Raw genomic sequence first — 125,097 nt, forward strand, 5'->3', positions numbered from 1 at the left:
CCGGTCCATGCGGACGACCTATAATTCCATGTTGGTTGTTTGTCATCTTCATTTTTTAAAATCAATATGTCTCTCGTCCTGTTCTTTGAATTACAGCTCTTGTAGGTGGTGGGATAAATGGTCTCCTAGGCATTTTCTTTGTGCTGTTACTGTCATTTTCTACGACGTGGTCTCCTTTCTTTCTCATTCGGATAATGTTCTGTGTGTACAGAAAGGCAAGCAATTTTTGTCCGTCAGTGATGTTTGTACCCTGCTCTTGAGCTGAGTTTCCTGAGTTCTGTTCTGTTTTGTTTTTTTTTCTCTTGGGGGACAGTCGCCTTCAGCATTTTCTGTGCAGAGATTCGGGTCAATTGGAGTCTTTCCTCTGCTGTTGGATAATTCTTGTTTCTTCCTTCCATGCCGGTATTATGGCAAAGCCTTCCTGTGCATGGGTGAATGAATGTAGCCAGCATACCAGTGTTAGAGGTAGGTGTATGCAATAACTGGCTGTCTCCTCCTTCCTCAACTCCTTCTCTCTGAGTCATCCAGGAGGGGGAAGACTAAGCCATGGTCTCATGGCCTCAGGTTGGTGAGCTGTACATCTATTCGTTATGTGCTGGCAAATACAGTGCACCAGATGGGTGGTTTGGGGCCAGGCTTTGGTACATGACCAAGACCAGGCTCTGGGATCTCACCCTGTGGGGTCAGGATTCATCCCCAGCCTGCTCACCTTTGATCTTCCTTGGTGTGGTTCAGCTCCTGTAGCTGACTTGTGGGGAAGCTTAGCATGATGCTCCAGATCATATGAAGTTGTGCTGAGGTCTCTTTGTAGCCCAGGATTTGGCCGTGTAGACCCCTGGACCCTAGTTACAGAGAACCCTCCATGGCCACATTTTCTGGAGCCAGCACTGTCCCTTGTGGGCAGTGGGGGTGGGGTGCGGGTTGTCGTGAGTTGGCCTAACACTCAGAGAGAGGTATTGGGTGTCCCCATCCGTGAGCTCCTTGCCGATATGAAACATGGGGCTCTCCCATGACAGTGCCCAGCAGAAGGGCCTGACAAGACCAGAAGCTTCAGTGCCTCACCCGGCCATTATCATCTCTTCTTCTGCCCACTCAACCTTCTGATCCAGGTCACGTACAGAACTAGGTCAGTTCACATATCCACCTGGGACCAAAGAGAACCACCTGGAATTTTTGGCATAAACCTCATGTTGAACTTGCTGCCTGGGCTTGCTCCATCCGATCAGCCATGTTGAGACATGGCTGTGGATGTTTCAGGCCCATTGGGCTTCTAACTCCTCATGAGCCTGCCCATTCTGCAGGCAGACCCACCCCATAGGACAGGAACACAACCCCCAATATCACTCCACACAGCAAGGCAAGGAAAGATTGTTACCAGTGTGACATCAGGTTGGGGGACTGGCCTGGGGCTCCCAGGCTTGTCCTCGATTTCTACCCAGAAAGTGGCTCAAGGCAACTCACATGAGACCTGACCCACATCAACAGCCCTGGAGGCTCACCCTGATTATGACGTTTCCGGAGGCCAGAGCCCCTGCACATGAGGACATTGCAGAGCCATGTTACAGCCACATGAGCTGGGAAGTGGGCTCCTCGAGGATGTTTAGGCTTCGTTACCCAGGTTCCAGTTTCTGTTGGGCTCTATTGTCAGGGAAGTTAGTTCAACTCCGGTGGTCCCTGGCCCAAAACAGTGACAAACATGATATGGGAAGAGCCATGGCGCCAGCACTGTGGACACAGCTGCTTTCAGAACCAGCTGCTCTCCTGCTTGTCATCAGGGATGTGGCCCTGTGCAAAGCATGGGCCTCTCCTCCCGAATCTCCCATCTGCAAAGTAGCGCTCATTCTGGCATTGAGTTCCTACTGAAGGGGATAGGCTGATAGGCCTAGAATCACCTACAGTGCCTGTCAAACCTGTAGGCTGGTATCACATGGAGCACAGGTGCACACGGAACCAAGGAAGGAGTGTTTCAGGTCCTAGTGCCGCACAGAATCCAGGTGAAACATGCTTGGGACTGCTCTGGGATCTGTGGAGTGTTATTCGTCCTCTGGAATACATCAACGTCCTGCTGATCGAGGGCTGAACAACAAGAAAATACAGACATCGACCACTCTAGCATACAACCTTTCATTACCTCCTGTAGCATGTAGATTCATGTCCACATGTGTCCTCTTAGTGGTGAGGTGCCTATGCATTGGCTCCCAGCAGTCTTGCCTCCAGGTCACATATCCTGGTAGATATCCCCAACCCTCCAGAATGAATGGACATTGTGATTTGGTCCTCCCCTACATATAGACTTGGGAAATATCTGTGACTTCTATGCAATTCACTCCTGAAATCTGGTGGTTTATGAGTGTCTGGGCAAGTGAGTGCACCCATATTTGTATCTGTATGTATGATATATTATATGTATGTATTGTATAGGTTTTAAGTAGAAAAATTTATGATACATAATATATATATTATATATATTGTCCTTAATATATATATTATATATCATAAACTTATTCTATATAATAAATTCTGGATATAGAATATGCTTTTCTATATAATCCAGGTATATTATGTATAGAATACCTACAGGTGCACATACATACACACACACACACTGTTAGTGTTCAGTTTCAGTTAGGGTTTTTGTGTCTCGAAGGCTTGCATTTTGCGACTTCTCTGACTGCTCTCCAGATGTTCCCCCTCGACTGTTTCATTGTTTGGAAATCTATGTTTTCTAATGTACGCTCCACTCCCTTTTCATTGTGTGGACGCTTTGCCATTGCCTTCGAAATCCCTTTTCAGTCAAATGGAGCCCCAGCTGTCTTTATTGTGCTTCTGTTTCCCTTGCCTGAGAAAACCGATGCACTGACATGTTTCTAAGGCTGAGGTCCAAGAATGTACTGCCTATGGTTTCTTCTAGACCTAGCCTAACTTCAGATTTGACACTGCGGTAGTCGATTTGGTGTGAGGTTCTTGTTTTTGGTGGTACGAGAAAGAAATCCAGTGTGATTCTTACACAAGGCGTGGTCTAGTTTCCTCAGGACAATGCATTTCACAGGCTATGTTGTCTCCATTGGACTTTCTCACCTCCTTTGACCACACAAGGTTGGCTTTCTTTTGGGGCTTTCCATTCTCTTCCTTGCATCTATGTGGATGTTGTATATGCCAGTACCATGCTGTCTTGATGATGGTTGGTTTGTAGTCTATTTGGAGATTGGGCAGCTTGTGGGTCTGAAATCTTCACTTCTTGCTGAAGAGTGTATGCACACTCTCGAGGGTCTTTGTGTTCCAGGCACATTTGGCAATTCTTGGTTGTACTCATCTGAGGCAAACCATAGTATTTTGACAGGAATGGGATTGACTCTCTGGATTTCCTCAAGAGTGTAGAATCATTTGCACAAGACGGACTCTTCCGGTCCATGAGCACTACCTATCATTCCATGATGGGTGTGGGTTTTCTACATTTTCTTTCATCAATGTGTCTCGTCTTGGTTTCTCAGTTACGTGTCTTGTAGGTCGTTGGTTAGATGGTCTCCTAGGCATTTTCTTTTTGTTGTTATCATCATTGCCCACTGGACTGTCTCTTTCCTTTCTCATTTGGATAGTGTTTTGTGTGTAGTGAAGGGCAAGTAATTTCTGTAGCATCAATGAAGTTTGTACCCTGCTATCAAACTGAGTTTCCTGAATTCTGTACTGTTTTGTTTTGTTTTCTCTCGGGAGAGTGTAGCCTTCATGATTTTCTGTACAGAGAATCGGGTCAATTGGAGTCTTTCCTTTGCTGTCAGATAATTCTTCTTTCTTATTTCCAGGCCGTTATTATGGCAAAGGCTTCCTCTGCCTGGGTGAATGATTGTAGCCAGAGTACCAGTGTTAGAGGTAGGTGTATTCAATAACTGGCTGTCTCCTCCTTGCTACCTCTCCATCTCTCTGAGTCATCCAGGAAGGGGAGGGCTAGGCCATGACCCCATGGGCCTCAGCTGGGTGAGCTGTACTTCTGTTTGTCTGCCCCTCCCTCCTGGGCGTAATTTGCTCTACCATCTGCGAACCTTCTGTGGCTGGGGTTGGGGGGGTTCCATCAGACCTTTCCCTCCTGTCAGACCAATCCTCTGGTCATCATGTGTTGGCAAATTGCAGTCCACCAGATGGATGGTCTGAGGCCAGTCTTTGTTATGTGCTCAAGTCCAGGGTCTGGGAGCTCACCCTGTGGGGTCCGGATTCATCCCTTGCCTGCTCACCTTTGTGCTCTTCCTGGTGTGATCCAGGTCCTGTAGATGACTCCTGGGGTAGCTTTGCATGATACTCCAGGTCAGATCTGCCTGTGCTGAGTTCTCTTCATAGCCCAGGATTCGGCCACATAGACCCTGGGCACTGGTTACTGAGAACCCTCCAGGGCCACAGTTTATGGAGCCTATGCTGGCCCATGTGGGCCATGGGGGTAGGGTGCGGGTGGCATGACTCGGCCCAACACTCTGGGAGAGGCATTGGGTGTCCACATTGGTGAGCTCCTCGCCAATCTCCAACATGGGGCTCTACCATGACAGTGAAGAGCCTAAAGGCCTGACAAGACAGGAGGAATTAGGATCCCATCTGGGCATTATCATTGCTTCTCCTACCCACTCGACCTTCTGCTCTGAGCTCAGGTGCAGACCTAGGTCAGATCACATATCCACCCGGGATGAAAGAGACACCTAAAGTTTTTGGCATAAACCTCAGGTAAAAGGCACTGCCTGGGCTCACTCCATGCTGTTCAACCAGCTTGGGACATGGCTGTGGATGTGTCCGGCCCACTGGTCTTCTCACCCCTCATGAGCCTGCCCATTCTGGAGGCAGACCACCCCACAGGACAGGAACACACACCCCCAATATCATTCCACAGAACAAGGAAAGGACAGATTTCCACCAGGGTGGTATCAGGTTGGTGGACTTGTCTGATGCTCCAATGCATGTCTTTGTGTTCCTCCCAGAAAATGGCCCAAGGCAACTGATGTGAGAACTGACCAAATGTCAACAGTCCTGGAGGCTTACCCTGATTGTGACTTTTGCTGAGGTCACAGCCCCAGGACACGGGGACACAGCAGAGCCATGTTTACATCCACATGAGCTGGGGAGTGCGCTCCTCTAGGATGCTGATGCCTCATTCCCCAGGTTCCAGTTTCTATTTGGCTCTGTTGCCAGGGAAGTTAGGTCCTTCCTGGTATCCCAGGCCCTGAACAGTGACAAAAACACAATATGGGAAGAGCCATGATCATGGCTCTGTGGACACAGCTGCTTTCAGAACCAGCTGCTCTCTTCCATGTCATCAGGGATGTGGCCCTGTACAAACCATGAAGCCTCTCCTCCAGAATCTCTCCATCTGCAAATTGGCGCTCACGCTGGCATTGACTTCCTAGCGAAAGTATTAGGCAGATAGACCTAGAAGCACCTACAGTTCCTGTGAAACCTGTAGGCTGGTATCACACGGAAGGCTGGTATAACATGGAGCACAGGTGCACACTGAACCAAGGAAGGATTGTCTCAGGGGTGGGCCTAGCACAGAATCCAGCTGAAACAGCTTGGGAATGCTCTGGGATATGGGGAGTGTCACACGTCCTCCGGCCTACATCCCAGTCCTGCCAAGCGAGGGCTGAACGTCAAGAAAATAGAGACATTGACCCCTCTTGCATACAACCTTCCAAGTACTCCTGTTTCAGGTAGATTCATGACCACATGTCTCCTCTTTGTCTCTGGGTTGGTTGGCCCACGCATTCCCTCCCAGCAGGCTTGGCTCCAGGACACATATCGTTGTGGATACCTCATCCCTCTAGAATGAATGGACATTGTGATTTGGTCCTCACCTACAGACGAACTTGGGAAAAGTCTCTGACTTCCACTCAAATTTCTCCTGTGATCTTGTGGTTTATGTGTGTGTGTGTGTGCGTGAGTGCATGTGTACTTGTATCTCTACGTATGATTCGTTATATGAATGTACTATATGGGTATTATGTACAAAAATTTATGATATATATACATATATATATATAGCCCTTAATATATATATTATGTACCCTAAACTTATTGTATACAATAAGTTATTGATATAGAATGTTTATTATGTATAATCTTGGTATATTATGTATAGAATTCATACAGGGGCACATACACACACACACACACACACATTGTTAAAGTTCAGCTTCAGTTTGGGTTTTTGTGTCTCGAGGGCTTGTGTTTGCGACTTCTCGGTCTGCTCACCAGATGATCCCCCTCGTCAGTTTCATCATTTGTAAATCAATGTTTTCTCACGTTCGCTCTGCTGCCTTTTCATCCTATGGAGGCTTTGCCTTTGAGGTCGAAATCACTTTTCAGTTGCCTGGAGCGCCAACTGCCTTATTGTGCTTCAGTTTCCCTTGCAAGAGGAGACCAATTCACAGACATACTTCCAAGGCTGAGGTCCAGGAATGTACTTTCTATGGGATTCTTCTAGGCCTGAACTGCCTTCAGATATGACATTGTGGTAGTCGATTTGGAGTGAGGTTCTTGTTGGTGGTGGCATGAGAATTGAATCCAGTGTCATGCTTATGCAAGGAGCGGTCAGGTTTCCCCAGGACCATTCATTGCACAGGCTATCTTGTCCCCATCGGACATTCTCACCTCCTTTGACTACTTGGCTTTCTTTCGGGGGTCTCTGTTCTCTTCGTTGCATCTATGTGGATATCTTGTGTGCCAATCCCTTGCTGTCTTGATGATGGTAGGTTTTCAGTCGATTTAGAAATCAGACAACTTGGGATGTCTGAAATCTGCACGTCGTGCTGAAGTGTGCATGGACACTCTTGAGGATATTTTGTGTTTCCAGAGACATTTGGGCATTCTTGCTTATACTTGTCTGACACAATCTGTGGTATTTTGAGCAGAATGGCATCGACTCTCTGGTTTTCCTATAGAGTATGGAATCATTTGCGCAAGACAGACCCTTCTAGTCCATGAGCTATACCTATCATTCCATGTTGGGTGTGTGTCTTCTTCATTTTCTGTCATCGATATGTGTGTCATGCTGATTTCTGAGTTACATGAATTGTAGTACATGGGTTAGATGGTCTCCTAGGCATTTTCTTTGTGTTGATAACATCACTGACTGCAGGGTTTCTCCTTCCTTTCTCATTCAGATAGTGTGTGTGTACAGAAAGGCAACCAATTTCTTAAGTGTCAGTGAAGTTTCTAACCTGCTATCGAACTGAGTTTCCTGAGTTCTGTTCGTTTTGTTTTTTTTTTTCCTTCGGGGAGGGTCGCCTTCAGCATTTTCTGTACAGAGAATCGGGTCAATTGGAGTATTTCTTCTGCTGTTGAATAATTCTTCTTTCTTCTTTCTATGCCATTATTATGGCAAAGAATTCCTCTTCCTGGGTGAATGAATGTAGCCAGCGTACCAGTGTTAGTGGTAGGTGTATGCAATCACTGGACGTCTGCTCCTTCCTCCCTCCCCATCTCTCTGAGTCATCCAGGAGGGGGAGGACTAGGCCACAGCCCCATGGGCCTCAGCTCGGTGAGCTGTACCTCTGTTCGTATGCCCCTCCCTCCAGGGCATAATTTGCTCTACCATCTGTGAACATTCTGTGGCTGAGTCTGGGAGGTTGGGGGTTATATCAGATTCTCCCTGCAGTGCAAGCAATCCACTGATCATTATATGTTGGCAAATTGCAGTCCATTTGAGCCCAGCTTTTCGTACCAGCCCGAGACCAGGCTCTGGGAGCTCACCCTGTGTGCCTGAGGATCCAAACCCTGCCTGCTCACCTCTTTGCTCTGTCTTGGTGTGCTCTGGGTCCTGTTACTAACTCGGGGCACAGCTTAGCATGATGCTCCCAGTTGGATCCGGCTGTGCTGACGTCTTTGTAGCTCTGGATTGAGCCCCAAAGACCCCCAATCCCTGGTTACAGAGAACCGTCCATGGCCACACTTTCTGGAGCTGGCACAGTCCCTTGTGGGGAGTGGGGGTGGGGTTTGGAGTAGGGTGACTCAGCCCAACACTCAGGGATATGCATTGGGTGTCCACATCGGTGAGCTCCTCACTGATCTCCAATGTGGGGCTCTATGATGACAGTGACAAGAAGAAAGGCCCAGCAAGACTGCAGGGATAAGGGACCCACCCGGCCATTATCATTGCTTCTTCTGCCCACCCGACCTTCTTCTCCTACATCAGGCACAGACCCAGGTCAGATCACATATCCACACGGGACCAAAGAGAGCCACCTAGAGTTTTTGGCATAAACCTGGGGTTAAAGCCTCTGCCTGAGCTTGCTCCATCCTGACCAGCCAGCTTGGGATATGGCCTGGATGTGTCTGGCCCACCGAGCTTCTCACCCCTAATGAGCCTGACCATTCGGGATTCAGAGCCACCCCACAGGACAGGAAATTCCACGCTCTATATCACTACACACACCCAGGCATGGGACAAATTGCTACCTGGGTGGGATCAGGGCAGTGGACTGGCCTGGGGCTTCCAGGCTTGTCTTTTTGTTCCTCCCAGACAATGGCCAAAGGCACCCACGTGAGACCTGACCCAACGTCAAGAGCCCTGGAGACTCACCCTGATTGTGTCATTTCCTGAGACCACAGCACCAGCACATGGGGACACAGCAGAGCCAAGTATACAGCCACATGATCTGGGGAGTGGGCTTGGCAAGGATATCAATGTCTTGTTCCCCAGGTTCCAGTTTCTGTTGGGCTCTATTGACAGGGAAGTTAGGTCATCTCCTGAGGTCACTGACACTGAACAGTGACCCAAACATAACATGGGAAAAGCCATGGTCCCGGCTCTGTGGACATAGCAACTTTCTGAACCGGGTGCTCTCCTTCATGGCATCAGGGATGTGGCCTTGTAAAAACCATGGTCCTCTCCTCCCGAGTCTCTCCATCTGATAAATGGCGCTCATTCTGGAATTGACTTCAAAGGAAGGTATTAGACGGATAAACCTAGAATCACCTACAGTGCCTGTCAAAACTGTAGGCTGGTATCACATGGAGGGCTGGTATCACATGGAGCACAGGTGCACACTGAACCAAGGAAGGATTGTCTTAGGGGCTGGCCTAGCACAGAATATAGCTGAAACTGGCTTGGGACTCCTCTGGGATCTGGAGAGTGTCACTCGTCATCTGGCCTACATCCCCATCCTGCCGAGCGAGGGCTGAATGTCAAGAAACTTCAGACATCGACCACTCAGGTATACAACCTTCCAAGTCTTCCTGTTGCAGGTAGATTCATGTCCACATCTGTCCTCTTGGTCTCCACGGTGGGTTGCCCATGCTTTGGCTCCCAGCAGTCTTGCCTCTAGGTCACACATCCTTGTGGATTCCACACCTCTCCAGAATGAATGGACATTGTGATTTGGTCCTCGCCTACAGAATGACTTGGGAAAAGTCTGTGACTTCTACTCAATTCTCTCCTGTGATCTTGTGGTTTATGCATGTGTATACATGTGAGCACACATGTATTTGTATCTCTGTGTATGATTCATTATATTATATAGCTATTAAGTAGAAAAACTTATGATACGAAATATATATATTATACATATTGCCTTTAATATATATATTATTTGTCCTAAACTTATTTATATAATAAATTCTTGATATAGAGTATGTTTATTATATGTAATCTAGATATATTATGTATAGAATACCTAAAGGTGCACATAAATACACACACACACACACTGTTAGGTTTCAGCTTCGGTTAGGGTTTTTGTGTCTAGAAGGCTTGCATTTTGCGACTTCTCCGTCTGCTCTTCAGTTGATCCCCCTCGTCTGTTACATCGTTTGCAAATCAACGGTTTCTCATGTTCACTATGCTGCCTTTTTGTCGTGGGGACGCTTTGCCTTTGCTGTCAAAATCCCTTTTCAGTCAACTGGAGCCCCAAGTGCCTTTATTATGCTTTTGTTTACCTTGCCTGAGGAGGCCAATCCACAGACATGCTTCTTAGGCCGAGGTCCAGGAATGTACTGCCTATCCATTTCTTCTAGGCCTGGTCTGACTTCAGATTTGACACTCTGTTAGTCGATTTGGTGTGAGGTCCTTATTGTTGGCACAAGAAAGGAATCCAGTGTTTTTCTTCTGCATGGAGAGGTCCAGTTTCCCAGAACAATGCATTGCAAAAGCTATCTTGTCCCCATTGGACTTTCTCACCTCCTTTGACCGCACAAGCTTGGCTTTCTTTTGGGGCTCCCCTTGCTCTTCCTTGCATCTATGTGCATGTCTTGTGTGCCAACACCATGCTGTGTTGATGATGGTAAAGCGCTTCTAAGGCTGAGGTTCAAGAATGTACTGCCTATAGGTTTCTTCTAGGCCTGGACTGACTTCAGATTTGACATTGCCTTAGTCGATTTGTTGTGAGCTTCCTGTTGGTGGTGGCATGACAAAGGAACCCAGTGTAATTGTTTTGCATGGAGCCGTCCACTTTCCCAGGACCATTCATTGCACAGGATATTATGTCCCTATCGGACTCTCTCACTTCTTTTGACTGCACACGCTTGGCATTCCTTCGGGGCTCTCCGTTTTCTTCCTTGCGTCTACGTGGATGTCTTGTGTGCCAACACCATGCTGTGTTGATGATGCTAGGTTTGCTGTATAGTTTGAGAGAAGGCAGCTTGGGTGTCTGCAATCTGCACTTCTTGCTGAAGAGCATATGGACACTCTTTATGGTCTTTAGCATTTATAGACACATGTGGGAATTCTGGGTTGTACTTGTCTGAGACAATCCGTGGGTATATTGAGAGAAATGGCATTGACTAGCTGGATTTCCTCAAGAGTGTGGAATCATTTGCACAAGACAGACTCTTCCAGTCCACGAACACTACCTATTATTCCATGTTGTGTGTATCGTCTTCATTTTCTTTCATCAGTGTGTCTCTCCTCCCGTTTTCTGAGTTACATGTCTTGCAGGTAGTGGGTTAGATGGTCTCCTTGGTATTTTCTTTCTGTTGTTACTGTCATTGTCCACAGGGTGGTCGCCTTCCTTTCTCATTTGGATAGTGTTGTGTGTGTGCAGAAATTCAAGCAATTTCTGTAGCGTCAGTGAAGTTTGTGCCCTGGTATCGAACTGAGTTTCCTGATTTCTGTTCTGTTTTATTTTGATTTCTCTTGGGAGATGGTCGCCTTCAACATTTTCTGTGCAGAGATTCAGAACAATTGGAGTCTTTCCTCTGCTGTCGGATAATTCTTCTTTCTTCTTTCCATGCGTTTATTATGGAGAAGGCTTCCTCCGCCTGGGTGAATGAATGTAGCCAGCGTACCAGTGTTAGAGGTGGGTGTATGCAATTACTGACCATCTCCTCCTTTCTCCTTCTCCATCTCTCTGAGTTATCCAGCAAGTGGAGGACAAGGCCATGGTGTAATGGGCCTCAGCTCAGTGAGCTGTATCTCTGTTCTTCTGTTCCTCCCTCATGGGCTTAATTTGCTCTACCATCTGTGAAACATGTGTGGCTGTGGTTGTGGGTGTGGGGTGAGGGTTCCATCAGACCTTTCCCTCCATTGAGACCAATCCTCTGTTCGTTATGTGTTGGCAAATTGCAGTCCAACAGATGGGTGGTCTGAGGCAGCTCTTGGTACGTGTCCAATTCAAGGCTCTGGGAGCTCACCCTGTGTGGTCAGGACTCATACCCGTCCTGCTCACCTTTTGGCTCTTCCTTGGTGTGCTCTGGGTCCTGTAGCTGACTCATGGGGAAGATTAACATGATGCTCCAGGTCAGATCCGGCTGTGTTGAGGTATATTTGTAGCCGAGGATTGGGCCCCATAGACCCCGGGCCCATGGTTAAAGAGAACTCTCCATGGCCAGAAGTTCCATAGCCACCGCTCCCCCTTGTGGGCTGTGGGGGTGTGGTGTGGTGTGGCATGACTCGGAGAAACATTCTGGAGGAGGCATTGCATGTCCACATCGGTGAGCTCCTCATAGATATCTAACGTTTGGCTCTACCATGACCATGACCAGCAGAAGGGCCCACCCAGACCAGAAGGATGTGGGATGCACCCTGCAATTATCATAGCTCTTCTGCCCTTTGGACCTTCTGCTCCCAGGTCAGGCACAGACCTATTTCGGATCACATATCCACCGGTGTCCAAAGAGAACCACCTAGAGTTTTGGAATAAACCTCAGGTTAAGGTCTCTGCTTGGGCTCACTCCATGCAGACCAGCCAGCTTGGGACATGGTTGTGGATGTGTCCAGTCCATTGGGCTTCTCTCCCCTCATAAACCCGCCCATTCTGGAGGCAGACCCTCTCCACAGGACAGGAACACCCACCCCCAATATCACTCCACAAATCCAGGCAAGGGACAAATTTCTACCTTGGTGGCATCAGGGTGGTAGACTGGTTTGGGGCTCTCAGGCTTGTCCTTGGGGTCCTCCTGGACAAGGTAACACACGTAAGACATGATCCAACGTAAACATCCCTGGAGGCTCACCATGATTGTGATGATTCCTGAGGAGGCAGCCCCTGCACATTGGGACACAGCAGATCTATGTATACAGCCATGGGACCTGGGAAGTGGGCTCCTCTAGGATGTCCATGCCTCGTTCCCCTGCTTCCAGTTTCTGTTGGGCTCTATTGCCAGGGAAGGTAGGTCAACTCCTGGGGTCCCTGGCCCAGAAAAGTGACACAAACATGACATGGGAAGAGCCATGACCCTGGCTTGTGGACACAGCTGCTTTCAGAACTGGTTGCTGTCCTCCATGTCATCAGGGATACGGCACACTCCAAACCATGGGCTTCTCTTCCAGAATTTAAACATCTGTAAATTGGCACTCATTCTGGCATTGACATCCTAGGGATGGCATTAGGCTGACAGGCCTAGAAGCACCTACATTTCCTGAGAAACCAGTAGGCTGGTATCAAATGGAGGGCTGGTATGACATGGAACACAGGTGCACACAACAATGGAAGGACTGTCTCAGGAGCTGGCCTAGTACAGAATCCAGGTGAAACTGGCTTGGGACTGCTCTGGTATCTCGGGAGTGTCACTCGTCCTCTGGCTTACATCCCCGTTGTGCCAGGCGATGGCTGAACATCAAGAAACTACAGATATAGACACCTCTGGCATACAACTTTCCATGTTCTCCTGCATGTTCTCTGGGTGGGTTGCCCATGCATTGGCTCCCAGCAGTCTTGCCTCCAGGTCACATATCCTTGTCGATATTCCCACCCCTCCAGTCTGAATGGACATTGTGACTTGTTGCTAACCTACAGACAGACTTATGAAAACTCTGTGACTTCTGTTCAGTTCTGTCCTGTGATCTTGTGGTTTATGCATGTATTTTCAGATTAGCAAACACGAATTTGTATCTCTATGTATGATTCATTATATGTATTTATTATATAAGTATTAAGTAGAAAAATTTATGATATGTAATATGTATATTATTACATATGTATAATATGTAATACATACTGCCCTTCATATATATATTATGTATCCTAAATTTATTCTATATAATAAATTCTTTATATAGAATATGTTTATTACATATAATCTAGGTATATCATGTATAGAATAACTACAGGTACACATACATACACACACACACATTGTTGGGTTCAGCATACTTTAGGCTTTTTGTTTCTCAAAGGCTTGAGTTTTCCAACTTCTAGGTCTGCTCTCCAGATGAGCCACCTCTTCAGTTTCATTGTTTGCAAAGCAATGTTTTCTCACGTTCGATCCAGTGTCTCTTCTTTGTGTAGATGCATTTCCTTTGCCATCGAAATCCCGTTTCAGTCGACTGGAGCCCCAACTGCCTTTATTGTGCTTCTGTTTCTCTTTCGTGAGGAGATGGATTAACAGACATACTTCTAAGGCTGAGGTTCAAGAATGTACTGCCTACGGGTTTCTTCTAGGCCTGGCCTGACTTCAGATTTGACATTGTGGTAGTCGATTTAGTGTGAAGTTCTTGTTGTTGGTTTACACGAGAAAGGAATCCAGTGTGATGCTTATGCATGGAGTGGTCCAGTTTTTCCAGGACCATGATTGGAACAGGCTATATTGTCCCCATCAGACTTTCTCACCTCCTTTGATCGCACAAGTTTGGCTTTCCTTCGGAGCTCTCCATTCTCTTCCTTGCATCTATGTGGATAACTTGTGTGTCAATACCATGCTGTACTGTTGATGGTAGGTTTGCAGTCTAGTTGGAAATCAGGGAGCTTAGGCATATGAAATCGGCACTTCTTGCTGAAGAGTGTATGGACACTCTCAAGGGTCTTTTGTATTTCCAGACACATTTGGGAATTCTTGGTTGTACTTGTCTGAGACAATCCACAGGTATTTTGAGAGGAATGGCTTCAACTCTTGGATTTCCTCGAGAGTGTGGAATCATTTGCACAGGACGTACTCTTCTGGTCCGTGAGCAGTACCTATCATTCCATTTTGGGTGTGTGTTGTCTTCATTGTCTTTCATCAATATGTCTCTCATCCCGTTTTCTGAGTTACGAGTCTTGTAGGTCACGGGTTAGATGGTCTCCTAGGCATTTTCTTTGTGTTGTTACCGTCATTGTCCACTGGGTTGTTTCCTTCATTTCTCATTCGGATAGTGTTGTGTGTATACAGAAAGGCAAGCAATTTATTTAGCATCAATGAAGTTTTACGATTATACCAAACTGAGTTTCCTGAGTTCTGTTCTGTTTTATTTTGATTTCTCTTGGGAGATTGTCGCCTTCAACATTTTCTGTACAGAGATTCGGGACAATTGGAGTCTTTCCTCTGCTGTTGGATAATTCTTTTTTCTTCTTTCCATGATGTTATAATGGCAAAGCCTTCCTCTGCCTGGATGAATGAATATAGACAGCGTACCAGTGTTAGAGGTAAGTGTATGCAATAACTGGCTGTTTCCTCCTTCCTCCCTCTCCATCTCTCTGAGTCATCCAGGAAGGGGAGGCATAGTACATGGTCCCCAGTTCTGTGAGCTGTACTGCTGTTAGTCTGCCCCACCCTCCTGGGGGAAATTTGCTCTACCATCTGTCAACTTTCTGTGGCTGGGGTTTGGGGGGATGCTTCCTTCAGAACTTACCATCCATTTATAGCAATCCTCTGTTCATTATGTGTTTGCAAATAGCAGTCCACCAAGTGGGTGGTCAGAGGCCACCCTTTAGTATGTGCCCAAGACCAGGCTCTGGGAACTCATCCTGGGGGGTCAGGATTCATCCCCGGCCTGCTCACCTTTGTGCTCTTCCTTGGTGTGGTCTGGGTACAGTAGACGATTCGGGAGGAAACTTAGCATGATGTTCCAGGTCAGATCCGGCTGTGCTGAGCTCTCTTCGTAGCCCAGGTTTGGGCATCGTAGAACCTTGGGACCTGTTATAGAGAATCCTCTGTCGTCACACCTTCTGGATCCGGCCCTGACCCTTGTGGACAGTGGGGGTGGGGTGGGGTGTGGCGTGACTTGGTCCAGCACTCGGGAGGAGGCATTGGGTATCCACATCATTGAGCTCCTCTCCGATTTCCAACGTGGGGCTCTATCATAACCGTGACCAGCATAAGGGCCCACCAAGCCCAGAGGGATCAGGGACCCATGCTGCAATTATCATAGCTTTTTCTACCCACTCGATCTTCCACTCCCAGGTCAGGCACAGACCTATGTCTGATCACATATCCATCTGGGACCAAAGAGAACATCCTAGAGTTTTTGGCATAAAGCTCACTTTAAAGGTGCTGCCTGGGCATGTTCCATGTGGACCAGCCAGCTTGGGACATTGCTGTGAATGTGTCCGACCCACCAGGCTTCTCACCCCACATGAGCCGGCCCGTTTTGTTTGGAGACCCACACCACAGGACAGGAACATGCACCTGCAATATCAGTCCACACACCCAGGCAAGGGACAGATTGCTAACAGGGTGGCATCAGAGTGGTAGACTGGTTTGGGTCTCCAAGGCTTGTCTTTGGATTCCTCCTGGACAATGGCCCAAGACAACGTATCTGAGGCCTGATCTAATGTCACCAGCCCTGTAGGCTCACCACGATTGTGACGTTTCCTGAGGCTACAACCCCTGCACATGGGGACACAGCAGATCCATGTTTACTGCCACGTGACCTGGGGAGTGGGCTCCACTAGGATGTCCATGCCTCATTACCCAGATTCCAGTTCCTGTTTGTATCAATTGCCAGGGAATTTAGGTCACCTCCTGCAGTCCCTGGCCCAGAACAATGACACAAACCAGACATGGGAAGAGCTATGGCCCTGATTTTGTGAACAGAGCTGGTTTCAGATATGGCTGCACTCCTCCATGTCATCAGGGATGTGTCCCTGTACAAACCATAGGCCTCTCCTCCCGAATCTCCACATAGGCAAATTGGTTCAGTGTCCACCTGTGCACCATGTGATACCAGCCGTCCCTGTGATACCAGCCTACAGATTTGAGAGGTATTGTAGCTGCTTTTAGGCCTATCCCCCTAAAGCCTTCCCTAGGAAGTTGGTGCCAGAAAGAGCACCATTTGGAAGATGGGGAGACTCGGGGGGAGAGGTCCATGGTTTGTACAGGGCCACATCCCTGTTGACATAGAGGAGAGCAGTCAGTGCTGAAAGCAGCTGTGTCAACTGAGCTGGGGACATAGATCTTCCCATGGGGTGTTTCTGTCACTCTTCTTGGTCAGGGACCCCAGGAGGTGACCTAACTGCCCTGGCAATAGAGCCCAACGGAAATGGAACTTTGAGAAAGAGGTTTCAACATCATAGTGGAGCCCACTCCCCAGCTATTTTTGTTTGTTTTGTTTGTTTGTTTGTTTTGCTGTACGCGGGCCTCTCACTGTTGTGGCCTCTCCCGTTGCGGAACACAGGCTCCGGACGCGCAGGCTCAGCGGCCATGGCTCACAGGCCCAGCCGCTCCGCGGCATGTGGGATCTTCCCGGGGGCACGAACCCATGTCCCCTGCATCAGCAGGTGGACTCTCAACCACTGCGCCACCAGGGAAGCCCCCAGCTATTTTTAATATCTGTGCTGTGTCCACATGTGCAGGGGCCGTGTCCTCAGTAATCGTCACCATCAGGATGAGCCTCCAGGGCTGTTGACATTAGCTGAGGTCTCAGGTGAGTTGCCTTGGGCCATTGTCCGGGAGGAACACAAAGACAAGCCTGGGAGCCACAGGGCCATCCACCAATCTGATGCCAACCTGGTAGAAATCAGTCCATTTCCTGGGTGTGTGGAGTGATATTGGGGGTGGGTGGTCCTGTCATTGGGGTGGGTCTGCCTCCACAAAGGGCAGCCTCATCAGGGGTGAGTAGCCCGGTGGGCCACCCACATCCACTTCCATGTGCAAAGATGACTGGTCCACATGGAGCTGGTCCAGGCAGCAATTTTGACCCGAGGTATACGCTAAAATCACTAGGTGGTTCTCTTTGGTGTCGGGTGGCTATGTGACCGAACTAGGTCTGTGCCTGAGCTGGGAGCAAAGGCCAAGTGGGCAGAAGAAGGATGGATAACGCCCGGTTGGGCCCTGATCCTTCCGTTCTTGGCGGACGTGTCTGCTGGTCATTCTTATGTTAGAGGCCCACTTTGGAGTTTGATGAGGAGCTCAGCGATGTGGACACACAATGCCTCTCCCCAAGGGTTGGGCTGAGTCACACCACCTGGCACCAAACACCAACTACCCACAAGGGCCACAACCGTCTCTGGAAAGTGTGGCCAGGAAGGGATCTCTTTCAGCAGGGCCAAGGGTCTATGGGGCCGAATCATGGGCTACGAAGAGAACTCAACACAGGTGGATCTGACCTGGAGCATCATGCTGAGCTTGCCCCTGAGTCAGCTACAGGAGCCAGAGCACACCAAGGAAGAGCACAACTGTGAGCAGGACAGGGATGTATCCTGACTTCACAGGGTGAGCTCCCAGAGCCTGGTCTTGGGCACGTGGCAAAGGAGGGCCTCAGACCACCCATCTGGTGGACTGAAATTTGACAACACATAACAAACAGAGTATTCGTCTCAATAGAGGGAAATGTCTAATGGCACCCCAAAACCCTCAACGCCAGCCAAAGGAGGTTCACAGATGCTAAAGCCAATTAGGCCCAGGAAGTAGAGGCGGACGCACAGATGTACAGCACACCGAGCTGAGGTCCATGGGGCCATGGCCTAGTCCTCCCTTTCCTGGATGACTCAGAGAGATAGAAAGAGAGGAAGGAGGTGACAGTCAATTATTGCATACACCTACCTTTAACACTGGTGTGCTAGATACATTCATTCACTCAGTCCGAGGAAGGCTTCGCCATAATAACGGCATGGAAGGGCCGTGACACTACTCCTAATTCAGGCCCTGACACTGTCCCTAACTAAGGCCTTACACCATCCCTCAGGGCCTTACACCATCCCTAACTAAGGCCATGACACTTGTCTTAACTCAGGGTCTGACACAGATCCTAACTAAGGCCCTGACAGTACTCTTAACTCAGGCACGGAAACTATCCCTAAATAAGGCCTTGACACTACTCCTAACTAAAGCAATGACACTGTCCCTTACTCAGGCACTGACACTACTCCCAACACAGGAAATGACACCATCTGTAACTAAAGCCCTGAGACGACTCCTAACTCAGGCCCTGACACTGCTCCCAACTCAGGCACTGACACTGTTCCTAATTAAGGTCCTGAGTCTACCCCTGAGTCAGGAACTGACAGTGTCCCTGGACTGGGAACCACAGGTGACCTGAGCCAGGCCCTAAGGAAATCCTTCCTTGGTTCAGTGTCCACCTGTGCACCATGTGATACCAGCCGTCCCTGTGATACCAGCCTACGGATTTGACAGGTATTGTAGCTGCTTTTAGGCCTATCCCCCTAAAGCCTTCCCTAGGAAGTTGGTGCCAGAAAGAGCACCATTTGGAAGATGGGGAGACTCGGGGGGAGAGGTCCATGGTTTGTACAGGGCCACATCCCTGTTGACATAGAGGAGAGCAGTCAGTGCTGAAAGCAGCTGTGTCAACTGAGCTGGGGACATAGATCTTCCCATGGGGTGTTTCTGTCACTCTTCTTGGTCAGGAACCCCAGGAGGTGACCTAACTGCCCTGGCAATAGAGCCCAATGGAAATGGAACTTTGAGAAAGAGGTTTCGACATCATAGTGGAGCCCACTCCCCAGCTATTTTTAATATCTGTGCTGTGTCCATGTGTGCAGGGGCCGTGTCCTCAGTAATCGCAACCATCAGGATGAGCCTCCAGGGCTGTTGACATTAGCTGAGGTCTCAGATGAGTTGCCTTGGGCCACTGTCCTGGAGGAACACAAAGACAAGCCTGGGAGCCACAGGGCCATCCACCAACCTGATGCCAACCTGGTAGAAATCTGTCAATTTCCTTGGTGTGTAGAGTGATATTGGGGGTGGGTGGTCCTGTCATTGGGGTGGTCTGCCTCCACAAAGGGCAGCCTCATCAGGGGTGAGTAGTCCGTTGGACCACCCACATCCACTTCCATGCGCAAAGATGACTGGTCCGCATGGAGCTGGTCCAGGCAGCGATTTTGACCCGAGGTACATGCCAAAATCTCTAGGTGGTTTTCTTTGGTGTCAGGTGGCTATGTGACCAAACTAGGTCTGTGCCTGACCTGGAAGCAGAGGCCGAGTGGGCAGAAGAAGGATGGATAACGCCCGGTTGGGCCCTGATCCTTCCGTTCTTGGCGGACGTGTCTGCTGGTCACTCATGTTAGAGGCCCACTTTGGAGTTTGATGAGGAGCTCAGCGATGTGGACACACAATGCCTCTCCCCAAGGGTTGGGCTGAGTCACGCCACCTCGCACCAAACACCCACTACCCACAAGGGCCACAACCGTCTCTGGAAAGTGTGGCCAGGAAGGGATCTCTTTCAGCAGGGCCAAGGGTCTATGGGGCCGAATCATGGGCTATGAAGAGAACTCAACACAGGTGGATCTGACCTGGAGCATCATGCTGAGCTTGCCCCTGAGTCAGCTACAGGAGCCAGAGCACACCAAGGAAGAGCACAACTGTGAGCAGGACAGGGATGTATCCTGACTTCACAGGGTGAGCTCCCAGAGCCTGGTCTTGGGCACGTAGCAAAGGAGGGCCTCAGACCACCCATCTGGTGGACTGAAATTTGACAACACATAACAAACAGAGCATTCGTCTCAGTAGAGGGAAATGTCTAATGGCGCCCCAAAACCCCCAACGCCAGCCAAAGGAGGTTCACAGATGCTAGAGCCAATTAGGCCCAGGAAGGAGAGGCAGACACACAGATGTACAGCACACCGAGCTGAGGTCCATGGGGCCATGGCCTAGTCCTCCCCTTCCTGGATGACTCAAAGAGATAGAAAGAGAGGAAGGAGGCGACAGTCAATTATTGCATACACCTACCTTTAACACTGGTGTGCTAGGTACATTCATTCACTCAGTCCGAGGAAGGCTTCGCCATAATAACAGCATGGAAGGGCCATGACACTACTCCTAATTCAGGCCCTGACACTGTCCCTAACTAAGGTCCTGTCACATCTCTTAAGTCAAGGACTCACACAGATCCTAACTAAGGCCCTGACATTACTCCCAATGCAGGAACTGACACTGTCCGTAACGAAGGCCCTGAAACTACTCTTAACTAAAGCAATGACACTGTCCCTAACTAAGACCCTGAAACTACTCCCAACTCAGGCACTGACACTATCTCTATCTAAAGCCCTGACACTACGCCTAACTCAGGCACTGACAGTGTCCCTAAATAAGGCCCTGAGTCTACCCCTGAGTCAGGCAATGACAGTGTCCCTAACTAAGGCCCTCACACTACTCCTAACTCAGGCCCTTACACTGCTCCCACCTCAGGCACTGACACTGTCCTAACTAAGGCCCTGAGTCTACCCCTAACTCAGGACCTGACACTACTCCTAATTCAGGCACTGACAATGTCCCTAACTAAGGCCATGACACTACTCCTATCTCAGGCCCTTAAACTGTCCCTAACTAAGGCCCTGACAGTATTCCTATCTCAGGTAATGACACTGTCCCTAACTAAGACCCGCAGACTACTCCTAACTCAGGCCCTAAAACTACTCCTAACTCAGGCCCTGACACTACTCCCAACTCAGGCACTGACACTGTCCCTAACTAAGGCCCTGACTGTTCCCCTAACTCAGGCACTGACACTGTCCCTAACTAAGGCCCTGACAGTACTCCTAACTCAGGCACTGAAATTATCCCTAACTAAGGCCTTGACACTACTCCTAACTAAAGCAATGACACTGTCCCTTACTCAGGCCCTGACACTACTCCCAACACAGGAAATGACACCATCTGTAACTAAAGCCCTGACACTACTCCTAACTCAGGCACTGACAGTGTCCCTAAATAAGACCCTGGGAAGACTCCTAACAAAGGCCCCGACATTACTCCCAATGCAGACACTGACACTGTCCCTAACTAATGCCCTGAAACTACTCCTAACTAAAGCAATGACACTGTCCCTAACTAAGACCCTGACACTACTCCCAACTCAGGCACTGACACTGACACCCTCACCCTCACCCTCACCCTAAACCCTAACCCCTAACCCCAAACCGTAAACCCTAAACCCTAACCCTAACCCCAACCCCAACCCCAACCGTAAACCCTAGCCCTAACCCTAACCTTAACCCTAACTGCAAAAAAAATGATATAGAGTGAGGAAAATGGGAATTTTACTTATGGAAAAATGCATATACAGCTACTTCGAGAGATACTCTGTCAATTTTTTCCAAAGCTAAACAAGGCTCACATAAGGGTACAACATCATGCCTCTAGTATGTAGACACCTGCTTTGAAAAACAGCATCCAAACAAAAACTAGCATGCAGTCATGCACTGCAGCTCTACTCATAATGGCTAAAAAGTTTTAAATATCAGGATGTCCTTCAGTAGATGAATGCATAAGCAACTTAGGATATATCCATGTGAAAGGGAGAAAATGATACCCCACAATATACCTCTCTGTAATGAGGATTATTTTGAGCTGATTATTTTCTTAAAAAAAAAAGAAGACATGAGAATCTATGAAACCAAGTCAAGATTGCCCTTCATTGGGCTTCCCTGGTGGCGCAGTGGTTGAGAGTTCGCCTGCCGATGCAGGGGACGTGGGTTTGTGCCCTGGTCCGGGAGGATCCCACATGCCACAGAGCGGCTGGGCCTGTGAGCCATGGCCGCTGGGCCTGCGTGTCCGGAGCCTGTGCTCCGCAACGGGAGAGGCCACAGCGGTGAGAAGCCCGCGTACTGAAAAAAAAAAAAAAAAAAAAAAAAAAAAAAGATTGCCCTTCATTGAGGCAAATTTACATTTATAGAGGAAATTTCCATTTGAAAGGGAGTCTCTCTCTGTACCAGAAATAGAAGAATAACTAAATCTCAGGAAACTCTTAATCAATAGCGAAGTCTAAGACTTAAATCTGCACAGCTACCATACCCTTCATTTCTTTTGTTTTTACATAAAGATGGTATTGAACGGGATGTCTTGGGCCATTTCACGGTGTTACTCAATTTCCTGGGTATCTCCCAGACCCACAGAATGTACATGTTATACAACTGTTTGCACAACAGTGTGAAGGTAGTTCGTACCACAAAACTATATACTTAGTGACTTCCCTGATGATCCAGTGGTAAAGAATCCGCCTTACAAAGCAGGGGACTCGGTTTCAATCCCTGGTCATGGAACTAAGAGTCCACATGCCATGAGGCAACTAAGCCTGCACGCCACAACTACTGAGCTCACACACCTCAACTAGAGCCCATGTGCCACAAACTACAGAGCCCACGTGCCCTGGAGCCTGCACACCACAACTACAGTAGAGAAAATCCACATGCCACAAGTAGAGAGAAGCCCGCGCACTGCAACAAAAGATCCCGCATGCCTCAACAAATCTCCCACGTGCCACAACTAAAACCCAACGCAGCCAAAAATAAATAAAAATAAATAAATAATAAATAAAATTTTAAAACTATATAGTTAAAATTATTTAAACGGTAAATGTTGTGTTATGTATTTGTAATTACAATGGGGAAAAAATGTAGTACTGATATATGTTGCAATATGAGTGAACATTAAAAACCATCCTTAGTGAACAAATCCATTCAGAAAAGGCCACCCAGATCCCATACTCATCTTCTCTGTTTTAAATCCATCAAGGTTGTCAAAATGAGGGAAAGTCTCGGTAACAGATCCATAAAAAGAAAACTGGATCAAGATGGAAAAAGACATTTTCATACAGTTGGGATTGCTGGTGAATGTGGAAGTGTGCCTCTGAATTATTATATACCGTGGAAACCATGTGATTTCCTCATTTGGGAGTTATGTGCTGGTTCTGTTAGGGGAAACACTGACTGAAACCGCCCACCCTGGCCAGGAAAAGACAGTAACAGTTTGCATGAGTTATTTTACTACGGGAGATCCTGGTAAGGAACAGGGAACTAACAAGCCACCACCAACCAGAAGAATATGGGAAAGGTCAAAAGGAAAGCGGAGACGCCAGTCCACATGTCCTAACAACCTCCCAGAATCCTCCTCGCTGGAGTCCATCTTGGCTGAGCGTTGCATGTGCCACCAGAAAGCACCCTGAGTCAGAATGATCAGCCAGAGACAACCCAGAAACTACTCCCATCACCATAAAACCCAACTCTTCAAGCCACGTGTCAGAGCAGTCCTCCTAGGTTCCCTGACCCTCCTGCTCTCCGCCCAGGCACCCCATCCCAGTAAAGTCTCTTGCTCTGTCAGCACGTGTGTCTCTGTGGACAATTCATCTCCAAGTGTTAGACAAGAGCCCACTCTTCAGCCCTGGAAGGGGTCCCCCTTCCTGAAACAGTTCCTCAGGAGAGTGTCCCTTTTTTATATAAAACACACTGGAGTATTTTGTGTGACGTTGCAAATGTGAGTGCTTTTTACCATTACTGAAAGTTTTCTGTATGTTTGAAATTACTGGAAAGTAAATCACTTTTCTAAACAACCATATCAATACCATGCCACAAAAGCAGATAAGACTGACAACAAACTTTGTAACAGAGGCCAAAACTTACCCAGACAAAGTCAACTGAAGTTGTGATGCTAATTCCCCTTGTAGGAGTCCACATGGTATTAAGAAGCACTGTGGGAAGAGTATATTAGTAGCCACCATGTCTGGGGTCCTCTGGATGACCTGGTGCAGGAGAAACAGTGAGATTTTAGAAATACAATTTTCCATATCACTTCACAAAAAGTTGTTAGAATAAATAAATTCACTAAAGTTGAAGAATATGAAATCAGTATGCAAACATCAGTTGTGTTTCTATACATTAATAATGAACCATCAGAAAGAAAAATTAAGAAAACAATTCCATTTACAATTGCATCAAAAAGAATAAAATACATAAGAACAAATTTAAGCAAGCACAGGAAAGACCGTACTCAGAAAACTATAAAGCACTGATAAAGAAATTCAAGAAAACACAAACAGAAAAATATTCTATGCTCATGCATTGGAACAATGACTTATTAAAATGTCCATTCCAACCAAAACCATCAACAAATTCACTGCAATCAGGATATAATACCCAATGGAATTTTTCATAGAAATAATTATCCTAATATTAGTATGCACGTGGGAAAAAAGTAACTTCACTATGGAAAACCTGACAATCATGACCTCAACCAGGTGACCAAACTTAAGACTGAAAGTGATAAGTTGCCTGAGACCATGTTCCCTTGATATACAGTGATGAGGAAGCACTTTACCTATGTAATCTGCATCTTCAAAACCCATAACCCCAGCCTAATCATAAGAAAAACACCAACAGGGACTTCCCTGGTGGCGCAGTGGTTAAGAATCCGCCTGCCAATGCAGGGGACACGGGTTGGATCCCTGGTCCGGGAACATCCCACATGCTGCGGAGCAACTAAGCTCGTGTGCTACAACTACTGAGCCTGTGCTCCAGAGCCCCCAAGCCACAACTAATGAGTCCACGTGCCACAACTACTGAAGCCCACGAGCCTAGAGCCCATGCTCTGCAACAAGAGAAGCCACCGCAATAAGAAGCCCGCACACTGCAACAAAGAGTAGCCCCTGCTCACAAGCCCACATGGAGCAACGAAGACCCAATGCAGCCAAAAATAAATAAATAAATTTTAAAAAAGGAAAGCACCAACAAATTCCAGTGCAGGGCAGTCTACAAAATACCTGACCAGTCCTCCTACACTGTCAAGGTCATAGAAACAAAGAGACTCTAAGAAACTGTCAAAGCCCAGAAAAACCTAAACGGACATGATACTACGTGTCATTTAGGATCCTGGAACAAGAAACGGTGTAACAAAGGGAACCTGCATGAAATACAGACTTCAGTTAATAAAGTATCAATGTTTTTTACTTTTGACAATTGTGTAGAAAATGAGAAAGAAGAAAAATTGAAAGTCAAATAAGAGAAACCTACTGTACCAAACGGAAATCTAGAGAAAATGGGCTATTTCCTTCTAAAAATGCATTATGAAAATGGACCCTCAATTAAGGAAAATTAAAAAGACCAATTAACCATGAGTGACCTCCTCCTCCTGCTAGTTATCTTCTCACTGCCATGGGCTTTCCCTCTCCCAGGAGGGGGAATGAACAGGCACAGAGCTGTTCAGATCTCTCTAAGATCTGACCCCACCCAGTGTTTTCATCTCCCCCAGCCACGCATCACCAGTGAGGACACCTCAGGAAGAATCATGGATTATTGATTCAGATGTGTCAACTAGGACTTTTTTATTCCCAGGGGCTGGACACAATTACTTAAGTAAAATAAATTAACATTTATTTTAATGGTAGAACTAAATTAATATTTGCAAGTTTAAGAATGGGTTTGGACCTGGCAGTTTCAGGGGCTCACACTCTCTCAGTGTGACATTACTCCTCTCCAAGCCTTTGTCCTGCTAAGTGACTTTGGGTGACCCCATTCACAGACACAGTCTCTCTCTATATCTGGGGTCTCCAGCAACTCTAGGCTGACAACCACTCACCATCCATTTTCCTAGAAAGGGAAAATGGTTTTCAGAAAGGAGAAAGGTTTTTCCTTTCCTGGTTCCCAAGAAAAGTCACAGATTTAAATGTCTTTGCCCTTGCTTGGGTTACATTTTCATCCTTGAACCCATCACAGGAATCAGAAGATGGAAAATGAGATTGGCTAGACATGGATCATAAACCCATCTTCAAGCCAGGTGGAACATGGGATCAGCCCTCTGGAACTGTTTGGACTGGAAACGGGAGATGTAGTTCCCAAACAAAAGCTGAGATGCTGGACTTGGGGATGAGAACAGACGCTGATTTGTAAAAAGCAGCATATTCCATATCAATGACACCTCATTGCACAGTACAGAATATGACATAAAAGGATGAAAGCGGTTCACTTAGGGCCAGGGACCAAGGCCACACTTCCAGTGCTCTTACTGCCCTCTCATAACAGCAAAAAATTCTTCCTTCCACTTGCTGAAAAACCAGAGTAGGTATCGGTGGTAAACTCAAGTCTCCTGCCTTGGGCATCAGGTCCTCACATCTCAGAGGTAGGCCCGCAATAGCCCATGTGCCCTGAGAAGACACACATACCTTACTCCTGCCCCTGAGAGGTGGGAGCCCTTGAGTCATGCCAGCCCCCTGGCCATATTAATTTACCCATCTCTGAAGAATAATATTGCTCATTTTCTAGTTTCTTCTCTCTCCTTTAATAAGGGAAGAAACCAAATACTAGGGCAGTAAGGAAACTCTTGCTCAATGAAGTAGTAGGAGGCTCAAGAATTATTCCATACCATAGGATCCATGATTGGCAGGCTTTCCAGAGGCCACATGGATGCAAACGGCTCTCCAACACCATGCAGCCTCAGTGTGAACCTCCCATTGGAAGGCCCAGTTGCTTCCATATCTTTGATTCTTAAGGAGTATGAATGTCAAAAGTTTCTTACCACTGGAAGGCCAAAGGATTGCAGGGCCATGGTCTGCTGTAGGGTTGTTGTTTCAGGGACACACTCGAATGCTTACAGGGTTATTACCTCTCTTGGCAAGCTATGAGGCTGCCAAGGGGAGGCCTTTTTCTCAGCCACATGGATGTTGGTAACTGAAACATCTCAAAGGAATGTCTACACTGCCCAGGTAGCTGTTCAGTTGCTCAGCAACATGGTCAGCTCACTAATTGTGCATGGGAGCTTGACAGTTCCCAGGTTGGACTGACCTAGAGGACCACAGATGACTGCCTGGATGGTCAGAGGTCAAGGGCTGTCCTGTCTGAGACTTGATTGTCTGTTGATGCCCACTCAGATGGGACAAAGGATCCATCCAGTCCCAGGAGGGCCCAACCAGCCCTCAAGAAGGCAGTACCTAGGGGCTGGCAGGTCACTCCACCCAGTCCTGTACAAATCTACACACCTCTACTGAGTACTTCCCTATGCTGGAACCTGGGGCTACTGAGGCAGAGTGGGGCCAGCATCACCCTTGCCAGGTGGGACGGCAGAAGGAAACCATGCATGACTTCTGACACCTTCCCCAAAGCTTGACTGAGGATGAGTTGGATTTGAAACAGTCAGAGACAAGAACAGACATTTCATTCTTCTCTCAGAGCCCAGGCCGCGGGGTGGGGGTGGGGGTGGGGGTGGGGGTGCGGTAGAAAAACAGTGGTCCAGCTCAACTCCCTGACTCATGTGTGACCCTGGGCAAACCCTGTCCATCCTGAAGGCCTCAGAGAGAAGGAAAGGGGAGGGCAATGAGGGCCAGTTGTGCTTAAACCTAACTCTAACCCTAACCCCAAGAGCCCTAACCTCTAACCTTAACAGCCTAACAACTCTAATCCCAGACCCCTAGACCCTTAACGCTGACCCCCAAACTCTAATCCCTGACCCTGACCCTTTAACCATAACCCTCTACCCTGACTCTCAAACCCTGCCCCACAACCCTAAACTCTGACCCTAAACCCTCACACTGACTTCAAACCCCAGGCCTAAACCCTGGCCTAGTGGATACCGAGGGATGACTGTATGAACTCTCCAAGAAACCAACGAATTAAATCTTCATGACCTTCAATTTAACAATGGTTTCTTAGATTTAACAGTAAAGCATAAGCAATGAAAGAAAAAAAATAGATAAATTTCAGATTTCTACTTTTCCACATCATACCACCAAAAACATGCTAAAACTAAAAATGAATTCAGTAAAACTGCAGGAAAAAAAATCAATACAAAAAAATCATTTGTGATTCTATACACTAATAATGAACCATCAGAAAGAGAATTTTTTTTAAATCCCATTTACAACTGCATCCAAGAAAATAACTACGAGTAAATTTAACCAAGGACCTGAAAGACCTGCACACTGAAAACTGTAAGACACCAATGAAAGAAACTGAACAGACACAAGTAAATGGAATAATATCCCGTGCTAATGGGTGAAAACAATATTGTTAAAATATGCATTCTGGGCTTCCCTGGTGGTACAGTGGTTAAGAATCCATCTGCCAGTTCAGGGGACACGGGTTCAAGCCCTGGTCTGGGAAGATCCCACATGCCGCGGAGCAACTAAGCCCGTGCGCCACAACTACTGAGCCTGCGTTCTAGAGCCCGCAAGCCACAACTACTGAGCCCACGTGCCACAACTACTGAAGCCCGGGCGCCTAGAGCCTGTGCTTCACAACAACAGAAGCCACTGCAATGAGAAGCCTGCGCACTGCAACAATGAGTAGCCCCCGCTTGCCACAACTAGAGAAACCCGCACACAGCAACGAAGACCCAACGCAGCCAACAATAAATTAAATAAATAAATTTTTTTAAATAAAATATTTTAAATATGCATTCTACCCAATATATGTACACATTCAATGTAATCCCTACCAAAATTCCAATGACGTTTCTCACAGAAACAGAACTATCTTAAGATTTCTGTGAAACTACAAAGGACCCAAAATAGTCAAAGTGACCCTGAGAAAGCAGAACTGGATGGAGGCATCTCGCTCCCTGACTTGACACTACATTACAAAGCTAGTGTGGAATTGACACAAAAACAGGCACACAGACCAGAGGACCAGAATAGACAGCCCAGAAAAATCTTATGGGTGTGTGGTCAGTTAATCCACAAGAAAGGAGCCAAGAACATACACCAGGGAAAGGACAGTCCCCTCGATAAACGGTGCTGGGAAAACTGGACGCCGCAGGCCAAAGAACAACGCTGCGATCTGTCTACACCACACACACAAACTAACTAAAAACCGAGCTTTCCTCAGTTCCTCTGAAGACAGACACCCTCATTGGTCATCCACGCACAGGAACCTTCTCCCCACTTTTCCTCACTTTTCCTCACCTTTTCCTTCAGCGGCACCCCCTCCCGACAGGTCCTGAGGAGATCGGGCTCCTGTCAGAGAGAACGGGACCCCACAATGTCCCAAAGCTGAAGCCTCAGGGGGTCCTGAGGAGACAGGGGCCCCTGTCAGCTGACCGCGGAGCCAAGGCCGCTGGCAAAACGCGAGTTGCCGCGCAGGGTCAGGGAGGCGGGCTCGCGTTCCCTGCCAGCCAGTGGGAACGGAGCAGACCAAGCCGCCCTTACAGTTCAGTGAAGGCCCCGCCCGCTGAGGGCAATTCTGCTGATCCATTACACTGTGGAAATTCAAACTGAAATAGAGCCAAATATCCCATGACTTCTCCAAAATAGTTAAGGAATACTTAACTGGAAACTGTATGAAATGAAATGATGACTGTAGACACAAACTTTAAAACTTACACGAAATTCACTCAAACTTATTAACAGACATTTATTATAAAATGCAAAACTATCAAAATTACAGAGACAAACACAGAAGAAAATCTACATAACCTTGCGTTTGGTCTGTAGACCATGAGCTTGAGTTTTAACACACAACACAATAAGCCAATCCACAAAAGAAAGTCATATTATGGACTTTATAAAATTAAAGATTTGTACTCTAAAAGACCTTATTCAGAAACTGAAAAGCCACAAACTGGGAGAAAAATCTTTGCAAACCACATAACCAATAAAGGATTTGGACTCAAAATAGGCAAAGGCCTCTAAAGCAACCCCATAATAAATGGGGGGCTTCCCTGGTGGCGCAATGGTTGAGAGTCCACCTGCCGATGCAGGGGACACGGGTTCGTGCCCCAGTCCAGGAAGATCCCACATGCCGCGGAGCGGCTGGGCCCGTGAGCCATGGCCACTGAGCCTGCACGTCTGGAGCCTGTGCTGTACAACGGGAGAGGCCACAACGGTGAGAGGCCCGCGTACCGCAAAAAAAAAAAAAAAAAAAAAAAAATGGGTAAGGATTAGAGCACACACCTCACCAAAAAAGATATACAGGTAGTGAAAATCATACAAAAATATGTTCAACATCATGTACCTTTAGGGAATTACAAATTAAAGTCATGAGGTATCACAGTACACCTATTAGGACTGTTAAACTCCAAAAGTATGACAATACCAACTGCTATAGGGTGAGGAACAACAGGAACTCTCCCATTTGCTGGTGGGATGCACATACAGCCACTTTGAAAGACAGTTTGGCAGTTTTTCCCAAAGCTGAACAAGTCTCACCTTGAGATCCAACAATCGTGCTTCCAGTATTTATGCAACTGCTTTGAAAATCTATGTCTAGATATGTGTATATGTACGGCTGAGTCATTTTGCTGTGCACCTGAAACTATCACAATTGTTAATCGACTATACGCCAATATAAAATAAAATTTTTTAAAAAAACAAAGAAAAGGGACTTCCCTGGTGGTGCAGTGGTTAAGAATCCACCTGCCAATGCAGGGGACACAGGTTCGATGCCTGGTCTGAGAAGATCCCACATGCCACGGAGCAACTAAGCCAGTGCACCACAACTACTGAGCCTGCGCTCCAGAGCCCTCAAGCCACAACTACTGAAGCCCACGCCCCTAGAGCCCATACTCCGCAGCAAGAGAAGCCACTGCAATGAGAAGCCCGTGCACCGCAACAGAGTAGCCCCCTCTCACCGCAACTAGAGAAAGCCCATGCACAGCAAGAAGACCCAATGCAGCCAAAAATAAATAAATGAATAAACAAACAAATAAAGAAATAATAAAGAAATCTATAGCCGAATGCAAACAAAGATGCAATTATGCACAGCACCACTACTCATAATGGTTAAGAACTTGAAGAAATCAGGATATCCTTCAGTAGAGGAATGCATAAGGAAAGTGGGGTACATCCAGGTCAAGCAAAGTAGAATATGCCATCCCAAAATATGCCCCTCTGGCATAAGGATTATTTCAGTCTGGTTCAAAAAAAGGAAAAAAAAAAAAAAGAGTCTCAGAAAACTGAGCAGAGGTTGCTCTTTTGTGAAGGATATTTACAATAGAAATCTTCATTTGTAAGGTTGTGTCCCTCTTTGCACAAGAAATAGGATGATTAAATCTCAACTAACTCTTATCAACGTACAAGTCCTGACTTAAATCTGCATACAACCATACCCTTGTTTACTGTGCTTTGCATGATAACCTGCCATAACTGGTTTCACCCCTTCCCCAAGGTCTTTCTTTTGTTTTTATCTGAAGATGGTATTTAAGATGATGGTTTTGGCCATTTCAGGCAGTGACTCAGTTTTTCTGGATAGCTCCCCTGTATACAGGAGATATACATATTATTACGCTTCTGGTTTTCTCCTAGTAATCTGTCTTTTTGTTTTTTTAAGTGGGGGGGGGGGTTCTCAACCAAGAACCTAGAAGGGTAGAGGGAAAATGGTTTTTCCTCCCATACACATGCAATGGAATACCACTCAGCAATAGAAAGGAACGAACCATTAAGCAACTATACTCCAATAAACATTTTTTTAAAAAAGGAGGACCTGAAAGATACTATTCTGAAGAATAACAACACTGTATTTCTAGCAAGTAAAACTTTAAATGAAATAATAAGTATGATGCCGTCAAAAAAAAAAAAGGCATGAACCATCAACCCATGAAAAGACAAGAATAAATCTTATGTATATATTGTTAAGTGGAAGAATCCAGTCTGAGGAGGATGTACAGAGTATGACCCCATTTATAACATTTTGGAAAAGGCAAAACAGTACAGATAAGCAGATCACGGGGTGGGGGTTGAAGTATTCCACACGATACTGTAGGATGGATACCTGTCACTATGCATACATCTAAGCCCATAGATTTGTAGAGTCCAAGGAGTCAATCATAATCTATTCAAATTTATTTAGAGTGTAGGAGTGTCACAGGATGGAATACACTACGCGACAGAATGTAACTGTATAAGAAATGTATGAAAAACCTCACTGTAGGCAGTGGGGCAAAAGGCGCTGACCTAAGTTAACCTTGGAAATCATTGGAATCTGTAGACTAAAGGCTAAATGGACCATACAAAAACAGTGGACCTTATTTTATAAAGTTCTTTCCAGGGTGTAGTAGCTAACAATTCTGAAACCACTGTACATGGAATCTGGAAAAGAGAAATGAATTGATAAATGGCAGATGGTGGGAGCCAGGCTCCTCAGGGTGGGAGTGGGAAGTTACAGATAAGCAAAGGGAGAGCCTCTGCCCTCCTAATCCTGGATCTGAGCTTCCTGGGAGGATGGTGTGGGGAACTGACTGGCCAGTGGAATGCATAGATCTTTACACTGAGAAGGCTCTGCAGATGTATGTACCTCACACCCCACCTTTCCACCCATATCAGCTAGAAACACTCAGACCTCCAAAATCAGCCAATTGCAGCTTTTAAGACATTCTTGCCCCCAAGCAGATAAAAGAGCATGAGGGCCTTGCATTACCCCTAAACTGTCCCAGAATCCAGGCCCTAGGGGTTGGAGCCAGGATGGGGGTGCCTGGGCCTCTGACCAACAGCTGGCTGGAAGAAAGGAGACCAGTCCTGAGGGCAGGGATTCCCTAAAGTCTGTGAGCCCCAGTATCCTGATGGGATTCATCCCCAGTGAGGACATGGGTGGGGCCTGCAGTGGTTCTGTTTTCCACCCAGGCCCCTTTGATGAACCCATGGCAGCACTGGGCTCAGAAGTCTCCTGGTGGTGTTTCAAACTCTACCACAGTGGTTTTACAAAGGAACAAGAGAAAGAAGCTGAGCTCCTGACGGCCACTCCTTCTGGCTCTGAGTTGCTTCCAACAGGACCACAGTCACCTGTAGGTAGCCTGCTGTACCAGCCTGCCCCCACCCGGCCTTTCCTCCTCCTCCCTGCAATAATTCCAGCATGGACCCCTCTCCCAGGACACAGGCATCTGTGCAGCCACTGCATCCCCATCTCACCTTGGGGGCTAACAGGCCCCTCGGAGGACTGGGATCCTACCGCTCCCCACACCCCAGGACGCAGCCCAGACACCCAGGGCCTCCCAGGCTCCCACTCTCCTTCTGCCCCAGTGACTGCCAGCTCCTCCTCCAGAGCCTATAGCCAGTCCCCACACTAATTCTCCTCTACAGCTACAGCCCTGGCCCAGGCTTGATCTTGTGCCTGGTTCTGTAGGCCATGACATAGCTCCCTGCCTCCATGGTGCATCTCACATCCCACCCCAATGTGCTCTTCCTGAAGCATAAATGAGACCTCCTGTAATCCCCCAAAGGTTTCCCCACTTTTGCTGGGGTGTGTGGTGGGAGAAGTGTTTGCCAAGGCCCTGAGAGCCCCCGGCATCCCCACTACGCTGCTGGCTCCTGGGTTCCCTGTCACTGAGCACCTCAGCAGGCCAGGAAACAGACATAGCACAAAACCCCAGAACCGCTCACCTCAGGAGGGGGCTGTCACTGTTGCTGTCTGATCAAAGAGAGCAGAGAAGGGTTCCCCAGCTGGGACACAAACACTGCACAAGTGGCCTCTCCCTCACCCATCACATCACCCCAGTGGGACTTGAGGGAAGGAAGGACTGAGGCACATGTTAGTTCCTAAGCAGGATGGTGTGGGCTCAGTCGTGTCCCCTCAAATTCACATGCTGAATCCCTAACCCCCAGGACCCCAGGATGTGGCTATATTTGGAGATGGAGTTTTTAAAGAGGAGATGAACAATGGAACAGGATAGCAAGCCCAGAGATAAATCCATGCACCTAAGGTTATCTAATCTTTGACAAAGGAGGCAAGAATATACAATGGAGAAAAGACAGTCTCTTCAATAAGTGATGCTAGGAAACCTGGACAGCTACAAGTAAAACAATGAAACTAGAACACTACCTAACACCGTATACAAAAATGGATTAAAGACCTAAATGTAAGGCTGCACGCTATAAAGCTCTTAGAGGAAAACATAGACAGAACACTCTACGACATAAATCGCAGCAAGATCTTTTTTGACCCACCTCCTAGAGTAATGAAAATAAAAACAAAACTAAACCAGTGGTACCTAATGAAACTTAAAAGCTTTTGCACAGCAAAGGAAACCATAACCAAGACAAAAAGACAACCCTCAGAATGGGAGAAAATATTTACAAATGAAGCAACTGGCAAGGCATTAATCTCCAAAATATACAAACAGCTCATGCAGCTCAATATCAAAAGAACAAACAACCCAATCGAAAAATGGGCAGAAGACCTAAATAGACATTTCTCCAAAGAAGACATACAGATGGCCAACAAACACATGAAAAGATGCCCAACATCACTAATCATTAGAGAAATGCAAATCAAAACTACAGTGAGGTATCACCTTGCACTAGTCAGAATGGCCATGATCAAAAAATCTACAAATAAACGCCGGAGAGGCTGTGGGGAAAAGGGAGCCGTCTTGCACTGTTGGTGGGAATGTAAATTGATACAGCCACTATGGAGAACAGTATGGAGGTTCCTTAAAAAACTAAAAATAGAACTACCATATGATCTAACAATCCCACTCCTGGGCATATACCCTGAGAAAACCATAATTCAAAAAGATACATGCACCCCAATGTTCACTGCAGCACTATTTACAATAGCCAGGACATGGAAGCAACCTAAATGTCCATCAACAGAGGAATGGACAAAGATGATGTGGTACATATATACAATGGATTACTACACAGTCATAAAAAAGAATGAAACTGTGCCATTTGCAGACACATGGATAGACCCAGACACTGCCATACAGAGTGAAGTAAGTCAGAAAAAGAAAAACAAATACTGTATATTAACGCATATATGTGGAATTTAGAAAAATTGTATAGATGAACTTATTTACAAAGCAGAAATAGATACACAGACGTAGAGAACAAACATATGGATACCAAGGGGGGAAGGGAAGGGTGGGATGGATTGGAAGATTAGGATTGACATATATATACTACTATGTATAAAATAGATAACTAATGAAAACAAAGTGTATAGCACAGGGAATTCTACTGAATGCTCTGTGGTGACCTAAATGGGAAGGAAATCCAAGGAAGAGGGGAATATATGGATATGTGTGGTTGATTCACTTTGCTGTACAGCAGAAAATAACACAACATGGTAAAGCAACTATACTCCAATTTAAAAAGAAAAAATAGGGCTTCCCTGGTGGTGCAGCAGGGGACAAGGGTTCAAGCCCTGTTCCAGGAAGACCCCACATGCCGCGGAGCAACTAAGCCCGTGCACCACAACTACTGAGCCTGCGCTCTACAGCCCGCGAGCCACAACTACTGAAGCCTGTGCACCACAACTACTGAGCCCATGTGCCACAACTACTGAGCCTGCACTCTACAGCCCATGCTCTGCAACAAGAGAAGCCACCGCAATGAGAAGCCCATGCACCACAACGAAGAGTAGCCTCCACTCATGGCAACTACAGAAAGCCCGCATGCAGCAATGAACACCTAACACAGCCAAAAATAAATAAATAGAATAAATTTATTTTAAAAAATAGAGGTGATCAAGGTAAAAATGAGGTCACTAGGGTAGATCTTAATCCAATAGGATTGATGTCCTACAAGAAGAGATTAGGACACAGATAGGCACAGGGGAAGACTATGTGAGGACAGGGGGAAAAGATGGCTGTCTACATGCCAAGGAGAGAAGCCTCAGGAAACACCAATCTGCAGACACCTTGATCTCAGACAGCATCCAGGACTGGGAGATGTCTGTTGTTTAAACTGTCTGTTCTGTGGTATTTGTTATGGCAGCCCCTGAACAGACTCACACAATTATGGACAATTATACTTAAACCTAACTCTAACCCTGACGGTTCTCACCACTTTCATCCCACATGGTCTAAGAAGTCCTAGCCATAGTAATTAGATTTAAAAAAGAAATAAAAGGAATCTCATGACAGAGGAAAAACTGTCACTGTTTGTGGATGACATGATACTCTATACAGAAAATCTTGAAGACCACACCCAAAACCAAATAGAACTCATCAGAAGGTTCAGTTAAGCTGCAGGATACAAAATTAATTTACAGAAATCGGTTACATTTCTATACAGTCACAACAAACTGTCAGAATGAGAAATTAAGAAATCTCAATGACATAAGAAATCTCTTTGTTAATGACAATGACATTAACAAAGATAAAATACCTAGGAATACATCTAACCCAGAAGGTAAAAGACCTATACTCAGAAAACTGGAAGACATTGATGAAAGAAATGAAGATGACACAAACAAATGGAAATATACACCGTGCTCCTGGATTAGAAGAATTCATATTGTTAAAATGATTCCACACCCCAAGGCAATTTAGAGATTCAATGCCATTTCTGTCAAAATACCAATGGAATTTTTCGGAGAACTAGAACCAAGAGTTCTAAAATGTGTATAGAAACACAAAAGAACCTGAATTGTCAATACAGTCTTAAGAAAGAAGCACAAACCTAGACATATCATGCTCCCTGATCTCAAACTATACTACAAATCTAAAATCATCAAGACAATATGGTATTGGAACAAAAGAAATACACACATGCCCATGGGACAGAATTGACAGCCAAGAAATAAACCCATGCTTACATGGTCAATTCATCTATGACAAAGGAGGTGACAACATACAATGGGGAAAATATAACCTCTTCGATAAATGGTGTTGAGAAAACTGGACAGCTACATGCACAAGAATCAAACTGGAATCCTTTCTTATACCATCTAAAAAACTAACCTCAAAATGAATCAAACACTTCAGTATAAGACCTGAAGCCATAAAACTCCTAGAAGAAAACATAGGCAGTACAATGACATAAGTTTTAGCAATATTTGTTGGATCTGTCTCCTCAAGCAAGGGAAATAAAAGCAAAATAAACCAATGGGACTCCATCCAACTGAAAAGCTTTTCAACTGCAAAAAAAACCATCCACAAAACAAAAGGGCAGCCTATTGAATGTGAGAAATATTTGCAAGCAATATAGCTGGAAATGGTTCATACACAAATAGACCAAGAACTCACTCACACAACTCAACCTCCAGAAAAACAAAAATCCAAATAAAAAATTGGCAGAAGACTGAACATGTTTCCAAATAATATATAAAGATGGCCAAAAGACACATGAAAACATGGTCAGCATCACTCATCATCATGGAAATGCACATCCAAACCACAATGAGATTATCACCTCACACCTGAAAGAATGGCTATCATCCAAAAGATAACAAATAAAAAGTATTGCTGAGGATGTGGAGAAAAGGGAATCCTCATTCCCTTTTGCTGGGAATGCTCATTGGTAAAGCCACTATGGAAAACAGTATGGAGGTTCCTCAAGAAATTAAAAATAGACATAGCATATGATGCAGGTATTACACTTGGGGGTATCTTTCTGAAGGAAACCAAAAAACGAATTCAAAAAGATATACACACCCTTATGTTCATGGCAGCTTTATTGGCAATAGTCAAGATATGGAAGCCAGCACAGTATCCATTGATAGAAAAACAAAGAAAGTTTCATATATATAGTTTCTCTCTCTCTCTCTCTCTCTCTCTCTCTCTCTCTCTCTCTCTCTCTCTCTATATATATATATATATATATATATATATATAAAAGAAAAAAGAACGTAAAAAAGAACAAAAAAAAAGAAATCTTACGAGAACATGAATGGATCTAGAGGGCATTATGCTAAGTGAAATATGGCAGACAGAGAAAGAGAATTACCTTATGATGTCACTTATATATAGAATCTACAAAACAAAACAAATGAAAACAAAACAAAATGAAACAAATGAACAAACACAACAAAGCAGAAAGGGATTCATAGATCCCAAGAACATGCTGATGGTTAGCAGATGGGAGGGGTGGTGGAGGGATGAGTGCAATAGGTGAGAAAGATTGAGAGGTTCCAAACTCCTGTTATAAAACAAATGTCATGGGGTGTGAAGTACAGCACAGGGAATAGAGTCCATAATACTGTAATGACATTGTATGGTGACAAATAGTAACTAGACTTATCTTGCTGATCATTTTGTAGTGTATAAAAATATCAAGTCACTATGTCATATACCAGAAAACTAATATGTAATATTGCCCGTCAAGTATACATCAATTTTAAAAAAGAAGAAAAAATACTATCTTAAAAAAAAAGAGTGTAGGGGAATTCCCTCGCAGTCCAGTGGTTAGGACTCCATGCTTTCAGTGCTGAGGGTGCGGGTTCGATCCCTGGTTGGAGAACTAAGATCCTGCAAGCCTCACAGCGCAGCCAGAAACATTTTTTTAATTAAAAATTAAAAAACAAAAGTGTAGTGAGATAAAGAGTAGATGTAGAAGAAACTTTGAAAGGATGAGGGTTGAAAGGTCAAGTGTCCGCTGAAGTTTGACTTTCAAGTGGCCCAGACAGATTGAGGATTTGAAGAGGAACAGCCATGTGATGCTAATGGAACATTATTTGTTTCTTTGCTTAAATAAGGTTTATCATTTTTTTAAAGAAGTTTTGAGTTCACAGCAAAATTGGGCAGAGTACAGAGAGGTACTATATGCCCCCTGCTCTGCTGTTACTGCTCTCCCCACCTACCCCCTCCCCACCCACACAGGTGCTCAGAGTTTCCCTCTCCCCAACTATCCTATCAACATTCTGTGTGTTGGTCACTATCGATGAATCTACATGGACACATCATGATCACCAGAATCCAGAGTTTACACTCCTTGTGTTGCACAGTCTATGGGTTTTGACAAATGTGTCTCGCCATGAATGTATCACACTGAATAGTTTCACTGCCTTAAAAATCCTCAGTGCTCAACCTGTTTATCATGCCCCACCCCTCAACCCTGCCACAAACCCTTGGCAACCCACCCTTTCTTTGGTTTGCCTTTTCCTGAATGTCACATGTGGTTGGTACCCTAAGCTATGCCACCTTTCCAGATTGGCTTATTTTGGTGAGTGATATGCACTTAGGGTGCCCCTCCCGTCTCCCCATGGCTCCATATCTCTCTCATATCTTTTCAGTGCCAAAGAACATTCTGTTGCATGGATGGAGACCAGTCTGTGTGTCCATTCACCTCCTGAAGGACATCTTGGTTGCTTCCAAGTTTTGGCAGTTATGAATAAAGCTGCCATAAATGTCCCATACAGGTTTCTGTAGAGATATAAGCATTTGACTCATTTAGGTCCATCAATACCAAGGAATTCAAGAGCTGTATCTTAGGGTACAAATGTGTTTCATTTTGAAACACACAGCCCATGTTCACAGAGCTTCTAAAGATGGTAGCTGAGAGCATATCAGCATGCTGAGGAATCAAGCCAAGGAAGGAGGTAGAATTCAAAGATGCCAACAAGGAAGATGTGGCCAAGACAGAACCTGACCTCCACCCTCTTAGAGCTGAAGGCTGGTCCTGAGAATTAAACAGACACAAGACAGATTCACAGAAGGGAACCATACACATTTATTTCCCACAAGTTTTACCTGACCCAGGGCGCCCTCCTAAGGAAATGAAGAAAGACCCAGAGAAGTGGCAAAACCTAAATTCTTTTCTGTTAGGTTGAACAAAGAGAGGTAATGTGGAAAAGGAACTACACTAAGTGAAGAAGCTAAGGAAGATGAGAATTAGGTTGAACACGGTCTGTTTGTACAGAATTCTCTCATTCTCCACTCTCTGCCCTTGACGATCACAATGTCACTCTCCTTCCAGGAGAGGGAAGATGTCTTCTTGGTGGGGCGGCGGGGGTGGGGGGTGGGGGGGCATGACATGTTATCTGTTGCTTCCAGGAAAAAGAAGGGGAAGGCTCAGCATACCCTTCTGCACCTGGTGTACTGGGTGGGGGGGAATGTTGTTTTTGCTTTGTTTTTTGAAGTGTCTGTAGCTCAAGACAATATTCTGGTTTCCTTTACATCTAAGTCCTTTACCTGGCGTCTGGCTTCTGGCAGGAGGAGGGGCACATTTTTCTAACATGATGGACTGGACAGGCAGAGGAGGATAAGATGCGTGCGGGCCCGTGCCTGTTCTCGTCTCATGTGTTGGGAAGATGATCCTGCTTTTGCCAGATGGGATCTGTCCATGAACAATCTAGCAAGATATCAGCTGAAAAGAGGAAAAGCAAAGGTCAGAAGAACGTGGAGAAGATGGATGATAGATGCTGGGGTTTCCTGAGCAATGATTTCATCAGAGGCACATGCACATCCCTGGTCTCTGGACCACCATGTTTAAGGGTGATTTGGTGTGTAGGTCATTTTCAATGTATGGTGGTACCATCAGGCCATTTCGGGGTACTGTCTCTGGCTCATCTAAGTGGTGCCGTCAAGCCCATGTAAGACGGGGCTCACCCAGGGATGCCATGGTGCCAGAGAAAGGGAGACAGAGGTATGTCATTGAGCTTAAGGTATTTCTAAGAGAGTGACTTCTCTGAAGTGGCTGAGGTAGGAAAGCAAATGAATAACTGTCTCCTTGTTTGTTGGGTATGGGAATGGGGGCATTGTTTATCTTCTGGACGAGGTGAAAAAACTCTTAAAGTGAAGGTGTTTCTACAAGGGGTCTGTCAGGATGAGAGGGTGCAGATCAGTCCATATGCCAAGAAATCCAGAGAATCTATAATGGCTCAGACTCAGGCCTTTTCTCAGAAATAGCCAGAGAGAGGAGTTGGCTTTGGTCATCACAAAGCTAACTGGCACCTCAGTAGTCTCGACAGAAAGTCCCCAAAATGAATTGATTTGCAGGGGCCAGCACGCCTGCAGCCCTCTGCCCTCACGTCTCAGCCCCCAGGTGGGGTACCTTTCACAGGAGAGATTTATTTCTTCCTAAAAAGAGGTAAAAAGTGTCTCTCTTGCATGGCTCTTTTCTTAAGTAACATTAATTCAAAACAATCAATATGTCACTAAGGCATATTTTGAGGGAAATGCCCTCAAATGCCCCCACTCCCCTGATTACAGGGGAGACTTCAGGGTCCTCTTAGGTGGGAAGCACGAGGACCAACCATCTGCATCCAGGATCCCATCTGTAAGACCACATAGATGTGAAATCAACATAAATGTAAACAAATCTGCTTGTGTGTGAGAGACAGAGACAGAGATAGAGACAGATAGACCCTGAGAGAGATGCACCAAACCATTCAAGATGGTCACCTCTGGGGGTGGGATTGGCAAACCTCTTTTCTTTAGGTAATATTTCAATTTTTTATAACATGTATTACTTTAATAATTATAAAAAGATTACAATCATATGTCAAGTGTGATCCATTTATCACTCATCTATGGAGTAATTAAAGTACAATATTTTATTTTTAAAATAAAAATGATTTATTAAAAGATTTATTACAAGGACAATAAACATTTATAACAGTAAAGTAATGAATTCTAAAGGAATTAAGAATCAAGTAAATAACAAAAGTTTTTGGTGACTCAGTACCAGGCCAGCTAGGTGGCAGTACATGGCAGGGTCGGGGCAAGTTTCTCTAGGAGGTTGTGTGTGTTCTGAATCAGCCTCCAATAGAGGTGAGGAAAAAGGTGTACAAGAATTGTACACTGAAAACATGCAGATTAGAAAAGACAGTCTAGTTATTTATTTTATTTATTTATTTACTTATTTTTCTATTTATTTATGGTTGCGTTGGGCCTTCGTTGCTGCACACAGGCTTTCTCTAGTTGCGGAAAGCGGGGGCCACTCTTCATTGCCGTGCGCAGGCTTCTCATTGCGGTGGCTTCTCTTGTTGCGGAGCATGGGCTCTAGATGCACGGGCTTCAGTAGTTGCAGCATGCGGGCTCAGTAGTTGTGGCTCACGGGCTTAGTTGCCCCGCGGCATGTGAGATCTTCCTGGACCAGGGATCGAACCCGCGTCCCGTGCATTGGCAGGTGGATTCTTAACCACTGCACCACAAGGGAAGTCCCCAATGGAATATTACTCAGCCATAAAAAGAAACGAAATTGAGCTATTTGTAATGAGGTGGATAGACCTAGAGTCTGTCATACAGAGTGAAGTAAGTCAGAAAGAGAAAGACAAATACCATATGCTAACACATATATATGGAATTTAAGGGGAAAAAAAGATCATGAAGAACCTAGGGGTAAAACAGGAATAAAGACACAGACCTACTTGAGAATGGACTTGAGGATATGGGGAGGGGGAAGGGTAAGCTGTGACAAAGCGAGAGAGAGGCATGGACATATATACACTACCAAACGTAAGGCAGATAGATAGTGGGAAGCAGCCGCAGAGCACAGGGAGATCAGCTCGGTGCTTTGTGACCGCCTGGAGGGGTGGGATAGGGAGGGTGGGAGGGAGGGAGATGCAAGAGGGAAGGGATATGGGAACAGATGTATATGTATAACTGATTCACTTTGTTATAAAGCAGAAACTAATAAAAAAAAAAACACAAGGGAAGTCCCGTCTTGGGTGTTCTGGATGACCTGGATGTGGTAGAAACAGTGGGATTTCTAATTCCAGTTTTCCACATCAACCCACCAAAAATCTATTAGAGAAATTAAGAAAACAACCCCATTTACCGTAACATCAGAAGAACAAAATACCTAGGAATAAACTTACCCAAAGATGTGAAAGACCAGCACACTGAAAATCTTATGACATTGATGAAGAAATTGAAGACGTAAATAAATGGAAAGATATCCTGTGCTCATGGATAGAAAGAATTTGTAGTGCTAAAATGTTCATTCTACCCAAATATACACATTCAATGCAATTCCTACAAAAATGCCAAAGGCATTTTTCACAGAAACTGAACAAACAGTCCTGACATTTGTATGGAACCACAAAGGACCCTGAACAGCCAAGGGGATCCTGAGAAAGAAGAACAGCAGCTGGAGGAAACTCACTCCCTGACTTCAAACCATATTACGAAGCTACAGTAACCAAACAGTGTAGAAATGACACAAAAAGAGACAAAGGGGCTGTAAGAATGGAATAGAGAGCCCAAGAATAAGCCCACACACATGTACTCAGTTAATTTATGCCAAAGCTGCCAAGGACATACACCAGGGAAAGGACAGTCCCCTCAATAAACTGCCTGGAAAATGGAACATCACAAGCCAAAGGAGGACACCGGACACTGCACCACACACAAAACTCACTAAAACCCACAATTTTCCACATCAAGCTCCTCCTCTGCTGGGTCCTCTGAAAACAGACACCACCCCCAGGCAGTCGGCCAGGCAGTCAGCACAGCAAGCTTCTCCCCACTTTTTCCTCACCTTTTTCTCCCATGGAGGCACCTCCCAGCCAGTCCTGAGGAAACCGAGCTCGTCTCAATGTGGATGCAGCCCTGCATTGTCCCGAAGCCAAATCCTTGTAGGTTCCTGAGGAGGCCAGGCTCCTGTCAGCTGTGCACAGGGCCAGCCCTGTGTGCAGAAAAGGCAGGTGCGCACTGGTAAGAGGGGCGGGCTTGTCACCCTATACTGGCAAAGTGGGAAATGCAGGCTGCACCCACTCCCAGTTCAGAGGAGACCGAGTTCCCTGCTGGCTGTCCTGCTGAATCCACTAATGTTTGGAAATTCAAACATATGGCAGCAAATATGCCATGGCTTCTTGAAAAATAGGTATAGAACAATCAGAAACCATATGCAATGAAATGAATGTAGATACAGACTTTGCAACTTACACCAAAAGTCATTCCAAAGTGTCCACAGACAAATTTAAAATATAAAACTATAAAAACTATAAAAGAAAACACAGAAGAAAATCTACATGACCATGGGTTTGGTCACATAGATCATGAGGTTTGACTTTTAACACACAACACAAAAAGCCAATGCACAAAAGGAAAAAAGTTAAAAACATGTTCTTTGTAAATTTATATTTTTTATTGAAGTATAGTTGATTTACAATGCTGTGTTAATTTCTGCTGTACAGCAAAGTGACTCAGTTATGATACACATATATACATTCTTTTCCATTATGGTTTATCCCAGTAACGTGTTCTTTATAAAATTAAAAATTTCTACTCGGTGAAATGCCTTTTTCAGAAAACTGAAAAACAAGCAACAAACTGGGAGAAAAATATTTGCAAAACACATATCTGATAAAGAATTTGTACTCAAATTATACAAAGAACTATAAAACAAAAAACTGCATTAAAAATGGGTAAAGGGGCTTCCCTGGTGGCGCAGTGGTTCAGAGTCCGCCTGCCGATGCAGGGGACACAGGTTCGTGCCCCGGTCCGGGAAGATCCCATATGCCGCGGAGCAGCTGGGCCAGTGAGTCATGGCCGCTGAGCCTGCGCGTCCGGAGCCTGTGCTCCGCAACGGGAGAGGCCACAACAGTGAGAGGGTAAAGATCTGAATAGATGTCTGGCCAAAGAAGATAAACAGACAAAAACATGATCAACATCATATACCATTAGGGAATCACAAAGTAAATCAAGACAGCGATACGGACCTATTAGAACCACTAACCTCCTCCCACAATGACGACCCTGATCACTGGAGGGTGGGGAACAACAGCAGCTCTCCTTCATCGCTGATGGAACGCGTAGACGGCCTTGAGATACAGTTTGGCAGGATTTTCCAAAGCCAAACAAGTCTCACACCTTGAGATCCATCAATCACACCTTCAATATTTACACAACTGCTTTGTAAAACTCTATCCAAACAAAAACAAGGATGCTATTGTACACGGAAGCTCTACTCATAATGTCTAAACCTAAATGGAATCAGGATGTCTTCAGTAGATGAATGCATAAGCAAACTGGGGTATATCCATGTGAAGGGGAGCAAAATGTGAAACACCAAAAGATGGAATTTCTAGAGACCCTAAAGAGCTAAAACAATTTTTCTAAAGAAATTCAAAGTTGCAGGGTCATACTGCCCAATTTCAAATGTTAGTACACAGCAACGGTAAATACAATACTCCCCTCTCCTGAAGTGTGGGTGCCACACAGTGACTTCATCCTAAAGAAGACACACAGTACAGACTTAGGGAAAAAGTAACTTCACAGTGGGGAAAATCTGACAAACACTACCTGAGCCAGAAGGGCAAAGCTAACATGAACAGTGATAAGTTGCCTTGATGTATGTTCCCATGATATAAAGTCATAAGAAAGCACTTTACCCTTGTGATCTGCTTCCTCAAAACTCATGACCCCATTTTAATCACAAGAAAAACACCAAGTAAATCTCAATGCGGGACAGTCTACGAAATACCTGACTAGTCCACCTCAACACTGCTGAGGTCATAGAGTGAAGGACAGTGTGAGAAAATGTCAAAGACAAAACATACTAAAGTGACATTATGACTCAATGCCATGGGATACCCTGGATGGGATCCTAGGACAGAAAATGGGAGAATGAAGGGAACCCAAATAAAATATGGATTTTAGTTAACAATAAGGTACCCATATTTGTTTGTTAATTTTGACAATTCTGTTGAAAACTAGAGAAAGAGGAAAAATTAAAACTCAAATAAGAGAAACCTATTGCTTTAAACTGGAAATCCACAGGAAATTGGTGATTTCCTAGCAAAAACACACAATAACAAAATGCATGCTAAAATAAGGAAAATACAAACAAACCAACTCGCCTCCCAGGGACTTCCTTCCCCTGTTGGTTGTCCTCTCATTATTCTGGATTCTCACTCCTGGACAGGAAAGGAAAAGGAACAGAGATGTTCAGCAGCCCCTGTAAGGTCTGACTCCCACCCAGCATCTGCATCTCCCCCAGCCACGCCCAGCTGAATAAGGACACACTCTCAGAGGGATTCCCAGGGATCACTGATTCTGTGTCACCTAGGAGTTTTGTTTGTTTGTTTGTTTCTGGAGTATAGTTGCTTTACAACGTTGTGTTAGTTTCTGCTGTACAGCAAAGTGAATCAGCCTTACGTACACATACATCCCCTCCCTCCTGGATGTCCTTCCCAGCCAGGTCACCACAGAACACCAAGTAGAGTTCCCTGTGCTATACAGTAGGTTCTCACTAGTTACCTATTTTATACATAAACCTAGAACATCATAGTTTTAATTCACAGAAACGTCAAAGTCTATTTAGGGAGGCCTATGTGTCTAGGAGTCAAGGGTGGCCTCTGGCTAGTGGCTAGCAGGAAGCCAGGGCCTCAGTCCTACTGCTGCAAGGAAATGAATTCTGTCAACAACCTGAGTGAGGGTGGAACTGGATCCTTCCCAGTCGAGACTCCAGATGCGAACACAGCCCTAGCCAATACCTCGAATGCAACCCTACAGAGGACCCACCAAGCTATGCCCAGGCTCCTCACCCACAGACGCTGAGATCATAAATCATAAAACTTAGTTTTAAGTTACGAAGTTTGTGGTATTTGTTATGAAGAGCTATAAATCTAATACAGACTGTATTTATTTGCTAGGGCTGCCATAATAAAGTACCACAGATTGTGTGGTTTAAGCAACAGAAATTTACTTTCTGACAGTTCCAAAGGCCAGAAGTCCAAGATCAAAGTGTTGGCAGTGCTTGTTTCTCCTCAGGCCTTTCTCCTTGGCTCCTAGATGGCCACCTTCTCACCATGTGTGCACATGGTTTTCCCTCTGTGCCTGTGTGTCCCAATCTCTTTTCTAAGGACACCAGTCACATTGGATTAGAGCCCACCCAAATGACCTCATTTTAACTTAATTATATCTTTAAAAGCACTGTCTCCAAATAAAATCACATTATGACCTACTGAGGGTTAGGCCTTCAATATATGAATTTTGGGGAGGACCCAATTCAGCCCATAACAAGAACCACTGGAAGGGAGAAGATGTTTTTTGTTTTTCTGAGGTGTTAGCAAAGTGTGGAGATCCAAAGCTCAGGCTCAGAGTCAGACCGATAGCTCTGAATCTTGGCTCTGTGGCTGTTTAGTTGTGTTACTTTGGATATGCTACTTTACATTCTGACATTTCTTTGTCCGCAATAAAAAATAATAAGACTACCTACTTCAAAGGGTTGTTGTGTTAACCAAATAAAATAATCCATTTAAAGGGCTTGATCTAGTGCCTGGCAGGTGATAAACTAGATAAACCTCAGCTATCATTAAATGGTTACTATTAACATTCATGGTTAGTGTGTACTGGTGAGAAGGTGGTAGAAGCTTAGACTGTCGTCGTCAGAACTTGGGAAAACTGACTCGTTATAGACTCATCACATTTAAGGCTCGGAGACACACCGTGGAGTCTGCCTTGGGCCTGGTCTCCTTAAAGGAGAGCCTTAGAAAGGAGGTCGGGTGCATAAGCCTTAACAAGGGAAGGCTCTGGGGAGGAGGATGTGAAGAAAGCAGGAGAAAGCAGCAGGGATGTGGTCTTTGCTTAAGACTACCTTCAACTTCATTCCAGAGGAGCTCGGAGCACGAATAGCACGAGTCAACTCTCTTGGAGGCAAAGGAGCTGGGCCTTTATACTGCAGCCCCAGTCAGTCATGAGCTCCAGGTGTTTGGGGAGTGATAACTTCCAGGGCGCAGCAGTCCCCATCAGCCAAGGACAATCAACTATTCAGAGAAGGGGGTGGCTGTGAGCTGTTGGCCCCCAGCACACCCAGAAGCCGGAGATGGAGGCACCAGGCAGTAAAGGGGTCTGGATGCGGCCCCAAGAAAGTCCCGGGGTCCAATCCCACACATGGACACCCAGACCCAGGAAGTCTGCTTGCCTTCTGGAGGTCATTTAGCGAGGTAACGGCAGCCCAACTCGAAGTCATGGTCGGAGACGGCGTCCTCTGCACAGACCTGCCCAAAACACACGAGGGCTCTCAGGGCGATGGCACCTGACTCAGCAGGCTGCTGAGGAGCAAACGCGGCAAAATGTGTGACAGCTCCTGGCAGGAGGCACGGCATACATCATAGACTCCATAAACCCGAGACAGCCGGAGGGGCTGAGACCTTAACAAGGTGATGGCGGTGCCTGGCGGGCAGACGCCCCAGAAGTACACGAGGGGCCCGTGAGCTCAGGGCCACCCCGCCCCGGAAGCGCCCGGACCCTGGCGCGTATTTCCGGCGCGACGGCAGACGCGGGGACGCCGGGCACCTGTCTGGACCTCCCGTTCGCGCTTGCTCGGAGGCAGCTCCCTGGAGGCGGAAACCGCTGCTTTTGGGCGAGACGTGACTTGGAGTCCGGGAGCCCGGATCCCGGCCCGGCGGGTGGGCACGATGCGGCTGGGCTCCGGGACCTTCGCCGCCTGCTGCGTAGTGATCGAGGTGCTCGGGGTCGCGCTTTTCCTCCGGGGATTCTTCCCAGCTCCCGTTTGTTCCTTTTCCGGGACGGAGCAGCAAACAGAGTCCCCAGCGCCCGAACCCTCGGCTGGTATGGACCGCTCCCCGGGCGTCTCTGCTCCCCGGGCCCCACTTTTCCCGGAGGACCCTCCTTATGAGCCTCGCCTCTTGGACTTCTTCCCGCGGCTCCCGGGTGGTCTCTTCCATTCTGGTCCCCACGCCCTAGGGTCCCCTTCTTACCGTTCCAGCCTCCTTTTATGTATCCTACAAGTTTGTGGCAAGCACCACTACCAGCCCTACTAAGATCCTCCTCCCTGGTCACCGCAAAGTAAGGTCTCCATACCCGTAAAGAGTAAGCGTCTCCCCAGCTCTACTCATCCCGTGACACCCCAACCCCCTTCCCTGAGCAGATGTTTGGGTCACTCCCTGTTCCAGGCACCCTTTTTGCTCAGGAAGACACAACAGATAAGATTGCTGCCGACCTCTCGTGTTTTCTTCTATGGCATTCCTCCAAGACCCCGTTTTTTCCAGTAGTTAAGACCTCCCTGCGTAGGCCACTTCCTAGCCCTCACCTACCCAACAGTATATCTTAGGTAAAGGAACTCACGTTTTGGATCAAATCCACACAATACCAGCTACTAACCATGGAAAGACAGTTTGTAAATGCTCGCCCATCCCTTACCTGCAACACTGTGTTTTAGGTCAGTCTCCCTAATGTCCCATTCCAGGATACTCACGAAGGGACTCCCCTGTGCCAGTACTCCCCATCATGCTAAGGATAATTCACTACATAATATTAGGGCTCCCTGAGCTTACTTGTTACCCACCCCCTGACCCCAGCGTTGTTTCCCAAGAACAGGCCTTTTTCTTTGGCTCAGGATATGTAGGTGTGACAGAGTATGTGCTGGAGAAGTAACCAGAAACTAGATTATAAGGTGCTTGAATGCTAAATAAAGGTTAAATTCAATTTTCTTTTTCTTTTTCAAACACTCTTAGGAGCCATTTCCAACTGGACCAAGCTCCCACCACCTCTCTTCAGTAAAGTTGTTATAATGCTGATAGACGCCTTGAGAGATGACTTTGTGTTTGGGTCAAAGGGTGTGAAATTTATGCCCTACACAACGTATCTTGTGGAAAAAGGATCATCTCACAGTTTTGTGGCTGAAGCAAAGCCACCTACAGTTACTATGCCTCGAATCAAGGTAAACAGTTTGACTTAATGTATTATAGATCATGGTTTGGCTCTTTCAGAGGTTTACAGGGGCTCTCTGTAGTCTGTTACTTGGAGTCCCAATTTTAACTAAGTGGAAATTAGTTTGGTGCTGTCAACCTGGCTGGGGCAATAGAATGCTGAAAAAGCCTCCCAGATAGGATGGAACTAAGACCCATGATTTATGCCCTCTGTTAAGGTAGCCAAAAGCTCATGCTTCATGGGAAGCATAACAGATTTAGAGCCAGATCATCTAGGCCAATCTAATCCAAGAGAAACCATGCTCCTTGCTAACCTGTTATCTTCTTTAATCATCAGTGGGTCAGTTAGAATTCTGGGAGGAGCCTCTAGGGTTATCTAGTTCAATCACTTGACTTTATGGATGAGGAAGCAAATTCAGATAAGTTAAATAACTTGTACAAAATTTTAGTATACACAGTGACCAAACCAACATGATCTGGCCTCACAGATACCTGTTTTTACTCTATAAACCGCCTTCAGGTGTTCAGCCTAGTGGGAGTGCCTTTGAAGTACATATGCTTTACTTAAGAACTGTGGGGAAAGAAAAGAGTAAAGGTTTATTGATTTGCTCAAAAACAAGGTTTTTTTTGAAAATAACATCTCTGCCTTCATGGAACTTTCAGTCTCTAATGAGAGACATAGCCATTAAACAAATGAACATACAAGTAAATGTGCAGTTACAAAGTGTGATTAATGCATAATGAAAAAGAACAGAGCGTGATGTTCAGTGCTGGTTGGGGGCTTAATTTAGACTGGGGTGGTTCAGAAAAGCCTGTCTGAGGAAATTGCATTCAAGCTCAGACCCGAAGGTTGAGTAAAGAAGTGGGATCAGAAAAGGACAGAGGAGCTTAAAAGTTTGTGAATATACTGCAGGCCGGTACGGTGTAGAAGTCTCTGGCTGAACCTTACATCTGTGGATGATCGTGGGACACCTTATTAGTTGGTGAGAAGGTGTCACTTGTGGATTTAAAGCTTGGGGGCGGCATTAGTAGTTACTCAACAAATGTTTACTAGATGAGTAAAGCAGTCTGGGATTGAAGGGGTTCATGCCGCATCTTTTACTGATTTTTTTTCTTGAGCTTCCCATTCTCTCTGCCACTTTTGGATGTGGTTTGTCCTTCACTCAATATTTATTGAGCATCTATATGTACTGTGTGCTGTTCTAGATAAGAGGGATTCAGTGAAAAAACAAGACAGCAACTGTCCTGTCCTCATGAAGCTTACTTTCTAATTGAGGGGACAGAAAATATGTAAGTATACAAATAGATAATCAAAATTGTTTCAGGAGGTGATAAATGCTATGGAAGAAATTGAGGAGGAGAATGTGATAGAGAGTGATGGGGAGTGGGGGAGGCCACCTGTAGTCAGGATGCTTAGGAACAGCCTTTTGGGGTGCAGTCATTCTGCTGAAAGTCCTGTGGAAGCTGGAAGAAAGGCATCCAGGCTTCTGACCATGAGGATCACTGCTTTCTTTATCTGTCCTGTCAGAAGTGTGGAAGGAACTCATTCCTTCTTTGTTCTGATAAGAAAAGAGTTATTAGGAATCTGGGCAGATTTGTAAGAAAAAATATAAGTGGGCGTGATGGCTCCAGGTTCTGTTCAGTCTTGCACATTGGCCGCTGTGGTCCTCCCTTCTCCAATTTGTTTCATTTTACCAAACCAGTGTTTTGTTTTGGGTCCTTTGCAGGTTCTTGCTCCTCATTCTCTGTCAGGGAGGAGCTAGTATACAGGAAGTCCATCCTGGAGTTAGGGTTACATTGCTCTGGAATTTGATAGGATCAGGTAGTGTTGGCTAAGGAGTGTGTCCCCTGCCCTGCCTCCACCTAGAAAGGGACTTAGTTCATCTGGAGGTGCTGATACAATTGCCACGAGACACCAGTTTTAAAATTTCAAGACTAATGTCTCTAGTAGCATGTTCACATGTTAAGATGCTGCAGTAACTTCCTTCTAAAAGGTTGTAACTGATTTTTGAATGCCTTTCCTTTTCCTGGGAATTTATAGTTGTAATAGCGGCAGTTACCACTGGCTGTGGTGCACCCATGGTGCAGGCACTGTCTTGTACACTCTTACCACAGCCCCGTGGAAGCCCCATGATGTTGGTGCCACTCTCTTCTCCATTTCCCAGGTGAGAAAACAGACTTGAAGTGTGAAATCTCACAGCTGGCATCAGAAACCGAGCATAACCTTATGTTTGCCTAGTTCCAGAGCCTCGGTTGGTCACACTGTGTTATACAGCAACACTGTGTTATACAGAATAAGGTGACCAGGTCAAATTCTCTTTCAATAGTCTCTGCAGAGCCCTCCTTAATTCTCAGAAGTCAGGAAACTACTGTTCCCAAGACCGCAGCAACCCCAGGAAAACCTCCAAGGAGATGACAGGCAAGCACCCACTTAAAATTCCTGGGCTCTCAGCTGCAACTTTTTTGCTGCCTACATGTTTCCTGGGGTGAAGGGGATACCAGATAGTCCCTGCCCTTCTTAAAAATGTCCATGTGAACCCAAACTAGTGTGAAGAGGAGGGAAGTGCCTTATAAAAACCCAGAGGAAAGGGTGGACAGATTCAACCCAAAGTGGTGGAAGACATTATAAACAAAGTCAACTGACACACAGTAAATGGAAAAATTATTTACAGTTAACACAACAAACAAGATGTGAACCCCATGATATGTAAAGAGGATCCGATCAAGGGCAACAATCCAGTAGCAGCTGGACAAAGGATATAAAGAAATCCACATAGAAAGAAATTGAAATATGCCAGTAAGCATAGGAAAAGATTCTTAACTGTACTAGTAATCAGATTAAAGGCAACTAAAGAGTCTATCATATTGTAAAAATTGAAAGGTTGATGATAACACTCCTCACAAGAAACGAGGTGAACAGATCTCTGTATACTGTTTATGTGACTAACTGGACTCAGCCAGCACCTCCACTACCCCCACTGTAGTCCAGTCTGCTATGGTGTGAACCTGGACTGTAAAACTCTCCCAGCACTTCTCACCCAGAACCTGTCCAAACAGATCACGTTGCTCTGCTCTAGTCCCAACAGTCCTCCAGTGGCTTACACTCTGCCTCCTAACCCAGGCCTCAGGGTGCATGGTCTTCCCCCGTTTACCTCTTCACCCTCATCTGAGCCGATTTCCCTCTTCCTGTGTGTTTTATCCACACAGATCACACCTAGCTCCGTTCCTCATGTGTGCTGCCCCCTTTCACCTTGGGGTTTTTGCAGTTTGCTGTGTTTTGCTCTGGAAAGCCTCACCTCACCTCACCTAGACAACACTCCACCTTCACACCTCAGCTCAAATGGCACTTCCACTGGAGGCTTTTTAAAAGCAATTGCCATTACATTTTTTACAGAACTAGAACAAAAAATTGCACAATTTGTATAGAATCACAAAAGACTCCGAATAGCCACAGCAATCTTGAGAAAGAAAAACGGAGCTGGAGGAATCAGGCTCCCAGACTTAAGACTATACTACAAAGCTACAGTAATCAAGACAGTATGGTACTGCCACAAAAACAGAAATGTAGATTAATGGAACAGGATAGAAAGCCCAGAGGTAAACCCATGCACATGAGGCCACCTTATCTTTGATAAAGGAGGCAAGAGTATACAATGGAGAAAAGACAGCCTCTTCAATAAGTGGTGCTGGGGGAAATGGACAGCTACATGTAAAAGAATGAAGTTAGAACACTTTCTAACACCATATACAAAAATAAACTCAAAATGGATTAGAGATCTAAATGTAAGGCCAGACACTATAAAACTCTTAGAGGAAAACATAGGCAGAACACTCTATGACATAAGTCACAGCAAGATCCTTTTTGACCCACCTCCTAGAGAAATGGAAATGAAAACAAAAATAAACAAATGGGACCTAATGAAACTTAAAAGCTTTTGCACTGCAAAGGAAACCATAAAAAAGACGAAAACACAACCCTCAGAATGGGAGAAAATATTTACAAATGAAGCAACTGACAAAGGATTAATCTTCAAAACTTACAAGCAGCTCATGCAGCTCAGTATCAAAAAAACAACCCAATCCAAAAATGGGCAGAAGACCTAAATAGACATTTCTCCAAAGAAGACACACAGATTGCCAAAAAAACACATGAAAATATGCCCAACATCACTGATCATTAGAGAAATGCAAGTCAAAACTACAATGAGGTATCACCTCACACTGGTCAGAATGGCCATCATCAAAAAATCTACAAACAGTAAATGCTGGAGAGGGTATGGAGAAAAGGGAACCCTCCTGCGCTGTTGGTGGGAATGTACATTGATACAGCCACTATGGAGAACAGTATGGAGGTTCCTTAAAAAACTAAAAGTAGAACTACCATGTGACCCAGCAATCCCAATACTGGGCATATACCCCGAGAAAACCATAATTCAAAAAGAGTCATGTACCACAATGTTCATTGTAGCTCTATTTACAATAGTCAGGACATGGAAGCAACCTAAGTGTCCATCGACAGAGGAATGGATAAAGAAGATGTGGCACATATATACAATGGAATATTACTCAGCCATAAAAAGAAACGAAATTGAGTTATTGGTGGTGAGGTGGATGGACCTAGAGTCTGTCATACAGAGTGAAGTAAGAAAGAGAAAAACAAATGCTGTATGGTAGCACATCTAAAAAATCTAAAAAAAAAAATGGTTCTGATGAACCTAGGGGTAGGACAGGAATAAAGACACAAACGTAGAGAATGGACTTGAGGACACGGGGAGGGGGAAGGGTAAGCTGGGATGAAATGGACAGTAGCATTGACATATATACACTACGAAATGTAAAATAGATAGCTAGTGGGAAGCAGCTGCATTAGCACAGGGAGATCAGCTCAGTGCTTTGCAACCATCTACAGGGATGGGATTAAAGAGGGTGGGAGGGAGACGCAAGAGGGAGGAGATATGGGGATACACGTATGCATAGAGCTGATTCACTTTGTTATACAGCAGGCACTAACACAACATTGTAAAGTAATTATACTCCAATAAAGACGTAAAAAAAAAAAGAGGAAGAGTCACAAAAAGAAAAGAACAAACAGACATACAGAGAAATAAAAGGGACACATGCGAGACTGTGTCCTTTGAGTGACTGAGAGAACCACTAGCCTTAGCTCCTGTTAGCTTTCCAAAAGTTAAATGTCTCCTCAAACCTGACTGGACTTTCTGCTCGTGGGTACGCAGTATCCATAAAATAAATTCTCTTTTCTGCTTTCAAAAATAAAAATTAAAAAAAAAGCAATTGTCATTAAATTCGTCTTGGATAAATACACTGTATATCCAAACACTGGAGTACTTTGTAGCTGTTTTTAAAAAAGAAGGTGAGGGCCTCCCTGGTGGCACAGTGGTTGAGAGTCCGCCTGCCGATGCAGGGGATACGGGTTCGTGCCCCGGTCTGGGAGGATCCCATATGCCGTGGAGCGGCTGGGCCCGTGAGCCATGGCCGCTGGGCCTGCGCATCCGGAGCCTGTGCTCCACAACGGGAGAGGCCACAACAGTGAGAGGCCCGCATACCGCAAAAAAAAAAAAAAAAAAAAAAAAGAAGGTGAAATACCTGTGTGTTTTCTGTGGAAAGGGGTTCATGATATGTTATTAAGTGAAAAAAGCAAGTTGCAGAACTATCTATATAGTTTGTTACCATTTTGGTAAAAAAAAAATACGTACTTTATATATTTCTGATTGTACATATACGGATGAAACGATACTCACCCAAAGTAACTGGTTACCTTTAGGAAGTAGAATTTTGGGGTGAAAGGCCACATTTAAAAAAATAACTTCATTGAGGTAGAATTTTCATACAATACAGTATAGTACAGTTTGATGAGATTGACCGAGTATATACATCCATGCAACTCCCACCTCGGCTCTGGGTCCTGATCGCCACCCGGGAGTGCTGGTGGCTGTCACTGTTTTGCTAACTTGCTGAGGCTACTTCTAGAGAGTCTGTCTCTCCTGAAGTCCTGATATGTATACTCACTGATGTCTCTGCTTGTTGTGTTTTTTTAAAATTCCTGGGGTTTTTTTTAAGCCACTCTTCCTGAGGGGCAGCCAGGTCAGGATGGCTGAGTGGTGAGCCAATGACTGGTCACAGGTTGTGCTTAAACACCTTGAGGTGTGGCCTCCACTCTCTACAGGGGGTCTTTGCATGTGGCTCCAGCCGTCAGCTCATCTTCAGGCAGTTTATGAGTCTTCCCTGACTCTCACTTTGTTTGAGCAGGGCCTCGTGTTCAGCTGGAAGGACCAGGCAACTAGGCCCTCTCTGTTCTCTCCTGAGTGTACACTCACCCTATGTGTGCACACAGCCTTCCAGATTCCAGGACCACGTGGGAGCTCACAGAAGCCTACCGCAGCTGTCCCATTCCCCAGACCCCCTTTCCAGACTTTTTCCTGTGTCTTACTACAACCAGCATTGAAGCCTCAGGTAGCTGTGATGTTGGCCTTCCCTGATTTCACCTTGTCCCTGGCATGGGGCTTCTCCGTGGAGTGCCAAATTGGGCAGGCCCCTCCTGGTCCTCATGGCTGCCATGTCACAGAACTGGGTGTGCGGGAGGGGAGCAGCCCTTGTTAAAACACCATAGGTACTCAGTTCTTAGCGAAATGCGGAAGTGTTTTGGATAAGAACATTTCAATTTGTGTATATCTTCGTTGAGTTTTCAAAGTCTTGAAGGGGTTGCTTTTGACAGTTTTATCCAGTTTCATTGTTGCTCTTCAGGGAGAGGGTTTGCCAAGCTCCTCATTCTCAAAGTCCAAGATTAACTCATTTTTGCGTTACTTTGCTGTTAAAGAAGTCTTGGCAAAATTATTATACTTGTTAGCATTGTCCAGATTCCTCTTTATTTTCTTTGCACAGGTCCCGGGATGCCAGTGTTGTATGTTGTCAGCTAACTCCAGATCACGGAGACCCACGACCCATTTAGATTCTGCTAAAATGAGGGAGGTGGTTGACTTAATTCTATAGCAGAAAGATGTGAAGACATGTCACACCCACCTGCTCCTCCAAGAAATTATGGTGCTGAGTGGGGCGGGGAGGTGGCCCCACCAGCATCCCTGGGCGAGTTTACTGTGAGGATTCCTCAGAGTTCCTGTTTAGAGACCGCTTTCCTCCCTGGGTGTGTGGGAGGCTGTTCTTCCTCTCGGGGGTGGACAGTAGAATTGCTGGGTTTCAGGATCAGTGTGTGGAGTTTGCTTGTCACATGAAGCAGATCTGAAGCTTAGATGAGGACCTGACGGTGGGTTTGGGTATACAGACTGCATACCACCCTTTGCCATTTGTTTCATTTCTTATTATCCATGACTGCTTTTTTGACCGCAGCCGTCTAGCTGCCCCACGGCCTCCTTTGTCCTCTCATCGGCTGAAATATGGTCAGTTCTTCACTTAACTGAGTTTGCTGGTTTTGCCAAGAATCTGTGTAGCTTTTCCCCGCTTTGTCCTAATACTGACCCAGCCTTCAGCACTGGTGTTGCTTTAGCTTTCTGCTTGCCTCTTCCATTCGCTGGAATCACCTTCGGTGCCTGTTCCCACGCTGTGCTTGGATTCTGTGGTCTGACTCCTGAATGCTTCCTTCTGCAGGCATTGATGACAGGGAGCCTCCCCGGCTTCATCGATGTCGTCAGGAACCTCAATTCTCCCACGCTGCTGGAAGACAACGTGATCACACGAGCAAAAGCAGCGGGGAAAAGAATCATCTTCTATGGAGATGAAACATGGGTGAAGTTATTCCCAAAGCATTTTGTGGAATATGATGGAACAACCTCTTTTTTTGTATCAGATTATACAGAGGTCAGTTTTTAAGAAAAATATATCCTATGAGACAGAGCCTGGTACCCTCTAACTTAGAGGCAACGTTGCTTTCTATGTGGCTTTTATCAATATACTGAAAATAGTATGGAGAGATTGAAAACATTGTTCCTTCCCGTAATCAGCTACAAGCCAGGACCATAAACCCTAACGCAGGTGTGAGCGTAGTTCTCTGAGCCCAAAGCCCAGACCAGGTGAGCACCCGTTGACGGGTACCGGGGGTTGGGAAGGGCTTCCCAGGAGGAGCCGCTCAGCCAGAGTTTTGACAGGTGAGTGGGGCCTTCGCAAGTGGACAGAATGGGGTGGCAGAGTCTGCGAGGCAGAGCCTGAGGTCCCCACGGTCTGCCTGGGATCCTGCCTTGCTGCTGTTCTCCCACGAGGGCGGCAGCATGACGGCAGACATGAGCTGGGCGAGCCTACCTGGTGCGGAGAGCGTCGGCCCTGTGCTGCGTGTGCAGCCTCCTACAAGGAGATTAGACGCCCCCCCCTACCCGTGTTGGCCCCGGGGCAGAGGGAGGCCCACAGGGCAAAGGCACCGTGCTTCTGAGCTGGCGTTGGATGGACCCGTTTGCTTGGCCCAGGGGAGCGCCTGCTGTCCTGTGCACACCGACACCCTTTGCCAAAGCTGACCGTGTAGACAGAGCAGTCACTGCCCACCCTGTGTGTGACGGCTCAGAAGCACTTGTCTTTGTAGTAGATTCTCCAGTGGGAGGGAGGGGTCAGGGCTGACCTGGCTAGTGGCTCTGTCAGGGGCTGTGTGGCTGGGAACCGCTGAGCGTGTGTCTCTTTCTTCCCCAAACAGCCTTCTCGTAGGACACAGGCAGACGTCCCCAGCTTCACCCCGCTGGTTTCTTGAACTCTGGGCACTGTCCTGTTTTAGCCAACTGCCCTTAGCCCTCACTTGCCTCATAACAACCTGGCACCCATGTAACTTGGTTATCTGGTCAGCTTTAGTTTAAGCTCCAGTAGTGATCCTGAAGAATTGTTTTGTGAGAACAGCCTTTGTTCGTTTAAGTTATAATATGTTCTATCCATAAATTAGAGACATAAAAACAGTATTAGTGAAAGCTTAATCTAATGCAAACATTTTTTAAGACAGTTTTTATTTTGGGGGCTGGTTTGTTTGGTGTTTTGGTTTTGGTTTTGGTTTCGGTCTTTTCAAACTCCCATGAGTCCTAGTACCTAAAATCAGCCCGTAGATTTAAAAATGACCATAATCACTTTTCCTTGAAGAGTGAACACCAGGGAAATTAGGGAGGCTATTCATATGTACTCTTTTTCCCTTTAAAGGTGGATGATAATGTTACAAGACATTTGGATAGAGTATTAAAAAGGCGGGATTGGGATGTGTTAATCCTCCACTACCTTGGGCTGGACCACATCGGCCACGTTTCTGGGCCCAACAGCCCGCTGATCGGGCACAAGCTCAGTGAGATGGACAGCGTCGTGATGAAGATCCACACCTCTCTGCTCTCAGAGGTGGGCCTAGAATGTCAAGGTGCCAATGTTTCCTAGAAGAAATGTAGCTTCTAAAGTGAACTGGAGTGACCTTGTGCGAGCTTCATACCTACCATCACTCAAGCAGCCTTCACCTACAGAGCACGTGCCGTGTGCCGGGCACCATACCCAGCAGCCCTGCAGAATAGCGGCTCTTAATATCTCTACCTGTTCATCCAGCTCATGTTTCCTGGAGGCCTTCTCTGTCACTGTTCCTGTCTGGGCATTTGTGGAGCTTAATCTCTAGCCAGGAGGGAAGAACACGAAGCATAATCAATGAGTACATAAGTATTCTAGACAGTGATTGGTGCCATAGCAGAACGTAGGGCAGGAGGAGGGCACAACATCTGAGAGAAAAGCTGTAATTTTAAACTGCATGGTCAGAGCCGTCGTCCTTAAGGACGTGGGAGATGTGAGCCAAGACTTGAAGGGCAGGGGTGTCGATGCGCCATCTGTGAAGGTGTATTCCAGGTGAAAAAGCAGCAAGGGCAAGTCAGAGCCTGTCAGGTACATGCAGGGGCAGCAAAAGCCACTGGCCAGAGCCCCAGGGGCCAGGGGCAGCTCTGTTTGACAGATAAGGAGACTAGGGCATGAAGAGCAATGTGCCCAGGCTCCCATAGGTTGGAAATGGCAAAGACAGAAACCAAACCCTGATTCTCTGCCCTGAGAGGCCTAACACAACCCTCCTGTGCTCTGTGACCTCCATATGATTCCATTTGTTTTATTTATGACATTACTCGACGTTGACCGTTTGATCTGGCTATAAGCTCATAGGTTAAAAAAAAAAAATTTAGGAAGAGCTACTGTTTACAAAGTAAAGCTGAAATCTGAGAACACATGATCTTCTTTTCCCCAGGCTGGGTTCAGCTGAAATGTACTTCCTTTACCTTATAGGAGAGAGAGACTCTGTTACCCAGTCTGCTGGTTCTTTGTGGTGATCATGGCATGTCTGAAGCTGGAGGTCATGGAGCCTCTTCTGTGGAGGAAGTAAACACTGCTCTGATCTTAATCAGCTCTGCATTTGAAAGGAAACCTGGTGAGAATTTGGGAATGTTTAACACTTTAAAACTGTACTTTATTTCTTTGCTTTCTGTAGTTTGATTTTAATTTTAAAAACCATTTAACCATTTTTGGAAGCTGTGTAAGTTTAAAAAAAAAACCGTGGACAAAGTGAAAATGAAAAATAATGGGACAAGGGCCAGTCAGGATTTGGAGTTTTTGTTTCTTGCCGATTCTTAAAATACAAATGTTCTTTTTGGGAATTGTGTGCTATGAATGTCACTGCCTCGATATCTGGAACTGTTCATAAAAAGTGCCAGTGGCTTAGAGACATCTGAAGTGCATGTATGAATTGAGAGAAACATAAAAATTTAAAGTTAAGAAACAGTATCCGTTATTTGAGACTATATCTTGAACATCAACGTCAACGAGAACCACAGGAGTAGGACTGAGTAGGACTGTCTGAGGGCCCACGCTCAGCGCTCAGACACACCGCAGCTCTCCAGCCCTGACACGCCGGTGCCCTCGACCAGCACAGACCTGTGCACGACCTCTGCCCCCTCACGTCATCACACGCAGGCAGCCAGCTTACCAGCTGTTTCCACCCTGGACACTGGCTTCCCTCAGGTGACCCTTCAGCACCACTCGGCAGTGCTGACTCCTAGCCCTGGGACCTCCACGTTTCTGGTTTCCCTCTACCTCTCACTTTGCTGTCCAGTCTTTGCAGGCTTAGCCTCCTTGCCCCGGCCTTTTTACTGCACTGCCTCTGTTTCATTCTGCGTCCACTCCTGAGATGATCTCATCCACTCCCATGGTTTTAGATGCCATGAATAGGCTCACACCTGTCAGATTTATCCCTCCAGCTATCTCCTCTTTTCCAACCTCCAGACTGTCTACTCCACTGCCTACTGATGCCTCCACTTGGATCTTCCACAGACCAAGCAAATGTGACTTCACCTGCAATCTGCCCTCCCTATTTCCCCGTCAACAGATGGCGCCATTCACGCGGCCCTTCAAGTAGGAAACCTGGGCGTCCACCTTGATCTGCCCTCTCCCTGCTCCTCGCATGAGCCAGACCGTCCCGGCTCCCGGCTCCCAGCTCCCATACATGCCACCTTTCAGTAGCTGAACCTTGGATACAGTAAAAATCCTACGTGAGACTTCTCGCCTACCTCACGGCTTTGTCTTGAGCCACATTCCCCATTACTCACTGAATCCTGGCTTCTCCCGCGGGACCTCCAAGTGGTAACTCTTCCTCACCTGCCGGACCCCGTGCTTCTCAGCACCTCAGCCTGCTCATACACTCTTCCGTGGTCTCAACCAAAAAACTAAACTGCCTTCCTTCCGGTCGTCTCACAGTGCTCGTATATTCTACCATCATCCTTCGCGTGGTTTGTAATCACAGCCTGAATCGCGTGGTTTGCGTCCATCTCTCTCCTTGCTGTGAGCTACACTTGGGCAGAGCAGAGTCTGTTTTATTCATCACTGTATGCCTTGGGCCTCAACATTGCCTGGCATTTGATGGACGCTGAAAAAATTTATGGAGTGAATGAATCTTCCACTTGAGTGGGAATTGGTTGAGGAAGAAGCTCCACCTGTTTCCTTTCGTCTTTTTACAGCACTGCCTCCTCTTGCATGTCTGACCTCCTAAGGTATAAGTTTTTGGCTCTTGTAACCTGAGCCTTTCCTGGGTGCCCAGCTGGAGCCTGCCTTCCAGTGAGTGCACACGGTGCCCATCAGAGCACTGGCCTCCATACACCCAGCTTTCCCGCTCTGCACACCCAAAGCAGGGTCCCGTGGGGCTCCTCTACCTCAGTGAGAACCCCAGGCCAGAAACACCCTCTCCATCCATCTGTCCACCCATTCAGCAGAGGGGTACTGAGCACCCACGGTAGGCTAGGCACTGTGCTGGCACTACAGACAGGGAGCTTATAGTCTGGGGGGAAAAGAGACAACTAAGCTGGCGTGCTTTTATTATAGGAATGTTAGGGTTATTATTTTTTTTTTTTTTGCAGTACGCGGGCCTCTCACTGTTGTGGCCTCTCCCGTTGCGGAGCACAGGCTCCGGACGCGCAGGCTCAGCGGCCATGGCTCACGGGCCCAGCCGCTCCACAGCATGTGGGATCTTCCCGAACCGGGGCATGAACCTGTGTCCCCTGCATCGGCAGGCGGACTCTCAACCACTGCGCCACCAGGGAAGCCCTGTTAGGGTTATTTTTAACTAAAGTGCTGATGTTTCATTGCTCAGATGGGTATTTAAGGATCTCCTCCCTGGGAGGCCTGACACATCTACAGATAGGAAGGGCCAGGGCGGCTGTGCATAGGAGCTGCCTGCATGGGATGCTCACATGGCTGACCTCAGTGCCAACAGTGAGTCTGAGCTCTTTCTTATTTTGTTTACTTGTTTGTTTGCTTTAAGAATAGTTATATTGTCTTCTCATCACGCTTATTTTTTGAGGCTTTTAGTTCATTCAGAGTTGGTTAGCCATTGTCATTGTCAGTTTTGGGACATATCACCTCTTTAGTGGTCACCCCCACTTCCCCCAACCCAGTAACACACCCACCCCCAGCCACTGGCAATCACTAATCTACCTGTCTCTACAGATTTGCCTCTTCTGGACATTCCATATAATAAATGTAGTGTATAAATGGTCTTTTAATAAATGGACCATGTAGTAAATGGTCTGTGTGACCAACTTCTTTCACTAGGGTAATGTTTTCAAGGTTCATCCACATTGTAGCAGGTGTCAGGACTTCATTCCTTTCTATTGCTGGATAATATTCCATTGTACAGATGTACCACATTTGTTTATCCATCCATCCATCAGTTGATGAATATTTAGGTTATTGCTACTTTTTGGCTATTATGAATGATGCTGTTGATGATATTTATGAACAAGTTTTTGTGTGGACATGTATTTTCTTACGGTGTTATTTTCTTTCTCTAGTACAGCTTCGCTGCTTTTTCCCTGTGCTGTTGTGGTCAAATACATTCCATTTCTATATGTTGTAGGCTGACAACAAATACATACATATACACACACACATATATGGTTTTATATATACATATATATGGTTCTATATAATTGCTTTGAAATTTAAGAGAAAAAATATGTATTTATGTTGTCTTTTATAACTATAATTTCTGATACTCTTTGCTTTTTTTTTTTTTTTTTTAGACTGGATCCAGATTACCATCTGGAGTCACTAGCTTTCAGCCTGAAGAACCTCCTTTAGTATTTCTCGTAAGGCAGGCTTGCTAGCAATGAATTGTCTTTTTTGCTTTTTTAGTCTGTGGATGTCTTCATTTCACCTTGATTTTTTGAAAGGTAGTTTTGCTGGATGTAGGATTCTTGGTTGACTGGTCTTTTTCTTTCAGCTCTTTGCATATGCTGTCCTACTGCCTTCTGGCCTCTGGTTTCTGATGAGAAATCAACCATTAATCTAATTAGGTTCCCTTCTTTCCCTCTTTGTCTTTCAACATTTTTATTATGTCTGTTAGTTTGTGTTTGTCCAACTTGGAGTTCATCGAGCTTCTTGGTTCTGTCGATTTGATGTTTCCCATCAAATTTGGAAAATTTTTTGTCTGTTTCTCAGGTTGCATAATTTTTATCAGTCTGTCTTTAAATTTGCTGATTCTTCTGCCAGTTGAAAATCTCCTATTGAGCCTTTACAGTGAATATTTCATTTTAGTTATTATATTTCTCAACTTCAGAGTTTCCATCTGGTTCTTTTTTATAATTCCTGTCCCTTTGTTGATAATCTCTATTGGATGGCACACTGTCATCATACCTTCCTTTACTTCTTTACGCATAGTTTCCTTTAGTCCTTTGAACAAATTTACGATGACTGCTTGGAAGACTTTGTCTATTAACTCTGACATCTGGGCCCTTCCCAGGAAGGTTCTGTTGCCTGCTTTTTTTTCTCTTTGAATTGTACTTTCCTGTTTCTTGGCATAATTGCTTGGAGTTTTTGATGAAAACTGAACATTAAGTACTATATTGCAGTAACTCTAGCTACTGCTCCCCTCCCCTCCAAGGGCCTGTTGTCATTGTTTGCGTGTTGATTTGTTGAGTACCTTGGCTGGACTGCTCCAGGGAAGCCTTGACCCCCGTGTGTAAAGTCTGCTGTCGTTCCTGTGAGGGCACCGTGCCCTGGGAGCCAGCGGAGCTCTGTGACGGTCACTTTCTGTGGTGGCTCTAAGCTGTTGCCTCTCTTGCTGCCACACCCACCCGGCTGTTGGCTCCCCTCATTGCAGGATGATTGCTGTCTCATTTTCGACAATTCATAATCAATGTGCTTTGCAGTCTGGTCTCATCCTATTTGGGCCACTTTGCAGAAGTCATTTCGAGGCCAGTCTTTGAGTCTGTTCTGATGCCAGGGGAGCCCTTCTTAGCTGTCTTTTCTCTGTGATCCTCTCTGGTAAACTTCCAGCCAGACTGTGGTTTAGCCTGTTGCTCTCATGAAGCTGCCAGCTTCCTCTTAGTTGCTTACCTCCAAAACCTTCACAGTTTTCAAGAGCATCCTTAGGCTTGAATTCCCCACATTCTTTTAAAAGTGATGTCAGTTCTTGTTGATACGTCTCTAAGTCTCTTGTAATTTATAGGTCTCCACCCCCATCCTCTTTTTTTTTTTTTTTTTTTTTTGCGGTACGCGGGCCTCTCACTGTTGTGGAGCACAGGCTCCAGACCTGCAGGCTCAGCGGCCATGGCTCACGGGCCCAGCCGCTCCGCGGCATGTGGGATCTTCCCGGACCAGGGGCACGAACCCGCGTCCCCTGCATCGGCAGGCGGACTCTCAACCACTGCGCCACCAGGGAAGACCCCCATCCTCTTTTATTATGATTATCTGTTGAAGAACCTGGTTAGTTGTCCTGTGGAGTCTCTTTCTGCATTGTCTGCTAACATGTTCTTTGCTCATCTGGTAAATCCCACCTGACCTGGAGTCATGAGCAGATTCAGATCCTGTTGGTTTGGTTGATTTGGACCAGACTCTTTCTAGCAGGAAGCACAGAGTGTCCGACTTGTCTGCTGTGTGGTGATGTCAGTAGCCACTGGTGACCACCTAGGGCCACTAATTCACTAGAGGTTACAAATAGTGATGTTTTAATTCTGTAAGTCCTTTTTTTTTTTCCCATTAATTAGCCAAAATAATTCAGTAAAGAGAATCTTCCCCCATATACTTTTTGGTTACCCAGCATTACCATTTATATAAGAGAGAGGAGGTAAATGATGGCTTATTCTTCCCAATTAATTCCCAGTTTCAAATCAGTGAATTAGCTCACTGTGAGTTCACTAGCTGCTTCAACTATGACCAATGAGTTTTTATTTTTATTTTTGGGACATTTTGAACTCATGGATTTAAGCTTATTTTATTTGTTTCAATTCACTATAGATACTATTTATTTTAATATTATTTAATATTCAGTTTGTCCCATCTTTGGAAACTGGGAGCATCTTCACATGACCTCCTGAGTCCTTCTGACCTTACGGTCCCAGAGGCCTTAGTATCTCTGAGGGCTCTGTTGCTGTCTAGTCTGAGAAGGTGTCCCAGCCACTTGTGCACAAGCCCTTCCCTGGACCTGAAATCAGCTGCTTCTCCAAGATGCCCTGGTTCCTTTCAGCGGAAAGGGGTCTTTGAGGACCACCGTCTCACAGCTAGCAGTGCTCATGCATACTGGCTTACTCATTTCTGTACAAAGTGAGGAAATCTTTTTAAAATAAAATCGATCTTGAGTTCATATTGATAACTTGCACTTCACTTCACTGCTGTAAAATTGCCTCCTGAGATCTTTCACCTGTACTGTCTTCCTCCCGAGCTTAGAATCATGGTTGTCAGTACCCTCGGATCTGACAGAGTATCACGTGAGACCCTCGGTAGTCTCAGCACAAGACCAGCACCATCACTAATATCAGAGCAAAAGCAATTTAAGGTGGGGTTTTTCTTTTGGGTTTTGTTTTGTTGCAGATCAAAACACCTAATGTAAGAAAATTCTAGAAGAAAACAAATAATACTGTTGGGTGGAAATGTTCTTCTGAGTGAACCCAGAAGCCATCAGTAAATGGTTGGTCAAGAAAAGATTAATACATCTCATCAAATTAAAAAGAAAAATTGTATACAGCCAGAAATTGCCACAATCAAAGTAAAACCTTTATAAACTCACACTAGAGTATCTAAGAGACTTGCACCAGCACTGCTTCTCCCGGGTAGACTCTCCTGGTGACCCCTCAGCCCCCAAGACCTGCATTGTAGCTTCTGAGGTCTGTGGGCCAGATGCTCTCTTTACAGATGACAAAATTCTGAGTTTCTTGTCCAAAGCCTCCCACTGGATGGTGGCACAGCAGGACCCTGAGCCCAGGGTCCTGACGTCACACCCGTTCTCCTGGCAGGAATTCGGAGGCTGGCCAGCCACTGCTGTGCCTTGGACTTGTTGGTAGGTGGTGTCTCGCTTGTCAGAGTTGGTTATGGAACTTGGCCCAGCTGGACCCAGCCTTGTTCTGCTCTCCCCAGTAGAGGCACCTGCTGCTGCTCAGGATGCGCGGAGAAGTCTGCATCAGCTTCCCTGTGGGGCTGCGTGGACTGCTCTGACTGCAGTGGGGCAGGGCCGCCAGAGATCCACCCTCACACTCGTTCAGCAGGGTGACCGTTGACCTCACCAAAGTGAACATCCCTCGCCATCCACCCCACGTTCTGAAACCCGCGTGGTGTTGAGTTTCCTGCGTTAGTGCCTCTCCCGTGTATTGTGTGCTGCTTTTTAGGGAGGCACCAGGCTCCGCAAAAAATGAGTATTCAGTGTTTTTACTGACGTGAAAACCAATGATGTGGTTTCTGTCTGAATCTACACAGGACAGTTTGAAGAGATGGGTGGTTTGACTTACATTACTTGTAGAAGGTCAAATTCAAGAGTGACTACCATCACACGTGTCCTAGAGCCTGTCACTTAAACTGTTTTCTTTTTTCTAGGTGACGTCAGACATCCAAAGTATATTCAACAGACTGATTTGGCTGCAACACTATCAATAGGGCTTGGTCTGCCGATTCCAAAGAGCAGCATCGGCAGTCTTATATTCCCAGTTGTAGAAGGAAAACCAATGAGGGAACAACTGAGATTTTTACATTTAAATGCAGTACAGCTTAGCAAGTTGTTGCAGGAGAATGTTCCATCATACAAAAAAGGTAAGCCAGTTAGTAGCTGCTAACATCTGTTATGCTGTGTGTGTGTTTCCATTGCGCCCGATGTCTTCCTGATGTTCCCGTGGTGTGCACTACAGCAGTCTTTGACTGTGTGTTCCTTTTTATTAGAACCCTGACTATCACCATTAGCAACACCCACAGATGCAACCATGTAAGTCAAAATCTTTCATAAATTTACTTATTCAGCAAGTGCTGAATTTTTTTCACTAAGTTCCTATTTGGCCAGGGGCTGTTGAAAGCACTAGAGACACAGCAGGAGGAGAGCTCTGCCCTCGTGGAGCTTATCATCCAGAGCGGGAGAGAGAGAAAAGCAACAACAGATGTCAGATAGTGATGGGCGCCTTAGGAAAAGGCTCAACCAGGGAAGGGTGGGGATGCAGGTGGGCGAGGGCCACTGGGGCAGGTTGGCCTGGGAGGGAGCCTTGTGGCAGACGCAGAGTCTTGTGGTGGGGATGTGCCTGCACAGTCAAGGAGTGACCAGGGGCCCGAGTGGCTGGCACTGGCGGAAGGCAGAAGGAGATGAGGTCTGAGGGGTGAGGGCCTTTTGGACGTTGAAGGGGTTCTCACTTCCATTCTGAGTAAGTGGGGAGCTCCTGCAGGGTGTTGTGCAGAGCTGAAACCTTCCACTTGCATTTTCAGAGGCTCTCTCAGGTGCCCGTGTGGAGGGCTCTGTGTTGTGCTGCAGCAGAGCCAGGAGGCTGGTGTGCTACTTCAGCGCAAGGGGAGGGAGCAAGGGCCCAGGCAGTGGGATCCGGGACAAATGGTTGGTTCTGGATCTGTTTTGAAGGCAGCGCAAGCAGGTTGGTTGATGCACTGGATGTGAGGTGAAGCAATCCAGCGACATAAGGAACAACTTGGGGTTTGCAGCTGAACAGTGAAAGGATGCAGTGACCATCACTGAGGTGGGGAAGGCTGTGGGAAGAGAGGGCTTGCAAGGCAGGGTGCTTGTGTGTATGCTGGGGGGCCGGGGCGGGATCAGTGTCCATGAAGCCAAGTAAAGAAAGAATTTCAAGAAGGAGAGAGTGAGCAGATGTGTTGAATGGGGTTCAAGGTAAAATAAAATGAGGAATTGAGGGGACTTCCCTGGCGGTCCAGTGGTTAAGACTCCACACCTCCACTGCAGGGGGCGTGGGTTCTATCCCTGGTCCGGGAGCTAAGATCCCGCAAGCCACGCGGTGTGGCCAAAACTAAAATGAGGAACTGAGAACTGTCCGCTTATATGGCAGGTGAGGTCTCAGCAACTTTGCTGACAGAGCGGTTCACGTGGAGACAGCCTGGCTGGCGTGGGTGCAGGTGAGGACCAGGGACAGGGCAACGGTCTGGCATCTAAGGTGGATGGGGCACAAGCGGGGTGTGTCCTTAGTTTTAAGCTGCGAGAAACTAGAGGGTGTTTATATCTTGATAGGACAGCTCCCCAGGACCATACTTTCAATCAGTTTACTCTGACCCATCCAGGGACGTCAAGGCTAATATTTGACGCTGGTGCTGGGGCTCGTTGGGAAATGCAGAGGAGGTCACCTCCCAGTTTGAGGCAACATTTGATGGGATGTTGGCAGGTTTTCCTACTTGAAGTGGTGGGATACTGCCCAGTGGAGTGAATGCCTGTGAGTTTGTGGGGAGATGTAAACTGATGTTGAGTTGGTTGTGGAAGACACACCCTGCCAGCGGGGAGTGGTTGGGAACTAGATGTCCTGAATGGCAGGAGGGCATGGGGAGCATCAGCTCTTAGATCGTGAGACAGCCCCGCCAGCAACTCTGTCAAAGGTGAGGCCCGACCACCGTGCACATTTCAGTGCAGACCAGAGGCAAATAACGTATGAGTTTCGTAGCTTTTGCAAATCTGTTGTTGTTGGTAGCATGTGTCCTTTCTCCTATACCAACAACTAATAAAAACGAAAACCAAAAAACAGTGGGGTCGTTTGCTTATTTCAGGGATAGCAGAGTAGGGAGGATTGAGCACTGCAGTGGCTGTGGCCGTAATGAGCCTGTGACATGAACAGAGGGCAGTCCCCGGAACGAGAAAACACCCCCAGGGCCTCACACCCCCATCCAGGATGCCCGTCGTCTGCCCCATCAGTGACAGTGTTTCCTGAAGCAAAGCTGGGTACATGTCTGACAGGGAAATAGATGTCAAGGCCTGCCATGATATCCACCCCAGTCTGATGCAACTCGCTCGTCTGACCACTTTTTGGTTGTAGTGGGGGCTATTATCACCTTTGGACCTTTGCGTGTGCTCTTCCTGCTGATTGGATGCTGTTCTACCTGTTCCACTGGTTAGTTCCTGGGCATCCTTTACATTTTAGCTTCACTGTCAGACCTCCCTTGTCCCCCACGCTCAACCCCATTCTTAAGTCAGTTCCCTTTCCGTTACCAAGGGTCTCTCACTATTCCGTCTATAGTATATTTTCCCTCCGTAGTACTTTTCACTATTTGTAGTTGCACGCATGTGTGACAACCCTGCTGGATCACAGACCCACATTGGCAGGATCTATCCTGATGCATCTAGCATGTAGTCAGTGTTCAGCCCATTTTTGTTTGGACGCGTGCACAGGTGCCCCCATGTCTTTGACTTTGGGGTGGTGGAATGTAGCAAGTACGGGTACCAGCTTGGATCCAGACTTCGACCCCAGCTCTCACCTGCCTGCCCATGAGCGGGTGTATGAGTTGCCTCCTCTCTGAAATGGGTGTCTAACCTTTCCAGTCCCATAGGTCACGGGGAGAGGACCTGAGTGAGGGCTTAGGGTCGTGCCTGCCACCAGCATTTGGTACGGGTCAGCTGGCTCCAGCAGCAGTGGTGGGGCTGCAGGCATCGGGGCCCACGCTCAGGGATTGTGCTGTGAGGTTGCCGGGCTATGATCAGGGAAGGCGGGGTGAGTGCACTGCTGGTGGGCTGGGCCAAGGCCCCTGAAAGGCATGGCCCAGACCACCTTGGAACAGCTCTGCTTGAAGTTGAAAGAGCATGTTAAGTACCAGGGAGTCTCGGAAAAGAAGTTCTTGCTCTGCCGACCAGCCGAGTTACAGGTGAGTCTGGTCCAGCCCTGAAAGGAAGGAAGGCAAGCCCCCTGGCCTTGGGCGGCACACCACTGTCATCCCCAGTGGGGAGCCAGCTGCAGCCGGGGCTGGGCTCCATCCACGAGCCATCACGCAGCCCTGGCTTTATGTCAGCCGTGGATCGTTCAGCCGGCGTGGTGCATGGGAGACATAGCTCAGCATTGTGGTAGGAGGGCTGGGAGACTGCCATCCCTTCCCAAAGAAGACTGGTGAAGAAGGGAAGCAGGTGAAAGAGGGGCGCTGACGGTGAAAGGCAGGAGGGGCCGGCCTGCCTCGGGGAGGGGGATGCGGTGGAGCAGGCGTCAGGCCACTGCCTGCCCCGTCCTCACCCAGAGCGTGAGAGTCGGAAGGATTTTGTAGAACTGAGGGCCTTCTCGTGCAGTGCATTTCTGGGGTGTTTTATATTGCACCTTGAGGAAGAAGAGTGGAGAGAGAGAAGGGGGAGGAGGCGGCAAGCGGGAGGCAGAGAAGGAGGGGCCGAGCGGCGGGCAGACGCTGCTGTCCGTGGCGTGCACCGAGGGCTGGCTGGCAGGAAGGACGGCAGAGGACGGGCTGGCTTCATCTGTTGGGGTTTTACCGGAGGTGTTGGCGGCTACCCCCACCCCCGGAGTTCATCTTGGTTAGGTGTCAGGCTCTACCATGTGCCATGAATAACTGAGGACTCTGAGATTACAATTACACATGTGCGTGCATGTCGGTGATATATGTGTGTTGCCTTTTCTTCTTGTCAGAGCCTGGATTTGAGCAGTTTAAAGTGTCAGAAAGGTTGCACGGGAACTGGATCAGACTGTACTTGGAGGAGAACAACTCAGAAGTCCTTTCCAACCTGGGAAGCAAGGTTCGCAGGCAGTACTTGGACGCGCTGAGGACCCTGAGCCTATCCCTGAGCAGACAAGCAGCCCAGTATGACGTCTACTCCATGGCGGTGGGGACCGTCCTGGTCCTGGAGGTATGGCTGCCTGTGCAGTGTTGCGGCTCCGCTGTTAAACTGAGCAGCTAGCTCGGCCGGGATTTGGTAGTTTAAAGGATGTAGAGTACTAGTGTTTCTAAAAAAGAGAAAGGAGAGCCCCCTGTGTGTTGATGTCGCGGACACCACTGCTGTTTCCTGTTGCAGGTCCTCGCCCTGCTCCTGCTCAGCGTCCCCCAGGCGCTGAGGGGCAAGGCCGAGCTGGACGTTCCTCTGCTGTCGCCCGTGTTCTCTCTGCTCTTTTACCTGCTGCTCCTGGTTCTTGCAGCGCTCCACGTCGTCGTGTGCACCTCCTCGGGCAGTTCGTGCTACCTGTGCAGCCTCCCATGGCTGACGGCAGGCGGAGTGATGGTGCTGATTTCCACACTGTTCTGCGCAGTCATATCTGCTCTCACCAGGATGTTTGCCAGTGGAAAGCGTCTGAGTAAGGTAAGGCTGGCTTTCCAGATAGGCTGTTCTTGTTACTCCAGCTGATGAGACGCGGGTTAAGCCCCTGGTGTGTACCAGGCATGGTGCTGATGGGAGCTGAGGAAAGGGCCCACCCTTCATAGGAGCCGACAGGACGTGCTCACAGTGGCTGGTCTCCCGGCTCCCTGAGCATCCCGACTGCACACGCTCAGACCGGTGCTACCAGGTCTCATGCCTTCCTTCTCAGTTAGAAAGAAGGGGTCCCTGGGACTGTAACCAGGGGACTGTGCAGAGCGGCTGGCACAGAAGGACAGGCAGCTGGCTGACAGGGGGTCAAGAGGAGAGAGACCCCGTCCTCATCCTGCCTCATGAAATACACTTTCCTGTTCTAGACTGATGTTTTCCTTTAGAATTCTTGCAAGCCTTTGGCCTCTGACACCTTCATTCATCAGCTGATTGTGGTGGCAGGGTGGCAGTCCCAGTTGGTCCACAGTGTGCAGAGCCCGAGGGACCCAGTGCAGTGACTCCAGGCCCCCAGTGCAGCTCCTCATCACAGGGCCACAGACGCCCCCCCCACCCCACCCCGCCGCAACCTGTGTGTTGTCGTTTAGCACACATACCTCTCCCCGCTGGAGCATGGGCTTCCCTAGAGCAGTCTGGTTCTCCAGGGCCTGACCAGGGTCACAGTAGCAAGCTTTGTCATGTACTCGCTGCACACAGTTAGTAGAACAAATATTGAGTAGTATTGAATGACGGCCATTGAGTCTTCATTTTACTTTAAATGCTTTAAATTAGTGTATTTAAGGGCTAGTACTGTGATGCCAACCGTTGTAATGGAAACTCTCTGGATTTCTGGAAAGTTCTTGGAGAACTTAGGTGTCTGGTTTGGTGGAATATACCCTTGGGGCTCTTTGGTTTCGAGTAGCAGGCAGTGGCTCAGAGGGCAAGGACGGTGCAAGAAGGGACAGGCCTGGGACTGGTGGGCGAGCGCTGCAAGCTCTGGCACTGCCGAGATGGTTTGGGTCCAGACATCTTCAGTCTCCTTGTCACTCAACTTAGGACTTGCAGTCCAGGGGAGGACTGCCCTGCTGTTTCCACGTCCTCCTGGCGGTGCTCGGGGGGACAGGGAGGAGTGCGTGCCGGGCGTGAGGAGCAGCAGGTGTCTGTCACAGCAGGTTAGGTTCTGTGAGCGGAAGCTATAAGCTCGGGCAGCAAGAAGATGTGCTGTTCAGATTCTTCCCTTACAAAATACATTTTCCTTTTTACAGAATCCACCTCAATCCAACTCAAGGTGGTCGGAGTTAGATCTTCTCATCTTGCTGGGGACCGTGGGCCACATGTTGAGTCTGGGCGCAAGCAGCTTCATCGAAGAGGAGCACCAGACATGGTACTTCCTCGTCAACACGCTGTGTCTAGCTCTGTGCCACGAAATCTACAGAAACTGCTTTCTGGGAGACGACTGTGCGCCTCAGTGTTGCCCACACGTGGGAGAGGAGTTTGACGGGGTCTCAGCGGCCCCACAGGGCAAGAGCACTGGCCCTGACGTGTGGGAGCTCGACAGAGCGTCCAAGCACCCCTCTCCCCTGGAAGCGCTCAGAGGCCCTGAAAGGTGGATGGTGCTGGCCAGCCCGTGGGTGATTCTGACCTGCTGCCGGCTGCTTCGGTCACTGAACCAGACAGGTGTGCAGTGGGCCCACCGGCCTGACCTGGGGCACTGGCTCACCAGGTGAGAGCATAAGCCGTGGCCTCGGGCCAGACCCTCCATAGGCCTGTTTTTCATATTCAGGATAGAAATGGTATTTGAGGTCTGAAGAAATAGAAAACTAACCCATGATTTGACATTGAGAGGTGAATTTATTTGAGGCTAGCTTGATAGTTTGGTTTTTTATTGCTGAATCACTGTAAGTGTTCCTGTTTGAGAACCTGTGAATTTTAAAATGATCACTGCAGCAGGATGTAGTTTGTCACTCGCTGCCCTGTCCCCGACGGTGCAAGGCTGGGGTGACAGGCTGGCAGGGCATGTGTCCAGGAGCCCTTGGGAGAGTGGCTTTGCCTTCTGTGCTTCCGCCCTTCTCTGTCCTCCTTCCTCTCTCTCCGCCCCCAGGAAGGGCAGCTGCGTTGATTGGAGCCTGTAGGTGAGTCTTCAGCCTCCTCTGAGGCCTCTTACGAGTGGCTGGGAAATGTAGTAGAAAGTATAGCAGATACAGAGGATTGAAGTACAGAGAAGAAACTAGGACAGAAAAGACCAACATTTGGCTATATCATAAGTTTTACTCTCTGTCAGTGAAGGCTTAGAAAACTAAAGTATGGGAACAGTGAAATGAAAAAGTATTTCCGAGAGCGACAAGGGTCACTGTCGGATCGCTGGTAACCGCTTCTGTGAGAATTGTCAGCAGGAAGCAGGACTCAGGAAGGTCGTAGACACGTTCCTAAAGGAGGAAGTGCCAAAGGAAAGAACAGGAAGTGCTCGCTCCTGCTCGTGGTTCGGGAACTTCAGTTAGATAACAATGTGTGGTTTTATACATGATGAGGGAGGGGCCAAAAGCCCAGGCTTGGCGAGCACCGCACGGTCCTGGGACCACACGCTGGCACAGTCCTTTTGGAAGATACCTGGAATTATGCATCAAAGGCCATAAGATTGTTTATTCCCCTGGCCAAATAATCCTCATGATAAATTTCTCCCGAGTGTTAACAATACTAGCAAACCTTCGGCAGCCATAGTAATCACAGGTAGGTTTTTCAGGTTCCTGCTGTGTGCCCACTCATTTCATTTTCACAGCAACCCTGAACAGAGGGCGCTGGCCTGTCTGCGCTTGGGGTGTGAAAGCAGAGGGGAGCTGAGGCAGCACCAGGCGGAGCCAGAGCATGTGAGGATGAGCGCGTGTGCTGGGGCAGCACAGCCACCTCACTTCTTATTTTCCTGGGAACTTGCAGCGCTGCAGGAAGATTTGCTGATTTCCACCCAGAGATGCACTAACATGGCGTGCAGGGATGCCCCCACCACCCCTGGCCCACTCTCCAGGGTGCAGCTGTGCCCACTCCTGGGTCTAGACCCTCCTCCAGCACGCTGGACCCCCACCCCTTTCCGTCAAGGGTGCTCCCCTCCTGCAGCACGATTCTCCCTGTCAGTTTGTAAAGAGGCTGCAGTTTCGGTGATTTCCTCCTCCAGGGCAGAGCCTTCAAGAGACGCCCAAAGTCGCCGTCTCTATGCTCCATTTTCCATTTGTGACAATTAACAATCCAGGATCTGCATGGAACATGCAGCTTACAGAGCAACAACAGAGGCCCCAGTGTGGCCCCCATCACTATCTGCCATTCCCGGGACCCACGGCCTGACACTGGCCTCCTTTCCTCTGCATCTTTCCAAGTTAGTTTTTCCGTATGGCATATATATACCTTGGCTTAACAGCTATCGAATATTTGGGCTTTGTGAGCATGAGCTGTGGTGAATAGAACAGGAAAGAGCCCTGCCTTCCCAGGGCACAGCTCACAGAGGTATCAGGGAGTGGTGGGCAAGGGCCAGGCAGAGAGAGGGCCTGTGACAGCTATGTGCCCAGCCTCTTCACTAAGTCTCCCCACCTGGGAGAGGGCAGACACTCCTGAGTGAATCTGTCTGCACTGACGAGTGAGTGGAAGAGGATAGTGCCAGGATGTGTGCGTCTCCCATGAGCGGGCGCACACTGGTAAATATGCAGTTTGCACACAACCTCTTCACCTGTGGTTGGGGAAAATGAGGCTGCCCCGGAAAGGGGGCACCAGGGGAGCCAGTGGACAGTGTTAAATATATCACTGCCCTGGCCAGTGCAGAGCTGATGGTAGGTACCAATTGTGAATGAGCAATGAGAGATTGGGTTAATGGCCCTATATTTGTTCCACTTTAAGAACCTCTGTTTGAATTTAAAAGATCAAAAATTTTCTTTTTTGCTTTTCAGGAAAATGAGCTCTTTTTAGTACAGTTCTTAGAAAGCCACTTGGTGTAGATCCATAATATCACTAGTTATCCTTGGTAGTAATTTTTGGCATTTTACATTTCATTTCAGCTCTGATCATAAGGCTGAACTCTCTGTTCTGGCCGCAGTTTCCCTCATCATGATTTTTGTGTTGGTTCAGAAGAGGTGCTCCCTGGCATCAAAAGTGGCCATGGCGTTTGGCCTGCTGGGCATCTATTGCTACAGGGTGGCCATTGGAAATCTGCTGTTCCCATGGCAACAAAACAACAAAGACATTTCAAAGTAAGTGTACTGGCAGACACGAGCATTTGTTTTTAGATCTGTTCTAATGTTTTATGTACTAAAAAAAAATGCCATGGGGCTTCCCTGGTGGCACAGTGGTTGAGAGTCCGCCTGCCGATGCAGGGGACACGGGTTCATGCCCCGGTCCGGGAAGATCCCACATGCTGTGGAGCGGCTGGGCCCGTGAGCCATGGCTGCTGAGCCTGTGCGTCCGGAGCCTGTGCTCCACAAGGGGAGAGGCCACAACAGCGAGAGGCCCGCGTAACGCAAAAAAAAAAAAAAAAGCCATGCAATCTTGAGAACATTAGAGTTTGGTCTTTGTGAATTGTGATTTTGTCAACAGTTACTGACAGTGCCTCAGTGAGCCAATTCTGTTAGCCTCTTTTTTTGATAGGAGAGAGACAAATAACCTGGAAGTAAGGTCACTAAGATTTATTTTTGTTTTTAGTAAGGGATTCTTTAAAAATAAAGAATTTAAAGGATTCAGTTTTGCTCCATCAAGAAGTAACTAGTAATGAGGATAATAACGAGTGGATGCTTCCTAGCAGTTGGGGGGCGAAGCATGCCAGAAAACCAAACTTTCCCATAACTTATGTGAGCTCCTGGAGTGGGGGCTCAGGGTGATTGAATCGTCAGTACCACTTTTTGCATGTCAAAGTGGGAGCTTTTTTGTTTTTAATGGTGATGTGGGCTGGGGTGGGCAGAGCCTGTTCTGGAGGGCTGTTCCTAAAACGTGTTAAGAACCTTGACTTTGTCCAACCCTCTGACTTGGGTGTCCTCTTATAGAATTTATCTCAAAAATACAACCAGAGGTGAGGCGAGAGACTGGGACACGGGCATGCTCTCTGAAGCATTACTTTACAGTTGCACAGAGTAAAAAACAAGGTAGTTGGCCAACACTAGTTGGATAAGCCTCGGAGTTATGGTTTCAGGTCTTACATTTAAGTCTTTAATCCATTTTGAATTTATTTTTGTGCATGATGTAGGAGAGTTGTCCAGTTTGATTCTTTTAAAAGTAGCTGTGTAGTTTTCCCAACAACATTTATTGAAGAGGCTGCCTTTCCCCCATTGTATATTGTTGCCTCCTTTGTTGTAGATTAATTGCCCATATAAGTGTAGGTTCATCTGGGCTCTCTATTCTGTTCCATTGATCTATGTGTGTGTGTTTGTGCATTACCATACTGTTTTCATTACTGTAGCTGTGTACTATGGTTTAAAGTTAGGGCATGTGATACCTCCATCTTTGTTCTTCTTTCTCAAGATTATTTTGGCTATTTGGGGTCTTTTGTGTTTCCCTACAAATTTTAGAATTCTTTGTTCTAGTTCTGTGAAAAACACCATTGGTATTTTGATAGGGATTACATTGAATCTGTAGATTGCTTTGTGTAGTATGGTCATTTTAACAGTATTAATTCTTCCAATCCAAGAACATGGGATATCTTTCCGTCAGTTTGTGTTGTCTTCAGTTTCTTTCATCAGTGTCTTATAGTTTTCCAAATACAGGTCTTTTACCTCCTTAGTTAGATTTATTTCTAGGTATTTTATTCTTTTGATGCAGTTGTCAGTGGGATTGTTTTCTTAATTTCTCTTTATGATAGTTTGTTGTTGGTTATAGAAATGCAACAGATTTCTGTTTATTAATTTTATACCCTGCAACTTTACTGAATTCATTGATGAGCTCTAGTAGTTTTTTGGTATTGTCTTTAGGATTTTCTATGTATAGTATCATGGCATCTGCAAACAGTGACAGTTTTATTTCTTCCTTTCCAATTTGGATGTCTTTTATTTCTTTCTCTTATCTGATTGCTGTGTCTAGGACTTCCAATACTATATTGAATAAAAGTGGCGAGAGTGGGCATCCTTGTCTTGTTCTTGATCTAGATCTTTTCACCACTGAGTATGATGTTAGCTGTGGGCTTATCGTATGTGGCCTTTATTATGTTGAGGTATGTTCCCTCTATACCCACTTTCTAGAGAGTTTTTTTTTTTTTATCATAAATGGATGTTGAATTTTGGAACTGCTTTTTCTACATCTATTGAGATGATCATATGGGTTTTATTCTTCAATTTGTTAATGTTGTGTATCACTTTGATTGATTTGTAGATATTGAACCATCTTTGCATCCTTGGGATAAATCCTACTTCATCATGGTGTATGATCCATTTAATGTTTTGTTGAATTCGGTTTGCTAATATTTTGTTGAGGATTTGTTACCTGTGTTCATCAGTGATATTGGCCTATAATTTTTTTGTGTGCAATATCTTTGTCTGGTTTTGGTAGCAGGGTGATGCTGGCCTCATAGTATGAGTTTGAAAGCATTCCTTCCTCTGTAATTTTTTGGAATAGTTTGAGAAGGATAGATATTAACTCTTCTCTAGATGTTTGGTATTGCTTTCCTAATCAGAGAAAGAAAAACAAGTGTTATCCTCTCTAAAAAGGTGTCAAGGTGAATTCTGAGTGCTATGGCCCGGTTGTTTGGGTGGTTGAGGGGCACAAGGGCCACACCTGGAAACAAGACCTGTCAACTGGTGTGGGACGTCAAGGTGATGCCAAGGGCCTGGCTGAGGTGACGGCAGAGTGGCAGGCCTTCACCTGAGGCAGGGAGATCAGGTGGGGAGGGCCTGGTGGGGAGACATCTTAAAGACTGTTCACTTCAAAGTCTGAGACTCTGGGCAGATGTCAAGGCTGGATGTCACATGTGAGGGCGTCCAATCCAGGGGTGTTTGTTTAAATCTCAGAGGGCAACACATGAATAAATTCCTCTTTCCTCTCAGATGCACCTGATTTCAGCATCACTCACTTCAAGACTTCGATGACTTCCTTACCTTTCATGGATAGAACAGCATGTACCTTGTTGGTGCCCAAAATATAGGCCAGTGCACCCTTTCATTAACCTGCACTGCTTGGTTCACATCCGTCCCGTAGAATGCTTCCATCCTCCACCCCCATCTGTCCTGATTCTAGACCCCTCTTGGTTCTAGATGTGCCCCAATTCTAAAGCTGCCCTAATTCTAGGTCTCCCTGAAAGCTGCTTCTCTCCTTTCAACCCCCCCAGGTGCTGCTGTCCATCGGTGTTCTAGAATCCTCTACATTTAACTCTTGACTTTCTTCTCCACTTTGAAGCCCAGACCTGGCTGGAGCAGAAAGCCAATTTTCAGTGGTTCTGGATTTGCAGGCACAGCTGACTGGTTAGGGCAAGAGGTGGATCCATTAAAGGCATCCGGTGGTGCTCTCCCTCCTGTTCACAGTCAGTCTGCCCTGGCGTCCTCCTTGATACAGAACCCAGCCCCTTTCTTCTTTGAAACTTCTCTACTTGGGCCTTTGCTCATTGCTCCCTCTTTGACCCTGTGGGTCCGTCATCAGCACTCAGCTTAGCACACACCTTGGCTGTGGTTGCATCTGACCCCAGCTCCTCCACCAGGGTGTGGCCCCATGGCGGGCCTCATATCAGTCTCTGGTGTCTCCATGTTGCCAGTAGATAGTGCTCCACTGTTTAAATTAAACGGATCATCCTAAAAAAAAAAAAAAAGCATTTTTAAAAAACGCAGAAACTGGGCTTCCCTGGTGGTGCAGTGGTTGAGAATCCACCTGCCAGTGCAGTGGACACAGGTTCGATCCCCGGTCCGGGAAGATCCCACATGCCACCGAGCAACTGAGCCTGTACACCACAACTACTGAGCCTGCGCTCTAGAGACCGCAAGCCACAACTACTGAGCCTGCGTGCCACAACTACTAAAGCCTGCGTGCCTAGAGCCGTGCTCTGCAACAAGAGAAGCCACTGCAGTGAGAAGCCCGCGCACCGCAACAAAGAGTAGCCCCCTATCACTGCAACTAGAGGAAGCCCCGCATGCAGCAACGAAGACCCAACACAGCCAAAAATAAATAATAAATAAGATAAATAAATTTATTTTAAAGAAATGCATAAGCCTTTTCCTAAGAAAATCTGATATAGGAAAATTCAGTTTTCAACACAGATACATTCTTTTTTTTTTAAATTTATTTACTTTATTTAATTTTGGCTGCATTGGGTCTTCATTGCTGTGTTCAGCTTTCTCTAGTTGAGGCGAGCAGGGGCCACTCTTTGTTGTGGTGCGCGGGCTTCTCATTGCAGTGGCTTCTCTTGTTGTGGAGCATGGACTCTAGGCACGCGCGCTTCAGTAGTTGTGGCTCGCGGTCTCTAGAGCACAGGCTCAGTAGTTGCGGCGCACGGGCTTAGTGACTCTGCGGCATGTGGGATCTTCCCGGACCAGGGCTTGCTTGAACCCGTGTCTCCTGCATTAGCAGGTGGATTCTTAACCACTGCGCCACCAGGGATGTCCCTAGATACATTCTTAAGGTGAACATTTCACTTAAAATTTTATTTACTTAGCGTCACTTTAAATAATCAGCTTTTCTAGTATTATATAAAATGTTTGATTTATGAAATTGATCTAAAATATGCTTTAGGAATATAAAGTGCCATAAATTGTATCCTTTACAGATGATGACTGTGCTAAAATACTTAATCCACAGTAATATTTAATATTTACTGTGTACCAAATGCTTTACGTGCGTTCTCTTGTTTAATTGTCAGGACAGCCTTGTGAGGTGTAGGTACCATTTCTCTTCATTTTGTGAATAAGAAGCTGAGCATCAGAAGTTGTAATTAACTTGCCCCAACAGCAGAGCTCGTCTGTGGCAGTGCCCAGACTAACCTGGCACCACCTTCCTCCAGACCCACAGTCTGGACTGCACCACTGTATGTGTGTGTCTATACACAGGCAAGCACGTACTTAAATCTGCTTGGTTGTGAACATGCTCGGTTGTGTCTTAGCACTTATGAACTTACGGAATTTCCTGACAGAGCTGGACCTCATCCTACTGCAGTGGTTTTTCAAACTAACTATGCAAAGTAGGTGGACAGGTCTTTTGGCTACAAGTAATGGCTCTGGTCCTACACCCAGGTGATCCTTGGGCTACATGAGCAAGATTTCCTGTAAGCCGGCTCCATCAGAGAAGTGAGCACAGAGAGGACAGGCCTGCCGGCCTCTGGGAAGGGGGTCCTGGGGGGCTGATGTGCAGAGGCAGACGCCCTCACTTCCACAGAGCTCCCCCGGCGGGTGGGTCCTGAAGCTTGTACTGTCAGCTCAGTAGACACGTGGTTTTCATGGGAAAACGTGTGTTTGAATTTTTCTAGCTGGTGCTAATAAATCTGACTTGTTTTGCTTTCTTTAGGGGCATTACCGAAGCTCGTTTTGTTTATGTCTTTGTCCTTGGCATTCTGTTCACGGGCACCAAAGACTTGCTTAAATCTCAAATCACTGCTGATGACTGCACAGTCAAGGCCGTGGGCCTCTGGGAAATATACAGTGGGTTAGTTCTGCTGGCGGCGCTGCTCCTCAGGCCTCACAATCTTCCCGTCTTACTGCTGAGCCTTGTGATCCAGACCATCCTGACTCAGTTCGTCTGGAGGCCCCTGAGGCACGACGCAGCTGAGGTCACCGTGATGCATTACTGGTTCGGTCAAGCGTTCTTCTATTTTCAGGTGGGTTTTCATCATTATCATGAGTAGAAGACTATTAACTTTTTATGTCGTTTATCTTTTAGTTTTTCTTTGAGAAAATTTTACCATAAGCTAGGAAGTTACCATGTATGTTTAGTGAAAGAACTGTCAGTATGGCGTGGTGAATTATGCTTAAATTGCACATATAACATAAAGTACATTTAGTTATTTAAGACAGACATCCTTGGGGGCAGTGTATAGTAGCTGCGCTGGATCTGCTTTCAGCGGGCGGTTAGGGAAGCGCATCGTGTTCCCGTGGCTTTACCGGATGTGGATGATGACTGCTCTCACCTGCTCCCCTGGCTGTCAGCACTAGGCATTTCTGGGGCTCCTCACTTGGTTATTAATCTCTTGGGCCCCGTGGTTGTCATGTCTTCTCTCCAGTGTTGAAGGGCCCATAAAGGCAAGTCCAGCCGCCGCCAGGGTAGACCTCAGTGTGCAGCTGTGTACTTGGGAAGCACCTGGAGAGGTGAACAGAGCATCCAGCTCCTGGCCTTGGAGGGACCAAGTTCCGCCGCAGCCTTCCCACACCGCTGCCCTGGTCAGGCGGCCCCGCCCTCGACTGCACCGCATGCGTCACCCCGAGGGTGGAGCGCAGTGGAGCGCAGTGGCCAGCGTCCCCGCCTCGCTCCGCGCTCTCCAGCCGAGGAGCTTGGCAACCCTACTGAACGTCTAAGTGTGTTTTCCCGTCTGTACAGTGAGGATCTGTATTTCCTCCCTTCTCCTCTGTCTAGACCCTGCGCTTGCCTGGTTCTCTGTGTCCCGACAGCTTGGCCTAGGGCCTCTTCCTCGTCTCCTCCTCCTCCTCTCCTGGTTTCCTGCTGCTTCCAGCCTCACCACAGTCGCATGGCTTTTCCTTTTGTTCCCTGAAGCCCAGAAGTGGGTAGGGATAAAGTGCTAGAAACCTGTAAGTCCTGGAGGGATGTGACCTGACCCTCCCCCCGTCTGTGCCTCCCCAGTCCTCCAACCCCACTTTACTTCCATCTCCCTTTCAGTCCAGCTGTAGCCTCGCCCCAAGGACCCCCCACTTCAGTGCCTACCGTTGTCACCAGGACCCCGCAGCGATGTCACAGCTGGGGTCCTTGCGGACCCAGGGCGTGGACCGCACCTCCTGGAGTCTGAGCCGCCCATCGCGGGAAGGTGCCCTCTGACAGCCGAGCGCCGGACCACGGATTCTGTTCCTTGTATGCCTCATGGTGTTTTACCACCAAGGACAGAGCTGTTCGTACCTCTCAGAAGAAATTCAGAAGGTCACAGGCGTCATGGATGTGGAGAAATGCAGAGCTTGCATTTCCAGAATTGCAGAGTACCAGCCGGGAGTGGGAAGACAGCGAAGGGACCAGCGTGAATGCGGGCCCCAAGGGAGGAGGGAGGAGAGCGGCCGGGTGCCTGTTCCGAGCGCGCCTGCGTCAGAGCTGTCCTGCCGGCTGGTTGGTGTAGCTCATGTGTGGCCTCGGAAGGACTGTAGGTTTCACTGCACATCTCAAGAAATGTCCAGACGGCCCATGTCAGTCTGTTTCCTCTCTTCACCTGGACGTCACTTGCAGGCTTGTTCCTGGGGGTTGCCTCCTGTCTGGAGGTCAGTTAACAATGGGCACTCTGTCTCTGAGCACAAGTGGCTTGGTGGGGATGGGAACGCTGCCACATCGGAAGGTCGCCTCATCCCTCTCCCTTCTCCAGGCTCCCCAGGGCCCAGCTGAGCAGCGGGCTTGTCTCATGAACGCAGGACACCCCTGCCCGGGGGCGCACAGCCCCACAGCTCTGCCTGGGAGCCCTCCCGGCAGCGCCCACACAGTCTACAAGCTGCAGGTGTGTCCTGGGGGCACAGCAGACCCTGCTGGCCTGATCAAGCAGGTGCCCACAGTCTCCCTCTGAACCCAGACGGAGAAGGCAGCTGCTGGTCAGGCAGCCTGGCTCAGCGCTGAGGCCTCAGTGTCAGGAAGACTGACCACAGGTAATGCCCGAGCGAGGAGGCAGACTCGGACGTTCGGTTTGCTCCTCCGGGGCATGTGGCCTCGTCCCACGGGGGTGAGCACGAAGCTTCTGTGACGGCATGTGATGCTGGCACATCTCCGGCGCTGCCCATGGGCAGCCAGAGTGCACGAGTCCAACGGCCACGGGCGTCCCTGCAGCGGGCGCCATCAGATGTGCTAGAGGCCCTCAGGAGCAAGACCAGCGCAGGTCGGCCCTTGCACGGGGGCCCCACAGCAAGTCGGACGCGCGGCAGTTGTGCGGGCTTGGGAGCAGAGCGCCCCTGGGCCGTCTTCATCTCCCCTCCCACAGCCCTTCCCTCTGGCGTCTCCCTTTGCTCCCTGGCGAGTTTCCTGGCAGGAGAATCACAGGCTCTCCGCTCCTTCTTCCAGCCTTCAGCTCACCAACTCCTCGTGGTATGGGGTCAGGAGCGTGGTGCCCCGCTGGCATCCACAGCTCTCCGCGGGCCCCTGGGTCTCTCCCTGCCTCGATTCCCCACCTGCACGGTGTCAGGACTGTTGAGGATCTAGTGAGTTAACGCAAGGAAAGCCCCAGAGCATGCGGGCCACGCCTTAGGCCGACCCTCTCTGACGGCTGAACCGGCTTCAGCGGGACCTCCAGCGACCTGCCTGGTGTCGGACCCGCTTTTCCATCTTCGGCCCACCTCAGCATGGCATTTGGGACTCTTGTTCTTGCTCCCCTCCTCCTCTCAGCAGCTCTAGGGTCTCCTTCTCCAGGGAGGGAGTCATGCAGTTAGGGGAAAGCCCAGGTGGACATGGGCAGAGCGGGGGGTCGGGGGAAGCTGCACGAAGGAGGTTATAGTCGAGGGAAGAGCACGGCTCTGAGATGTTTGGGGTCTGCACCACGACCCAGTGACTGCCTGGAGTGGCACACGGCCAAGGGAGAAGGTGGTGGGCTTCACCCAGCCGGACTTGTGTCCCAGGCCGTTGGGGCAAGAGCTCCTGGGAGGGGCCTTCGCTGGGCTGGGACAGACATTTGTGCTGTCAGACCCGTAAACATCATGAGTGTCTCAGAAAAGGCCCCCAGCGTCAACGAAGACTGAGAGTGGAGAGGGACTGAACCTTCTGAGACCCTTCCCTTGGATTCAAAACCCCACCGTCCCTGTGTGGGATCAGCTGTCCTGTTACTGGCCCGGATCTTGCATCTGACACCTGAGCCGTACGCCAGGCAGCCAGCCCGCCCTCCTTCCGCCACCTCACAGCGGCGTCCACCCTCGAGCGAGCCATGTGGCAACACCGCCCTCAGCCCCCCCATGCCACGTGCAGCCCTCAGACTGGGTCCCTGAGGAGGGAGGTCGGTGTGTCTGTCTGAAGTAAATAGATCTGCGGAAGTTTGGAATTTTCCATAGTTCATCATCAGACTTATATTTGTATAGTTTCTTGAAGGTAAAAGACATTCCACTTGCTCCTCCTGCCTGGGCGTGAGGCAGGCAGGTGGAGGGACAGCATCTAGGGTCAGCCCCAGAACCAGGAGTGAGCGGGCAGCTGGGGCTCCTGTGTGTCCAGGTCACCGTGACCGGCTCTCACGGTTGCTAGTGGCCATGGAATGAGACCAGCCGGCTCAGCATGTTTCTCCCCGTGTCCAGGGAAACTCCAACAGCATTGCCACCGTGGACATCTCAGCAGGCTTCGTGGGCCTGGACGCCTATGTGGAGATCCCAGCCATGCTCCTGACGGCGTTTGCGACATATACGGGGCCTGTGCTGTGGGCCAGCCACCTGGTAAACTTCCTGACCTCAGAAGCCAGCAGGTGAGGCTCTTTCATCTTTAATCTGATGGCAGATTAACTCCTGTTCCAGAGACAGGGTGCCTGAACCCCAAGGGCTCAAAGGTCTCTTTCATCGGTTTTCTTTACCTTGAACAGTCCACAGTGCGTGGCAGGGCTGCTCTGTGTGGGGGCGGCTCAGACGCCCCTGCTGCCTTTTTCCAGCTCATACCAAGGTGTGTCTCCAAGAGGGACAAGAAGGAAAGTCTCTTTTCATTTTCTCTACTTGCTGGTGACCTGGTTGAAGCACGGGGTGGGGGGGATGGGGGGGTTCCCTTTGGAACAAGAGAACAGGAGGTGCTGGTTCTCACCTCCAGGATCCCTGCTGGAGAGAGGAGCCTGGACAGTCCTGAGGGGCTGTCCATGGGGGTGCGACTCTGTGTTGCCCTGTCCTGCCCCCATGGAGTCCAACAGTCACCAGCCCCAAAGGCGCTTTTCCCACCGAACTGACGGGGCAGCCCACTGCTCTGTCCTGCCCAGCACGTCCATCCGTCCACCCCTCCCCTGCCTGTTTACTCCACAGCATTCCCACCCCCTCACATGCAGTGCTTCCTTCCTTGTTTATACACCGCTCCCCTCAGAAAGGGGGCTTCATGAGGAAGGGGCCTCCAGCTTCTACCCACACAGTAACCTCGGTGCCCGGGCCCACCTAGCAGAGTGCAGCCCAGGTGGTGTGTGGCTGCCTGATTCTGTGCTTCCCACATGGGCCCTGGCTCCCCGGTCTGTAAAACGGGCGATGGTGTCACCGCCATGTGAGGTGCCGCGGGGTATGAGGCTCCCTTAGCGCCTCTGAACTCCTAACACGCTCCCCTCCGCACCCTGGGGGGTCAAGCGGGTTAGGGAGGCCCCAGGAGGACACTTTGCAGCTGAGGGGAGGGCAAGCTTCCTGCCCCCGCCCCCCTCGGGGCCCCCACTTCTCCGCCCGAGTTACCAGTGCAGGCCTCACTGTGGTGGTGTCTGACCCCACACTGAACCTGCCCCCGCTTCCTCAGCCTCCTTCACGGGTTCTTCTCAGACCCACGTGTCACCCCCAGACCAGCTCCTGAGACACAGGCCTCCGGGACCCTCTGCCTCTGCACCAAGCTCACGTCCACATCGATGGATGGGGCAAAGGTCAGCGTCGGATTCTGGCGCAAGAAAGCAAGGGACGGCTCCCCGTGAGGAGGGTGGGCTTCTGCTCTGAGGCCGCTGGCTCCCGGTGGGCACCACCTGCTCTCTACTCTCCAGACTGCCATGGCTGAGCCCTGGCTTCCCCAGCGAGAGGCTCTCTTTCCCCAGCTGCAGGCTTCCTGAGGAAGAGGGACGTGCCTGCATGTGGCCTCTGGGATGTCTGTGGACAGACTCCCCTCTGATCAGCCGCTGCCGATCTGGTCTCCTGCGAGCCGAGCGCCTCTGGCGGGAGCGGAGGGACGTTGGGTCGCTGTGCGGGGGGCCCAGGACGCCCTGCCAGTCTTTCCTGCTGGACGTGAGCCCACGTCAGCTGCAAGATCGCTGCCGAGCTGGGGGTTCTTTCATTAACGGATTTCTAGGTGGATTCCTGGGGGGTGGGTTTGCTGCGGTGGAGAGGCCCAAACTGACCGACAGGTGTCTTTGCATTTCGGGGACCAAGGGGCCGTGAGCCGGTGAGGTGCGCTCACCACTGCCCCAGAGGGCTGCCTGCTCTGGAGCACGGCTCTCTGCATGTACCGCGTCTGCAGACCCCAGGGCTGCTGGGCAGGGGGACCCAGGTGGGTGAGGATCAGACGGTGAGAGCCTGGGCTTCTGTGAAGAGCAGCTTCCTGGTGCTAAAATCACAACTTGATTTTCCTGGCACTTCTCATCTATTACACTTTTACTGGGGAGAAAAAAAGACAGATGAAAAGCATGTTTTTAAAGTGGGTTGAAAGCATTTTAATCGGTTGGAGAGTGTTGTATGATGTTTTCCCTCATTAAGGAATGTTTCTCCTTTATTTTAGAAAAGGTTTTTCTTCTTCATTTTCACTCAAGTTTCACTCATTGTTTCTCCTTTTTCTAGTAAAATAAGGAAACTATAACCAGATTAAAGTGGTAGAAAAAGAAAATATATTTCTAATGGCTTAAAATTTAGGCCCTGGGTGGCCCGTGCCCCTCTGCTTTGGGGGCTGGCCTCCGGTCTGGAGCTCGGCAGCGGGGACAACCGAGCAGTCCAAGCTGCAGGTCCTTCGTTCATCCCCTAGGTCGCAAGTTGTCATTTGTTGAGGTTACGGGAACTGTCACCCCACTGGCTGTCGCTCTGGAAGGAACCCCAGTCAGTGTCTTCCAAGTGTGTGAAATCGAAACACAAGGAAGTGAGTGTCCTGAGCTCCCCTCCCTCACTGTCTGGTCAAGAGGGGAGTGGGGTCAGCAGGCTCCCAGCTGAGCACAGACGCCCTGATGCCCCAGGAGGGGGCAGCAGAGCCCGCGCTGAGGCCCGTCATCCACTAGGCCTTTCCCTAGGGTGCCCTTTGCTGGGTGTTGGGAGAAAGGCCCTGGGGAGGGAAGAGGTGATGCTTCGGGGCCCAGCTCTCCAGGAATCCCCTGCCGGGTGGACTGGATCCCAAGTGGGACCCAAGGTGTGGGCGTGAGGACTCACTCCAGGAGCGTGTGTTCTGGTGGGGCAGCGGCGAAATGAGCCAGTCACAACGCTGGTGTGAGGGGTCAGGACGGCATCCCAGAAGAGGGCCTGCAGGTAGGAGTCAAGGCTGCGTGATGCATCAAGGAGAAGTAAGCAGAGTGTGTTGCCTGCTGAGGGTGACGGGCAGCTGGAGATCCCAGCAGGAAGGATGGGCACTGAAGCCCCAGTGGGGAGCCAGTTAGGGCCAGGCAAGGACGCCTGCATGCGTGATGGAGCCCTTGCTCTGGGAGGGGTTAGCAGCAGCGATGCACGTCGTGGATGACCTCGGACAGGCGACCTGGACACTCGGTGCGGGGGTGAGGAGAGGCGCCAGGACTGGAATCTGGAAAGCCTGGCCCCTGAGGATCTGTGGGGTTGACAAGGAGTGAAAGGTGCCTGAGTGGTGGAATTTGTCATCCTGAAATGGTCACAATCCCCGGAAGGTGCCTTGAGGAACAGGCTAGATTTAGATAATGGTGTGGAGATGGCTTGGAAACAAAGGCAGTGCACGCATGTGCCTTGAGGGGGACTGTTCTTATTTCAGGAGTGAGCCAATGTCCCCAGACCAGACCAGACAGACCAGACACCCCACTGGACACCACACGTATCTCATCCTTGCGTTGATTTTCTTTTCATTGTTTATATGTTACAACGTGTATAATTTTAAAATAAATAACTGTAGAATTTGGGGGTGCATCTTTCAAAACTATTTTGCAGATTGTGGTGGCCCTAAGTGACTGGAGGTGCCTGTCTACAGCTGTCCTCTCCTCGGGCGCCACAGTGCCCACCAGACTAAGTCCCAGGAACAGGAATTACTGTAGTCAAAGTACAAATATCGATTATTTGTGTGTGTTCATGCCTCACATGATCCAGAAGTGGCGTGTACTAATGCATGTTTCCCTTTTTATTAACAGCGGTTCGGCACTGAGTCATGCTTGCTTCTGCTACGCACTGATTTGTTCTATTCCAGTTTCTGCATATATCATTTTGGTGACATCCCTGCGTTATCATTTATTTATATGGAGTGTGTTTTCTCCAAAACTTCTCTATGAGGGAATGCATCTACTCATCACAGCTGCTGTCTGTATATTCTTCACAGCCATGGACCAAACCAACACAAAATCTTAGACTAAGCTATTAAAAAGAATATATTTTTTAAACTTTAGTGTTTACTTCATAGATTTGCATAATGAAAGGAATCTGTTTAAATGCAAGATCATTCTTAAAAAAACAAGGTGTGAATTCTATAAGGTTGATGAATAGTTTCCATTTCTTTGACTACTGTACTTGAATTTAGGTTAAATAGTAAGTGTTTTTAAAAAGTCATTTTAAAATACTTAGTTTGGATATGAATTGTATTCCCCTGTTGACAATCACTCCAGAAACTTCTGAACTTTTAATTTCCTCTGGATAAGTTACCCAAGTTTATCTGTTTAAACTGAAGAATAAAAAGTTTCCAGGTTTGTCACGGTGCACGGGAGCCTCGGAGGGCCTGGGGGCTCTGTGGGATGGGGCTCATCTGCTGCCGGGGCCCCCTCGCAGAACTCAGGAACTACCAGGGCCCCCAGCTGCTTGGGTTTATGTGGGCTACGTCTGTCAGCATTTATGGCATTTAAAATTAAAACTAAGACATTGAAAAATATGTATTCATTTGAAAATAAGGTTATAAACCCATTGTGTGTTAATATAACATTTTAAAGAAAAATATATTTTCCAAAACAAAAATATTGAGCGAGGAGAGTGGCATTGCTTTACATTTTTGTAAATCTAATGTCTGACCTAATTGAAGGCGGTTGGATCCTGCATCTGTCTGTTGTGGTCTGTGTGTGTGGTTGCAGCAGTTGCACAGATATGTCATTGGAAAAGGGAAGAGTACTTTAATATCCTTTTCTGATCATCATGGATATTCTTTCTTGATACTGCACTAAAATTGGAGCTGTGATAGTTTCTTAAAGGTTAGTTGGAGAAAGAAGAAATGGGCGTGTGTAAAACAGGTGAAGACCTACTCAGGTCTCACCTGAGTGAACAGACTGGCACCCACGTCCGCTGCCAGGTTTGACAAGGACTGTGGCCATGTTAGGTACTCTTGTTGGGGAAAGCTGGGTGAATTGTACGTGGGACTCTCAGTAATATTTTTATAACTTGTGAGATTTAAACTTTTCAAAATAAAAGTTATTTTAAAAACAGATCAGTTGCATTGTGGAATCTGAAACCATATCAATGAACTTTCATGCTCTGCTTCATTAAAATCCATTGATCTGTCTTGCTCCCTGAATGGATCTTTTACACGGGTGTGATTCTGTAACATCTGTATTATCATTTGGAAAAAAATGATTCTTTAAGCTATATAGATCTTCCGAATGTTGACCCAGTCCATCATTCACCCAAATTCACTTGTTATGTCACCAACAGTCTCATCAGAAAAGTTTTTAAATATTGGAAGCTCACAGTGGCAACTGTAAGTTTTCCAAAACTTTACTTACATGTGAAAACTCAAATTTTATGGTTGACAGCAAATACTGAGTGTTTTTTTCCTTGAACTGGCAGTCTCACTTGGTTCGTTTTCAAGGAAATGGCTGCCACATACCCAAACCCTGGCAACCAGTTTGTCATTCTTTCAAGTACAAATGGCATTCAGTGACGGGGCTTTTCCTGGAGACAACCTCACGGTCCAGGCGCATCCTGTGTATCAGGTACATTCCCAGCTCTTGAGGGATCGGTCCGCTTCTGCCAGCATGTCCTGAGGGACCTGGTGCCCCTTTGCTGAGCTACAGCGGTGAGGAGCGCCGTGACCACGGGCACAGCGGTTTGACCCACTGTTGCTCTTAATGTGCTTGGTGCCCATCACAGGCAGCCTGTAGAGTTTATTCGAAAGAATGAACCTCTGATCGTTCTCGCTGAAGTACTAGGAATTAGAGCCTGATTTCAGCTCCTGAACAAGTATTTGCTTCCTGGGTGCCAGCACATCCTGGGCTCTGGGGAACCTTAGTGAACAAAACAGGCAAAACCCTGCCCTCATGGAGCTGACATTCTAATGGAAGAAGGCAGATATAACTCAGATCCATTGTTCCCTGCTGAGAAGAAAATAATAAAGAAGGGAAGTGTGTAAAGGGTGGCCAAAATACTGTTTTTAGAGAAGGTGTTCACAATCAGCTATTCTGAAGAAGCGACTTGGAGCAGAGCCCTGAACAAACCTGTAGAGCACAGGGAATTCTACTCAATACTCTGTAATAACCTATATAGGGAAAGAATCTTAAACAAAGAGTGAATATATTTATATGTATAACTGATTCACTTTGTTGTACACCTGAAACTAACACAACATTGTAAATCAGCTATACTTCAATAAAAAATTTTTTAAAAATCAGTAATAGTCTAAAATGGAAATAACGAGCACAGTAATCATTTTTTCCATACATATGGAGGCATATTATCAAAGAAAATGGTTGCTTACAGGGGTGGAAATATGAATAGACAGATAAAACAATAGTACAATTGACTTTCAAATTAGATGTAGTATTAGCTTGACTTAAAATTGAACACTGGATTAGTATAATTTACCACAGTAACAGATTAATCCAGGAAAAAACTGGAAGGAAAAAAATGGAGTCAGTATTGCTAAGAGAGCTCTGAAATGGAGCTGGGGGCCACTGCGGGAGCTTATATGGTCCCAACCTGAATGGAATCTGACCTTTTGACCAGTTAATGTCCCAGTGAAGGCATCTGCCAGAAACTCCAGATACTAATCTGACCCTCACCCTAATGACAGCCATCGCTTAAGGACAAATATTTCCTTTCTTGTGTCAGAGCACAGCCTCATGGCTTTTGGTTTATAAGCTTCTGACTCTTTCTATTCCCTGGAACACGCTTTTGGTTTTACCTGAATCTGTACCTCCTGAATTACAATTCTTAAGACCCCAAATAAACTCTTTTCTTAGTTGCAAGCTTCTGTGGCTTTTTTTCCTCTTTGGTTGACAAAACAAATGATCATGATAATCAATGGAAAAATACATAGATAGAATTCAATGCTTATTTATATTGGAAAAAAACCACACACACAAAAAAACAAATCCATCCCCCCCAAATAAACTCTTAGCAAACTAAAAATAGAAGAAACTTCCTTAATGTTAAAAAGTATCTACCAAAATTCCAGGCAAACCTCATACTTAATGACTTAACTCAGAAAAAAGAAGAGGAAGCCTGTCATTCCACCTCTACTCAACTTTGTGTTGGAGATGTCGGGGAGGGGGAAATTTCCCCTTGTACCCACCTTGAGCTCTTGTGGCTGGACTAATAACATTGACACAGGGCAGATTAACAGGAGACAGACAGAAACTTAATTCATGAGCACAGAGGTCACTTAGAAAGGACTTAAGAAGTGGCCAAAGCAGGCAGCTTTTATACTTTTTAGACAAAGAAACAATAAATTTGAGAGTAAGTGACAGGACAAAGAAATTTAGGTTTGGGTGCTTGACTAGTAAGGAATTTATGGGACTTCCCTGGTGGCGCAGTGGTTAAGACTCCATGCTCCCAATGCAGGGGGCCCGGGTTCGATCCCTGGTTAGGGAACTAGATCCCACATGCCACAACTAAGACCCAACACAACTAAATAAATAAATAGATAAAAAGGAATGTAAGCAAAATTTGGGTGTGAGTAGTAAAGAAGTAAAGGTTTGTTTAGACAGGTTTCTCGCCCTGACTTCTCTGTCTCTGGAGATAAGGGTGTCCTTCTACGTCCAGATGCAGGGAGGGCACCTTCACGTGGGAGACATTTCCTGCTTTCAGGGCACAGAGAAGAAGGTCAGAGTGTCTCTCTTGTGTTGGCCATTTCCTACGTAACTTTAATTCAAACTAACTAAAATGCCATTGACGTACATTTTTCTACCTACCTTGGGCCCCAGCAGAGGTCTTAGCAAGAACCCTTGGATCACTTGCAGAGGGTTTGGAAACCAAGGACATCATTTATGTCAACTGAAATTTTTAAATGCACAACATGAGAGTTGTGAGTTTCAGTTTTATTCAGGGACATTACTGATCAAAATAGCCTAGGAGACAGCCTCTCAGGTAGCTCTGAGGAACTGCTCCGAAGAGGTAGAGGAGCAGTCAGTATATGTGCATTTTTTGGCTGGGGAATACTCCCATCAGGGAATTTGAGCCACCCGTCTCCTCGCGTGGCCCTGCAGTAAACCTTTCTCTGCTCCAAACGCCGACTTTTTGGTTTGTTTGGCCTCACTGTGCGTCGGGCACATGGACTTGTGTTCTGTAACAGTAGGTTAACAACTGCAGTGGTTAATGACCTGGCCCTTGTAGAACCAGATGGAAGACAACATTATTAGTCACAGATGATATTGGAAATGGACAAATAATTAGAACTAAAAAGAAATTTTTGCAATGTGGTTGGTTACAAAATTAGTACACCAGGTCAGTAACAGTCTTTACACCAGCAATAACCGAATAGAAAGTGAAGTTTTTAAAAAGGCAACATTTACAATAGCCACAAAAACTAAAATGCATCTCAGGGAAAATCTAACAAAAGTCAGGCAAGGCAGTTACAAAGAAAAGTATTAAGCTTTATTGAAAAACATAAAAGAAGACCCAAATAAGTGGAGAGAGAGACCTATTCAAAGATGGAAGGACTCAAAATTACAGGATGGCATTCTACTCAGAGTAATGTGTAAACCCCATGCAATTCTAGCCTGCGCCCTGGCAAGGTAATGCAGGGTACATGACAGTCTTATCTGAAATGCACATGGAAGGTGCCAAGAGCAACATTCTGAAGGAAGACATTGGACATGCAGTTCAATAGAAAAAAATGAATAACATGGAAGAAAATTTGTGTAAATATAGAATATCAATACATGTGAGTGTCGGGGAGGGGGAAATTTTCCTGCCCCTTCTAGGTTCTTCCCGCTGGTCTAACAATTAAATTGACATGAGACAAATTAACAGGAGAAAATCAAACTGTCAATGAGAAGTTAATTAGTCAATCTAAGGAAGAAATGGAAAATTTTATTTGCTCCAAATTTGAGGATTATAACCCATGAAGAGCATCTCAGAAAACTCTGAGAACTCTTCTGCCTGTTAGAAGTCAAGGCATAGTTATATACTTTTCTTGAGACAGAGGGCTATACATCAAAAGATGTATTACTGTCAGTTTACATAATCCAGATCTAAGTGTCATCGTGATTGGTCATGTGACCCCTTAGAAGATCTAGACGGAATGTTATCTTTAAGGAGTTATCTTGTTGACACTGGGAGAATGTTGCTCTTTATGGTTGAGCAGGTGTTCCTGCCAATGGAGAGGTTTGCTTGATGCATAATGCAGATACACAGTGCACGGTGAGGGGAGATAGGAGGCCAAAGGGCAGAGAAAACTTTTTATGTTTAAATTTTTCTTGTCTTGCCATAAAATATGAATTTTATTTCACAAAAGTTTACTAATACGTATACATGGGAGAGACCCAGGAAAACTGACCAAAATGGCCAAAGCCCTCACCTTTAATACCATCCTCAGCTAAAGACAAAAGAGGATGTTTAGGGTGGGATGAATCAATTATGGGCGGTTACAGGAAAAGCACAGTAAACAAGGGTAAGATTGTGATGCAGATTTAAGTCAGTGCCTTCTCCACTGTTAAGAGTTTCTACAGATTTGGCCACCCTCCTCTTCCTGGTATAGAGGTGAAGACGCCCTCACACATGGAGATTTCCCTTACAAGTGTAAATGTTTCTTACAAAAGGGAAGGAAATTCCTGCTTGGTTTTCAGAGTTTTCCCCATGTCCTGCTGTTTCTTAGAAAATAACCAGCTTAAAATAATATGCTGTAAGACACATTTTGGGGTGGCAAATTTTGTTCCCTTATGTGAGAGATGATGTTACAAACAGCTTAAAAATAATAGATTTAATAAAGGCACTGAAATAAAAAAGAAAAGGTGTGAGAAAAATTAGCTACCCATACAATAAAGATAAAATGATAAAGGAGATACATGGATAGATGACAGATAGATACACACACACATCTGATGACAAATTAGAATTATAAATAGAGTAAACATAGTGAAACTGAAGAGGACCCTGTGGGGCTCCTGGACACAGAAGCCTTTCTGTGTCCCCTGTTTCTTGTTTACAGACTCCAGCCTCCATGACCTTCCCTGAGTCCTAAATGGCAGGTCCAAACATTTGCTAATCAGGGAAGGGAGATGCAGAGACAAGGGAGGAGCAGCCAAGAAACAATAGCGCAGCCTTGGGGGAGGGTCCTGGTTCTGCCTCAAGGGATACACATAACAATATCTTTGGACTTCCCTGGTGGCACAGTGGTTAAGAATCCGCCTGCCAATGCAAGGGACATGAGTTTGAGCCCTGGCCCGGGAAGATCCCACATGCCACAGAGCAACAAGCCTGTGCACCACAACTACTGAGCCCACGTGCCACAACTACTAAAGCCCAAGCGCCTAGAGCACATGCTCTGCAACACAAGAAGCCACCGCAATGAAGAGTAGTCCCCGCTTGTTGCAACCTGAGAAAGCCCGCGTGCAGCAACAAAGACCCAATGCAGCCTAAAATAAATAATAACTTTTTAAAAAAACCAATATCTTTGAGCTTCTTACAGAACCAAAACCTCCAACAAATGGAAGATGTCAGCATTTTTCATTCCAGAGAAGACCACCTGAGGCCACCTGAAGCCAGATTAAAGGAACCAGAGAAGCTCATCAGGAGACCACCTGAGGCCAGGTTAAAGGAGCGCAGGCCCTGCACACACCCTGATCCTTACCAGCAACCTGCCTTTGAACCATTGCTATAAAACTCCTCACCAAATCCTCCCGGGTGGGGACACACAGTTTTTGAGGGGCATGAGCTCACTGTGGCCCCCTTTGCCTGGCAAAGCAATAAAGCTCTTCTTTTCTACTTCACCCAAAACTCTGTCTCTGAGATTTGATTCGGCACCAGTGCACAGAGGCCAAGTTTTCGGCAACAATAGCTCAGGCATGATCTTGGGTGGCCTTGGCCTGCAGCGGCTTGAAGCAGGATTTCGATTCCTGGCCAGAGACTGAAGTCAGGCTGTGGCAGTGAGAACGCTGAATCCTAGCCACTAGACCAGTGGCCAGTGACAAGGCCCTGGCCTGTACGGCTTTGCAGAAAATGAATTTCCAGAAAGAAACAGAAAGTAGTGAAATAACTGAAGTGTTTATTAGGAGGGAAAAGAGTACGTGTGAATAGGCATACAGAGGTAGGCTCAGAGAGAGAGTGGTCTTCATGGTAGTTTTGTGTGTGTGTGTTTTGTGTTTTTTTGCGGTACGCGGGCCTCTCACTGTTGTGGCCTCTCCCAGTGTGGAGCACAGGCTTCGGACGTGCAGGCTCAGCGGCCATGGCTCACGGGCCCAGCCGCTCCACAGCATGTGGGATCCTCCCGGACCAGGGCACAAACCTGCATCGGCAGGCGGACTCTCAACCACTGCACCACCAGGGAAGCCCCTTCGTGGGAGTTTGAATCACTTTTATGGGGCATTTCTTCCATGTTTCCTTCGGCCAATCATCTTGCTTTGCCTCATTTTGAGTCCATATTTGCTTTATCTCAGGATCCTCCCATGTATGTGCATGCATCTCTTAGCCAAGATGGATTCTAGTGAAGAGGCCTACGGGTAGGTTGACATCACTCCCTTTTTGACCTCCAAGGAGTCTTTCTGTGCATGTATAGTTGGGAAGGTCTCTTTGACCTCAAGAATGAGAAATATGTGGTCACTTGTCTGGGCAGGGCTCAGCTTCTCTTCCTCTTCATCTGGCAGTATCTGTCCACAGGGGACAAACTCCAGCTGCTCAGCCAAGGGCTCATCTATCTCCTGCCTCAAGGCATACAAAGATGGAGTCAGGCAACCACTGAGGACCTGGTCTCAGACACTACCTGCACCACTGAGAACTTGAATTTTCTGAACCGTATTAAACTCAAGGACACCACCAGCCGTCCTCAAGACAGTATCTGCTAGCCACTGCCAGCTGTAACCTTATGATCTCAAGGTCTCCCCTTCTAACTACGCAAACGTTTCGGACTCCAACCAATCCTTGCTTAACTAGCATCCTTACTTCTTGCCAACTCCAGTTATAATTCTTGATAAAAAACTCATTTAACTAACTGTGACCTTGCTGATTTTGCCTTCATACGCGTCCCCTGTTTTGAGGTCCCACAGAACACAAGTCAAGTAATCTTGAATCTGTGTCTCCTGGGCTACAGTCCTAACAAACCCCAAATAAACACCTTTTTATTTTAATCAGGTCTCATCTCAGATTCTAAAATGTTGGTTAACACGTATATTTATATCTAATAATAAAGGATAAAGTGAGATCTCTACCTTAAATTATAAACAAAGATAACTTCCCAGATGGATTAAAGGCCTTATTGGGAAGGAGGAAATTTCTCTCTCTATCCCTCGGGAGTTCTTGTGGTTGGACTAGTAATAAAACTGACTCAAGACAGATTAACAGGAGAAAAAGAAACAAAATTTAATACATGTGCACAGAGGTCTCATAAAAATAGTACCTAAGAAGTGGCCAAAGTAGGCAGCTTTTATACTTTTTAGACAAAGAAACTATAAATTTGTGAGGAATTGAGAGGACAAAGAAACTTAGGCTTTAGTGCTCAATTAGTGAAGAATCTAAGCAGAGTCTGGGCTTGGGGAATAAAATTTAAAAGTAACAAGGTTTCTTTAGACAGGCTTCTCAGTCCTAATTCCCTGTCCCTGGAGATAAGGGTGTCCTACGTCCAGATACAGGGAGGGCACCTTCACATGGGAGAATTATTTCCTGCTTTCAGGGCACAGAGAGGAGGTTCAGAGTGTCCTTTTGTATTGGCCATTTCTTAAGTAACTTTAATTCTAAATAATCCATATGCCATTGAGGCACATCTTGGGGCAGCCTACCCTGGGCCCCAACAACTTAAATATCAAAGCAAAACTGTAAAACTTTTACAAGAAAAGGAAAAATATCTTTAAAACATCAGGATAGGGACTTCCCTGGTGGTCCAGTGGTTAAGAATCCGCTTTCCAATGCAGGGGACACGGGTTGATCCCTGGTCAGGGAACTAAGATCCCACATGCCGTGGGGCAACTGAGACAGCGCGCCACAACTACGCCCGCGCACCGCAACTAATTAGCCCGCGCACTACAACTAGAGAGAAGCCCGAGCCCTGCAATGAAGAGTCTGTGGGACAAAAAACAAAACAAAACAAAAAACCACCAGGATAGGGAGAATTTCTTAAGCGAGAAACAAGAAGACAAGCGTCGACTTACAGAAAAGTGCACAACATATGTGTTGTGAGCTTAAATTTTATTCAGGGACCTTACTGAGGACAATGGCCTGGGAGACAGCCACTCAGTAGCTCTGAGAAACTGCTCTGAAGAGGTCAGGGGAGAAGCCTAGTTTATATATAATCTTTGGCCTGGGAATATGTGCAGTAAAGCTTACATCTTGGTAAAAGACTACTGCTATTCACAAAGAACAGACATCTCAAGTTAAAGGTTTTAGTGCTTTTCTATGTAGGGGAAGATGCAAGAGCCTGGCTTCATTAAAATTCTTCCTGAGATATGCATCTAATGATCTAAGGAGCCTGCTTGTCCAAAGCACAGATCGCTCATCCTGTTTTCCTCCTAAATTCCTCTCAGGGTGCATGTCAGTCAGCATTTCAGTGGCTGATGATTTAATCTGCATTTTCTTTATTTATCACAAGCCATATAGGAAAGGATTAATAAATGTGATTTACTTTTTGACAAATGACACCCCAAACAAACGAAAAGGCAACTCAACTCTGGGATAAGGAGTAGTACCCAGGGTATGTGTCTAGAAATCAATCAGTAAAAAGACAAGCAATTTTTTTTCATGCTAGAGAATAAGAATGTAGGAGTTACAGAGCGGTCAATACCTCACTGGTAACTGTGGAAATGCAGGTGAGAACTGTGAGATACCATTTCACAGCAACTAACAAAAGGAAACGCGAGGGTCTCTGAGGGAGGTTCAGGAGATGGCCCTGAGCTGCAGGGGGGGCAGGCCGTACACACGCCTACCCAGAGCCCCCACAGTGCAGCTCCTGGGAGAGCAGAAAGGCACAGGCCCCAGGAACACACCGGAGTTTGGGGCTTAGAGAAGCCTTCCCTGGGAATGAGACAGGTGAGGGGTTTTGTGCAGCAAGGATTGTAACGGGAGAAAGGAAATCCCCTAGGAGTGACTCAGTGGGGAAATGGCAAATGAGTTGAGGGTTGGCTACACGATTGGACACAGCACAGCAGTTAGAATACGGGAACAAGAGTTCCAGTAAGACCACCAACAAATCTCAACAACATGATGCTGAGGTTAACACACTACGTGTCCTGTGATATTATCATTTACAAAATGCGCATGTGATGAAATGTGTTTCTCAGATCTATTTGCTCTTCACCCACAGTTCCTGTCTCCCAGCTCCCAAAGCCCTTGGAATTTTCATATCGATGAGAGCAACGGGAGTCTCCTTTGTTATAATATTTGGCCTCCTGTCTTCAGTTTCTGAAAGTGTTTCACAATCATGAAGTTGAAGTGGCTGTCCTGTTATCAGTAACAAGCCCTTTCTATCACAATTGGGTTTATGTTAATGAGGTGACTTTTGTATCCCACCCCAGGGTGGGGCCTGGTTGCCTGGAGAACCAGCCAGGTGATTAGGGGGCTGGAACTTTCAGTCCCACCCCCTGATTTCTGGGGAGGGGAGGGGAGGGGCTGAGGTTGAGTCAATCACTATTGGCCAATGACTTAGTCAATCATGACTATGTTTAATGAAGCCTCCATAAAAACAAACAAACAAAAAAGGAGCTCTTTTTGACCCTTTTTGGAGAGTTTCCATGTCAGGGAACCAGGAAGGTTCCTGGTGCCACCGTGCTGGGCCCCCAGCTCCACAAAGACAGAAGCGCCTTTGTTCAGGACCTGGCCCTGTGTGTCTCTTCATCTGGTTGTTGATTCATATCCTTTAATATCCTTTAATAATAAATCGCTACACTACTGAGTAAACATAAGGTTTTCCTGAGCTCTCTGAGCCATTCAAGCAAATTAATGGAACGACCCAGAGGAGGGACTCGTGGGAACCTCTGATTTATAGTCAGTCGGTCAGAGGTACAACCTAGACTTGTGCTCGGAGTCTGAAGTGGAGCAAAATCAGATTCCATCTCTGGGCTGATAGTGTCAGAGTTGAGTGGAATTCTCAGATTCCACGCTGGCATCAAGAACTGCTTGGTGTGAAGAAGCCTCCACACACAGTCATTGGAATTGGGTCCAGGAACTCTTCTCAGTATGACACCATTGCATAAAGTTTAAAAACATGCACCCCAATGTTCACTGCAGCACTATTTACAACAGTCAGGACATGGAAGCAGCCTAAGTGTCCATCGACAGAGGAGTGGACAAAGAAGATGTGGCACATGTATACAATGGAATACTACTCAGCCATAAAATAGAATGAAATAATGCCATTTGCAGCAACACGGTTGGACCTAGAGATTCTCATACTAAGTGAAGTACATCAGAAAGAGAAAGACAAATACTATATGATATCACTTATATGTGGAATCTAAAATATGACACAAATGAACTCATTTACAAAACAGAAACATACTCACAGACATAGAGAACAGACTTGTGGTGACCAAGGGGGAGGGATGGAGTGGGAGTTTGGGATTAGCAGATGCAAACTAGTATATACAGGATGGGTAAACAACAAGGTTCCACTGTATAGCACAGGGAACTATATTCAATATCCTGTGATAAACCATAATGGAAAAGAGTATCAAAAAGAATGTATATATATATGTATAACTGAATCACTTTGCTGTACAGCAGAAATTAACACAACATTGTAAATCATCTATAGTTCAATTAAAAAAAAAATTCAAAGCAACACTATATAATGTGCACAGATACACACTTTTGTTGTGGAAGCACGAAAACACCCCAGGCATGACCCACAACCAACGAGAGATGAGTGGTGACCTAGAGGATAAGGGGGACACCCTGGCTGTCCATGTACCACTTTACATATTTAAAAATAGAAGAGAAATGGGGACCAAGTACGGGGAATGACATTTTAGACCGTTAAGAGTTTTCTGTTTTGTTTTTGATGCAATGTAAACTGAATCTAGACAGTGGATATGCGTGCATTATATCACATGAGGTACATTATATTTAACATTTTTACTGATCAAAACAAAGGAAACATTTGGGGAGGAGGCTGTCCGAAGTTAGGCTGGTCAGCAGCCACTCGCCACGGCAGCTATTGAGTCTTTGAAACGTGGCCGGTCCAAATTGAGATGTGCCTTATGTGTAAAATACAACCACGTTTGTGCACTTAGTATGGAAAAAAAAGAAAGTCTCTTTACCCTCCAGTCTCCCAAGAGTGAGCACATACATGCACTTGCACTTGCATCAGGGCAAGTGGCAGGGAGGGAGCGTGCAGCACCCTCTGGAATTCCGGGCATCTGGCCCAGTGGGTAGCTGTTGAACGAACACTGAGATGAATTAGCAGAGGCTGAGTTGAGGGGCTTGGTGACCGGCGTAGGGAGGGAGTCCCTCAACCAAGAAGAGGGAGATGCTGAGCTGAGTTTAGGGTCCTGAGGGACCCTCGTGGGAAGCAGTCAGCCAAGAGAGCAGGACGTGCCAGGCGTGCCGCCGCTGCTCGAAGGGACTGTCCCTACTTGTTCCCCTCCTTGTTCCATTCCATGGAAGATAAATCACCAGGGCCCAGAGATCAGAAAGAATGTAAAATGAGACAAGCAAAGCTGCCTCCCCCCTGCACGTGCAGGTTATTTTGGATGGTTCTGGGCTTATGGGTTTTCTCCCAGGGAAGCTAACCCTGAGCCAAGACAGTCATTATATCATATAAACCACCATCTGGAACCTTCCCTTCTCTAGTCTATATCATCTGCAACTGTAGCGCAATAAAATTTGCCTTGCAACCAACAGTTGTCTTGGTCCTTCTGAACCCATTCGTCGGTGCTGTTTCCATTCCTTACCCCTTCCCTTCTGGTTCTGGTCGGTTTGGTCTTCTTCGTCCGGCTGGTCCACGGCAGACCCTGAAGGGGGCAGTGAGCAGGCCGGTGGCTGAAGGCACAGAGGTCTGGAGGGAGCTGGAGATTGTTACACTGCCCACCCCACGCCTGGGCTCACAAAACTCCCACAAATGCCACTTGGGAACAGAACCTTGGTCCTGCTTGTGACTGCAACACGCAAGGGGCCCAGGCACCGGGCAACACTGGGCTCAGACTGCTGCTCTCACACCAGCTCCATCCCGGGCACACAGCACGTTCCCTAACCTTCGGTTTTCCCACCTGTAAAGTGCCATTTCCAGGATTAGGGGAGGCAGTGGCTGCAAAGTGCTTGCCACATGGGGCCTGGCCCATGGTGAGCCCTCAAGACAAGTTAGCCCGTGATCAGGTGATGCCTGTGCTGACAGAGATGGCGACAGGTGTGGGACCCCAGGGGCTGGCATGCAGGCTCCGTCAAGGCTAGTTGCATGGGCAGGTGAGGGCATGGTCTCCGGCAGCCCCTGGAGCTTTTCCCAGCCTCCAGGAAGGGATGGGGATGGCAAGAGGTGAGGGAGGCAGGAGGGGAGCAGAGCTCACAGTTGTGGGCGGCTCCACTGGGCAGGGGCAGGGGCACTGCCTCAAGGGCCGGCGGAGCAGGTGGTCCAGCAGGTGCACCTGAGGGGCGCTCCCAGCAAAGACTACGTTCCAGCGGGGCCACGACACGGGGCGGGGACAAGGGTCCAGGAATGGGCAGAGGCGCTGAGGGGACTGTGTGCACCAAGGCTGGGAGGTGAAAGAGCAGGTGGGGAGGAAGCCCTTAAAATGAGCAAGACCAAGGCCGCAGCAGGGTCCCACGCTGCCCCAAGCAGAGAGGCCTGGAGATGGGAAAAGCCCCCTTTCAGAGCAGCCTGGGGCCGGGAGCACACAGTCCGTGGCCTTTCACCTGAACACGAGTGGAGTCTCCCAGCGGGAGGAGAGCCTCTGACACCAGGGCCACCCACTCCCCAACCTGCCAAGAAGAGGAGAGTGATACATTCCAGGCTGGATTCACAAAATACCGCAGTCTCCGGGGCTCTTATCTGAAAGTGTTTGCACATACACCAAATGGAACTTATTTTCAGAAAGTTTTCGCCGCAGGGGATTAATTTTACTCTTTCAGCTTCTTTTAGAATGTTCATCTGAGGGCTGACGAGGTCTCCACCAGCTTCATGCCTATGCCCGGTTCAGGGGAGGGGTGCCTGTCCCCAGGGGTCCTCAGAGCTGGCCCCAGGCAGGAAGGAAGGAGCAAACCGCTCAGCCTCGACTGAGTTCTGTACTGGGTTCAATATAGTTCAGCACTGTCCCCCCCAAATTCTTGTTCACCCAGAACATGGGTTTATCTGGAAATAGGGTCTTTGCAGATCACTCTGGACTAGAGAGGGACCTAAAGCCAATGGTGTCCTTTTAAGAGGCAGAGAAGGATGCACAGAGGTGGAGGCCACCAAAGGCGGGCAGAGATAGCAGTGAGTCCACAGGCCCAGGCACGCCTAGGACTGCCGGCCCCCAGGAGCCTGGAGGGAGGCACAGAATGGATTCTTCCTCAGAGCTTCCAGAAGGAGCCAACCCTGTCGACCCCCTGACCTCAGACTTAGGGCCTCCAGACTGTGAGAGAATAAATACTTGCTGTTTTAATCCATGTAGTTTGTGAAGCCTGTGACAACAGCCCCAGGAAACTAAGATAAGCTCCTAAAACGTCCAGGCGCCCGAGGCAGCACAGACCCCTGCAAAGGTCCAGGCCCACATCCTCGTGCCCCTTTCTCTCATCCCTGACTCAACGACGCCGCTCCGTTAGCTTCCCCAAGGAAGCACACCAGCCTCGGTCGCCACACCTACTTCGGCCCCACCAAACAGGAGCCCCCTGTGGCCCACAGAGAAGGGTGAAGGGTCAGGCTGGGCCAGGTCCATGAGGGTTACTTTTCTTCAGAAAAGGCAGTTCTTGAAAGTTTCTGGGTAGGACAGCACGATCTGACACACGTTTTAGGAGAAAGTTGTATCAGGAGTGGAGCTGAAGAAAGGGCTCGGGCTGGCGGTGTAGGAATAGTGGAAGGGCATCACAGGTGTGCAGCCGAAGCCAGCCTGGGGTCAGGGAGAAAGGCACTCCTCCAGGTGTCAGGGCCGTCCCCATTCCCCGCCCCCACCCCACCCCCGGTCTGCTGGGAGCTCCTGCCCTCGGTATAGCCCAAGTGGTCGTGACCACGCAGTCTGCTCGATCAGGACAAGCGCCACACAGAGACAGGAAGGAAATGATCATTTTGTGGAATGTGTTGTGCTTTAACACAGATCTCACTGATCCTAAAGTAACAGGATTTCTATTGACATTCTGTTGAGGATCAATAGTAGATAAGAAGGTAAAGTAGAGATCGTGGCTTCTCTACATGAAACTCACATCGCAGCTTCTCTAGATGAAACAAACATGGAGATTTTAAGAAAACCATTATAAACAGCGACAGGAACCACCAGGCTTTCTCCCACCTCCCCAGTAAGTCCTTAGAATTCAAACTGGGGACATAATGATGTACGGGCACTGTTTTCCAAAGTTACATTTTTTTTCCATTTTGGTGGGGTTTTTTCCTGTCAATCACTAGGCTGAAAAGTAGCAAATTAAGCAAAGATATTGGATCATCCAGAAAATAAACCAATGGACACTAGGCTGCTGCCTCTGTCTCCTATAAAAATAGGTACACAGGTATATAAAGAGGTTATACTTATTTATATGCCAGAATTCATTTTTCTTCGTCTCTCATTTATTAATTTTCATTCACATCTTGAGAAAACAGTGCTTTGGGGCAATAACAACACTGAGGGCTTGCGTGCAGCCCTCCCCTGGCCCGGAGGTCACCCAGAGGTCAGTGCCCACCAAGCCCAGCAGTGTCTCAGCAACACTGCCGCCTGGGAGCCTGGGAACTCAGCCTGCCCCCAGCCTCCTGGACCCCGGCGCATCCCTGCTGTGGCTGGCTGTGCTGTGCTGGCTTCTGGGTGAGGAGCCGTCCCACCAGCTTGCCACACCTGGATGTGACAGAGTGTGCAGGTCTATGTGGTCCCGCTCAGCACCCACAGGTGCCCTCCAAGCGGTGCTGCTATGATGCCTTGTCAAGGGAAAAGCACCAGCCCACGGCCAGGCCACTCCACCTGACACGTTGCACCTGGCGGCCTGGGTGCCCCAGGCAGGGCCACTGGCCTGGCCCTCAGACATCGCCGGGGAGGCTGTGTGTGTGTGTGTGTGTTCATACACTGGTGCATGTGCTTGCAAACAAGTGTATGTGTGGGAGTACGAACACATGCATGCATGTGTACATGTGCACACGTGTGCCTTTGTGGGCTTTCCTATGTGTATGTGCACTCATGTGATGTGTGTGCACGCTCATATGTGTATGCATGCATTGCACATAACTGTGTGCATGTGTGTGTATTCATATGTGTGAGTACACACGTATGTGTGTGCCTCTGTACACGTTGGAGGTTCCCACCTGCTCGGTGTCATGACACCAGCCAAGAGTAAAAACATTGCTCACCAGCAGTTTCATCTCACCACAAACACCATCTGCCTTATTTTTTAAATTAAATGATTGTTTAATTGAATATCAGTCAAAAATTCAGTTTTGTGGTTGCGATTTGTGTTGCCAAGAGCACCTCTTCTGCCTGAGGAGGCATGTAAACCCAGGCACTCTGGGATCACTGGTTCATCAGTCTTAAGAAAACACGGCTTGTTTGGTGACTGTGTCATGTGCAGTGTTAATTAAATTATTCTTTTAAATGTAAACAACCTTTATGTTTAAAATAGTAACTTACAAACTCAGCATTAAGTGATGTAAAAACACTAAAATGTGTTTAATTTTGGTATTTCATCATGATAATAAACTCTTGGTCTGGCCTCCACCAGGCCAAGAGTTTATTATAATTCTGAGAAATAGAATAAGAACCATATTTTAAGAAAGCTCCAAGAACTGGCATTATTTTCCAAGGAGCATAAAGAATCAATTCTAAACAACTAACTTAAACTTTCAAAAAGGAGAACAAACGTGAATGAGAAGGGTTTGCGCGGTGGATAAACTTCCAGGACTCTGGAGCCATCACAGGAAGTTCGTCCCAATTAGAAGGAAGCTGGGCAGCTTCACGATTCTCCACTCGTTTCCCTGAGTACTGGTCTTTGGAACAATTTGAGTGTAGGGATATTTGAGATTTTATTTCCTCTAGTAAACTTTAAAAATTAAAACCCTGGTATCCCCACATCATTATATCAGCCTCTATAACGTGGACTTAACCATATTCATGGAGTTAGAAACACATCTTTAAAAATCCCATCTGGCTTCTTGGTCAAACGTACATTTGACAGGGGAGAAGCCGCTGTCTGCACCCCAAGATGCTCTCTGCTGCCCCACCCCGTTCTACCTTCTGCTCTATCCCAAGGAAAGTTTGATGCTTGATTTTGCTTGCAAATTTGAAAGATTCATAAGGCATCTAACATTTTCAGCTGCACAAACCGTGTAAGACAGAACCTCAGAAAACAGGAAGGATATGGGAGGGTCTGACATCTGATGTCTGTGCTGCTCACATATTTGCTCTGTGCCGGGGGTCCCTGCCCATCTGCCTTCCGCAAGAGCCCACCATGTGACCAGCCAGTGGGCACACACTGGCCAGGCTGCCTCCTTGTGTAGTTCTGGAAGGTAAGCCTTGCAGCTGCCAGTGAGGTCTCTGCTCCAGGAGGGAGGAGCAGCCCTGCTCAGGGGGCAGGAAACGCCTGGCAGTGCCGTATTGGGGAGTGCCGCTTAGGGAGATGGGGAAAAGTATTTTAAAAGTCACTTTTGCTGCCACTTATCACTTTTTCTACTTACGTTGATGGCCAGTGGGCTGGGGGTGTGGGGGCAGGGGGCACCAGGCCATAAGGACCGGCAGTGGGACTACTTGGGCCGGGTCCTCAGCCTGGCTGAATCCAGAGGCCCAGTATGGACCATTATCTGAAGAGGTCTGTGGATGAGGACCTAGTAGATTGGCTCTGAATGATTCTTTTTCCTCGGGTGGCATGAGCATAACAAGAAGACACTGCCCATGGTGTCTTCGATCAGAATCCCCAGGTTTCAAAGTAATTGTCCAAGCATCAGCACGACGGCTTTGCCACCTCCACTGAATGGTGACAGGTCTGCACTTCTCTGAGTAGAAAGAGGGCCTCCTCTCTCTAGCAGTTTCCTTTGCAGCTGGGCAGTCTGGCCAGGTCCCGGCTGGATGTGGGCCTCAGTCACCTGGGTACACGGGAACTTGAGATGCAGGCAGTGCACCTGGGAGCTAAGGAGAGACCTCACCCCAGAGCCTGCACCTGGAAACTACATTTCCAACGCTAAATCTGGCTACTTTTTCACAGTTAGAAGTGGACCCCCCTATACACTCTAGAGAGATTACACATTATTTCCGTAGCTTTTGTCACCTCAAGTGTCTTGTGCTGTGCTCACCCTAGCAGAGCACAGAGTGTATCCTCAACTCCTTTTGTAGGAGGCATACACCATTTGGGTCAAGGTGGGGCTCTGCTTAGAGCACGTTCAGAATTAGCAGCACACCTGCCTGGCACCACAATTCCAGCACATGGGAGTGGGATCACCTTTTCCCAAGATTCAGAGCCTGCCTGGCTCCCAGTCAGCGCACAAGACTGGGTGGAAACACTTCACCATCATTTGGAACGCATTTCATATTGCATGTGTAAACATGCACACACATGCATATCCTAATGATTTGAAAGTATGACCTTCACATCAATTAAGGCTACTTAAGGGGTATATTTCAAATGAAATGCTATAATATTCAAAATCACCAGATTAATGAATTAATCAACAGGATAATAATCTTTGCCAGAAAAACTATGACTGTGATTTTCCAGAATAGGATTGGATTGTTCATATGTATTAACCAAAATAAGCTCAGCTTTGCTGTAAAAACCCCATCGCCAGTTTCCAGAAAAAGAAATTGTATGGGACCTGATATACACACAGAAATTTAGCCTCAGAAAGAGGTTGGATTTAGTCAACCAACTAACATAATACAACTGTTCAAACTCAACATTTGTCTGACCAAATTCAATCATTTCCCCCCAAAACGGATTTCTGTCGACATCCTCTAACCCCAATTTGATGAATATCTTCAATAACATGGCAATTAATTTAATAAAGGAACTCACCAATTTTAAATTGCAATAAATGTACCAAACATTTTCACTGTTTATGGAGAGCTTTACAGTAAGAAAGTATCAACAAAAGCAGGCACATCCGTGTACAAAGTGTTGCTGTTGGGTGCTTCTTCACTTCTTCCATTCCTAAAGGACCAGCTGCTCTGTCTTTCTGTCCTCTCAGCGAGCGTTCTTCCCGCCGCGAAATAACCCTCTCTGGGTGAGCTCTCACTCGGGTCTCGGAGGGCGCCCAGGGAACGGACTTGCCAAAGAGAAGTGCGGTGGGGCGAGCCAACCCCAAAACATTTATTGTAAACTTTAAAATGGAGTCCGGATACGAACAGACACAGAAAAGAAGAGAAACCTCCCAGACACAGAAATAATCATACTGGAGGGCCAGTCTTGTGGCGGGGGGCCCCAAGAGGCGCTGGGCCAGACAGCCCCTGAAGATGCGTCGCCAAGGAGAGGCCTGGCTTTGCGCCCCGCCAGCCCCCGACCTCCCTCGCTGCGGTGGCGGGAAGGAAGGCGGCCGCAGTACATCCGGATCGGCCCGGGGGCTCAACAGGCCCGGCTCGGCTCCCAGGGGCGCGCCGCCTCGCAGGGCGGCCGGCAGCAGTAGGGGTAGGAGGCGTTGAGGTCGGGGTCCGAGGGCGCGTACCCCGGCAGCTCCACAGACGGGTGCCCCCCGCAGCACACCTCCACGCCCGCCTCGTCAAACGCGTGGAAGACGCCCACGTTGATGTAGGAGACCGAGTGGCGCGCCGCGAAGCCCGCGCAGTCCCCCGGGGCGGCGAAGTCCGACTCCTCCGGGGACAGGATGGAAGCCTCGCTCGGCCGCTGCTGCAGCCTCCGCCCCCGCCGGCCCCGTCGGCCCCGCCGCGCCCGGGAGGCTGGCGGCTGCGCACGGAACCCCGGGCCGCCGCGGGGCCGCGCCAGGGCCCGGCCTCCCTTCCGCCGGCCGCGTCGGCCGCGCCGGGCCTGCGAAGACTTGTAGTTCTTGACCAGCAGGAGGCTGAGCAGGCCCAGGAGGCACTCGAGCGAGTTGAAGACGGTGGAAAGCACCAGGCCGCGCTGGTAGTCCTTCAGCTGGCGGCACTTGGCGGACGTGGCGCTGTCCAGGGTGCTGCGGCCGCGCGGCGCGCCGGGGGCCGCGGCCGCAGTGCCCGGGGCCGGGCCGGGGGCCGCGGCCGGCGCCCGCGGGGGCAGGCAGTAGTGGGAGTACTTGCGTTCCACTAGGGACACGGTGTCGCCGTCGATCACGGCGCCCGCGAAGGCGCTGAGGACCCCAAGCATGAAGACGAGAACGCCGAGCAGGAGCAGGTTCTGGCTGTTCACCCGCCCCGAGGACCCGGCTGCGCTCCCCGGCTCGCCCGGCGCAGCCTCCGGAGCCCCTGCTGGGGCCGCGGGGGCCCCGAGCCCCGGGCCCGGCCCCGGCCCCGCGAGGGGGGCGTCCCGGGGCCCGCAGCAGAGCAGGGCGGCGCCGAGCAGCGAGAGGCCGGCGGCCAGCAGCAGCCCCGAGTAGAAGGCGCCGGCGGCCGCCCCCAGCCGGAACGGCTCCCCGCGCAGCTCCGAGCCCAGCGAGAAGCACTTGAGGCCGACGGCGGCGGCACTGAGCGCGCAGGCGAGCAGGAGGCAGGAGGAGAGCGCGGCGCAGGCCCCGCGGATGCTGCACTTCATCCTCCGCGCCCGAGCCGGCCCGCACCCCGCGCGCCCGCCGCCGCCCGCCGCCGCCCCCGCCGCCTGCGCCTCCTCCCGGCGCCGCGCGGCCGGACCGCCGGCCTCCTCCTCATCCTCCCGCGTCCTCCCGGGCCCGCGCCGCCGCCGCCGCCGCCGCTGCCGGAGCCCGCATCCTCCGCCTCCCGCCGCCGCCGCGGCCCCGCGCAGGGAACCGATGCGACGCGGAGGACCGCAGGACGCGCGCGCCCACTCCCCAGCCCGCGGCGCCCCTCCCAGGACGTTCAGCTCCCCCCACACCCAGCCGCGGCCCGGTGCGCCAGGCCCAGGCGCCGCCCTCCCCCCTTCCCCCTTCCCCCCAACCCCCAACCCCCGTAGCCCCTAGGATACCCCTCTGCTGCCTCCCCAAGGAGAGGTGCCCGCGCGCCGCGTCTCTCCGCCTTCCTCCCCCTATCAGCGCCCCTGGCCTCTCTGGGAACACCCCCCACCCCTGCCTCCCTCCCCTGATGCCCCCAGGCCCCACCTCCGGCACCTCCCACCTCTCGAGACCCTGCGTTTGCGCTCCCCTGGTCACAGGGCTGGGGTCTCACTCCATGCCCACCGGCCCGCTAGAAATCAGGAAGCCTGGGAAGTCAGCTTGGGGGCAGGAATAGGGGAGCCCCGGCGCTGAGGGGCTACGGGGGAGAGCCTGACTGTGGGACAGGGGAAGAGGCGAGTCTGGGGGAGAGCGGAAGAAGGAAGAGCCCGGGTGGGAAGGAGGTTTGAGCGCGGGGGGGCGGGAAGGGACGGGGAGAGGGGAGCTCGGGGGAGGGTGAGCCGGGCTGCTGGCGGGATGAGGGCGGGAGTCTGGATGCTGGGTGGGGGGGAGGGCTTGGAGGAGGAGCTCAGGTGCTGCGACCCTCCGGCGCCGCCCGGGTAGTTCTGGCTCGAGCGCGCGGGGGAGGGGGTGGAAGTGTTGCGGAACTAGAGGTGAAGCCTCAGGCAGAACCTCGGAGGAGTCTCGTTGCGCTTTAGTCTCAAAAGCCCTTCTCAGGGATCATGCAGGAATTTCCCCCAGATGCGGGTGCGAGTGAGTTAACTCATCAGAAGCGCTTCATGGCCTGAGAGCAACGCGGGGGAGGGGGTGCAGCGCGGGGGAGGGTAAAATCGCCTCCTTCCGACCGACGCGGGCCGAGAAGAACTCTCGATGAGGGAGAGGAAGACTTGGGGATGGGTGGGGCGTGGAGATGACCTTCCCCCAGGCCTCTCTGGGCCCCCATCCTCCTCCCGGAACCAGACCTGGGAGGGGCGTCTCTGGAAAGCCCTCTGAGGTCCCACCGGGCCGAGCGGCTGGGCCCGCGCCCTCGGCTCTTTCCACACTGTCGCTGCCGCTGCTGCAGCGAGGCACGGGGAGCCGATGACTCACCCTGCCGGCTAATTGCAGCGTTAAATAACTTTGCGCTGGATCCAGGGGAGGCGGGAGTGGCAGCGGCTAGGGAATGCGCTGGGGGAGGAGGGGACGGGGGAGGTGCAGGGGTGCTTGAGAACACACCCGCGTTCCTGCCGCCCGTTTGGCAAGTTCAGGCCTGTGAAGACGTCCCCCAGAACTCACAGCGTCGTGCCCCTTCCTTCACAGAGTGTCATGGTGCCCGGTGAGCAGGGGCACAAGCCCCCAGAGGCCCCTTGCGTCTGGAGAAAGCCTCACCCGCATTCGCCAGGAAGCCCGTGCGCAGGGGTCCCTCGCCCACGTTTCACGGAAGCCATCTGCCCAGTGAATATATGTGAGCGCCCTTCATGCGGCTCTCTGGACATTTGCGTGGGATCGACTTGAACGTCAGTAGCTGCGCGAAGAAGGAGCGGGTTTCGCTGTATTTTTAGCGGGGGGCGCAGATTTTAGCACATCGGCTGAACCTCCTGATTCCGTCCTGCTCCGCATGCATAACGACTTGCCAGAAAAGTAGGGGTAGTGAGCCTTCTTTCACATTTATGGTGTATAGGTTTTAAAAGGACAGTGTGTAAATCAGCTTGTATAATAATCGTGGCACCCACGCGCGTAAGCGGAGTTGCCATGAGCTGACTTCCAATGATTATTTCGGTTTCCAGGGAGACGAGGTTTGCAGCCACCTCCGTGAAGGATGGAGCTGCTTCTCCATTCCCAGTGCGGTGCCGCAGCAGCCCGATTGATTAGGCTTTGCGGGGAGAAGGGAGCTGACGTCGCCTGGTCCTGCGCCGGGCCTCGAAAGGAGGCCTGAGTCGGCCTGGGCGGGCTGGGGGTCGGGGTCGTGCAGCAGCCTCTCAAATCGAACGACCTGAACTAGGCAGGTCTGTGGTTTAGTGTTTCTCCGGGATCTGGCCTCCTCTCTCCTCTCGAGCCCGCCACACCCCCCCTCACTAGACACTTCCCTCCCCATGAACACCTCTATGTTCCTTAAATGAGCCATGACTCTTCCACAAGCAGGGCCTTGGCATGTGCTGTTGCCTTTTTCTACTTTATGTTCCCCATGCCACATCCTCAGCCTTTTCATTTCTTAGACCTTAGCTTCAGCTCCCTTAATTGGACCTAACTTTTGTTGGGTGCCCTCTGTCCTGCTGGCAATGTAAAGAGTGCTCCCCAGGGCTTTCTTGTTCAGTCCTTGCAACAAACCCTGAGGCACCTGGCACTGTGATCCTAACAGAGGCTTCCCACCCAAAATCGGGTGACCTGTGGAGACAGAACTCAAAACCAGACTCTGTGCCCTCCCCCTGCCCCCCACCACCCTGCCCCCCACCTCCCTGCACCCACCTCCCTTCACCCCACCTCCCTGCACCCCACCTCCCTGCACCCCACCACCCTGCACCCCACCTCCCTGCCCCCAAACACCCTGCACCCCACCTCCCTTCACCCCACCACCCTGCACCCCACTTCTCTTCACCCCACCTCCCTGCATCCCACCTCCGTGCACCCCACCTCCCTTCACCCCACCACCCTGCACCCCACCTCCCTTCACCCCACCTCCCTGCACCCCACTACCCTGCACCCCACCTCCCTTCACCCCACCTCCCTGCCCCCCACTACCCTGCACCCCACCTCCCTGCACCCCACCTCCCTGCCCTCCAGCTCCTAACAAAGAGTCTCCCATAACAAGCAGGATCTCCCAGCGGTCTCAATGTCTGTCCTCCCGACCAGACTGGGAGCTCAGTGCAGGCAGGGTCCATGTCCGACTTGTCCCCACCTTCTCCCCATCAGGACTCGGCCCTGCCCTAGCCGAGCAGAATGGACGAGTGAGCAGATGGATGAATGGGTTGATGGCAGCCAACCTGGGGTTGCTCTGTCCTCTGACAGCATCTAATGTCAGTCTAGTTTTGCTCACAAGGAGAGCAGGGCCAGGTGACACAGGCCAGGCCAGCAGGCGGGAGAGGACCCACCTCCCTGTCGCGGAGAGCTTGTGGAGCTCTGCGGGCAGAGAGCGACCAGCGGGTATACTGTCATAAAGGGTCTTGAGCTGTGCAAGTTCGGACTTCATCCTGAGGATGAGGAGACCCTAGAAAGGCCCAAGGATGCTGTGCTGTGTTTTAGAAGCACTGCTGCGAGGCTGGGCTGGGGAAATGGCAGCATGTGGGGGGTCTCGTGCAGGTGGACAGTCCTGCCCCCATCACGGTGTCCATCTTGGGTTCCCCCCACCCCCCGCCCAGCCTCCCCACCGCCTGGCACTCAGCAGATGGTCAGCTATCTTGCCGAGTGTGTGTCTGTCTCCCCTCTGTGTCCGCAGGACGGAGGGGCAGAAGTCTGGGGTCCCTGCCATACAAAGCTCACAGGGACCCTGTAACCGCCCACTTTCACAGTGAGCGCCTCTGCACCTGAGCTGGTTTCTGACACCTACGACCAGGGGTGTAAATTAAAACAATCCATGCGGGCTTCCCTGGTGGCGCAGTGGTTGAGAGTCCGCCTGCCGATGCAGGGGACATGGGTTCGTGCCCCGGTCCGGGAAGATCCCACATGCCGCAGAGCGGCTGGGCCCGTGAGCCATAGCCACTGAGCCTGGTGTCCAGAGCCTGTGCTCCGCAATGGGAGAGGCCACAACAGTGAGCAGGCCCGCGTACAGCAAAAAAAAAAAAAAAACAAAAAAACAATCCATGCACATTTTGAAAGCTAATTCCATTGCTTTTTGACAGAATCCTTTTCCCCAACCCCTGACGGGCTCACCTGTGAAGCTCCTCTCCCAGCCACCCGGCAGCGGCCAGAGGGGACCCTGGCACAGCTGCGGTCCAGGGAGTGACTTGGGGGCCCCCACAGTGAATTCTGAGGCAGGGAGCTCACTCCAGAAAGAAGCACCGCCCTTGTGAGAAATGCCTCTCTAGGTGGTGATGGGCAGGTGGGAAGGAGTAAGTTTTAAAATCACAGACCCTACCACATGCCAAGCAAATTCACAGGGACCCTTGAGTCTCCAACGCATGGGACACCTCACTGCCACATTTTAAAAACAGGGCCCAGAGAGCAGAGATGACGATGTTTTTAAACTGTCATGTGTTTTTTTCTAATTACAGAGGTAATCATGTGTCAAGTGAAGAATATTTTCCCTATTAACTTTAAATTGCATTTTAATCTTACATATTTATTAGCATTTAAAATCCAATCTCCTACAGTGTTTTCTTCAATTAATTTGCCTGATTCTAATTATTTTTTCTAATTTGTTTTTCATTTAACTTTCCAGCATTTTTATCCTTTATCTTTTTAACTGGTTAAATGCTCAAATTTTTCTTTTATTATTAATTCTAAGCCCCTTTTTCCCCCAGGAACAATCAATATTGATCTTCACGTACAGGTGCAGTGTGTGCATCTCTGTGCCAAAGCTGCACAAGTGATGGTTAATGTAAAGCACTCAGTCTCACAAATGCAGAGCCAGTGAATTATTGGAGATACAGCATGCACTTTACTATTTTATAAGCTTTTGTCTTGTGCCACATAATAGAGCCACAGAAAAATCCATAAAATATGCATGTAACAGTTTAATGACTTATATATGAGCATCTGCGTCCTTGCCACCACATCAGGAAACAGAACACTGAAGATCCAAAGATGCAGCTCGCCCTGCCCTCCTCCAAAGTTTCTGCTGACATCACTGAAACCACTTATTTGTGTTTATTTGTACTTTGATCACCTAAGCATGCACCCCTAAACATTTTAGTTTGGCTTTGCCTGTTTTTTGAACTTTATACAAATGGACTCATAGAGCATGACTGTTGCACATCTGGTTTCTTTCATCCAACTGAATGCCTGTTGTTGTGTCTGTAGTTTATCCCTTTTAATGCTGGTACTAAGCCATTGTGTGAATGTGCCACAATTTATTTATCCATTTTACTGATGATGAGCATTTGATTGTTTCTAGTTTAGGGATATTATGAATACAGCTGTTGTGAACTTTCTTATGCTTGTGCACTGATGCACTTGAGCCTGCATTTTGTTGGATCATGAGTAATGTATATGTTCAGATTTTTGTGCACGTTTTTATTGAGACAATTTATGTGCAATAACAATCACTGATTTTAAGTGTTTTATTCAATGAGTTTGGACAACTGTACACATTGGTATGAGGCACATACCAGAGACACAGAGACAATACAGGACTAGTCCAAACCCTCCACCAAAGTTCCCCTTTTCAGTCATGCTCTCCTCCACCCCAGGCCCTACAGAACTGCTCATCTGATTTCTGTTGCTGTAGTTTTAGTAAAAACTTTCATGCTCCTACAATCATAAAGTATGTAGTCTTTCATGTTTGGCTTCTTTCACTTGACAATGCTTTGTTTTTATTGTTGAGTAGAATTCCATCAAAATTTGACTATCCATTCACAAGATGATGGACATAGTTTGTCCATGTGGAGTTACTATGAGTTAACATTCACGTGCAAGTCTTTTGTGAATGTATGTTTTAATTTTTCTTGGGTATATACTTAGCAGTGGAATTGCTAGGTTGTGTCTTACGTTTACATTTAACTTTATAAGAAACTGACTAATTGTTTTCCAGAGTGGCTGTACCATTCTGCACTCCCCTCAGCAGAATGAAAGTTCCCAGCACTCCATCCCCTCACCAAACCTCGGTGTTATCAGCAGTCTTCTTAGTAATGCTGACCAGATGATTTTGATTGGAGTTATACTGAGCCTATAGATTAATTTGAGCATAACTGTTATGTTAGCAATGTTGAATCTTCTGATCCATGAACAAGGTTTATCTCTACATTTATTTAGATCTTCATTAATTTCTCTCAATATTTTATAGTTTTCAGTATACAGGACTTGCACACATTTTGTTAAATTTACCTTTAATTATTTTGTATATCTAACCCTTCTGTAAATACTACTTTATTTTATTTATTTATTTTTTTTGCTGTACGCGGGCCTCTCACTGTTGTGGCCTTCTCCCGTTGCGGAGCACAGGCTCTGGACGCGCAGGCCCAGCGGCCATGGGTCATGGGCCTAGCCACTCCGTGGCATGTGGGATCTTCCTGGACTGGGGCACGAACCCGTGCCCCCGGAATCGGCAGGCGGACTCTCAACCACTGCGCCCCCAGGGAAGCCCTAAATACTACTTTAAATAATACTTTCTTGTCCAATTGTTTGTTACTAGTATGTGGAGATACATTTGATTTTTTTTTTTTTTTTTTTTTTTTTTTGCGGTACGCGGGCCTCTCACTGTTGTGGCCTCTCCCGTTGCGGAGCACAGGCTCCAGACGCGCAGGCTCAGCGGCCATGGCTCACGGGCCCAGCCGCTCCACGGCATGTGGGATCCTCCCAGACCGGGGCACGAACCCGTGTCCCCTGCATCGGCAGGCGGACTCTCAACCACTGCGCCACCAGGGAAGCCTGATACATTTGATTTTTTAAGTTGCCTTTTAATTCTGTAACCTTGCTAAATTGACTTATGCTAGCAGCTATTTTTGTAGATTCCTCAACATTTTCTATATAGACAATCATATCACAGGTAAGTAGAAACAGTTTTAATGCTTCTTTCCCTACCTGCATGCCTTTTCTTGTTTATTTATTTGTTTATTCGTTTATTTCGGCTGCACCGTGGCAGGCGGGGTCTCAGCTCCCTGACTGGGGAAGCGCAGAGGCCTAATCACTGGCCCGCCAGGGAATTCTCCATTGTTCCTGATTTCAGTGGGAAATCATTTGATTTTTCATCCTTAAGTATGATGCTTTTCTGCAGAAAATTTTCATCAGGTTGAAATCTACTTCGAGTTTTCTGAGAGTTTGTTTAATCGTGAACAGGTGATGAGTTTTTTTTGTTTGTTTGTTTTGTTTTTTGCGGTATGTGGGCCTCTCACTGTTGTGGCCCCTCCCGTTGCGGAGCACAGGCTCCGGACATGCAGGATCAGCGGCCATGGCTCACGGGCCCAACCGCTCCACGGCATGTGGGATCTTCCCGGACCAGGGCACGAACCCATGTCCCCTGCATCGGCAGGCAGACTCTCAACCACTGCGCCACCAGGGAAGCCCAGGTGATGAGTTTTGTCAATTTGTTGTTGCTGCTGTTGTATTTGTTGAGATTATTACATGGCTTTCCTTTCTCAGTCTGTTAGTACAGTGAATAACACTTATGGCGTTCCTAACCTAAATCCCACTCAGTCGTTCTCAAGCAAGTAGCATCTATCGCCTATTATCAGGAAGAGAGGTACAGATACTTCTGCCCACCACATCTTGCTTTAGGAGCCACCAAGGAAAACACAATACAGTCAAACACTCGATGGAACAAGCTTTACGCACACAAAGAAGTGACAGAGCAAAATAACAGCTTCACAAGTGAGCGTCGGTCTCCCGTGGCCAGCGGGTCCTTCCCAGCAGCTGATATGTGGCCATTAGCCTGCATGCACCCTGCTTGTGCTGCAGCAGAAGGACCCCGTCTCCTCCTTACAAGGTGTAGATGTGGGGTTGGTCAGGTGCCCTATGGCACACACTCTTAAGCAGAACAAAGGAACACATATTGAGCCTAAAACGGGAAAATATTCCCACACAAGGTGACAAGCCCAGTACAGGCTTGAGGACTCTTTACCTCTTGGTGAGGAATTGCTCCAGGCCCAAGGCCCATTGTTATGGGCCAAGTGGGGGATTAAAAGACTGTGTGCCTTTCCCAACAGTCATAATGTGTTGTCCTTTTTATCCTGGGGCGGATGTGATTTGCTATTATTTTGTTGAGGATTTTTTTTTAACATCTTTATTGGGGTCTAATTGCTTTACAATGGTGTGTTAGTTTCTGCTTTGTAACAAAGTGATGTTGAGGATTTTTGTGTCTAGGTTAATGAGGGTTTTACTATTTTTAGTTTTCTTGTAATGTTTCTGTCTTGTTTTAGTGTCACAGTGGTGCTAAGTCATAAATGAGTTGCGAAGCACTCCCTTATTTTCTCTTTTCTGAAGAATCTGTGTAGAATTGGTATTATTTCTTCCTTAAGTGTTTGGTAGAATTCACTTGTGAAACCATCTGGGGTTAAATTTTTCTTTCTGGGATGATTTTAACTATACATTCAATTTTTTAAAACAGTTATAGGGCTACTGAGGTTGTATGTTTTTCTTGAATAAGCGTTAGTAGTTTGTGTCTTTTGAAGAATTTGTCTATTACATTTAAGTTTTCAGATTTGTTGGCATAAAGTTGTCCACAATATTCCCTTTTAAGTTGTGATCTTTATTATATGTAAAATATATCTCAATAAAGCTGAAAGAATAAAATGTTTAAAATTTTTTTTTAAAAAAAAAGTTGTATCTGTAGGATCTGCAGTGAAATTCCCTCTTTCATTCCTGATATTGATAATCTGTGTGCTTTTTTTTTTTTTTTTTTTTTTTTTTTAATTTTTTTTTTTATTTTTTAGCGGTACGTGGGCCTCTCACTGTTGTGGCCTCTCCCGTTGCGGAGCACAGGCTCCGGATGCGCAGGCTCAGCGGCCATGGCTCACGGGCCCAGCCGCTCCGCGGCATGTGGGATCTTCCCGGACCGGGGCACGAACCCGTGTCCCCTGCATCGGCAGGCAGACTCTCAACCACTGCGCCACCAGGGAAGCCCTGTGTGCTTTTTGCTTGATCAGTTTGGCTAGAGGTTTGTCAGTTTTTGACCGTTTGCAAAAACTAGTTTCCGGTTTCATTATTTTCTTTATTTTTTGTTTTATATTTCGTTGATTCTGCTCTTTTATTTTCCCCTTTTTTTTCTGCTTACTTTGGCTTTAGTTTGCTCTTTTTTTTTTTTTCTGGTTCTGATTTGAGACCTTTCTTCATTTCTTAGGTAATCTTTTAATGCTATAAATTTCCCTTTAAACATTGCTTAGTGGTTTACTTACATCAACACTGAGTGAATTGAATCCCTTAGTTTGAACTTGAATTCATAAAAGAAAATTCACTTTTTCTTTACATGCCCCCATAACTTTTTAAGGTGGTACCTGATGGAAGATACTAGAAGGTAGTACACAAACTGAAAGACAGGAGCTGGGAGAACGGATGGATGGTGGGTGGAGGGATAGATGGATAAATAGGATAGGTGGGGGACTTCACTGGTAGTCCAGCGGTTAAGAATCCACCTTCCAGTGCAGGGGACACGGGTTCGATCCCTGGTTGGGGAATTAAGATCCCACATGCCGCAAGGCAGCTAAGCCTGTGCACCGCAACTACCGAGCCCACGAACCACAACCAGAGAGAAGCCCACGTGCTGCAACGAAGATCCCGACACAGCCAAATAAATAAATAAATAGGATAAGTGGATAAAATAAAATGCAAGATGGACTAAGACCAGTGGTGACAATGTGCCATGAACTGGGGAACAGGATTAACTCAACTCCGATCTGCGGTTAAAGAAGAAGTTAACTTCTTGTGTTGTGCTGGGGTAGTAATCAGCCTCAGGTGAGTGTGGCTTACAACCATCAAAGTATCCCTCACTCATATTTCATGGTTGCAGGAGGCTGTGGTCTGTCTTCTTCATTCTAGGACCACAAATAGCCCCTTTGGGGATGTGACGCGTTCATAGAAGAGGGATAAAGGGCCCTGGAGGCCCTCACGGCTGCTGAGAAGTGCCATTCTTGCTTCCTTCCACATTCCATTAGCCAAAGCCACAGGTCAGTTGCCTGAGGTCAGTTGCAGGGATGGGGTGGGTGGAGCTTAATCCTCTTACCAGACTGTCAGCCACTGCTTTTACGATCCCCGCTGGGCAGTAGTATTTTATCCCAACTCCTTACTTGTCACCTTATGTGCAGCCACGGCTTCTTCTGAGGAGACTGATCCTTTGAACCAGAATATTCTGTCACAGGGCTTTTCAACGTTCCTCTTGGCCCTTGGGTCTGTGATCATCACCTGAGTTTTCTGTCTCAGTCAAGCATACATCCCGTCTGAGGTGAGGGCCCATCCCTTTCAGCTTGTTTTCTGTGCATTCAGACACTTCCCATGGTGAGTCTCACTCTGAGATTCACGCTCGGGCCACAGAGCCTACTGGTCTGTTTCTCTGGGGAGCCCCGGCTCACACGATAACAGCTGAATTTCCCCCACAGGTTGAGAAAAGCTGCTCACAGGGCTGAATGAACACCTGCTGAGGAGGGTGGGTTCCAGGTCAGTCCCCTCAAGTTCTCAAGTTCTCGGCACCCGAGGCCACGCCTCCTCTGGTCTTGGCCCTGCCCTCAGACTTGCCATCCCCAGTACAGCCACAACTGGGCAACCACTGTGCATGTCCCAGAGCAAAGAATCATGACTGGCCAGCATGGCCTGGGTGCTTCCCTCTGCACCGGTGGCAGTGGTCAGGAAACATTGGAGGCAGCTCCCAGCTGGCCCCCAGCCAGTCTCTGGCCCCAAGATGAGGCTGGCTTAGACCAGGCAAACTACAGTCCACAGCCAAACCGAGCCCACCACCTGTGTTAGCCTCCTGGGGCTGCCCTAACCTAGTACACCACGTAGGGGCTTGAACAGTTTATTATCTCTCAGTTCTGGAGGCCAGAAGTCCAGGCTTCTCTCCAGCTCTGGTGTGGGCTGCCTGTCCTTGCGTCCCTTGGTTTGCAGACACAACACTGCAGTCTCTGGCTCCATCCACGAGTGGCCTTCTCCTCTGTGCCTTTTCTTATAGAGACACCACCCACCCTAGTCCAGTAGGGCTTGTCTTAAATGGGTTGCACCAGCAAAGACTTTATTTCCAAATAGATTCCCATTCACAGATTCCAGGTTAAAAAAACAAAAGGCAGGGGCTTCCCTGGTGGCGCAGTGGTTGAGAGTCCGCCTGCTGATGCAGGGGACACAGGTTTGTGCCCCGGTCCAGGAAGATCCCACGTGCCACGGAGCAGCTGGGCCCGTGAGCTATGGCCTCTGAGCCTGCGTGTCCAGAGCCTGTGCTCCACAACGGGAGAGGCCACAACAGTGAGAGGCCCGCATACCGCAAAAAACAAACAAACAAAAACAAACAAAAAACCCCCCAAAAGCAGAAGTTAATTCACCAAGGCCTTCTTTACAGTTTTAAACAGAAAAGACAAAGTCCCATGGTACCAAGGGGATGCCTGCTCTTACGCCCCTGCTCCCCTGAGCTCTCCATGTGCCCCTCTCAACCCACCCCATGGAGGCGGAATGCTACTTGGTTGGCAGTCACAGCCATAGGTCCTTTTTTGGCTGAGCTAAGCGAAGCTATTAAAATTCTGTAAGCTTGAGGGATTCCATCTCTTCTGCCCCTGGATCCATGTAGGTAATGGCCTGGGAGGTCCTTACCTGGGAGGCAGGCAGCATTAGCAAGGCCACCTGGCAGCACCCGAGGCCACGCCTTCTCTGGAGGGCTGGCAGCAACAAAGGTGATGGTCCCCTCCATCCTCTATCTCAGCTGTTCCAGAACTGGGGTAGAGAACAAGGCAACATTTAATTCCCATCAAAACTCAAACAGGAACATCCTAAATGTCCATGAATAGGAGACTAATTAAATAAGTGTGGAACCTCCCCAAAATGGAATTCTGTGCAGCCACTAAAAATGGTGATGAGCAGGCCAGAAAAGGCCGGTGCCCTGGGTCCCAGTACTGGCTTGGACTTGTGTGCAGAGAGGAGGGACCAACATCGCCAGCAAAGCTCCTGGCAGGGAAACGGCGCCAGTGAGCGTGGCTGCATCTGCCCCCTGGGCCCGACACAGCCCCCTCGTGGGAGTTGGCAGGGCGATTCTTTGCATTGCTAGCTCTCTGACGACACGTGTTTTCTTATGTTACTTCTAACATGTCCGATTTTGGTTGGAGAACTGCCTCCTATTGGGTGGTGACCCACGGGGAACATTGCGTGAGACTCCCACTGTGGCCCCTGGGGTTGTCACAGTGCCCCAGGCCCTCCCTCCGGTCCACCTCACCCCTTCTGACCTCCTGCCTGGGGCTCGGGGAGGGCACAGTCCCCCTTGGCTGCTTCTCCTGCCACTTCTGGCCGAGGGTGGACCGCCACCCCATGGCAGGGCGCCAGGGTTTCTGAATGGCTGCCCACAGGGCTGGGGTGCCCCTGAGGGTGTGGAAGCTCACTCCCCACGGGCAAGCCTTGGCCAACGGGAAGCGGGAGACTGGAGGAAAAGAGGAGATCAAGTCCCCTCCTTCCTCCTTCTTCAGCTGTCCTGGGGCACATGACCAAATGGTCACACCTGCTGCTCGGCCAACTGTGTCTGTGGCTCCTTGGGAACCAGGGTTCACTCTCCGTCCACCCCCACTACCCCCGGGATCGCACCTCTCCTGTGAAGTATTTGCCCCTGGCTCTGTTTTCAGGGAATCAGCCATGCACAACAAGACAAGACGCCCCAAATCTTAATGGCTTAAGCAACTTCCTGTCTCATGATCTGTGGGTCACTCATTTGGGCGGGGCTCAGCTGGGCAGCTCTGCCAGTCTCGCCCGAGGTCACCCTGGGGCCATGGTCAGCTGGCAGCTGGCCTGAGGTGGGATGGTCTAAGACGGCCACACTCATACGTCTGGCAGTAGGGCCGGCCCCTGGCTGGGGGTCGGGGCCTCTCCGCACGCCCCCGCCCCTGCCTGCCACGGGGGACCGGCTCACAGGGACCTCAGTCACCCCGAGCCTCCCTGGGGGCACCGCAGAGCCTGCTGGGATGGGACCAGGGATGTCCCAACCTTCGGAGGGGATGTGTTCTGCCTCCTGCCCCTGCCCTCTGTGCTCTGGGCAGCTCCAGAGCCGCACCCCCGCTAGGTGTGTGGTCCCATCTGGAGGTCCCCTCACCCCATGCCAGGCTCAAGCACATCAAGGCCCAAGTCTGTGCCACACTGAAGATGATGACAAAACATGAGAGAGGAAGTTCCAGTTTCCCCTGGACGCCACCGCCCAAACGCCAGGCGCCGGCCCTGCTTTCTCTTCTCGGTCTGACATTGTTTCTTACCCATGTTTTGGCCCCCCAAGACCAACACAGACCCCAGACAGTGGCCACGTCGCCGCCTCGTCCCACTGCTCCCAGCTCTGCGCCCCCTCCCCCCAGTCCCCCTCGAGGTTGACCTCTGCTCTCTCCCCAGTCCCAGCCTGCCCGCCCGGCCCTCTGCGACCTGTTTAGTGGTCCCTCGCCATGCACTACGCCCGCGCCACGCACTTCATGTCGCCACGGCTCACAGCAGCACACGGCAAGGTGCTTGCTGGCTAGAGTCTGCCCTGGAGTCAGGCAGCGGAGGTGGGGGGCGGGCAGGGGTGCATGGGTCAGAGTCTGAGTGGCTCCCCTCACCCCAGCCCCCGTTAGCACCCGTCCTCTCACGGCGGGACCGCTACCGCCTCCTCATCATCTCTCCAGCGAAACCACCCTGTAAAAGGTCTTAATGGATGTGTCCACATTTTCTGCACCACAAAGTTCATGAGATTTCTGAATGGGAACTCCGATTTTCTCACCCTTTCCACCTCTTGCCATTCCTCTTGACTGGTTAATTTTAATTTCAGGGCATTTGCTCCTGGTGAAGTTGCATCCTCTCCACAGTTTGGGACAAGAACCTAGAACACTCTCCGTGTAATAGCTATTGAGACACGCCTTGTAAATGGCTCCCAGGATGGGCTTGCTGATAAAATCCCACATGGTGATGAGGTAAAATTAGCAGGACCCTGGTGAAGGAGCAATCCCATTTCTCCTCAAACGCCCTCCAGGTTCACCTGTGGAGAAGTTACCTGTTGTATCCGATGAACCCTTGAACACAGGTGTACATCACGTGTGCACCCCACAGGTGCAGCACCTCACAGGTGTATCTCAAAGGTGTATCTCACAGGCGCACCCTACAGGAGCCCCTCCAGACACGCCTTTCTGCACACCTTGCAGGCACTCCCTAAGTGGTGCATCTAGCTGCATCGAGCCCACCCCTGGGGGCTGCTCAGGGGCCCAGGCACCACCAGTGGGCACATTGCAAAGTGAGAGGGGAGGAGCGCTGCAGGTGAGAGGGCTGGGCACCTCCACCCCGGGAGCCGCGCTCCCAGGGCGCCTCAGGGCACTAATGCCGGTGCCTTTGCTCCCACACCTGCAAGCACGTTAGGGCTGGGGGCAGCAAGACCCACCAGTACGTCACTCACTGCCCCCGGTGTCCCGCGAGAGTGCTCCCCACCGACTTTGCGCTGCAACCCCACCCACCAGCGGGGGTGCCTCTGAGCCCAGGGCGGTGCCCCCAGCCTCTCCAGAAGCAGGCACGCGCCTCGAACAGGTGAGCGCCACGCCTACGCCCCGCCCTCTTCAGCCCTGCAGGAAGGGGAGAGGAGCACAAGCAGGGAGGGTGGGCCCGGGTGGGGTGAGCGGAGGGTCTGGGAAGTATCCGCCCAGAGACCCGCTCGGCCAGATGGCTGCCTCGTGGGTACTGGCCTCACATCCAGGCGTGACCTGGACTCCAGCTCTGGGGGGCTCTGGAAGCCGTCTGGGGCTGAATTCAGAGCGCCGTGACCACAGCCCTGGCCGCAAAGCCAAGCACCAGCGCCCACCCACAGCACCTCCTACACGCGTGTGACTGTCCCTCGGCCCCAGTCACACTCACTATTTTCAGGGAAGTGGGGGACCTCAGAGCTGATCTGTGAAAAGAATCTGCTGGTGACTCAGCGGAGGCAGGAACGTCGCGGTCCGAGGCCAGTGCCCGCGCTTGGCCCGCTGGGCCCACTGTGGCCGGTACAGCTGCCAGGAGCCCGCCCGGGGCCCACGCGGAAGGCTCCCTGGAACAGACGCGTGCAAGCACAAGGGGCGCAGGCCCCACACGCAAATGCACGCGTGCACGTTTCTACCAGCTCAGTGCACGCAAACCGTGCCTCCCAGTTCGGAGCATGGTAACAATATAGACACAGGCAGCATGAGAAAGACACAGACACTTTAGGCTCTGTCCCTGCTGGTCCTCGGGAACTCCCAGTTCCAGCTGAACTGCTCTGCCTCCGTCTCTGCACAGGGTGGTCAGCACCCCTCTGGCCGCTGCAGAAGGTGAGCCCAGAACGCCAGGCACCCACCCAGCCTTTATGAGTGACGTGCACGGCTGGTCACACACACATCGCGGTGTGGTGTGTCACACCGTGGACAGAGCTCCCACCCCCAGCCGTCCAGTAGTCCCCGGGCACACGTGCGCACTCACGCATGCATACACCCTCGTCCTCGTGCGCACCCAGCACCCACGCACATGTAAGCACACACACTCACGTATGCA

The 125,097-nt window shown here is 48.3% G+C and overlaps 2 protein-coding genes and 1 long non-coding RNA gene across 6 annotated transcripts; 1 reads left to right on the forward strand and 2 right to left on the reverse strand.

Annotated features, from left to right (window-relative positions):
- Positions 1 to 13,418: 13,418 nt before the first annotated feature.
- On the reverse strand, positions 13,419 to 48,104 carry LOC309794828. The gene is made up of 5 exons (XR_014292191.1): positions 47,783 to 48,104; positions 45,717 to 45,773; positions 23,955 to 24,073; positions 15,163 to 15,297; positions 13,419 to 14,769 (listed from the first exon to the last, which is right to left on the reverse strand). It is a non-coding gene; the product is annotated as an uncharacterized lncRNA (long non-coding RNA).
- Positions 48,074 to 89,822, forward strand: PIGG (phosphatidylinositol glycan anchor biosynthesis class G (EMM blood group)). 4 transcript variants are annotated; one of them, XM_082606683.1, is made up of 13 exons: positions 48,074 to 48,326; positions 49,338 to 49,543; positions 57,153 to 57,362; positions 58,671 to 58,859; positions 59,772 to 59,913; positions 66,840 to 67,052; positions 70,853 to 71,070; positions 71,236 to 71,517; positions 72,765 to 73,222; positions 75,537 to 75,728; positions 80,944 to 81,253; positions 84,849 to 85,012; positions 88,553 to 89,822. In XM_082606683.1, exons 2-13 carry the CDS (start codon positions 49,394 to 49,396, stop codon positions 88,764 to 88,766), a joined length of 2,742 nt encoding a protein of 913 aa, XP_082462809.1. In that variant the 5' UTR covers positions 48,074 to 48,326; positions 49,338 to 49,393; the 3' UTR covers positions 88,767 to 89,822. The 4 variants fall into 4 exon arrangements, with proteins under 4 accessions (XP_082462809.1, XP_082462806.1, XP_082462807.1 ...); XM_082606680.1 differs by having other exon boundaries at positions 48,153 to 48,432; XM_082606681.1 differs by lacking the exons at positions 84,849 to 85,012; positions 88,553 to 89,822 and adding an exon at positions 82,267 to 84,839 and having other exon boundaries at positions 48,153 to 48,432.
- Positions 89,823 to 108,410: 18,588 nt separating this feature from the next.
- Positions 108,411 to 109,529, reverse strand: TMEM271 (transmembrane protein 271; the record flags this gene model as incomplete). Its single annotated transcript, XM_082604028.1, has 1 exon — positions 108,411 to 109,529. The coding sequence occupies one exon, from the start codon at positions 109,527 to 109,529 to the stop codon at positions 108,411 to 108,413; it is 1,119 nt and encodes a 372-aa protein (XP_082460154.1).
- Positions 109,530 to 125,097: the final 15,568 nt, after the last annotated feature.

Source organism: Mesoplodon mirus (assembly GCF_964341445.2).
Source record: "Mesoplodon mirus genome assembly, chromosome: 2".
Classification (NCBI taxonomy): Eukaryota; Metazoa; Chordata; class Mammalia; order Artiodactyla; family Ziphiidae; genus Mesoplodon; species Mesoplodon mirus.

Excerpts from the sequence above, each read along its gene's own strand:
- PIGG (XM_082606680.1), top strand. The coding sequence starts at position 48,279 with ATGCGGCTGGGCTCCGGGACCTTCGCCGCCTGCTGCGTAGTGATCGAG. Across the intron at positions 57,363-58,670 it reads TTGTATCAGATTATACAGAG|GTGGATGATAATGTTACAAG; the intron begins GTCAGTTTTTAA and ends TTCCCTTTAAAG. Across the intron at positions 85,013-88,552 it reads CTGACCTCAGAAGCCAGCAG|CGGTTCGGCACTGAGTCATG; the intron begins GTGAGGCTCTTT and ends TTTTATTAACAG.